The sequence below is a fragment of the Pungitius pungitius genome, chromosome 5 (genome assembly GCF_949316345.1).
Source record: "Pungitius pungitius chromosome 5, fPunPun2.1, whole genome shotgun sequence".
In the NCBI taxonomy this organism is placed as follows: Eukaryota; Metazoa; Chordata; class Actinopteri; order Perciformes; family Gasterosteidae; genus Pungitius; species Pungitius pungitius.
In genome coordinates this window covers 7,107,519-7,231,113 of record NC_084904.1, presented here as the reverse complement: position 1 = coordinate 7,231,113, position 123,595 = coordinate 7,107,519, and the positions used below count along the sequence as shown (strand labels likewise).

At 42.7% G+C, this 123,595-nt stretch overlaps 13 protein-coding genes across 22 annotated transcripts; 8 read left to right on the top strand and 5 right to left on the bottom strand.

The window, feature by feature from the left end:
• Positions 1 to 20,239: 20,239 nt before the first annotated feature.
• Positions 20,240 to 32,202, top strand: dhx37 (DEAH (Asp-Glu-Ala-His) box polypeptide 37). The gene is made up of 26 exons (XM_037483332.2): positions 20,240 to 20,557; positions 20,674 to 20,843; positions 21,516 to 21,628; positions 21,733 to 22,096; positions 22,188 to 22,336; positions 22,431 to 22,523; positions 22,643 to 22,739; positions 22,959 to 23,072; positions 23,183 to 23,399; positions 23,674 to 23,772; positions 23,858 to 23,928; positions 24,009 to 24,144; positions 24,239 to 24,315; positions 27,620 to 27,852; positions 27,943 to 28,054; positions 28,147 to 28,253; positions 28,478 to 28,666; positions 28,907 to 29,031; positions 29,315 to 29,431; positions 29,681 to 29,853; positions 29,923 to 30,037; positions 30,492 to 30,629; positions 30,711 to 30,805; positions 31,515 to 31,588; positions 31,688 to 31,785; positions 31,886 to 32,202. The coding sequence occupies exons 1-26, from the start codon at positions 20,455 to 20,457 to the stop codon at positions 31,960 to 31,962; spliced, it is 3,456 nt and encodes a 1,151-aa protein (XP_037339229.2). The 5' UTR covers positions 20,240 to 20,454; the 3' UTR covers positions 31,963 to 32,202.
• A 1,555-nt stretch (positions 32,203 to 33,757) lies between these two features.
• ufd1l (ubiquitin recognition factor in ER associated degradation 1) lies at positions 33,758 to 37,652 on the top strand. Its single transcript, XM_037483534.2, has 12 exons — positions 33,758 to 33,901; positions 34,125 to 34,257; positions 34,878 to 34,910; positions 35,006 to 35,127; positions 35,236 to 35,366; positions 35,459 to 35,531; positions 35,626 to 35,694; positions 35,792 to 35,860; positions 35,929 to 35,979; positions 36,076 to 36,164; positions 36,957 to 37,041; positions 37,140 to 37,652. Exons 1-12 carry the CDS (start codon positions 33,899 to 33,901, stop codon positions 37,212 to 37,214), a joined length of 933 nt encoding a protein of 310 aa, XP_037339431.1. The 5' UTR covers positions 33,758 to 33,898; the 3' UTR covers positions 37,215 to 37,652.
• Positions 37,653 to 39,947: 2,295 nt separating this feature from the next.
• On the top strand, positions 39,948 to 41,049 carry c5h22orf39 (chromosome 5 C22orf39 homolog). The gene is made up of 3 exons (XM_037482979.2): positions 39,948 to 40,042; positions 40,590 to 40,757; positions 40,910 to 41,049. The coding sequence occupies exons 1-3, from the start codon at positions 40,013 to 40,015 to the stop codon at positions 41,039 to 41,041; spliced, it is 330 nt and encodes a 109-aa protein (XP_037338876.1). The 5' UTR covers positions 39,948 to 40,012; the 3' UTR covers positions 41,042 to 41,049.
• On the bottom strand, positions 40,871 to 43,969 carry mrpl40 (mitochondrial ribosomal protein L40). Its single transcript, XM_037482978.2, has 5 exons — positions 43,786 to 43,969; positions 43,353 to 43,436; positions 42,668 to 42,823; positions 42,027 to 42,108; positions 40,871 to 41,914 (listed from the first exon to the last, which is right to left on the bottom strand). The coding sequence occupies exons 1-5, from the start codon at positions 43,845 to 43,847 to the stop codon at positions 41,687 to 41,689; spliced, it is 612 nt and encodes a 203-aa protein (XP_037338875.2). The 5' UTR covers positions 43,848 to 43,969; the 3' UTR covers positions 40,871 to 41,686.
• A 214-nt stretch (positions 43,970 to 44,183) lies between these two features.
• Positions 44,184 to 48,642, top strand: acaa2 (acetyl-CoA acyltransferase 2). The gene is made up of 10 exons (XM_037482977.2): positions 44,184 to 44,345; positions 45,461 to 45,627; positions 45,757 to 45,885; positions 46,080 to 46,196; positions 46,312 to 46,459; positions 46,561 to 46,736; positions 46,916 to 47,045; positions 47,174 to 47,244; positions 47,661 to 47,815; positions 48,146 to 48,642. Exons 1-10 carry the CDS (start codon positions 44,330 to 44,332, stop codon positions 48,225 to 48,227), a joined length of 1,191 nt encoding a protein of 396 aa, XP_037338874.1. The 5' UTR covers positions 44,184 to 44,329; the 3' UTR covers positions 48,228 to 48,642.
• Positions 48,643 to 50,549: 1,907 nt separating this feature from the next.
• Positions 50,550 to 52,946, top strand: rpl6 (ribosomal protein L6). The gene is made up of 6 exons (XM_037483000.2): positions 50,550 to 50,718; positions 50,795 to 50,893; positions 51,125 to 51,268; positions 52,346 to 52,394; positions 52,490 to 52,674; positions 52,765 to 52,946. The coding sequence occupies exons 1-6, from the start codon at positions 50,572 to 50,574 to the stop codon at positions 52,915 to 52,917; spliced, it is 777 nt and encodes a 258-aa protein (XP_037338897.2). The 5' UTR covers positions 50,550 to 50,571; the 3' UTR covers positions 52,918 to 52,946.
• Positions 52,947 to 53,218: 272 nt separating this feature from the next.
• dynll1 (dynein, light chain, LC8-type 1) lies at positions 53,219 to 55,194 on the bottom strand. The gene is made up of 3 exons (XM_037483001.2): positions 55,062 to 55,194; positions 54,214 to 54,352; positions 53,219 to 53,582 (listed from the first exon to the last, which is right to left on the bottom strand). Exons 2-3 carry the CDS (start codon positions 54,343 to 54,345, stop codon positions 53,445 to 53,447), a joined length of 270 nt encoding a protein of 89 aa, XP_037338898.1. The 5' UTR covers positions 54,346 to 54,352; positions 55,062 to 55,194; the 3' UTR covers positions 53,219 to 53,444.
• Positions 55,195 to 56,438: 1,244 nt separating this feature from the next.
• polb (polymerase (DNA directed), beta) lies at positions 56,439 to 61,530 on the bottom strand. The gene is made up of 14 exons (XM_037483463.2): positions 61,295 to 61,530; positions 60,949 to 61,006; positions 60,606 to 60,672; positions 59,899 to 59,973; positions 59,723 to 59,781; positions 59,212 to 59,261; positions 58,986 to 59,037; positions 58,809 to 58,863; positions 58,656 to 58,728; positions 58,498 to 58,568; positions 58,337 to 58,423; positions 57,863 to 57,930; positions 57,531 to 57,670; positions 56,439 to 57,402 (listed from the first exon to the last, which is right to left on the bottom strand). Exons 1-14 carry the CDS (start codon positions 61,353 to 61,355, stop codon positions 57,308 to 57,310), a joined length of 1,011 nt encoding a protein of 336 aa, XP_037339360.1. The 5' UTR covers positions 61,356 to 61,530; the 3' UTR covers positions 56,439 to 57,307.
• Positions 61,531 to 64,449: 2,919 nt separating this feature from the next.
• Positions 64,450 to 68,172, bottom strand: enkd1 (enkurin domain containing 1). 2 transcript variants are annotated; one of them, XM_037482413.2, is made up of 9 exons: positions 68,074 to 68,172; positions 67,093 to 67,206; positions 66,601 to 66,691; positions 66,235 to 66,459; positions 65,885 to 66,057; positions 65,655 to 65,798; positions 65,316 to 65,458; positions 65,070 to 65,206; positions 64,450 to 64,976 (listed from the first exon to the last, which is right to left on the bottom strand). In XM_037482413.2, the coding sequence occupies exons 3-9, from the start codon at positions 66,683 to 66,685 to the stop codon at positions 64,816 to 64,818; spliced, it is 1,068 nt and encodes a 355-aa protein (XP_037338310.1). In that variant the 5' UTR covers positions 66,686 to 66,691; positions 67,093 to 67,206; positions 68,074 to 68,172; the 3' UTR covers positions 64,450 to 64,815. The 2 variants fall into 2 exon arrangements, with proteins under 2 accessions (XP_037338310.1, XP_037338309.1); XM_037482412.2 differs by having other exon boundaries at positions 64,450 to 65,206.
• On the top strand, positions 67,940 to 76,798 carry vdac3 (voltage-dependent anion channel 3). 4 transcript variants are annotated; one of them, XM_037482418.2, is made up of 10 exons: positions 67,940 to 68,057; positions 72,506 to 72,622; positions 73,496 to 73,567; positions 73,748 to 73,797; positions 74,629 to 74,781; positions 74,876 to 74,928; positions 75,040 to 75,267; positions 75,352 to 75,502; positions 75,721 to 75,778; positions 75,870 to 76,798. In XM_037482418.2, the coding sequence occupies exons 2-10, from the start codon at positions 72,508 to 72,510 to the stop codon at positions 75,959 to 75,961; spliced, it is 972 nt and encodes a 323-aa protein (XP_037338315.2). In that variant the 5' UTR covers positions 67,940 to 68,057; positions 72,506 to 72,507; the 3' UTR covers positions 75,962 to 76,798. The 4 variants fall into 4 exon arrangements, with proteins under 4 accessions (XP_037338315.2, XP_037338318.1, XP_062418277.1 ...); XM_062562293.1 differs by lacking the exon at positions 67,940 to 68,057 and adding an exon at positions 72,057 to 72,152; XM_037482421.2 differs by lacking the exon at positions 72,506 to 72,622.
• A 143-nt stretch (positions 76,799 to 76,941) lies between these two features.
• Positions 76,942 to 98,601, bottom strand: ikbkb (inhibitor of nuclear factor kappa B kinase subunit beta). 2 transcript variants are annotated; one of them, XM_037482410.2, is made up of 22 exons: positions 98,500 to 98,601; positions 90,734 to 90,904; positions 89,530 to 89,624; positions 85,982 to 86,102; positions 85,172 to 85,241; positions 84,207 to 84,295; positions 82,713 to 82,802; positions 82,498 to 82,622; positions 81,888 to 81,995; positions 81,672 to 81,801; positions 81,329 to 81,523; positions 81,123 to 81,237; positions 80,543 to 80,666; positions 80,315 to 80,466; positions 80,090 to 80,151; positions 79,886 to 79,986; positions 79,736 to 79,785; positions 79,534 to 79,633; positions 79,072 to 79,219; positions 78,474 to 78,571; positions 77,800 to 77,893; positions 76,942 to 77,705 (listed from the first exon to the last, which is right to left on the bottom strand). In XM_037482410.2, exons 2-22 carry the CDS (start codon positions 90,833 to 90,835, stop codon positions 77,646 to 77,648), a joined length of 2,229 nt encoding a protein of 742 aa, XP_037338307.1. In that variant the 5' UTR covers positions 90,836 to 90,904; positions 98,500 to 98,601; the 3' UTR covers positions 76,942 to 77,645. The 2 variants fall into 2 exon arrangements, with proteins under 2 accessions (XP_037338307.1, XP_037338308.1); XM_037482411.2 differs by having other exon boundaries at positions 90,734 to 90,870; positions 98,500 to 98,594.
• A 2,857-nt stretch (positions 98,602 to 101,458) lies between these two features.
• plat (plasminogen activator, tissue) lies at positions 101,459 to 112,435 on the top strand. Of its 4 annotated transcripts, none has more exons than XM_037483517.2 (15): positions 101,459 to 101,572; positions 105,886 to 105,967; positions 106,332 to 106,374; positions 106,621 to 106,755; positions 107,435 to 107,545; positions 108,369 to 108,543; positions 109,118 to 109,209; positions 109,303 to 109,477; positions 109,584 to 109,669; positions 109,754 to 109,819; positions 109,925 to 110,129; positions 110,297 to 110,433; positions 110,686 to 110,826; positions 110,975 to 111,123; positions 111,235 to 112,435. In XM_037483517.2, the coding sequence occupies exons 2-15, from the start codon at positions 105,911 to 105,913 to the stop codon at positions 111,400 to 111,402; spliced, it is 1,740 nt and encodes a 579-aa protein (XP_037339414.2). In that variant the 5' UTR covers positions 101,459 to 101,572; positions 105,886 to 105,910; the 3' UTR covers positions 111,403 to 112,435. The 4 variants fall into 4 exon arrangements, with proteins under 4 accessions (XP_037339414.2, XP_037339411.2, XP_037339415.2 ...); XM_037483514.2 differs by having other exon boundaries at positions 106,332 to 106,455; XM_037483516.2 differs by lacking the exon at positions 101,459 to 101,572 and adding an exon at positions 104,887 to 104,981 and having other exon boundaries at positions 106,332 to 106,455.
• Positions 112,436 to 113,405: 970 nt separating this feature from the next.
• Positions 113,406 to 123,217, top strand: si:dkeyp-117b11.1 (B-cell linker protein). 2 transcript variants are annotated; one of them, XM_037483657.2, is made up of 19 exons: positions 113,406 to 113,473; positions 117,653 to 117,678; positions 117,765 to 117,799; positions 117,914 to 117,945; positions 118,090 to 118,180; positions 118,278 to 118,345; positions 118,430 to 118,481; positions 118,592 to 118,696; positions 120,673 to 120,701; positions 120,912 to 120,948; positions 121,046 to 121,124; positions 121,314 to 121,344; positions 121,441 to 121,477; positions 121,559 to 121,664; positions 121,779 to 121,816; positions 121,980 to 122,023; positions 122,099 to 122,167; positions 122,424 to 122,582; positions 122,695 to 123,217. In XM_037483657.2, the coding sequence occupies exons 1-19, from the start codon at positions 113,465 to 113,467 to the stop codon at positions 122,815 to 122,817; spliced, it is 1,170 nt and encodes a 389-aa protein (XP_037339554.2). In that variant the 5' UTR covers positions 113,406 to 113,464; the 3' UTR covers positions 122,818 to 123,217. The 2 variants fall into 2 exon arrangements, with proteins under 2 accessions (XP_037339554.2, XP_062418426.1); XM_062562442.1 differs by lacking the exon at positions 117,653 to 117,678 and having other exon boundaries at positions 113,415 to 113,473; positions 117,736 to 117,799.
• Positions 123,218 to 123,595: the final 378 nt, after the last annotated feature.

Below are 123,595 nucleotides of genomic sequence, written 5' to 3'. Positions count from 1 at the left end.
TTTAAACAAGTTTCTTGAGTGCCTCCCAATAGGGAGGGTTCCAAAATACTCACACGTTTGCGGTGACCTTTTGCACAGTGCATCTATTGCACTAGTGCCATCTGGAGCGTTTGACCCTCAGGGGGTTGGCTCCGGACCACCGTCTTGTGGAGGGGTCTGTTGGGCACCTATGGGATCTTAAATGCAATAAGGATGAATAATTTGACAATAACAGACGAATTTTGTAGCTGTACTTAACCTTCATTTTGATTCCAAAATGTATTTATTCACCCTTTGGGGTGAATAACAAGAAATTAGTAGTAGGTTTTTCTTTTGATATCCAAGAGTGTTTCCTTCACTATATTCCTAGTGTAATTTAATATTTAGCTATGGACACGTGGTCCACAGTGGCTAGAAAGGGGAGGAGTGGAGGGAGTGACCTTGCAGAACTCTTGAGATCCAGTCAGTGAAAGCACATCAGACAGGCCGATTGAAAAAACAATATTTTAAACTGTTACAGGCCATTCATCATGCAGAGGTCATCAACCATACGCACCTCACTGATCAATTCCCAATGGGAATGCGGAAACAGGTCCTTAAACTCACCTCCTTTATCAAACCATCCTCTCCTAATACATTGACTACAACCAGAGTGGATGAAGAACACCTTTAACATCCTCAAAGACCACTAATTCAGTTATTGCACACACTCTGGTGAACCTCCCACCTTTTGATGAGTGGGGCATGGAAGAAGGCATTAGTCTATGGCAAGAACCGTTATAAACGACGCTTCACTGACTCCTATTTCCACCCTTTCCCAGTGGAGGGCCCTCGTATAACATCAGTGGACACAAATTAGAAGGAGGGACGGATGGGACCCTCTGGTCCCCGTGAGAGGCCTCAGACACCCCGAGATAACAACCCCCACCCATCTCCGGGGAGCCCTGTGGCCCCCACTACCACAACCCCATAGACCACATCACGTAAATTTTATTTACTCCCTAAAATCCATAATGATCTTGGCACGTGGTCGGTCGCACATCAGATTCCGCCCGGGAGACCCATTGTCTCGGATTGTGGGAGTGAGTCATACAGAATTGCCGAGGTCATTGATTTCTATTTGAACCACCGGTCTCAAAAACATGAGTTATATTAAAGACACGTATGACTTTGTGCACCAACTCAAACAGGTTTCGGTGCCTCATGGGGGCATGCTTTTTTCCTTGGACGTGGACTCATTGTACACAAATATAGAAACCCGCTTGGGGCTAAAAGCAGTCCACGGAGTGTTCCAGCATCACCCTGACCCCGCCAGACCAGATGAGGCCCTTCTGAAACTTGGCCTGAGGAATAACCATTGAGTTCAACGACCAATTTTATCTTCAGATACACGGTACTGCGATGGGAAAGAAATTTGCCCCAGCCTACGCCAACATTTATATGGCAGACTGGGAACAAACAAACCTTTCCAAATGCACCAAACTATCCATCTTTTATGTACGCTACCTGGATGAAATTTTTTGGTATTTGGACTCAGTCCCAAGCAGAGTTAATCACCATCATTCTTCCATCCGGGTGAAACTCAATCTACAGCCTGAGAGGATAGAGTTTTTAGATACTGAAATTTTTTTAATTCCCAATCAGGGGGAACCAGAGTGTATTTTAAACCTACTGACACGCACGCACTCCTCCATAAAACCAGCTTCCACTCTCGACACACTTACTGCGGTATAGTTAAATCACAGTTGATCCGTTACCGTAGGATTTGTGCAGAGGATGTGGAAGTGGCAACGAGGACCCTCTTCTCGGCCCTTAGTCGCCGGGGCTACAGTAGCTCATTGCTCCGGGAAATTAAGACTGACATCAGGGATAACTATCATCCTGGGGTGGGATCGGAGACTGATAATCATCACCTCCCTCCGGCCCTTAACATCAGAATTAGACATAACTTCAGACAGTTACAGGACCAAGTTCCATCGCTTTCTGGCTTTAAAATCATAGCGATCAGAAGGAATAAAAACCTTCAAGATATTCTGGTGAATGCTTCTATAGGCAAATTACATAATACCAATAACAAATATTTCATATTTCATCACTATGAAATATTTTATTAATGTATATACTCACTCGATTGCCCCCATCTGGCATGTGACCAGGCCTGACTCCACCAACCTAGTATACTGTATTGAATGTAGGACCTGCAGCAGACTATATATTGGGCAAACCAAAACAGTCTGTTAGCAAGACTCAAAAAGCTACTTACCTGTACCAAAACTTCCATCTCCACGGGGCCAAGAATCTCCAAATCATGGTAGTGGAGTCGGGGTCCTGGTGGTCAGAGGATGTACAGAGAGGGACAGTGGGTCAAAAAATTACAAACAATACATCCATTTGGCCTCAAATAAAACCTGACATCCTTTGACCTACACACACTCACATTCACATCTACAATAGGTAGACGCATACAGCTCCTAAGCAATTTCCGGCTAGCAAGTCTCCATTTTGTGAACCCGTGCACCTGACTGCCACAAGCAGTCAGCCTTGTTTTCCCCTGCTTCCTCCACCGACTCAGCCAATACTATCATTTCAAAATAAAAGCTGCAATGATTATCTGTAATTTAACCATGAAGCTTAGGATAAAGCTGTTTCATTGAATACTTATTGCTCTTTCAAATAGTACTACAATATTTCTACTAATATTTCTGGTATTACTAAAATGACTTTTACTACTACTAATATTTCAACCCCCATGGAGGGAATTCTTACTGTAATGTTTGATAAAGCCCATCAGTTAATAACTTAGTTATTTTGTTTTCTTAGCTTAGAGCGACTGTGGGTGAGTGGGGAGCGCGGCTGTCCTCCAATCAGAGGGTTGGCGGTCTGATCCCAGGCTCGGCTAACCTGCATATCAATGTGTCCTCGGGCAAGACTCTTAATCACGTCTTGTTGAGGTGGTGCCCAGTGAATAATGTGGGCTTCGTTGATCACTGGAAGACGTTTTGGGGAGTGCCTGGTCTAATTAGGAGGGACGGCATCCATCCAACTTTGGATGGAGCTCAACTCATTTCTAAGAACCTGACCCAGAGTTCAGACCAGGAAGCAGAGTCGCAGTCTTACACACCTTCCGAGCAGTCACTCAGCGTAATTAACTCTATAGAAACTGTTTCGGCCCCAGAAACCGTTATTTAAGTTAAAAGGAAAATAACCGAGGAGTTATTTAATAACTTAATCAAAGTTAAATGTCATACAACAGTGCAACAAACTAGGAGAATTAATGTAGCAGGTGGCACCATGTGGTGGCGCTGTGGGGTCAAGGCGGTGCACCTATAAAAGGGGAAGTGGCACTTTGCCATGAAGTGCCAGTTTCCTGTTGGGTGGCCAGGGTATGGTTGGGCCCCCAGTAGTGGTGAGACAGCTCCATTCTCTCTTGATTTGTAAATATGTTTGTTTATTCTTTCTTATGTACGGGTGGTAGATTTTAATGGAGTTTTGCATGACAGGATCGGGAGGAGAGGCACCGATCCGGGCAAAGAGGGAATGAATGGGTGTGAGTTTGATGCAGCAGGTATGTTGGGTTTTTAATTAAATTAAAGTATGAATTAAAAGGTCATTGTTGGTAATTGTGTATCTTTGTGTTTCAGTTATTATCCCGCTACCTGCTGTCCTTTTGTTAGTTTTGTTTTTTGTTTTCAGCGGTTAGTCCGCTCCTGGTCCATTGTATTTTGTTTTCTTTGCGTGTTTTAGATGTAAGAGCGGACTAACCACTTTAAAGTTTTTGTTTGTTAGTTTGTTTGTTTTCTGATCACTTTCTCCACATTCCAAGGTACACCTCTTGCAGTGCTCCGGGCAAACCCTGACCTATAGTGTGAACTGAAGGGGGGGTGTTTGCAGTGTATGCCGTGATTTGCCGTGGTTGGCCTTATACACAGGTGTGCTGTGCCGTGCTAAGCGGGTTTGACCGCGGTGTGTTGCAGGGTAACTCGGGGCGCTCGGAGCCTGCAGTGTGTCTGTGTATGTGGGGTCGGATTAGACCTATTTGTAATAAATGTTATTAACCTATATTCGGCTTCCATTTCTTATATCTATAAGTTAACATTAAAGGGGGACTTTTGAATATTAGATCACTGTTCTAAAGCTGTTTTAGTAAATTAACTAATATCCGACAACCATGTTGATATTTTCTGTCTTACTGAAACATGGCTATCGGATGGGGAGTACTTTAGTTTAAACCAAGCAACTCCTCCAAGTCATGTTAATACTCATATCCCGAGCGGTTATGGCGTACCACTAAATCAGAAGGATCTAGGCTAACTTGGCAAGACAGCGTTAAAACATATAAGAAGGCTCTCCGTTACGCAAGAGCATCTTATTACTCATCATTAATCGAGAAAAATAAAAACAACTCCAGGTTTCTCTTCAGCACTGTAGCCAGACTGACAGTCACAGCGCTGTCGAGCCGTGTATTCCTGTGGACCTCAGTAGTAACGACTTTATGAACTTCTTCAATAATAAGATTCTGACTATCAGAGAAAATTGATGGTCTACTACCCCCAACCGGAGCCGACCTGTCCTCTGATGTAGGAACTTTGGGCCCTGATTCCTACTTGAATGGTTTCTCTTCCATCAACCTTGATCAACTGACTTCCACAATTTTGAAATCCAACTCTTCCACTTGTCTCCTGGATCCGATAATTAGCACATTCCTACTGGATATTATGAATCTGTCTTTGTTGACAGGACATGTACCACAGTCCTTCAAGGTAGCTGTAATTAAACCTCTTCTTAAGAAACCTACTCTAGCTCCAGAGGTGTTGGCTAACTACAGACCCATCTCTAATCTTCCCTTCCTCGCTAAGATCCTTGAGAAATCTGTCACGAATCAATTATGTGACTTTCTACAAAACAATGCTTTGTTCGAGAATTTCGAGTGCATCATAGCACAGAAACGGCACTGGTGAAAATTACAAATGATCTTCTACTTGCATTGGACCAAGGACTTGTCTCTTTTCTTGTATTGCTGGACCTCAGTGCTGCATTTGACACCATCGATCACCGTATCCTGCTGCAGAGACTGGAACACTTGATTGGCATCAAAGGAACTGCACTCAGCTGGTTTAAATCTTATTTATCGGATCAATCCCAGTTTGTGTTTGTGAATCATCAAGGACCACCAATGTTGGTCACGGAGTCCCACAAGGTTCTGTGCTTGGACCAATTCTATTTACCCTGTACATGCTTCCTTTGGGCGACGTCATCAGAAAACACCGCATAAACTTCCATTGTTATGCAGACGATACTCAACTGTATCTATCGATCAAGCCAGAAGACACCAACCAACTTGTTAGACTTCAGGATTGTCTTGGAGACATCAAAACTTTGACCTGCAACTTCCTGATGTTAAACTCAGAAAAAACAGAAGTTATCATGATAGGCCCAGAGCGCCTTCGAAGTCAGCTGTCATGTGATACAGTCTCTATGGATGGAATTGCTCTGCTATCCAACAGCACCGCCAGAAATCTTTGAGTTCTCTTGTCCAGGATATGTCCTTCAACTCTCATATAAAGAAGACTTCAAGGACTGCCTTTTTTCATCTACGTAATATATAAAAAATCAGGAATTTCCTGTCTCAAAGTGATGCAGAAAAACTAGTGCATGCATTTGTTACTTCTAGACTGGATTACTGTAATTCTTTATCAGGCTGCTCTTGTAAATCGCTTAAACCTCTCCAGCTGATTCAGAATGCTGCAGCCCGTGTATTAACAAGAAGTAAGAAATGGGATCATATAACTCCTGTATTAACTTCTCTGCACTGGCTTCCTGTTAAATCAAGAATAGAATTAAGGTACTTCTCCTCACCTACAAGGCACTTGCTGGTGAGGCACCGTCTTATCTTAAAGAGCTTGTTACACCGTATTGCCCTACAAGGCATCTGCGCTCCGTAGATGCTGGGCTACTTGTGGTTCCTAGAGTTTTAAAAAGTAGGATGGGGGCCAGAGCCTTCAGTTATCAAGCTCCTATTTTGTGGAAACAGCTTCCACTTTCAGTCCGGGGGGCAGACTCGGTCAGTTCATTTAAGATAAAGTTTAAAACGTTCCTCTTTGATATTGCTTATAGTTAGCCTAGACCAGCCCTTAGTTAAGCTGCTCTAGGCTTAGACTGCCGTGGGACTTCTTAGGACACACCGAGCCCCTTTCACTCTCACCTTCCACAATCATCCATGTTTTATTATTGTACATCACTAATTAAGCTTCTCTCCGGGAGTTTTTTGTTCTCTCGCCTAGCAGGACTCCGTGGATCATAGTTTCGTGCGGACCCTGGTTCTGACTCCTGGCATGGCTCTGCTGACACCTGCTGCTGCCATCATCATTACTTTAAATATGATTAATATTACTGTCATCATAAACCAACATCTTTCTGCTCTCCCTCCCCACAGAAGTGGATGGTGGTGGTCCCTGCAGTGGTCCTACCGTACACCTGTTCTGCTTCTTGCAATTACTTGTATCATATCTGTTAGAGAAATTGAATGCATTGTTGATTCTGTACACATGACGTCCATCCCGGGAGAGGGATTCCTCCTCTGACGTTCTCCCTAAGGTTTCTTCCCTTTTTTCCCCATTGAAGGGTTTTTTCATATTTTGGGGAGTTTTTCCTGTGCCGATGTGAGGGTTTCGGGACAGAGGATGTTGCATGTGTACAGACTGTAAAGCCCTCTGAGGCAAATTTGTAATTTGCGATTTTGGGCTATACAAAATAAAATGAATTGAAGTCCTGTCATTAGTGTATGAATGGGTGAGTGATGTCATGTAGTATTAAAGCGCTGTACAAGTTCATTTGAATGATGAAAAGCATTCTCTCCCAACGATTTCTTTTTATATTCTTTCAGCAATATTTAAATTAATGTCAGCGTCATGCATTCCAAGCATTTTCAGCCGTCGTCGTGGTTCAGCCTGCAGAGACACCGGCTCCCTCGCCTGCAGCCACCCCCTCGGTGCCATCTGCACCTGTCGCCGTGGAGGAACAGGAGGAGTTGCCCGGTCCTGCCTTCCTTCCCCCCCCTCCATCTTCTGTCAGTGAGATGAGGCAGTCTGTCCCCCCAGGCCCCCCCCTGAATTTTTAAAAGATATTAAAATAGTATGTTTTGTGCCGTTGCCTCAGTCCTGGAGGGCAGCTCTCACTGTGGAGCAGCAGCAGTGGATCGGTCGGGTGCTGTTTACCAAGGACAGCCTTTGGGAGGCCTCGGCTCATCAGCGAGCTCAACCTCTGGGGGTACCCCCTCAATTCCGGCCGGTCTACAACCAGCCTACTGCATCCCTCAACCCCTTCTTTGCAACCTCCTCCCAGCCTTCGTGCAGCACAAGACCATCCGGTGGGTCCTGGACATGTAAGAAGAAGGTCGGGGGGTGGTCACAGGGCATCATCAGGCAGCTCTCCCCCACCTACAGCTGCCAGTTTCCAGCTGTACTCAAGTACAAGTAAGAAGGCATGTCTTCATCATTTGTCTGTGTTGAATTTCCTGTTGGAGGTGCTGACTCAGCTCTACGCGATGTTGGTGTTCGGCAGGCTGTCTTGTGACACAAGGGTGGTGATTCAGCTGAGATCCCGCACTCTGGGCAACAGTGCCAATTAGCTGTACAACACCCTGCGGGAGTATGGAATGCCGTTTTAGTCAAAATTAAATAAATGAACAAATACACGGTAATGCATAATGACACTGCATTTCATAATAAATAAATGAATAAAAACACGGTAATGCATAATGACACTGCATTTCATAATAAATAAATGAATAAAAACACGGTAATACATAATGACACTGCATTTCATAATAAATAAATGAATAAAAACACGGTAATGCATAATGGCACCGTAATGCATAATGACACAGTATTTCATTTCACGTTCTTATATGCAAATCAGGGGGCGTGGCTATCTATCACATTCAGAACAGACGACAGAGCCGTGTGCCGTCGACACCGCTAGCGAACGCGGAAGCACCCCCCCCCCCCGATCGAATTGGGTCGCCTCTTGTCATTAAGGGGTAAAGGTGGGTCCCGAAGCCAGACAAGTTGAGAACTACTGGGCTAAGGGACGTGAGAGTGTTGACATAATGGAAGACATCGGTGGGCTCCGAGATAGCATGCTAGCATTAGCGGATCAAATCGATCAACATGGGTTATCTGCAGATACTATTTTGACACATATTGAGGGTTTTCTGGAAGTAGTAGGGCTTGCGGTTCCGACTTCGGCAGCTCTAGACAAACGGCCCACCAGTTGAGAAACACTGCCTTAGCCAGCCCTTTTTGCACACGTCTCCGTTGTCTGGTCTGAATGTGATAGATAGCCAGATTTTGCACAGACAGTCGTAAAGTAAGAAACAAAGGCTCTGAGTCAAATATGTCTCTCAGTTTATTTTCTTGCAAGGGAAGAAAGGTCACAACAGCTACGTGCTCTGCAGACTGTCATGAAACTCCTTGCCCCCTAACAGAATGAGGCAGTTCTTATACCCAAGTTCATCGGTGGCGTCAACAGAAACCGTGACCACCTTGTTGAGTCTCTACAGCCAGGATACTGGGGACATCTAATCTATGTAAGACACATCAGTTCTTTGACCATGGACTCGCCCTCCAAACACTTGAAAACAAATCTGGTTATACACATAGGACCTACTTTGTTTCGTCTCTACAGCTAGGACGCTGGGGACATTTATCAGTGTGGAACACTTCAGCTCTTATACCTTGGCCTTTCCATCTCAGCACTTGCAATTAATAAACGGGTTATACAAATGAAGCATTTAGAAGAGTTACATATATTTTTTGCCATTACACGAGCGATTCATGGCCTTGTCCTCAGCGATGGGGCAGATTTCACCGATGCCCTCTCTGCCATCCCCCATCTGGCTGCTGACAGTCTACAGCTATGACGTCCTGGCGCGGCTGGAGTACAAGGCCAGGATCACTTCCACCTTCGGGACCATCTTAAAGATGGATTCCACCAAGAAGGCGAGTGTAGTTTGTCAGTTTGCTTCCTTCCAGCTGCTTTTGTTCCTCACATTCCTGATTAACTCTTAGAATGTCTCTGCAGGCTCGGGGCCTGTCCAGGATGGCAGCCGGCTTGATGAGGCGGTACTGACTCGCCGGGGTACCTTCCCAGTATCCCCCCGGCCTATAACCAATATAACAAACAAGAAAACGATCCTGTCTAGAAATAAAATGCTGACCTACCAAACCAAAAGAGGAAAAGAATGACAAAAACCTTACCTACTTCAAAAAAAAGGAGAAAACAACCTCGATAGAGACGATATATACAATGAACAAAAAGGGTTGCCGGTTGGGAGATGAGGACGAGGACTGCACGCTGCTGCTCCTTTCCCCGCTCTCTCAACAGACACCATCTTGGCTTCTTTTATCTCCTGGTATTCCCCCACTGCAGCCAATCACGGAACGGAGACGATCTTCAACCAATCCACACATGGCTATGGCACGCCCCTATTTGCATGAGGGAAAAATAAAAACCAAGAAAGAAGCAAAAGGAAAAACGCAGGGCATGTTTGAATGGCATGAAGAAAAGTTAAAGCCCCGTTATTATTATTGGACATGGTGTGTCAAGGTTGAAATTTTTTGGGTTGAATATTGTAACCTCCATTTCTTTTTTTTTAGGTTGAATTTTTTTGCGGTGTTTTAATGTTGAAAAACATTCAGGTACATCATTTCAATGCATAAATATTCAGTGCTAGAAATTCAATCACCTTTTTATTTCAACCCCCGATGGCACAGATTTACTTCCATACTGGGGGGGGCATCAAAAAATCTGGGACGTGAAAAATCATCACAGTAGGCTACTAGTATAAATAACAAATAAAATATGTCTAAAGCATGCTAATATGCAAAAGCAATACAAAAGTAATAGGCCTAGACTGAATTAGTCGAGAAAAAGGGGAACCTCCTGTACAGCCCCTCTCCCCCCATCTCCCAGTGGTTTGTTCGATTATGCCTCAAATCTCAAATATCTTCGAAAAGGCATCAAGAGTGGGGGGCGGAAAAAAGAAGAGACAGCGGGATGATGCTCGCGCATCGCTCTCAGGTAAGACAATGTCTTCAGGGGTCCCCAAACTTTTTCTCGTGAGGACCGTTGCTAGCGGTCACCGGGCGGCCGGCTGGCCACATATACTCGCGCTCATAATGTCCGCACGGATCGCCGGTGGGCCGTATCCGGTACTCGTCCCCGGGCCGCCCGAAGTTTCTGTTGCCGTTACCGTTTTTGTTATCGTTTCTGTTACCGTTAGCAATAATACTAGCAATCATTCCTTAGGTTGCTAGCTAGCTAGCAATGGTATTTCTGATTATGCTTAAATTGGCCCTGCTATTTCTTTTAGCCATCAGAGATATAGTCAGGTAACGTTAGCCTATTGGCCTAGTTTGCTTTGCACAAGTGCACAATTATGTTCAAACAATCTCATTGTGTAGTGAAAAAGTAGCCTAGCTACAAGTGACACTTTCACAACGTAATGAAATGATGAGTGGTAAACGGCTCTTGGTAAGGTTAACTTTGGAAAAACCCTTCGACTGAACGTGATGTGATTAGGGAACGTTTAAGTGGTCTGGCTGTCATCAGCATCAATGGGGACGTGGCTCAGAAACTGTCATATGATGGATGACCTGATAACTGATTTTGCAGTTAGGAAATGTAGGCGTGTGCCTCTGTAGGGCCTTTGACAACTGATGGTAGTGAAAATGTTTGTAATATAGTTCTATCGGATAGCAGAATGGTCTCTTTTATAGAGATGGTAAAGTAAATTCTACTGTGCAGTTTGTACTTATGTATGATTATTTGCACTTATGTATATTATTTACTGAAGAAATGCACACATTATTACTTACACGGTTATATACTTGAATACTTTCTGCGTTTACAATGTTCAGTTCCAAAACAGTTTTTCGTAATTGTGGTGGTATTGGTATTTAAAATTTTATCTTTTATATAATTTATTTATGTTTAGAAGTTATTTGGGGAATAAAGAGAACCTAACTAAGACATTCTGAATGGTTGTTATTCCTGTGGTAGTGGTTGGTTGGTTGGGGGGGGCACCACCAAGCATTTGTGCTTAGGGCACCGAAATGGCTAGCGCCGGCCCTGAATAGATCCAAACAGGCAGACGTGCACAAAACCACCGCGAGTAACATAGACTATGACGCGGCAGGGGACAACAGGCACACAGGGCTTAAATACACTAGGGAGGTGCAGGTGATTGGACACAGGTGGAAACAATCAGGCAATCACAGGACAAGGCAGGAAGTGAAGCTAACCCAGGGACACAAGAGACATGAAACTACAAAATAAAACAGGAAGAAGAACCAAACCGTGACAGAACCCCCCCCCTCAAGTACCGAATTCGAGACGGTCCAAAAGGGGAGGGCAGAACCAGGGACAGATCAGAGAAGGGGGGGGGCCCGAAGATCTTGGTCCGCCCGGGGAACTCAGTCGGGTGGATCGGTGGCCGGGAAGCCCCCGTGTATCGCGGGCCTGCATCGGGCCCTCCGCGGCCGCGCTTGAAGGTCTCGGGGCGCCGACCGGAAGGATTCTGGTGGATGGGGAGTAGGTTGTTATAAGAGGCACATCTTTAGAAACTAAGATGGGCTTCTTCTACAGAAAGTCCTAGAGTACCCTCTGGTGGCCAACGTATAAAATAACATTGGTTTTAACAGACTCCCAGCCATGAATAAGGAAATGAGCCACTAGTGGCGTCCTGGTCTTTCTCCTATTGGTAATATTATATTTGTGTTGGGCCATCCGCGTGGAGATGCTGTTGCCCGTCTCACCCACATATTGATGGCCACATTGTTGGCATGTAAATCGCTGATGTTCAGCTCCCACTTGAAGTCCTGGGTGATGATGGAGCCCAGGAAATGGAAGGAGTCCACAGTGATGATGGGGGAGTCACACAAGGTGAGGGGGGAAAGTAGGGCTGCGTTCTTCCTGAAGTCCACGACAATCTCCACTGTCTTCAGTGCGTTGAGCTCCAGGTTATTCTGGCTGCACCATGTCATCAGGCGGTCAGACTCCCACCTGTAGGCGGACTCATCCCCACCAGAGATCAGTCCAATGAGGGTGGTGTCATTCGCAAATTTCAGGAGCTTGACGGACTGGTGACTGGAGGTGCAGTGGTTGGTGTACAGGGAGAAGAGCAGGGGGGAAAGAATGCAGCCTTGGGAGGAACCGGTGCTGATGGACCGAGAGGCAGAGACGCGTGCTGCTTCCTGTCAGACAGGAAGTCAGTGATCCAATTGCAGGTGGAGTCGGCTGAGAATGGCGCTGTGTTTAGGTTGCAGTATCCACTAGAGGCGTGAGTTTGAATCCCACTTCTGACATGTGGTTTCCTCGCTCAGTTACCTGTGACATGATGAAGTAGATGGAGCAATGCTTTGCATGTTAAACTGCTGCCAAAAATTGTGTAGGCTCTTCAGCTGGTTAAATATTTTTTTTATAACAGACAGATTTTAAAACAAATGATTGACTATTTTGAAATCTCTCTTTTGTTTACCATAATTTTATTTTATTTAACCAGGTAAAAGTCCCATTGAGATCGAGATCTCATTTTCCAGGGTGACCTGGTAATTATGTGTTGGAGTGAGATTTGAACAAAGCTTCCTTCTCTAAGCATATATAATCACCAGCGACCAGTATACTGCATAAGGCTGTGTTCAACCATTTCTGTGATGAAGAAAACAGATGTATTGGTGGTGTCAGGGACAAAATTGTTCTTGTCTTGTTTCTTGTTCTTTGAGTTTGTCTCCCTATGGTTGAAATGCACTAATTGTAAGTCGCTTTGGATAAAAGTGTTAGCTAAATGACATGTTATTTAACATGTAATAAAGTATAAATACAGGAATAAATAAATGTAACCGTAAATACATAAAAGTTGATAATCAAACAGGGGGGTGTTGCATGAAACCAGGATAAGGGATTAAGCTGGGATATTCAAGTTATCCTGGATGAATTTACCTCTGACTTGGTTGCACGAAAGCAAGTTGAATTAAACCAACCCAGTCAAAATGTCAGGATATCGGGCTGGTGCAGGTTGAAGGGAGGCAGGACTCAAGCGCAGGATCTTCCAAAACAAGTGCTCTTTATTCCAAACAAAAACCAAAGAACGTGCACCAACGACGAGAGACATCAAACAATGACGCGACAAGGGACAACAGGCACACAGGGCTTAAATGCACAAGGGAGGTGCAGGTGATTGGACACAGGTGGAAGCAATCAGGCAATCACAGGACAGGAAGTGAAGCTCACCCAGAGACACGAGACACAAGAAAGCTACAAAATAAGACAAGCAGACCCAAACCGTGACACAAAATGTATAATAGCCACGTTGGTCCACAAGGGAAAACATAGTATTGTCACAATTTTCACAGTTTTTTGGCCTTTTCATTTACATTGCCTTGCAACTAGGTCACGTGACTATCAAGTTTCCCTCAGCTAAAACAAGAAAATGGCAGACTGTCGGGCTATCATCTGTGAAAAACAACATTTTAAGAAAGCATCATCATTTGTATGCATTTCAATGGCATTTCTAGCGAGAATTATGCGTTATATTTTCATAATCTTCTATCAGAGAATGTAGAAGACCTTCCGTTTATTAGTTTCTACGAAGATTTTAGGACTCGATTAAAAATATTAATCTAATTAATTAGAGGCTTTGTAATTAATTAATCGAAATTAATCGCATATATTATACATACAAATATTTGACCTGAGAACAGTGAGAAGTCATTTTTTCACATGGATTTTTATTTTTGTTCAACCAATTCCAGTGTAGCAATAGCATATTTAGAAATATAGTACTTTCAGAAATTCAGGTTTTTTCAGACGTGGTCTTAGTTACCCTGGTCCTTAAACCAGTCTACTGGTGCAGTGTGGGTTGGGTGTGGGTCCTTGTACTCGGAGTCGGGCTAACGTCCACGCTAGCTGCTAATTGTTTTGCGTTGAGGTGATAATTGAGGCTCGATGCAAATTCCTTGTTGCATAGCTTGCACACAACCATGCTCTTATCGACGCTTCCATCCGTTTGTTTTTAATAATAAAATTCCCCATTCACGGGGCCAACCGACACGGTCTCGTTAGCTTCTTCGTTCATGTTCACTGTGGTTTGTTGTTGTCTGAAGTCATGAACGCTAGTTGGTGCTCCAGTATAATCGGTCCGCCGAAACTCATCCAGTGAGAAACGTTCCGCGGTGCAAAAAATAAGTGTAAAAATGCGTTAAAAATGTTTAATGTGTTATTTTTTGTGTAATTAATTCATCTTAATTCACATTGTAATTAATTAATCGTAATTAACGCGCTAAAGTCCCGGCCCTAGTTTAAATGTAACTTTAACGTATTGTCTGTAACCGCAGAGTGCAGCTTGTTTATTGTCCATCATTGTGCATTAAAACTAACTATGTTTTAATTAAAGGACACGAGGAGACCGTCATCGAGACTTTAAATCGGCAGCAGAACTTCAGCTTCAAAGAAACTCTGAAGCTCTGAATTATAATAATAATGAATAAAAAAATTCCACATATGAATTATTGTATAGTTCTCTGTAAGATCTTTGATGTGTGGTCAGCAGCTTGCTGTACGAGGACCACTACACTGATTATCAGCCTCTTGATGTTTGAGTAACAAGACAAACGGTAGGTGTGTGTGCATTCAAATATTTTAGTATAATAGTTTATTTTTTGTTACTGTATCCAACCTCCTCCTCCTAAAATGATAAAGCTAATTATTTTATGACTGATTATTTATATATATATGTATATATATATATATGGTGCTCAATATTATATATACCATTCCTAATTTTAAATGAAAATGAGACAAAAGCTTGTTAATAGTAAAATATTTAAGTCAAATACTAACTTGAAACTTGATTGTGAATGTATCCAAGCACGACCTTGCTGTCACAATAGAACTTGATCGCATCAAATTTCAGCTCCAGTTCATCTCGGAAGAGTTCGGCGACTTCCACGGCTAATACTGCGGCGCACAATTCCAACCGTGGAATGGTAGGTTCGGACTGTGGGGCCAGCTTAGTCTTTCCTAAGATGAATCCTACTTCGACTTGTCCCTCAGCTTGAATGGTCCTGAGATATGCCACCGCTCCAATGGCCTTCGTGGATGCGTCGGAAAAAACGCATAGCTCTGTGTGTACAGCATTGGGAAGTGATGTTGCTGTGTATGAACGTGGGATATACAGATTGCTTAAGTCGTGCAGTGACTCACGCCATGCTTCCCATTGCTTCAGCTTTTGTTCTGGAAGAGGAGCATCTCAGTCGCAGGCGTTGACACTGAGTTCCCTCAAGAGACCCTTGCCTTCAATAGTCACGGGTGCGACCATGCCTAAAGGATCGAACACGCTGTTCACTGTCGACAGAACTCCCCTGCGAGTGAAGGGTTTCTTGTGCTCTGAGACTGCGAAAGTAAAAGTGTCTGTCGTGGTCTCCCACAACAGTCCCAAACTGCGTTGCACTGGTGTAGCTTCACCGCTAAGGTCAAGGTCTTTCGGAACTGCTCTATCCTCTGGTGCAAAGGCCTTGAGGACGGTTTCGCTGTTTGAGGCGAACTTGTAAAGCCTCAGATTCGATTCGCTGAGAGAGGCCTGCGTTCTCCGTAGGAGGCTGATGGCTTCAGCTACCTGTTCCTTGTGAAAGCGGATCAACACCCCAATGAGGGAATTGTTGAGGTCTGGGCCTGACAGAAGAACGCCATTTAGAGATGTGCCGAAGTACTTTGCGCTGGAGTCAAACACCACGCGGATGCTTCCGGGCTTTTGTGGGTGGTAGACTCCGAAAGTGGGCAGGTACCAACACTCTTCCTTCTCCTCTAGTGGAGGAGCCACTTCAGCATGTCTGTTGTCGAATATTTTCTTCATGAACTCTAGAAACTGGTCTCTCATCACAGTCTTCTCCAGGGAGGTGAAGCGAGTGAACACCTGCTCGCGGTTGTTCGATAGACGTTGACGGGGAACTCTAAAGGGGAGAGGAGCGACCCAGTTGTTTGACGTGTCTCTATACGTTTCTTGGTCCATGATTTCCAAAAAGATGGTGTCCTCTATGGACGGGGCAGGTTTGTTGTTGGACTCAGTCTCGTTGAAGACCTTTAATCCAAGAACCTTCGACAATGCCTTGTGTGGTTTGTTCTTTTGCTCCCTGCTGTGGGACACATGTTCAGTCAGCTTCATGAAGCCTTCACATGGTCTGAGAATAGAGGGTCGGCCATTCTCCCGCACAATTGTCTTGAACGTGCTCACGGCTGGTTTGTGTGCATTCCCTAGGCACACGTCTCCTACCAGGACCCATCCCAAATCTAGTCTTTGTGCAAAGGTGGCGTTGTGAGGTCCGTTCACTTGCTGTCGGACTTTATGGACCCTCACAATGTCTCTGCCCAGCAAGATGAGGATTTCCGCCTTGGGGTCAAGTCCTGGTATGTGTGCCGCTACCCTTCGTAGGTGAGGATGGTTACGGGCTGCATCAGGCGTTGGTATTTCAGAGCGATTGATGAGTTAGTCATTACACTCGATTAGTGTTGGTAGCGGTAGGATAGTCTGTCCATCAAGCGATTCGACCTGGAAACCCTCTGCCTTTCTGCCTGACGTCTCAACCAATCCGGAACAAGTCTTCAGTGAGTAGGGGAATGATTGGCCTTTGATGTTGAAAAGCTCAAAGAAGTCTGATCGCACCAGCGAGCGGTTGCTTTGATCGTCCAAAATGACGTACGTGTTGGTTGCCTTCTCACGTTGACCATGAGGGTATATCCTTACCAGACAGATCTTCGAGCAGGATCTTCCTATTTTCTGAGGACCGCATACCTGGGTACAGTGTGAGGAGATAGCTGTGCTGTCGCCAGCATGTTCCTCTTCCTCCCCGCCATTGTCTGGTGGGGGTGTAGGCCTTCTGTAGACTTGAGGTGGTGGGCCAGGATGCATAGCAGCGTCATGTCGGTCACTGTCGCACTCCATGCACCTTACTGTTGCCTTACAGTCTCTTGCGAGATGACTGGCTGATGTGCAGCACTTGAAACAAATTCCATTCTCCTTGAGGATGCTCTTTTTTTCTTCGAGAGTCTTACCTCTAAATGCTCTGGACTTCCTTAGCGAATGTGGTTTGTTGTGAATGAGACAGTTTTTCTCTGGCCCGCCGGGCTTTCTCTCCGGTGAGATCGGAGGTGGGTTTTCACCAGAAGAGATGTCCGTCTTGTGAACGGATATCTTTCTTCCATAGTTATTTGAGACTACCTTATCTGACTTCGGTCCGTTGGTGTTGGCGCATAGAACGATGAAACTGGGGTCATTTCTCCGGCGTGCTTCATGGCAGATGAAGTCGGCAAAGTAATCAAATGGAGGAAAGTAGCCATTGTTATCTTCTTTAAACTTGGAGCCGACTGAGAGCCATTTCTCCTGTAGCCCGTGAGAGAGTTTCTCCACGATGGGACCAATGCCTCTGGCGGTATCCAGGTAAGTCAATCCTGTGAGGTAACCTTCTTCTCTGGCACCCTGGAATTCAATAAGTTAATAAGTTGTGGTTTGAGAGGCTGATGTATCATCTTGGTTTTCGCCGGTGCTGTGTTATGCTCAGATGGTCTATTATGGGTTTCAACCTCTTCTTGCCTTTCTTGTAACTGTAAGTTGCGTCCTAATGGAGGATCCCATGTGACGTAGCTCCCTTCTGACGATGCTGCCGCAGGGAATGTTGCATGGGCCGATGCATGAGTTTGTACTACGTTATGTTCGGCTTGCGCTTCGACGTATTCTTTAGTGCGTGTTACAATATCGCTTTGTAAATTTGCCAGAGGAGATATGTCGGTCTTGATTGAATCTTCTAGATCCAGTTCAGCCGCTTCCAATGCCTCCGCTTGGGCAATGGCTGCAGCTGCCTCTCTTCGAAGTTCGAGTGCGCCTAGTTCAGCTTCCAGCTTTGCTTTTCCTGATTGAAGCTCCGCTTCCTTCGCTGCCCTTTCTACCTTCAGCTGTGCTTTTTCTCAGCGAATGCTGCTCGTACCTTCGCTGCCTCTGCGTGCCCTTACTGTGGCACTCGATGCCGTTGACTGAGAGCTTTTTGATTTCCTAGTACGCACAGTCAGTCCTTTCTGCTTCCATTTTACCTCTCTGCTTGCTTATCAGAACGTTGAACTCAAGCTGGATTGCGCTTTTTTACTGTACTGTTCTCGCTGAGGTGTAGCAACTCCAACTAAACAGTGAGCTAAACTCTCTCTTATTCATGAACATGAAGACATCCTGAGTTCCTCTTATGCAGATTTATTATCTTCACATTGTGCTGAATCCATACACATGAGATGAGTGATGAGAGACGAGAGAGTGAAAAAGCGATGCTTCTGCTGGGAAGTCAACGGACATGATGTATTTTCTCTGGCGCGATGACTGTCTGAATTTCCAATGCGTTATCTAATGTGGTGAATTAGCGTAGCGTCCTACTTCCGGTTATAGCGCAGTAAACAAACGTCAAAATAAAGAGTCTGCATGAACTACTTCCTGTTTTAGCTCAGTAAACCAATGTCAAAATAAGAGTCTGCATGAACTAAAGTATGCCGAGTTAAATGCATAAAAATTCAACTTAAATGCCTAAAGGGCAAAACAGGCTTCAAAACTCATTGATAACATGTAGACAACAGTGAATTAGATGTATTTATTTAACACAACAGGGACATTACATGTTGAATAGAGATTATCGTAGTTCCTGTCTCCTTCAGCATATCCTTCTGCTCAATCCGTTTATAGAGCAGGAAGTGGAAAGCTGCTCCATCGCTTGTGGTCCAACACGGTGTCCTTCCTGTCTACAAAGGTCCAGTTGGTGAGGACAACAGGGGCAGAGACGGACAACGTGGTATCTATGAAAACAGAAGACAGAGTACAACAAGTCATTCTGACCTACAGAATCATACACTTCTATGAGTGAAAATACAATTTAATGTAATAGCAATGTAATAGCGTGTGACCTAGTGTATAAGTTAGTTACTTTGATTCTTCTAGTTAATGCTGAATTGTTGTTGTTGGAAAGAATTGTAATAATGTTTTGTCTTAGTCTCTCTGTTGTCTAAGTAATATTGACTAACGCCTCTCTCTCAGAGACACGTTGTGTTCAGCGTCTGCTGATAGTCAAGATGTTTGTGTGTCCAGATAATCTAGAGTGATCTCGTGAGCTAAATGTGTGTCTGTCAAGTTCTGTGTGTTTTTGACTGACCACAGCTCTGCCCGAACTTGAAAGCTGCTTTATCTCCGATGAACGCAAAGGACCACTCAAAACTGTTCACTTTATGATTCTTTATTGACTTAAAGATGGTTTGATTGATCAGGGATGGAACAGAATAGGTTGATAACCTTTCGAACACACAAAGCAAAAACCATGAATTAGTTACAAATAAATCTCAAAACCACTTTCTCACAGTAATAATAAATAAACGCTACTGAATCCTCAACCCAAACCAAGTCATTCAGATTAACCTGACTTCCACACAGCGCGAGGTACGGTAAAAGTGCGCCGTCTCTTCAGCGCTCTTTCCCGCCTAGACTGATGGAGAATGTCCAGAGAAGCTCCTTACATCCGGGTAATCGCTCGGTCCGCACGACAGCGCCAGAGGTGGCCAAATATATATTACATCCGTAGTGGTTTAGCACTACCGTAGAGAATGAATGGGATTTGGTTTAGGGATACGTGGCTGTGATCTAGTGCTCACTTATACAATCGTGAACGCTGCAATGGATTTGTGATGTGTTTTGTAGATTTCCATCAATATGGTTGTGAATGTGTGACGAATCAGGATACAGACGCAGACACATCTGTTGCTGTCGGGTAAATACAAACACGCACGCGTAAGGAAACCAGTAGGTGTAAAAACCAGTAGGGTTGTAACACCGGCAACGCGGACGAATATATAGCCTTTATATATATATATATATATATATCTCTGTTGGACTATTCCTACCATTTTAATGCTGTATGGCTGATAAATACAAATATTCACCACCCCGTGTTGCTTTATTTGTAAATGAGAGTGATTAAAATAATCTTCACTGTAGACTGAAAGATAAATGTTCATTATTAAGTACCTCAATAATCCCTAAGAGTTCCCTTGCATGTAACGATAACGCATGTTAGGCGGATAAAGTTTTGTATTTTAATATTTGTATTATCATCAAACAACACGAAGTTAATAACGCAAAACAGCTATACTGTGTTCGCAGCGGAACCTTTATGCTGAGATTATGTTTTAGCGGCGGACGTTTTATGCCGATGGACTGTCGTCTGTTTACACGTGCAGAGCTGGTCTGTTGCACGTGACTTTTTAAAAATTACTCATGCCATTGTCCGAGCTGTTTAAATCACTAGTTATCTTATGTTTCGTATCGTTTAACATTGCGAGTTGTCAGGTGGTGGTGTTCTATAACGTTAAATCGTCTGTATTAACATACAGTAGTTTAAAATGGGAAGACTAAGGAGGAAATATAACTGGAAGGGAAGGCAGCAAAGTGACGCCCAACAACCAGCAGAGGAAGAGAAGACAAACGTTGTTGTGGAAATTCAAGGTAAGAATTCACATGTGACATCTACGAATTTGTGATTTATTAATTCGTTTTGTTAGTTTGTTTTTATTGTCCCTAAATTGTGTTGTCCGATTGGGTTTGTAACATATGTTACACAGATGGGGCCAGGCTTAAAGGTGTAGACCTCAGCAACGCTTTGGTCCTCCCAGCCAACAAAGCTAAGAAGAAGAAGGCCTCAGTAACCCCTGTTTCCTCCAAAAAGCCCCTCACTAGAAAGAAGAAGAAAGAGCTGCAAAAGGTCCTGGAGCGCAAGGAGAAGAAGGCTCAGGTGAGACAGGCTCACCCCCTGAAAAAGGAACCTACCACTGACCACTTTTCACACTCCGCGTCACTCTTCCAACTGAGCACTATGCTGTCTAAGACCATAGAAAAGACTAAATAAAAATGTTTCCTGTTAAAACCATTTTATTCTAATAATTTCATGAGTATGAGTGTTTAATAATCCTTTAGATCGTGAAAATAATAGGGCATGTTCGCGCTAACTCTTTTGAGCGCTCTTTAGCAGATTTTTTGAGCTCTTTATAAACCCATCCTAGATGCTGACTTGCCCAAGGGAATTTTCTACAAACCACATTTTTCTTTGAGCTAATGCTTTTATCCAAAGTGACTTACAATACTTAACATTAAACTTTGGTTTCTTTTAATATGCTTCATAGCAAGTGCTGTAGTCTTTGGGTCATTGACTTTATTACAGACTGGAAAGAGATGAGGAGGAGAAAAGAGAAACTACGATAGAAAGCCTATATTTCATGTTACCTTCTGAACATGTTCATAGGATGTCCATTCCTTGTCACAAGATTGAACCAATTTCGGCCTACCCAGTTACTCAAAGTAACTCGCACTGCATACGATGATTAGGTACACTGGGGGAGAAATGTGATACATTTAGTAACTTTAGATATCACAATCCACAAACCTGTGTTTCTGCTTTCTTGTCCAGAGAGCAGACATTCTGATCAAACTAGCCGAGGTGCAGGTTTCAGAATCTGAACTGAAGATGCTGTACACCACGTCTAAACTGGGAACGGGAGATAAACTTTACCAGACCAAACAGTAAGTTCACAAATGCAACTTTTAAGCTAAGAAAATCCAAAAGGTTTTTTTTTGTTTTGTTAGAAGCTAGCAATAAGGTCATAACATTTTTGTGGTAACTTTAGGTTGCCAGATGAAGTAAACAATAGAGACTGTGGACCAAAGATCAGCAGTCTCAGTGGGGCAAACAGAAAAAGAAAATGGGAAGTAGAAGAAGAAGAGGAGGAGGAGGAGGAAGACAAAGAGGGGGAGGAAGACAAAGAGGAAGAAGAGGAGGATGAAAGCAGCAATCTTGACGAGGAGGAGCACGAAGAAGTGAACAAAACCACAGAGGGGACCACCCCTGCTCGTCAGGACGTAAAGGGAGAACAACCCGCACCGGAACAAAATACACAGATTGAAAAGACATCCGATATTGAGAATGTGGATAACAAGACGTTGCCACAGCCGACTGTCTTCATTCCTGTCGACCGATCACCAAAAATTCAGGTGTGTGAAATCATCAGGGGTGTTGGTGGTTTCTTTTTCTGTTTTCTGTTTGTCAGCGTGCTTGAATTGTGTGTTCAACCCGCTGCTGCAGGAGGCTCGTCTGAAGCTCCCAGTGCTGGCGGACGAGCAGGTCATCATGGAGGCAGTGAGAGAAAACCCCTGCATCGTAATATGTGGAGAGACGGGAAGTGGAAAGACCACTCAAGTTCCTCAGTTCCTGTATGAAGCCGGCTACGCCAGGTAGGCCGATGTTTACCTGGAATGAAAAGGCACGCACATGTGGTGTGTGATATTATGTCGTGACTGTCGTCTCCTTGCTCCTGGGTTGCTGCAGCGAAAGCGGAATAATCGGTATCACAGAGCCAAGAAGGGTGGCTGCTGTCAGCATGTCCTACAGAGTGGCCAAAGAGATGAATCTGTCCACACGGTAACAGACTCTGAATAAAACAGATTATTTCTTTATATTTGCAGGATGTAATGAAAGTTTTGATGATAACAGAAACATTTATTAAATGTAGCGTTGCCTGTTTGTGGGTCCGTGTTTAGGGTGGTGTCCTACCAGATTCGGTACGAGGGAAATGTGACCAGTGATACAAAGATCAAGTTCATGACAGATGGTGTTCTACTAAAGGAGATTCAGAAGGTATTGTAATTTATATTCATAAACATGACAGGCTTTGGCTCACTAGTGTATTGGATGCAATTTTGACAATGAAATGAGGTGCTGGAGTAACATTTAGATGCAATAAATGAATTTAATAATAATCACACATTCTGTAAGCCACAATACGGTAGTTTTTGTTTTTGTCTTCTAATTACTTAGAAGTTACTTTGTTTCATTCAGTGTCTCTTTGTCTTACAGGATTTCCTGCTCCAAAGATACAGTGTAATAATCATAGACGAGGCTCATGAAAGGAGTGTTTACACAGACATCCTCATCGGCCTGTTGTCCCGTATCGTCCCACTCAGAAACAAGGTGAGAGGCTGTTTTGTGTGTTTGCTGAGTGTTGAAAGCCTGTTCAGATGGCATACTTCACCTGACCGCATCTCATCTTCCCTTCTCTGGTTGGTCCCACCTCTCTGCAGAAAGGTGTGCCCATGAAGTTGCTGGTCATGTCTGCTACTCTTCGCGTGGAGGACTTCACGGACAACGCCAAGCTCTTCCGGACCCCGCCGCCTGTTATTAAGGTGGATGCTCGGCAGTACCCGGTCACAATTCATTTCAACAAACGCACTCCGATGGACGATTATGTCGGAGAAACTTTCCACAAAACCTGCAAGATCCACCGGATGCTGCCTCCAGGTGCAAATAAAACATATGACCGATATCTGTTTTAGTTCTAACATGACCTGAAGGATGGGCTCTTTTTTTTTAGGAAGGAAATTAGAATTTGAACATACAGCATCAATAGCTGTGTGTTTATGATATTGTGGTGGGATACCTGAAGGATTTAACGTTGTAAGATTATATTGAACAGTGTAGTTTCTAAATGTGAACTGTAAGTAAGCAGGAGGAGAGTTCAACTTCTCACTTACACACACTGTAATCACCCTAAAGCCTCATCTCTGTCCTCCAGGTGGAATCCTTGTGTTTCTGACCGGTCAGGCGGAGGTTCACAATCTGTGCAGAAAACTGAGAAATGCTTTTCCCTTAAGGAAGGGTAACATAACGACTGGTGAGTCCAACACACACCTGCTGCCCCCCTGTAAAAACTTTACATTATGTACATCTCTGAGTACATTCCATGTTTTTGTGTTTAGGAGAGAATGAGGAAGCAGAGAATCCAGAGGCAATGAGGAGGTTTAAGAAAGCCGAACGGAAGAAGGCAGTGGTAAGTCTATTTTTAGAAATATATTTCTTTTTTGTCACTCCCACTGTGCATATTTTAAGTGTGTTGTCTCTCCCTTGAAGTCTCTGCCCCAAATTGACCTGGACAACTACTCTGCCCTCCCGCTGGACGAAGGGGACGAGGACAGAGAGGCGGGGATCGGGGACGAGGATGACGATGGTTCAGACCTGGACATTGGACAAGATCCCGCCAGTGGAGGCAAGCTGCTCTAAATAAATCCTTCTTCAAATTACGCTGAACGTGTTTCAGCCGATTGCTTCTACTAATCCTGCTCTTCATTTTGTTTCTGCAGAGGAGAAGGCCGACCCATCTATTCCTCTCTACGTTCTCCCTCTTTACTCTCTATTGGCTCCAGAGCAGCAGGCCAAGGTGAGATTAAATTTGTATATTATGTTGGAGCATTGAACCAATCCATGACAAGAAGTTGTGTTTCTTTTGGGTATTGTGTCCTGGATAGAGATTAAGATTTGGACTTTCCCAGAAATGGCACTCATGGACATCCACAAAAATGTTTGTTCCAGCATTTGGGGTAGAATTAGGCAATGTCTCTACACTTCTGAACCTCCACACCTCTAGGCAGGATGGAAAAGTGTAGTCTTAAGGAACGCACAATTGCCACAAATACAAGGTTCATCTTATCTTTAAAATAAGAAATCAACATATCAACTAAATTCAACTTATCTTTGAGACACGTGTGATAAATGCTTCAGTTAGATGATGACTACCAAATTTAACCTTTTAAATTGGGATGATTCAAAATAGTTTTCTGTTATTCTAATGTTAAATTGTTTTGCACTAACCAGAGGACCTTTGGGCCAAACATTTTAAGTAAAAAGGGGCCCGTTAAATATGAACACTGTCTTGGATTAACTAATTGATGTCATTCTAGGCTAGATTTGTATTCAATGACTAAATAAAATAAAAGTTTACCAAGCAAAAGCCTGATGGTGATCATCACATTTATGTATTATCTGTATGTAAACCTGCATAAAAAACACAACCTAACAATTCATGGCGACGACCGACTGCTGAACTGGAATACTTCGTTAAATATTGATTTGTACAGCAGAACTTTATTGGAGTAAATACAAAACACGTCGTACTAAAACACACACAAATACATAGAACTATACACAATTGACCCTGTACTACTTGTTACAGCCTACTTGCGCAAAGTCTGCAACTTCTGTCAGCGCAACAGTTTTTGCAGGGCTTGCTAAAGGATTCTAATGCCGTATTATAAGGGAAGGCCTCAAGAGATGGTCCATTGATGGAGATCCTAAGGCAAGCTGCCAGGTGTTCTCCTTGAAGTTGGTTCCTAACAGTCTGTTTTCACCTGAAGATTACATTACATGTCATTTAGCTGACGCTTTTATCCAAAGCGACTTACAATAAGTGCATTTCAACCGTAGAGATACAAACTCAGAAGAACAAGTAACAAGAAAGTTTCAAAACATGTTATAGATAAGTGCCATTATAGGTACAATTTAAGTGCTATGATTTGTTAGTGTTTTAGTCAAGGTATAGTCTAAAGAGGTGTGTCCGAGTTTTTGGAGGAAGATGTAGAGGCTCTCTGCAGTCCTGATGCCATCAGAGAGCTCATTCCACCATCTGGGAGCCAGGACAGCGAAGAGTCTCGATCTCACAGAGGGCTTTTCTCTCAGAGAGGGAAGAACAAGCAGCTTGGCAGAAGCAGAACGGAGTGTGCGGGTTGGGATGTAGGGTTTCACCATGTCCTGGATGTAGACTGGACCCGATCCAATCACAGCATGGTATGTGAGAACCAATGTTTTGAAATGGATGCAGGCAGCCACTGGTAACCAGTGAAGAGAACGGAGGTGTGGTGTGGGAGAAATTCGGAAGGTTGAAGACCAGTCGAGCTACTGCAATCTGGATGAGCTGCAGTGGTCGAATGGCGGCAGCAGGGAGACCTGCCAGGAGAGAGTTACAGTAGTCAAGGAGGGAGATGACAAGAGCCTGAATCAGTACCTGCGCCGCCTTCTGACTGAGAAGGCCTCGTATTCTCCTGATGTTGTAGAGCGTGTATCTACAGGATCGTGTCGTCGCTGTGATGTTGGCAGTCAGGGAGAGTTGGGAGTCAAGTGTCACACCGAGGTTCCTGGCATTCTAAATGGGCGTTAACACGGAGTCCACTGAGACAAGTCAATCAGCTCTGCAGAGATCCGTGCCGCCACCCGAGTGTCCAAGTGAGGGAAGGAGAGAATTAGTTGGACGTCGTTGGTATAGCTGTGGTAGGAGAAACCATGCGAGCGAATGACGGAGCCGAGAGAGTTGGTGTAGATAGAGAAGAGGAGGAGACCCAGGACGGAGCCCTGAGGAACTCCAGTAGTAAGAGGACAAGGTTCCGACACAGATCCTCTCCAAGTTACCCGATAGGTGCGACCATCAAGGTAGGATGAGAGAGCGCGGAACCTGTGACACCAAGTTCCTGAAGGGAGGAGATAAGGATCTGGTGGTTTACTGTGTCAAATGCTGCAGAAAGGTCCAGAAGGATTGAGGGTGGGTTTCTTCAGGAGTGGGTTAACTCTTGCCTCCTTCAGAGAGTTGGTAAAACAGACCGATAACAGAGCATTGTTAATGAGACAGATGAGGATGGAAGGTCAGGAGCGATAGATTGTAGAATATGGAATGGGGTCGAGAGGGGAGGTGGTGGGACGGGCAGAGTGTACTAAGGTAAGAACTTTGTTAGGAGACAGGGGTATGAAAAAGGGAAGCGTGCGGGATAGAGGTGAAGTCGGTGGGAAACCGGTGGAAGAAGTGTGTTAGAGAAAGAGGAGCGTATGTCAGCTATGTTTTTGGTAAAGATGAAGCAAAATACTAATTATTATCAATACAAAATAAACCTTGGGAACATTAGGAATTTCAACGTATTGCTATTACCCTGTTCATTGTTGGCCGTTTGGAGGATAATCAGAGCAATGCTTCTTATAGTACTTACAGGGCAGGGAAAGGAAATGCAGCTGATCGACTACAGTGCATGATTTAAATAGTGGTAAAAAATATACACACATCAAACGCAATGTGTGGTGGCCGGTGTTGAATGTCTATGTGTAGGAAACACTGGGATCTCAACGCTAATTGGCTTTCGCAAGACAGCGTCGGGCAAATTTTTCACCCAAAGATGAAATATAAGTGCAAATTAAAAGTGTTTCGCAGCCCTCTAGGTGGCGCTTGCGGCCCAATCAATCAATCCAATTGGGGGCCGCGGCCCTATGGCTAAGAATCACTGATGGAGCATAGATTATACATAATTTAATATATATATAGAGCATACATTTCTTTATTTTTCAACATAGGTAACAATCCCGGGCAATGTATATATTGCATTTTTTTTAATTAAAAAAAAAATGAAATTACCAAAGAAATCCAGCTTTAACTCACTAACTGTGGATGTGTTTGGAATGGAATCTATCTTTGGTGATTAATGCGCAACAATTAACAGTTCTGAAGATAAAAAAAAAACAAGTCGTTAAATTTGGTAATCTAAATGGTTATCATTTTGAAATCAGTCTAATTCTTACAGATTTGAGGTTTAGGCAAACCTTTAGCCGTTTCCGCCATTTGTCCAACGCCCGGGGTGTCCACATGATGCACACCAAGCAATAAACCGGCCACTAGACGTCTGCAGTGAAATCTTGTGACTCGCATGCAGGTGTTCAGGCCTCCTCCACCTGGGACTCGTTTGTGTGTGGTAGCTACAAACGTAGCCGAGACCTCCCTCACCATTCCCGGCATCAAGTACGTGGTCGACTGTGGACGAGTCAAGAAGCGCTTCTACGACCGAGTGACTGGAGTGTCGTGTTTCAAGGTCACGTGGACGTCACAGGCCTCAGCCAATCAGAGGGCGGGTAGAGCAGGACGAACGGAGCCGGGACACTGCTACAGGTCAGGACTTTGACACTGTCCCCTGTTGATCACATCTTCTCTTGAGGATTTGCAAATGTTTGTCTCCATTTTTGCGTGGTGTTTCTGCAGGTTGTACTCATCTGCAGTGTTTGGAGACTTCACTTTGTTCTCAGAGGCAGAGATCACTCGCAGGCCTGTGGAGGACCTGGTTTTACAGATGAAAGACCTCAACATAGACAAGGTCGGTAGAAACTCAACGACTCAAACTCCCTAGCAGGCCGTGAAATACTGCGTCTTCTCATGAAAACGACTTTATTTCTTTGAACTGTGCAGGTGGTCAACTTTCCTTTCCCCACGTCTCCGTCTCCCGAAGCTCTCGTTGCCGCAGAGCAGTTGTTAGTCTCGTTGGGAGCTCTGAAAGAGCCCCCTCGCGCGGGAAGGTAACTGTTGATGCATTTCCCTATTTTCAACTACATTATAATTGTCTGGGTAGTGTTGTGGAATATTTTTGAGCTAACAAACCATTTATATATGTATGCCTGCGTTTTTTCAAAATGTTCACTGTGTTTTAGTTTTAATCCATTGTGGTAAGATAGATTGAGGTACTTATGATTTAGTTTCACACCCCCACAAGTGTTAAAACTGGGCGTTTTTTTCATTTCAGTGTGAAAGAGATGGAGCGAGCAAGGCTGTGCTGTCCCATCAGCCCCCTGGGCAGAGCAATGGCTTCATTCCCTGTGGCACCGCGTTATGCTAAAATGTTGGCTCTTGGTAAGCAGCAGGATTGTCTGCCTTACGTCATCGCTGTGGTAGCAGCCATGACAGTCCGAGAGATCTTCGAGGACCTGGACAGGTGAGGACACACAATTGCTCTAAAGATATCTGTCTATAGATTAACATGTTTGAGACTACCATAGAGGCTCCTTGGGTCTTGCTTTAATAGATTGAACTAAATCTGAAACATACAAATGTGAGTTTGGCTGGTTACTCAATCACACTGCATGCTTCTTATTGTTTGGACTCCTAATCAGAAATCCGCTTTATTTGCCATGTATGCACATTTGTGTTTGTTAAACGTTTTTTATGTTCTCAGACCTGCAGGTAGTGAAGATGAGAGCTCCAAGCTCACCCAGCATCGAGCTCGGCTGAACCAAGTGAGAAGGCTGTGGGCTCGGCAAGGAGCACCTCTGCTGCTGGGAGACCTCATGGTCATGCTGGGTACGCTTTCTTTTCTTCTTGGTTAGGGTGAGACTTATTAAACATTGATTTAGGAGATCTAATTCAGACCGTGTCCAGTGTGTTTGTGGATCCCCAAATATCTAGCAATCCATTTTCTTAGTTTAGTTTTCACCCCTGATTGTATGATGCAATAGCACAAAATATCTGCACTTTACACTCAAAACATTTTGGAGTGAGATTAAAACAAAATGATTGTATGAAATGTTTTATATGAAGTACATTAATGTGGTTGTACTACAGTTATGTATATATGTGACAACAGGTGCTGTTGGTGCTTGTGAATTTGCTGGTTGTACTCCCAAGTTTTGCGAAGACAACGGCCTGAGGTATAAAGCTATGGTGGAGATCAGGAGGCTGAGAGGACAACTTACCAACGCAGGTACGCAAACACACAGAAAACTGGAGTTATGGATGTATCTCCAGCTCTATGAATCCTGAGTGACCACCAGAAGCTGTGCTTAACACTGGATAGCCTCTGTCTAGCAGCCCCGCAGGTTGTCCTTTATATCAACAAATGAAGGATAAATGACGTCTGGCCCTCGGTTCTGGGGCCGAGTTTGCTGCTTTTCTTTTTTCTGTATTTGGTTTTACAAAATTAAATTAATTATTGCATTCTCTGTTATCCCAGTGAATGCAGTTTGTCCAGAGGTGGGACTATTTGTGAATCCCAAGATGGCTCCGCCGACCGAGCATCAGGTGATCTGCCTGCGGCAGATTGTGCTTGCCGGACTGGGAGACCATCTAGCAAGGCGCGTACAGACAGAAGATACACTGGACCCCAAATGGAAGAATGGATACAAGGCACGTTATAGTCGCGATTAAAGAACGGTATAGACTGATCATTGTCTGATCTTGAGCTTTTGTTCACAGACTACTCTGCTGGACGACGTGGTGTTCATTCATCCCAGCTCGGCCCTGTTCAGAACCATGCCAGAGTTCATAGTCTACCAGGAAATCATGGAGACCACCAAGATGTACATGAGAGGTAAATGAGCTTTGATCAACAGCCGGGTGTTGTCACTGGGGTGCTTGATTTGAACATTGAATTTTCTGTGAGGATCCTAACAAATGCTTTTCAGATGTGCAGTAGAAAGTTAAAGGTGAATTGAGTCACTAAGATTGGATGTCAGACTGTAAAACCCCTGTTAAACACAAAGCAAAGCAAATGTTCTCATTGCTTCACAGGACTGCGTAAAAGACAGCTTACAAGTTTTCCATAATTTCACAACTTGTAACAGACTTCCATACTGCATATTATTGATCAAGGGACAATCATTTGCAAATTTTCATGTTGTGTGTACCTTCTGAAGATTTTCTCAAAAATGCACACTTTCTGAACAGCCAAGTTTCAGGATAACAAAGTTTGTCTTATTGTATCGTCTATAGTTGCTTGCAGGTGGTTTCAGCTAGTGAAATTCCCTCCCCTCTGTGTCCATCAGGCGTGTCAGCAGTGGAAGCTGAGTGGATCCCCAAGCTCTTGCCCCAGTATTGTCATTCGGGTTCCCCTCTGGATTCGCCTTCGCCGTGGTTCTGTACATCCACCGGCACCATCAGATGTCTCCGCCCAAGCACCTTCTGTAGGTTTCTCCACAGCTGAGCAGCGTTCTGGTCTTTTGTGCGTCTCTGCTTATGCCTGTGTGATTGTGTTTCTATTGCAGTTCGTGTTGCGTGGCCGCTGCCGGCGGTGGAGATGGAATATCCAGACGACATCACCCGTTACAAACTGTTTGCAAGATTTTTGCTTGAGGGACAGGTACTGCTCCAGGTTTTATTATCTCTGTTTGGTCTTCACTAAATTTGCAGATAGGCATTAAAGATTGAACCTAAACACTGTCCAGTTCTGATCACTGCTAGAAACGTTCCTCTTAGTGAAATATTAAGGCTGTCAACATTAACACGTTAATCTACCCGATTTAATGTGGCCGAGATTAATATTTTAACGCAACTAACTGTTTTTCCGGTGTCCCGGAAGTAAACAAAGTTGACCCGGGAAATGAAACTGCCGATGGCAGCAGTTGGTTAGACCGAGCAAGACTGTAGTTGAAGATGGAGAGAGCATTTTGCATTGGAAGTAAAACAAAGCAGAGAACTGCAAAGGAATTCCTCCATGTGTCAAACCGAAGAGGGATGATTGGCAACGGAACACTTGCACTGCTAAGCTTGCTCCCAGGTTACTTACATCTATATTTCAATATATCCGATTAATCTGTTAATTTTTTTTTTATCTATGGAAAGCCCTATAAAATATACAGCGTTAAAAACAAACAAATGTTAAAAAATACTCTTTATTCCATGAAACTCTTTCAAAGGGTCTATCTTGAGTAAATGTAATACATGTATGATCTTTAGATGTATTGGATGTAATGTAATATTGTCCCTTTTCCCTCCTTGGTACAATTATATTCTGCTGTAGCTGAGCAAACCTCACAAGGACTGCAATCTTTGCTTTGTCTGGTCCTCAGGTTTGTCCCAAGCTAATGAAACACTGCAGCCATCTTCTGTCAAACCCCTCCATCATGTTGAAAACGTGGGCAAAGTAAGTCTGTTCTATCTTCCCTGAGGCGACTCTCAAACTACAAATGAACTTCTGTTAAGGATGAGCCTTTGTCTTAATGCTGCGTCTCTGCTGCTTTAGGCTGCAGCCGAGGACGGAGGCTTTGCTCGAAGTCCTGGTGTCAAAGAGGGTTGCCAGCCGAGATGCTCTCCTCTCTGTCTGGAAAACGGAAGATAAATGTGAGGATTCCATTAGATTCGTATGGCTCTCTGCTCTAATTTGACTTGCCGTCTTGACATTTTCATCTTGTTATATTGTTTTTTTTTTCTCCTCCTACAGTTCTGTTGTCTGCATACTGTCAATGGTTACCTGAAGCCTTGCATCAAGAAGTAGCCAAAAGTTGGCCCCCGATATGAAGACGCACATCTAAAAAGAAGGCACAAAATTCCATCAACAAAAATTTGTTAAAACCTTCCTGATCATCAGAGGACATCTTCAGATGTTTTAAATGTTCTCTCAATGTTGCAGCGACAATTCCACAACACTGCCTTCTCTCTGTTTTGTATTTGATACTCTGTATAATGACTTTTAGGTTGTTATCAGTGTGCTGCTGTCAGTTTAAGATTTGGTCTTTGTAAGATTCATTAAAAACTGTTATGCATTAACTAAGGATCTGGTGTGTTGTATTCATGTTGCCATGTTGGTAAACACACTGCCCTGGCCAAAAAAAGTCGCCACATGGATTTAACTAAGCAAATGGGTATTCGGAATCAGGGATCAGTATGAGCCTCCTATTGGATAATTACTGCATGGGTGATTATCTTTCAGCTAAATAAATAACTTGTTGCCAAGTTATGGCAGTTAAACAACCATGTTGAAAGACACGTCCCGTGGTTGTGGAAAAGATGTCAGGTTGGTTGAGAAGGGTCAAATCATTGGCATGCATCAAGCAGAGAAACATCTAAGGAGATGGGCCTATCAGGGTAAGAAGAGAGGCAGATGAAGTGATGCACCCATCATGCCTAGTGCCTACTTTACAAACCTGTAGTGGCAGTGCTATGATCTGGGGTTGTAGCAGTTGGTCAGGTCTAGGTTCAGCAACAGTATGTGCTCAAAGAATGAGGTCAGCTGACTACCTGAATATACTGAAAGACCAGGTTATTCTATCAATGGATTTTTTTCCTGATAGCACGGGCATATTCCAAGATGACAATGCCAGGATTCATCGGGCTCAAATTGTGAAAAATTGTTTCAGTGAGCATGAGACATCATTTTCCCACATGGATTGGCCACCACAGAGTCCAGACCTTAACCCCATTGAGAATCTTTGGGATGTGCTGGAAAAGGCTTTGCGCAGCAGTCAGACTCCACTTTCATCAATACAAGAACTTTGTGAGAAATGAATGCAACACTGGATGGAAATAACCTTCTGCAATTTCACAAGATTTATCGAAACAATGCCACAGCAAATGCGTGCTGTGATCAAAGCTAAAGGCAATCCAATGAAATAGAGTGTGACTTTTTTTTTGGCCAGGCAGTGTATAAAGGAGCAGCTCTGCACACATAAGTGACTGTTTACCAAGCACGAAAAGCATCAATTGTGCAGGGAACATATGAGAACAAACGCATTAGCGCTGATAATAGTCAGCATTTGATAATAATTATGGCAATTGGCCTGAACAATGTACAGACACTTTTGTTCACCTGGAAGCCATGTCGGATAGCAATAGTCTTCGGCCTTTTTGCTTAAAATGTATGCATGACTTTGGGAACCATCAGTTTAATAAACTCTTAACACAAGAATTTAGAATTAAGTCAAAAGAAACATCAATATTAAAATGGAACTTCTGCAATATTAATCACGTGGCACCTCAAAACTAACTCTGAAACGTTTCGGGCATCGAGCACTTCTGAGTTTAATTTCTAATCAGGTAGACGTTGTCAAACCACTTCCGAATGAACCTAAAAGTCAAGATGCCTCAGACTGCTTTGTGTATTTCAACTCTTAAATACATCTTATTTGCCTTGGATGATGTGCGGTATTTTGAGTAACCTATAACAATATAAAATAGTCATACATTTTTTATATTACGGGGGCTAAATGGACATTTCTTTAATCTCAAAATACTGAATTTTCTGTAAATTTGAAGGAATCCTTTAATTAAAAACTAGAAAGCTGTTGTTTCAGTGGGCTTCTGTGATTGGCTCAGTTCTCTCTTGTCGTCATTTCCTACTCGTACACTTCCGGAAGAAGCGGAAAACAACATTGGAGACTAACAGCTCATAGGCTAATACTTTGAAAAAGGAAGAAACCCGAAAGCCGTTTGACAACCAAAGACCAACACTGTCGACATGGTGAGTGACTCTCTCGTTTGGCTCAACGCCATTGATATATTCTATGTTATATCGAAACAAATCGTACTTGGAGCAGGTTAGCTAACGTTAGCTAGCTGACGAGCAACCAACAATAACACATCAGCAGAAAGCTGCTCTGTCACGATTGTCGGTGAATTTTTACCAACTCACGTAAAATCATCGCAAACACCTCTGTCATTTTAATAGTATCTGTTTTTTTCAGTTTTCCTTCCACGTATTCGACCACCCGATGTCTCGCGGGTTTCAGAACCGATTCTCCACTCAGTACCGCTGCTACTCCGTTTCAATGCTGGCAGGTCCCAACGACCGCTCCGACGTGGAGAAAGGAGGGAAAAGTAAGTATGATTGTCATCACTATGTGCCCCTCACACCCAATATACTTAATATACTAAATACACTTCCTGTAAACAACTTTTAATATGTAATTGTAAACGTGTGTTTTTTGTAAATATATAATGCTTTTGAGTTCTGTTTAATCTGCTATTGGTACATGACAAGAACTAACTGAATGGAAGTAATAACGATGATGTACAATTTATTTTCGACAAATGCATGAAGAAAAACAGGATTGATGTTGTAATAATTCCAAAAGAGGTAGGAATTACTAAAACACACTACAAAGAAGTTAAGTAAAACCGAGGAATGCACAATTTCTCTCCTCTCTTAAAAATACTGTTTTTGCTAGCCTGTTAGAGCCCCAAATCATAAATTTGCCTCAAAGGGCTTCTTTACACTCCGTAGACATGGGACATTCTCTATTCCAGGACCTTCTCATTGGCACAGGAATCCCTGCTTAAAATCGCTCTCTCAGGGACCATAACTCCAAAGATCCCGTCTGTTTTAGTTTTAGCTTTTTTAGTAATAAAAACTTTACTGTTTACTTTACGACTTCCAATCTGAAGCAAAGATGTTTACATGATTTGTTGTCTCATCTAATAAGTGGTTTCTTTTTTAGTAATAATGCCCCCTTCAGCCCTCGACCAGCTCAGTAAGTGCAAGTTAAATAAAACACTTTTTTATCTAAAAGGTCCTGTGTCGACCTTCTGTGGATCTTACCATTTGTGGTCCTTTTCCCTTGTTCAGGCAGACTGAACATCACCTATCCGATGCTGTTCAAGCTGACCAACAAGAACTCGGACAGAATGACACACTGTGGTGTGTTGGAGTTTGTGGCAGACGAGGGAATCTGCTACCTGCCACACTGGGTGAGGAAAAGAAACCAGTTGGACATCAGAATTGTTTTCTGGTTATTTTGAAGCCACTTTGTATCTGTCAACGCAGCAAAGACATTTGCTTTTTTGTGTTTGCTGCAGATGATGCAGAATCTCCTACTAGAGGAAGGAGGTCTGGTCCAAGTGGAGAGTGTTAACCTTATGGTGGCCACTTACTCAAAGTTCCAGCCACAGAGCCCTGACTTTCTGGACATTACAAACCCCAAAGCAGTGTAAGAAATATTAGTGAGGATCATAACATTGGCCCGTTTACACATTTCTTTTTTTTGTATATACTAAAGTGATAGTGGTCATTTTATTTCAGACTGGAGAATGCACTGAGAAACTTTGCCTGCTTGACAACTGGTGACGTCGTAGCTATCAACTACAACGAAAAGGTGAAAGAACTCATTAGAAATTGGTGTTGGACTAATAGTTAACATGTCTTTGTTTTTCTGAAAAGGACTTCTAATGTGTGTGTTATTGTTTCAGATATATGAGCTGCGAGTAATGGAGACTAAGCCAGACAAGGCCGTGTCCATCATTGAGTGTGATATGAACGTAAGATCCTCTTAAGCAGTGGTTTCCAAAGCGGGGCAGCCACATCAACAGAGATGACAGTAAATTGTTCTGATGTGTGTTCCGTTATGTTTCTCAGGTGGATTTCGATGCCCCTTTGGGTTACAAAGAGCCCGAACGACGGCCCCAGCACCAGGAAGAACCAACAGTAAGGAACAAACGCTGAAGCCTCATGTACAGTTTGTACTCCATGTTTCAAAACTCAATTCTTCACAGGAGGAAGAAGCAGATCCAACTAGTTACGCCGACATGGACCTGGGGTTCAGAGTGAGTATATGTTTCTGTGGATTGGAAACCAAAAAACTGCACTGAACGCTCTATATGTGGAGCTGATGTGACTTCTCAGCTGTCTCCTATTCTCAGGCTTTCACCGGCTCTGGCAATCGCTTGGATGGTAAACTAAAAGGCATAGAGCCCAGCCCTGCCCCTCTTGACCCAAGTGACTTTAAAAGGTGATATTCAGAACACATGATTATTGCAACATAATGATTGATTTATTCAACGTGATATCTGCAACATTGATTTTTGGGTGACATAAAACACGGCCCTGAAGATGTTCATGGCTAGTAACTTGGAGATGCTAAATTAGAAGATGGTTCTTTGGCACGTGGAGTAGAGAGGGTGTGCTGGAACCTTCAAACCATGGCTGCTCCATGTTTCATGTTGAAGTGTCCCTGAGCAAGACACCCAACCCCTAACTTCTCCCCGGGCAAAAAAATATGGGTTAAAAATGCACTGTAAGTCGCTTTGGATAAACGTGTCAGCCAAATGACATGTAATGTAAAAATTGACAGCATTAATAGTGCAACTGTTTGCCATGTAAATAGATTGTGGAGAAGTGGCCTTGTTGCAATCTGGTTATCTCTGTGCCCCACTTCACTGTACTTATACAGGCGTTAGCAGCAGAGCAGGAAATGACATCGGGCTATGAGGATGTTTGTGAAGTCCTTGACACACAGGTGGTAGCCAAACAATTTAATTCACATCCAATGGCAGGGATTAAACATAACATGTTCAGCTTGCTTTGAGCAGATGTTATTCACAGTTTGGCCATATGACAAATTGCTAAATAGGCTTGCCTCGAGTCTTTTTTTTTTATTGTTGTGTCTCGCTGTATGGGGACACCAAGTGGCACCTGTTCAATCTTTATTTTACATGACATCACTCAACTTTGGACCCTTCTAGCCGTGATTTAGTCTTGACTGCAACTTCTTAAGCCTTTTTAAAATGTTTTCTTTTTACAGAGGCATCCCCAACTACGAGTTCAAAGTTGGCAGGATCACCTTCATCAGAAACTCGAGGCCTGTGCCCAGGAAATTTGTAGATGATGTAAGAAATGTGAAAGATTTCATCACACAGTTGTACATATTCAACTAGGCTGTATTTACACTGTATTGTTTTTTTAAAATCTCTTTTAATCCGCCCAGGATGATGCCCTGAACAGATTCATCGCCTTCTCTGGAGAAGGACAATCACTACGCAAAAAGGGCAGAAAGCCATGAAGGATTTAAAGTGGAGGGGCCTGGATAATGCCCACAGACTCACCATATTAATTGTTATCTTAGACAGCCGAGTAAAAAGAAAACCCTCAGATGCACTGGAATTTTGCTTCAGTCCCTTTTTGCTGTTGACTTTGGATTTATATATCATTAAAACTTGGGACAATAATATTTTTGGCAACAAAAGCTCCCTAAAATGCAGCCTAGAGTTCGTGGAATTAAAAAAAAAAAAATCCATACTTCCCCAATAAGACAATAGCTTGTAGAGTGTACTTGTGAAATTAGAACATTTCCAAAGCCTTTCCATAATTGTTACATTTTTAAAATTTACTTTAAATATACTTCTATCCAGCGCCCTATTCTTATCAAATGGGAGCAATAATCGCTCAACATATATTCTTTTTAATTATTATAAGGAAAGCTTTTTTTTTTTTTTTTTTTTTGAAAGAATAATTTGCAATAATACTTTTTTTTTTTTTTGTTTAATTATTTATAGACAAATAAAAGACTGTTTGAAATCTGTTGTAGCATATAGTTACTTCATAATGAAACTGGCATACAACTAGAAAATGCATTTCCTGCATAAAATGCGTTGGCATGCTGAAAGAATAAAGCTGAAATGATTTTTTTTATATACAGAAAATGCTGCGGCTGAAATTAATTACAAAAAAAATGCTAAAAAGTACATACATTATACTATTAGTCATAGTGGTAGTTGTAGTAATAGCAGCATAAATACTTTTTGTTATAGTAATAAGAGTGGTATCAGTCCTGGAGGGCTGTGTCAGTCCGTCCACACACACACACACATACATATATGAAGGCTGTCTCGTCTCGTCCGTGTGGCTGGTGTTACGTGCCTACTGTTTTTTGAACCTACTGGTTTGTCTACGCATGAGTGTTTGTTTTCCCCGACAGCGGCAGATGTCGTCTGCCTAAGTCACCCGATTCGTCACACATTTGCAAACATTGTACAACGTCAGTAGCTAGGAACCCTTTTGGTTCAGGGTGAACCAAGACAACCCCCCCCCCATCGAGGACAATCACCAACTGGCTGAAGGCCTGAATGTGTTCTACTGCAGGTTTGATAAGCCCACTACCACTCTCAACATCAATCATCTACACTCTGTGCCTACTTCTCACCTCTCTCAAATGCCCCCCACCGCCACTGAGCATCTGTGAAGAGGATGTGAGTTGGCTCTTTCACAGACAAAAGACCAGGCTCCGGGTCCAGACGGTGTGTCCATCTCCTGCCTTAAGGTCTGTGTAGACGAGCTGGCACCCATCTTCACATTGATCTTCGACCGATCACTTGGGCTGTGTGAAGTCCCATCCTGCTTCAAGCGCTCCACGATCATCCCGGTTCCCAAGCAATCCTCCATCAAGGGATTAAACGACTACAGACCCGCCGCCCTGACATCTGTGGTCACGAAAGCCTTTGAGAGACTGGTGTTGATCCAGCTGAAGGACATTGCCGGCGCCCCTGCTGGACCCCCTGCAGTTTGCCTACCGTGCAAACAGGTCGGTGGACGATGCAGTCAACATGAGGCTGCACTATCTACTGCAACACCCAAAGGGTTCCGTTTGTGGACTTCAGCGCAGCATTCAACACCATCATCCCGGAGGTACTTTAACCCAAACTCTCCCAGCTCACCGTCCCAGCCTCCAGTCAGTGGATTAGAAACTTTCTGACGGACAGGACGCAGCAGGTGAGGTTGGGGAAAATCACATCTAGCACCCGGACTATCCGCACTGGCGCCCCCCAGGGATGTGTGCGCTCCCCACTGCTCTTCTCCCTCTACACCAACCACTGCACATCGGGGGACCCGTCTGTTAAACTCTGTTAAAGTTCGCAGATGGCACAACAGTCATCGGCCTCATCAGGGACGGTGACGAGTCTGCGTACAGACGGAAGGTTGGAACAGCTAGTCCTCTGGTGTGGTCAGAACAACCTGGAGCTGAACAACCTCAAAACTGTGGAGATGACAGTGAACTTTAGGAAGAGCCCCCCACCACTGTCCCCCCTCATCATAATCAACAACACTGTGTCTACTGTCAAGCAAGGTTCAGATCCACAATCTCCCAGGACCTGAAGTGGGGCTCCAACATCGACTCTTCATTCGGAAAAAGGCCCAGCAGAGGTTGTATTTCCTGCACCAGCTCAGAAAGTACCACTTGCCTCAGGAGCTGCTGATACTGTTCTACTCCGCCATCATCCAGTCTGTTCTCTATTCTTCCATCACTGTGTGGTTTGGATTGGCCACCAAACAGGACAGAGCCAGACTACAATGGATTGTCTGCAGAGAGAACTATTGGTTCCAGCCTGCCATCCATCCTGCCATCCATCCTGGACACCTCCAGAGTTAAGAATCGGGCTGGCAAGATCACTGCAGACCCTTCAGATCCTGGGCACAAGCTGTTCCAACTCCTCCCCTCTGGTAGGCGCTACAAACCCACCAGACACAGCAACAGGTTCTTTCCACAGGACATAACTCTGATGAACAATTAACCTGACACCTCCATCTTCACTACATATTTTATATTGGACCACTAGTACCTTCATATTGATATTGTAAATATCAGTAAATGTTTATGCTTAGTTTTTCTGTTCTTTAGTTTTCTGTTGTATATCTGTGAGCAATGTGTAACCGGAGACAAATTCCATGTATGTGCAAACATATAAAGCCGATTCTGATTCTGGAAATTTTCTCTTTTTAAGTATGAAGTGAGTTTTTATAGAGCTTTTATTTTGAAAATACTTACCGGAAATCGTGTCGCTGTGTTTGCTAGCGCGGATAGCAATGGACCAGGCTGCAGAAGGAGCGTGGAGGGTAATTTAACAATTTCGGTGTAGTGACCTCAATCAAGCGATTTATTTTACTTTAACTTGTTTCTGTTACTCGTGAGTATAAAGGAAACATTAAAAGTCAACGAAATAAAATAGTAAGGTTAACATTAGCTGTGGTTCCTGAACTGTCATTAGCTAGCAAAAATAAATGTGAGTTAAACGAGATTTTAATATAACAGAAACGCTATTTCGCGTGGTGGTCCATCTTTATAATTCATTGTTAAACGACACCAATAGACATACTTGTGGTATCAGCCACAGTGCAAACTCGGGTTCATAAACATTAGCGACCTTGAGCGCTGTCAGACTAATCGTTGCTTTTCTTCTCTATTTAAAGTATACCGCATAACGTTCAGTATTAACTGTTAAAGATCATTTTTAGAAAAGCCGTCCTGATTGTGGAAAATTGATCCACTATCTCCAATAAATCTGTGTCTTTCAATCGGACACAGGTTAAGCCCCCTAGACTGAAATCTAAGTTGTGAATAAGCTGTCTTGGCGGTGATTCTTGATTCTGTCTGCTTGTACAGCCGCCCCGAGACTGTGATGACTACTGGACTGAATTTAAACACTGCAAAAGCTTGATCAACTGTTTCCATCACTACTACGCCTACGGTACCTCGCCATCATGCCAGCAGTGGAAGGAGGACTACCACAGCTGCAGAGAGTGGGAGAAACACAGAGCCCCGGAATCCAAGGTACAGCGTCAGAAAGTCATAGTATTAAACTCCCTCAACTTCTGATCAAACTGATATATCAATGTTGTGTTGCATCTGAATGACCTGTGGAATACATAGCAGTGAAATACACCTTACATTTCCAATCAGTTTTATTTGTATTTCTATTGCAGAAAGCTTTGCAGACAAGTGAGCGGAACAGAGTGGCAGAGCAGAGTAACTTCACCCCTGTGTGGACACTGAGGAAAGAGCCACCCAGAGACTGGCACATGCCACTAAACCAGGACAAGCCCCAGGACTCATAAACCGTCAATGTAACCACCTGACAGAGACACTAGTCACTTATTGCTGTGTTGAACTGTGTGAGAACACTAACACATTTACTGATGAGCAAATATCCACCAGCAAATTACAAGAGGATCGCTAAACGCATTGCTGTTGCAACATGTGCCAAAAAGGTTCATTTTCCAATGCTAATGTTAAAGCTCAAACGCCAACTGGATTCAGACCTGCTGTAGATCAGTGTGAAGATTAACTGTTTTTTCCTGTGTTCTAAGTGTTAGAAAATAGGAATATTGGCTCAAATAATGCAACGGATACATTTGGATTAAATATATTTCATTAAAGTAATGAACCTGTATAAGACTGATATTTACATTCAATGCAGCACTAAATGCCACCTTTAAAGTCAACAGGAGAGTAGTCCCTAATAAGCCTGTCAACATTTCTCAAAAGCATAATTTATTTTCAGTTTCTTGCATTGTTTTATACAAAGACTAGAATGTGGAGAAAATAAACAACAATGTACAATTTCCATGAATTTGAAACAAATATGAAACCGTGACGAGGGTAGAAATCAAGTAAAGAAAAAAAACATGTCCTTCCACATGAAGGCATGTGTCTGGTAATCATGTACAAACAAGGACAATGAATACACACAGCCCTGTCTATCACTGTGTGTACACTTTAGTAATGTCATTGTATTTTCCATCAGGAGCTTCATACTTGCTCTTTGGCGGCGTGTAGACAGGACCTTTGTGAGTGAAAGGAAACATGAGGGGGTCTGGTTTCAGCGCCGCCTGGTACAGCTCCTCCGACTCTAACTTCAGCTCCTCCAGCGCCTCCCTCTGTGCTTCGAGAACGAGCTCAACAGCCCGCACTTCAGCCATGTGCTGCTCCTGCAGACGCAAAGACAGGAAGCACATCACATAGAGCCCACAAAGCGTGCGTGAGAGCAGTCGGAGGCAACCGTTTCTATAAAAGTTTAAGTGAGATGTTGTAAGTGGTGACCTGTTTGTATCGACACCACTCTTTCAGCAGCAGGGCGCGACCCTCACTGTCTTCAAATGACAGCCTTGGTTTAGAACGTTCCCTTTGAGAGAGAATAAGAAACTGATTGCACTTCAAGGTCAGTGAGCACTAAATGACAAGAAAGAACAAAAGGTACAGTAAGAGATATATTCACACAAACATTCTATATATAGTTTTATATAACAAGGCATTTTGTCCACACAACTGCCGCTCACTGGACATTCTCTTTTTTGTGGACCATCCTCTGAACCCTTGAAATGGTGGCATTCAGGGGATGTGGGACAAATAAGTTTAATTTCCGGGATGGAAAGTCAAGCAGGCGATTCACAAGTATACACGTCTACATGCATTGAGTTGCGGCCATGTAATTGGCAATTTGTGTTAACAAGCAATTGAATGGGTGTTCAGAGAAAGAGAGAGCTGAGAGTTGTGTAATTTACAACACATCTAAACCGCTGTATTTTAGAGAGCAACATGAATGAAAAGCCTTTAGCTGTTGTCAGCTTAAGTGCCCCAAATAATCTGATTTCTACACATCAAGACTCAAGAGTATTTTGAACTCTGATACCAGCTGAATCTGAGAAAACCGAGCCGTTCAGGGACAGAGAAGTTAGTGCTACCTTGTTTCATCCAAGAATTTGGCCGGAGTGATGAGGTCCTCTATGGGGATGAGCTCAGGTGCAACCTTCTCCAGCTTCCTCAGCTTTTTCCTCATCCTCTCCTTCAGCATCTGCTCCCTTCTTGGGTCCACTTTCTTCTTCTTCTTGGGCTCCGCTCTTCAATTCAAAGCACAGCTCTTGAAGATTATTAAACCACAAAATATAGTGGCAATGGTGGCACATGGAGTATAATGATGCGCTGGGATCTGCAATGTTGGCAGTTCAAATCCTGGCTGCTCCATGTATCATGTCAAAGTGTCCCTGAGCAAGACACCTAACCCCCAATTTCTCCACAGGCAAAATGTAAGCCATGGGATACAATTCAATGTAAGTCGCTTTGGATAAAAGCGTCAGCTAAATGACATGTAATGTATTTTAAAATAAATCTTAAAACGTAATATGAAGTGGGAATTCCATAGTTATTAAAAATCCAGTAAAAAAGTTTTAGGTCGTTTTAATTTGCTTAATATAGCTATTATAAGCTGTTTGGGTCAATGTGAGGTTAAGACCTCCATTTCCTGGCTTTGGTCTCAAATGTAAAGACTCGCTGAGTTAAGAGTTTCAGTTGCGCATGTTCCCGACGAATGCGCAATTTATCAAACAATTTACATGCAGACATTGTGAGACTTTATATTTCTCTTTATACCTCAACGGAGCAGATATCTTCAGTGTCCTCATTGGTGCAAACCAAAGACTCTGAACAGCACGATGACGTTCTCCCAACAGGAAGCTGCAAGACGACAAACACAGTGAAAAAATAGTGGTTCTGACTTTTTGGGACTTTTCCACTTTGAATAACGTGTTAATAATCAAATCACGAGACTCTCCTTTTGTTTTATGTTTGATATTCTCTGCGGAGTTTTCTCTGGCATGTTAGTTTGAATGTATTATGAATGTTGCTGTTACTTATAGGCAATTTGTGAAGTTGTACATGCACGAATGTGTTTGAATAAAACAAACAATAACGGTAAACGACAGCAGTGATTAGCAGTATTTCTCTACTGAATAACCTTAGCTACTTTAGCTCCAGGTTGCTAACGTATTTTACATTGTTAGCTGTTCGCACTACAAACACCCACCTTGACGGAGGGCTCTGACGAGACAGAACCCTGCCGAGACAGCGCGATAAAGCCCCAGACATGCTTCTACTTGTGCGATGTTTCACTTCATTCGCATACTCTGCGTCGAAAATGTTCAAATGTATTGGCTGCGCCTGCCCCTCAAGGATGCTGTGCGACAGACGTGGCGCGAGAAGATGACGTCATGAGGGCTGTCACACTCATCATTTCAGGGCTGCACTTTCGTGTACTCTGTTTGTGCGAACATTTGCATCAAAGGCATATATAAATATATATTACTTACTACTGTATATACAATGCTAATAGTATGATAAAAAGATCCAGGAATGATCTTTTTTAATGGTTTAAGATTATTGTATTCTTAAATTGTATTATCACATTTTTGTCGAATCTTACTCCACGAGTAGAAAGTTGTCGGTACAAGTATTTAGAGAAAAGGTCGCAGTTTTCTTTCCATGCACCACAGACTCCTTCACAGCAGTCACAGTCGTACAAGAAAATTGTAGTCGAATAGTTCGATCTTGACAGCAGCGGTTCGATCATTATGGCACTCCTCAGAGGTAAACGAACATGTTTCAGTTCAGCAGAAGGCGAAATTTTAAACTGCTAATGTTAGGGCTTAATTTTCTTCGTTTGTTTTGAAATATATAATTATCAATTACCTTAAGATAAATGATGTTCTGTCTTAAAGCTGGATTTGTATGAATATAATGAAATATGTCAGTAGATGTGTTATTTCAGTCACAGCGTCCCTACGAGTAGGTGAAAGGTGACTGATCATTAATACCGCGTCGATTGCCTGTACGAAATTATCTTTCGATAAAATCGTTTATTCTACTTACACGTGTCTGCATTTTAGTATCTTTTAAAAGTCCATTATCTTTAATATGACATTGCATTACAAATGCAATATTCAATTAGAAATATTGAGCCACTACCGTATAGGCAGCAGAGGGGCAGATGGCAGAATACTACTACGTCAGGGTAGTTCAATCTCGATCTAGTTTCAATAAACCTTAACTTAAAAAATAAAAAGCCAGATCTTAAATAAGTGTGATACAGTAAATAAAAGTACAATATAACCCTCTGACATTTACTGGTGTTAAGTAATGCAAAAGGAAAACTACTGTAAAAGTGGTACCTGTTAACTTGAAAATTGTTATTTATGCAAATACAACAACTTTCCCAACGCTAAACACACGTCTCCAACACGGCACAGCGGTTACTCTGGCATTTAGCATGTCACAAGGCAGCAGTTCCATCTCTGATTAGAAGCAAAAGGCATATCACACAGTATTTCAAGATAACCATCATAGTTTTTATACCTATGACTTATGAATTACTCAACACTGTTCCTGAGGATTTGCACATAAAACAAAGAGTTGCGGAATATTTAAAAAACTGACTTTATGGTATGTTTCTTTGTTTTTGAAAGCTTAATAAAAAAACTCTATAATCCCTGAAAACACATGCCTGTGTGTGAAGGAAATCCTTGTGGTAAAGAGATGTTGAAAAATGAAGATGTTTCATACTCCTTATCCTTCCGGTCCAATTTCATCCATTTGATGTTATTTCCCTGGTTATAATGCATCTTCATCTTCTGTATCTGAGACCCTGTTTTGACTTAGTACCCAGTGTGTGGTATTAAGTACAATTCTATTTGTTTTCTCTGCAGGTGTATTTGTTGTAGCTGCCAAGCGCACTCCGTTTGGCACCTATGGTGGCGTGCTCAGGGATCACAGTGCAACAGACTTGGCTGAGCATGCAGCCAAAGCCGCCCTCGCGGCAGGGGGCGTGGCTCCAGAACTTGTGAACAGTGTCATCGTTGGAAATGTCATGCAGGTATTCATAAATCTAACAGATCCACAGCTACAATTAACAGATCCCTTTCACAATGAACTATTGACTAGTCCCCTTGTATTTGATCCTAACTGTTTGATTTCTCTTTTTATCTATCCTGCCTAATCTCAGAGCTCAGCGGATGCGGCCTACATTGCTCGTCATGTGGGTCTGAGGTGTTGTGTTCCGATCCCAGTGCCTGCTCTCACTGTGAACAGACTGTGTGGATCTGGGTTTCAGTCCATCATCAATGGTGCTCAAGTAAGCCCTCCACCAACAACAAAAACATTTTGGCAGAAATACAAATATAGAGAAAAACCATAGTGGTAGGGACTAATGTGTAAGATACAAAGAACATGCATCAGTAGAAACACGATCTATGAAATCCACATCATGTGTCTCATCTTTTGTTTTGTTGATCCAAAATAAAAGCCTGTTCCTTTGTGTTCTTGCAGGAGATTTGCCTGAGGGAGTCTGAGGTGGTCCTGTGCGGAGGCTCAGAGAGTATGAGTCAGGCCCCATACGCTGTTCGCAACATACGATTTGGTACAAAGTTCGGAGCCGATCTCAAGGTGGGTTTCTTGTTGATCTTTCTCTACCCTGCAATCCCCAAACACACCATTTTTAAACTCCAGCAGCTTTTGTTTCAAAGATCCTTATTTTAAAGTTTGCTCATCTTCCTGACAGCTGGAGGACACCTTGTGGGCGGGCCTGACTGACCTGCACATCAAAATCCCAATGGGCATCACAGCAGAAAACCTGGCAGAGAAATACCAGATCACTAGAGAAGAAGTTGATAACTATGCATACCAGACACAGCAAAGGTGGAAGGCAGGTAAGATGGGTTTTTGATATCTTTTTGATATATTCAGTCTCCTCTCAAATGACCTTTGCATCTCATTCTTGAAAGTTCAATCATATCTTTTCTATTTACAGCTCACGAGGCTGGTTACTTCACTGCGGAAATTGCTCCCATTGACGTGAAAGCTAGGAAAGGCAAGGTGTCCATGGCCCAGGATGAACACCCTCGTCCACAGACCACTCTGGAACAGATGGCCAAAATGCCTACTGTCTTCAAGAAGGGAGGCACTGTTACCGCTGCCAATGCTTCGGTGGGTTTATGCCCTCAGTGGCACGTGTGTTACGAGCACGTGACCTCTGTGTTTCTAACTTTATTTCTTAGTTCATTTATTTAAGGCTCTCGCCTCCATTGGGCAGCAGTTAGTGCTGTTACTGCCTGCCACCATGGGCGGTATGTTACTGAACCCACCACTCTCTTCCTGATCTCCAGGGTGTGTCTGATGGTGCTGCTGCTGTGGTCATTGCAAGTGAAGATGCGCTGAGTGAACACAAGTTCACTCCTCTCGCTCGAATTGTGGCCTACCATGTTTCAGGCTGTGACCCAAGCATTATGGGAATTGGTAGGTGACACCGACGTTTTGTGAATGTTATTTAATTTTTTTTTAAATAAAAAGAATTAATGACTATAAAATTTTGTGGCATTTGGTTGTTTTAAAGTAAGAATTTCTCTATCTTTTAATCCTCTTAGGTCCCGTTCCAGCAATCACACAAGCTCTTAAAAAGGCCGGTCTGACTCTCAATGACATGGATCTTGTGGAGGTTTGTTTCCAGTCAACAATTATCTGTGTGACGTCCTCCATCAGAATGTCTTATACGTTTCACAACCAATGCCTAGACACATTTTGTGGTGGGTCTGGCTTATAACTTACAGATGTAACTACCATGCACCAGCTGCTGGGTATTTGGAATATTTTGGACTTTTTCATTGTTTTGTATTGTGTGTATGGGTAACTGCTAACATAACTAGTATGACACATATTGGTGTACTTCGCTGCAACTTAGCCAATACTATGTGGACAGCAAACTTGGTGAATGACGTTATTTGCAAAGATTGTAGTATTCATTCAGTCAAAAAATGCAACAGTGTATTTTGCAGGTAAACCTGGGTGTGATCTGCCATTTACCAAGTGCACCTTCCTAGTCGTTCCAGCACTGATATCACTCGCTTTGCACAGGTGAACGAGGCTTTCGCCCCTCAGTATCTGGCGGTTGCAAAGGCTCTTGGATTGGATCCAGCGAAAACCAATGTCAATGGTGGAGCTATTGCCATCGGACATCCTCTGGGTGCTTCTGGAGCCCGTATCACTGCCCACCTGGTTCATGAGCTTAGGTAACTTTGTGTTTTAGTGATTGCAGTAGTCGTGTTCAATCTTTCGAAATATGTGGTTATTAGTATAGTATTATCAGTAGTGTGTGTGTATATGTATGTATGTATGTATGTATGTATGTGTATATATATGTGTGTGTGTGTATGTATGTATGTGTATATATGTGTGTGTGTGTATATATATATATATATATATATATTTATATATATATAATATATATATATATATATATATATATATATATATATAATTATATATATATAAATATATATATAAAGTAGGTGATTTGTCTGCATTTTAAGTTACATTAATTATGAACTTGTTTTTGACAGGCGACGAGGAGGCAGGTACGCCGTTGGCTCTGCCTGCATCGGGGGGGGTCAGGGTATCGCCATCATCCTCGAAAAGTACTGATCCAAGAAGCTGCCGGAGTCAAAAGAATTACTGCTGAAGAATGTCACTCCACACGGTTGACTTGCTTGTTAAAAGAAGATTTATTTCAAAAAAATTTCACGTACACATGAAAGTCAAATACTTTCTCAACAGATACTTCTGGTCTGTTTCATGATTGCATAAAATGTGTAATAAATGTTTCAGTCCAGCATTGCCTTAGAAGCCCTGTGGAGATTAAGAGTGAAGAAGTACAGTTTGTGTTGTGTTATAGTAGGGTCTAAAAAGGACTCTGAACTTCTTTGCCCTTAAAAGATTCTCTATCACTCCATTAAATGCGATCCTTATTTCCATAATGATATTTTTGATGGCTCCTCCAAGAATTGTTGCACATCTGCCAGAAGGAATGTTAATAAATAACACTTTCAAAAAAGTGAAACTGTGCTTTTGAAGTTTTACTGATCAGCCCTTGACAGTAACCTATGCTATGATTGAGATTTTAAAAACAGCCACAGCTTATTGTTATTTTAGCCTTCATGACAGTTTGCATGCATCCTAATCTTTACAAAGTGCGAGTAGCATGGAGGAGGCCTTCAAAAGACGGGATGGTGTTTGGGTGGAAAGGAGAGAGGAGAGGACGAACAGAGCCGGTGGATCCGTTTTCAACTGACAATAGGTCATATATACAAACAAACACAAATACATAGCCATAGGCTGACGGGAAAAGGGAGAGAAATAAAAGGAAATATGAGCTAAAAAAAATAAATTAACTTTATTGGCTCTTTTTCGAGTGACTCAAGCAAATTCAAAAACACACACAGTGTTGAAGGAAATGAATTCTGAGTGCAAATATTCATCTGGGATATAATTAGATGATGTACTTGGGCATAAATATTGTCCATTCGGTTTGGTTCTTAATTTAGAAGAATGAGCTCATTGCTGGAATGTAAAAATTTACAACAAAATGTTTACACAAACAAGCAGATTATAGAGGACATTTTATCAACAAACAGATAAAAAACATAGATCATTGGTATTACAACCACTAAATAAAGTAAAATTCCTAAGAAATGTAAGCGGTTTTAAATACCCAGCACACAATTGGCAGTGAACGTTTCAACAAGGAACCACAAACCACCCGATCAACTTTCTTAAGGGAATATAGAACAAATACAACTGTAAGATGCGGAAGAAGGTAAAGACCTTATATAGAGATTTGGCTATCTTGAGCTGTGTGTTAAATTAGCACATGCTCAACAAGAGGGATAGAAAGGCTGTACAGCGTTTAGGTGTATACTAATAATTAATAATAAAAAAACGTTGCCTTTGCCTTCATGTTACAGAGAGAGGTTTAAGAAATGTACGACGTTTGGAAAATTGTTTGTTGCTCTTTATGTATTTTTTATTTATTTAGAAGCTCTGTGCAAGCAATAATTATTTCATTATTTGAATCAGTAGACAAAACACTATTAATAAAACAAAAAATACGATTTATTGAAAGAAATAGCATTATTGATTTTATATCAAATATACGGTAGAAATTAAGGGGAAATACATGGAGAAGGACAAGCACTTCCTCGAAACGCGACGCAATTACGTAAACGTCATCATTCTGCGTCCATATATACGTCACATCCCCGGATGTCGCTCTTTTTTTCGTGCAACGGTAAGACAACCCAGCGTTCATATTTCTGACTGAATAAAATCGGTATTCATCTGCATTAACGAATTGACCGATCGTCCTCAAACTATCATCAAACGACGTATTGTATTATGGTAATCCGCTAACCATGGTTATGGCTCGGATTTGTAGGTCGCGTTTCTGTAGTAATTCATAGTTTGCTAGTTCTGGAGTCCTAGGCCGCGGGCTAGCCTTCATGCTGTTCGCTAGCTAGCCTACTTCTAGAAACGTGTATTTTTTCGCTACGGGTGCTGTTTCGCCGTACAATTCCACTACCACATATTACAGTCTCACCTTAAAATAGACTCTTTAAATTGTAGTTTTGGGACTACGGTTGCTTTGTAAACGTGTTAAGCGACCCTTCTGAGCTATGTTGCCGTTCATGCTTGTTGTGCACAGGTGATGCCTGTGGGATTTAGCACTCAAGTCAAACGCACAATACAGAATAAGTCAGTTAATGTCAATCTTGTCAAGTTGTTTTACTCACCTTTTAGTACGTAATATCTAGGGGCACTGTTTTCTTTTAAGTACTGCGTAGACATTAGCCAGTCTGTAACGTTAACCTGATTCACAACCATGCTAGAATACAGAAACCAAACCTGGAATAATATTGGTTATTTATTGGTAAGTGAATGACTTCAAATGACATGCTTTGACAATTCTGTGAATCTTATATTTTTGTGTCAGATGGCAGAGGGAGACAAAAAAGCAGTCAAGAAGAAGCACGGGAGCCGTAACCCGGTTCTGGCCCGGGGCATCGGCCGTTACTCCCGGTCTGCCATGTACGCCCGCAGGGCAATGTACAAGCGCAAGTCCAAGATCACGGAGACCAAGGTATGGGCCGATCTGTTGGAACACACCAATTTATTAATAAAATGTTCTTTACTTCATATTATTCAATTTGTTTCAGGTGGAGAAAAAGATCAAGACAAGACCTAAGGCAACTGTTGTCAAGGTTATTGGAGGAGACAAGAATGGAGGCACCCGTGTTGTCAAACTGCGCAAGATGGTAATTTTGCAATTCTTGACTTATTAAATGTTTTTTCACCTTGTTGTAAATGTCATTATGCAGAAGTTGATTAAAACAGATTTCCGAATAGCTATATTGTGTATTGTAAGTCTACTATTGTGATTATTTTGAGCATGAATGGCCTTTGGTGATTTTATGTAAAAACCTGTCTATTGGCCGATGACTCAATGGCGTACTGGATTTAAAATTGTTACATGATATTCCCTGCAGCCTCGCTACTACCCCACAGAGGATGTTCCCCGTAAGCTCCAAAGCCACGGAAAGAAACCTTTCAGCCAGCACAAGAGGAAGCTGCGCAGCTCCATCACTCCAGGAACTGTCCTCATTCTGCTCACTGGGCGCCATCGTGGAAAGGTGACAAGATTTTCTAGCACATGTTGACAAGGGTTCTAATGGTTTGGGAGACAGGGCACAGGTTATAAAGCACACTAGTGTGGCCAGCAAACTAAAAGTGTCTCAAAGGCGCAACACAATGGTTCTAGTTCTTTGGGAATGCTTGGACAGGTGAATATTTAATGAGATTATAAACCAAATCTGGTTTCCCCCATGGTGCAAAGTAATGTTGGTGTCCATAGTTGGTTTTTAGTTTGCTTCTAGGACTCTATAATCTCCATGAGTTGGAAAGATCTTGAGGATTGATTATGACATGGGAATCTGATCCATATGGAAATCAAACCTCTCAATCAAAATGAGACTCACACTGAGCCTGCATTCATTTTTTGTATCATGGAAGATTGTTTTTCAGAAAAGGATCTTAATGTAGTATTGTTTATATCCAGTATTGCTAATGCAAGTTTCTATTGTGAAGAGTACTCAAAAGGTTCGTTTCTGAATAACGGCATACAAACTTGTCTCAAGTTATTATACCATGATGGGTGATCCTCGTCTAGGAATGCCCCAAACACATTTTTCATCAACTATCCTAATCATAAAATGCTTGGTATCACCGCATTCAAACTCTGTTCATTTTATTGTTTAACCAGCAATTGAAATCAGTATAGTTGCCCAGTGGCAAATATTAATCTTGGGCTAAATGATGGTAGTGCAGTGCAACTTTCTACAGACTCCAAAGAACACGCTGGATCTGCGGCTATTTTACTTTCCTTTATGCTTTAATGAAAATGTGTAGATTCATGCGTGAAACATCTTTAATCTCTCACCCTCGCAATCTCACAAAAAACGCTATGTGGATAAGTTATGAAGGCATGCTGCTATGCCCACACACTGAGCACTAGCTGACCTAAATGTTGAATGTGGGAATCTGACAGCCAGCGAGCGCTCTTGATGAAAAGTAGCAGTTTTTTCCTCTGTCTATACCGTTGCACCAGAGTGGTTTGTGGATAATAAACCTGGCACACATGCTGCAGTCATTATTGTGCAAAACCTGACTAGGAGAACTTGGGCCTAAAGATAACTTTTTTTGTTGTCTAGCGCGTGGTGTTCCTGAAGCAGCTCGCCAGCGGTCTTCTCCTTGTCACTGGTAAGGATGCTGTTCAACATCATGCATCCATCCGTGCAGCAAGATGATTGTTTACTGTATTCCATCTCTAATGGTTTCATCTCCTATACTTGCAGGGCCTCTTGCTTTGAACAGAGTGCCTCTGCGTAGGGCTCACCAGAAGTTTTCCATCGCTACCACCACCAAAATTGACATCTCTGGTATGAAGATCCCCAAAACTCTGAACGATGCCTACTTCAAAAAGAAGAAGCTCAGGAAACCTCGTCACCAGGAGGGAGAGATCTTTGATACAGAGAAGGAGGTGAGTTAATGTGCATATTATCTTAAATATTAATGGTAACAAGTCTTATTCATACCTGACTAACTTGTTTTGACTCCTTGCCATCTGCAGAAGTACCAGCTGACAGAGCAGAGGAAGGAGGACCAGAAGGCTGTCGATGGGCAGCTACTGCCTCTCATCAAGAAAGTACCTCAACTGAAAGGCTACCTGCACTCTTCCTTCTGCCTGTCTAATGGTGTCTATCCACACAAGCTGGTTTTCTAAATGTGTTGTAATAAAGAGTGCCAGCTATATTACTGTCTCTAGTGTGGTTTGTGACTAAAGGATTTAAATAGCTGGTATCTTGCATGGCCTTAAAATTTAATTCAGAAATCCATGAACTCACCATTCCTCAGGTATAACAGGTTCTGAGGTCTTTGTTTAGGCAGTTGAGATTAAGAAACTTGCTATCAACCCTCCAACTGACCTACCAGATGTTTTGCCCTATATTGGCCTTCCAGAAAATTGTGGGAAATTTCTCATGGTAAAAGTATCCTGAAGCAGTGCAATAAAATTACGACAAACATTACCCAGGCAGCTCAACGGCTATGTTTTAATTTAAAAAATGACATCTAATGTAACAACACAAACAAATGTTTTTAAATCTTTAACATGGCCACATTTTCATCCTCAACCGAACAAGTAGAAAGCAGCACAGAAAAAAGGCAGCGGCCCCTTGCCAAGGAATGATAAGTGCCTTTGTTGAATCAGTCAGTACTGTATGGTCAACTGGGGGCAGGAAATGCATTCCCTCAGCCGGACTTGAACAGCAGAATGGCCACCTGACCCAAGTAGAAGTAGATGAAATGCTTGGTCTCATGAGTCACGTAGCTGCCAAAGTTCCTCCCAACAATGCAGTGCCAGGTTGGATTGTATTTCTTGTCAAACTCCTGCAGGGGGAAAAAAATATATAGTTGTGTTATGCTGGGACATCTAGCATTGTAAACATCACTAGACAAACCATGTTTCCTATTTAAATGCTACATCACAACTAACTAGCAAAATTATTTCCTGCAAATATTTAATTGGTATAGCTAGGAGAACGTACCAGAATACTTTGCCTAACAAGCATGTAATACTCAAAGTTCTACTAAATATTGTTACTTTGACCAAATCCAAAATACTTTAGTCAATTTGCGATGATGTTGAGTATAAATACACATTTTCACTATGCAACCCTCATGTTACCTGGTTTATTGTGAGAAGGACTTTGGGATTGCTCTAAAATAGTGCCTTAAAAAGGCATTGATCAGGTAAATTACAATTAAGTGGAACATTTGTGGAGGTTCTTTGTGTGACTTAATTTAAATAAAACCAAGTATATAGTTTGATTTATCATTGCTGTAAAATACTGTATTAACTAATTTGTCAACATGCCTTAGATTGTTGTACCTGTCACTCCAGAAGGAACTGGAAGAGTGGAAACTCTTACGAATTGATCAATTATGCACACTGAGGCTGGTCAGTGTGTGCAGAGCAGCCTCACGCCACTGGTATCACTAGTTGAGGTGATACATTTACCTTTTTGATGTATGCAGCTATGTCTTTCTCGATGTTGTACTTCTCCAGGGCCTGCGTAGCACACTCAACGGCGTCCTGCTGCATGTCCTCCGACATGTCGGCATTTTTGATCACTGCCTTTCTCTCAGACATGGTTGCCCTGGGAAACCAAAACACAGCGGAGGATTTATGCTTCGCAGAGACGCATTGGAGTACACGCACACACACACGCACGCACGCACGCACACACACACAATAGACATCCAAAAGCCCCTGAGCATCCGAACAGTCATCGACTCACTAACGGAACCGTAGGGTTGATTGGTGACGGCGTTGTCATTAACGTTACATAATAACTAACGCATACTATTTGAACTGTCCATTTTCACAAGTGTTAACGTTACATAACAACTTCCACCAGCGACACGCTCCGTGGATGCGCGCTCTTCGTAGTTTCTATGGATACGCAACATTTGAGATCATCGTCTCAATATTACCCCAAGGGTTTCAGCAAGAACCCGATGACACATGAAAAACTGCGAAAGCAAAGCTCATTATTCAACCATCGGACGCTGGCATGCCGCGATGAAGCCAGTCTGGTTCATCACGCTGGGTGCCAAGACACCAAATCCCAGTTTCACACTGTACTAATTAAGGTTCGCCATACAACCCATTACCGCCCATCTGGATAAAGGCCACTTACGTTAGCTAACATTACATATTGGGCGGTGAGGACACGCTCGTTGGAAAGCCCGGTTATTACCGTTAAGAGCTCATTCAGCCCGTCAGGGGGAAAAAAACAGCGTCCACGGAAGACACCAGTTTAAACCCCACACACGAATTTAAACATGCTAAAATCTTGACTTTACCTTCTCCCGTTTATGGTGTTAATCTAGTTTCAAACAGACGACCGGTCCAGCTGTGACAACTCCCGCGAATTGGTTGACCAAAGTAGTGTGGGTGTGTTGGGCTGAAAGACGGCTGTCAAGACGGCTTCCAATTGGCCGGTATTATTGCACAGGGTGCTGTGATTGGCACATCCGCGTCTATCTTTCGGGTGTTTCTGCCTGCATTTTATTTTGGACCATCATGCCTTGCGATACGTTTGTTGCCCGGGAACCAATGTAAATATCTTGTGATGGGCAAGTTATGAGCAAGATTGTCCGCGCCTACTATGTTAGTTTGTTAAAAAAAGTCTGTGATTATTTAATATGCAAAAAAACCTTCCTACTATGGAATTATAAAAGTTGACTATGAGAGTCCCTTTATAAATATCAAACTAAACGCAAAAATACAGTAGTGTATGCCATGAAAAAGATAAAAGAAATAACAGTACAGCATGTCAAAAACTATAAATAACGTGCTGGGGTTGAACACATGTCTATATTGGGTTTTTATCCATGTCCTTCCACCATGTCATCAATTTATAATAAACATCAGTGTTAAATTGTAATATACTCATACCTCTATACTCTATACCTATATGCAGTCTTATGGCAACACTGGTTTCATGAGGGCGCAGTGACCTTTGACCACCAGATTCCAAAATTGATTAAATCTTGAGTCCCAGTTGACATTTGTGGCAGATAAAAAAAAACATATTGCTATGATATCTCATTCAAAAGAACGGATTGGACAAGTGGATAGAAATCCCCAAAACATGACTCCTCTACTCACAGCGGTCTCCGAAACAGATCCTCATAAATGTTAACATTCAGCATTAAAACAGGGACAGTATATATTGTACCATAAATAACTTCACAGTAGCACATGATACTTTCAAACTAAAACATATTTACTTATATTTACTTATATAAATCCAGGTTTAGCAATCCACACACTTATTTGACAACATGGTCGGCATCCATCATCCAAGCATTACAACTAAATATATTGTGACATGTAGAAAGAACGCTGTGGTGGTGTGGTTTGGCTCAATTGCAATGTATGACCTTAATTGTTTCTCTCCCTTTAAAATGAAGAGTAGTGGCGATTTGGCGTGCTGGAGAGAAGGCAGAACAGGGACTGCCGGGAGAGAGCGCAGAGCAAAGTTTGAAACCACAATAAAGGCGATTACTGCCCACCGACCAGGTGTGGATCAGCTTCCTTGTTACCCCATAGAGCCCACAAGTAACCGGGCACATTACAAATGCTTTTTTCCCAATTTCATGAGCAGGCACAATCTGTATTAACTCAATAAACCCACTTAAATTGTAGAAAACAGTGAAAATTAAAAGAAAGGAAAATTGACATTGAATTATCAATTTATTTATTTTTTCTTAAATATTTCCAGCAATATTTTCCATCCACATACTAAACTGAATCAATCTCCTAATATTCAAGTTGTGTTACAGGTTAAGCTGTATATGAGCAGTACACTGCAGCAGTACTTCAGTGACCTGGTCAACTTGTATATCGCTTTCTAAAAGTACAAAAAAATGACCTGACCTTCTAGACACACATTATCATTTCCACAAAAATACATGACATCTACCAATGTAACAGCCACATTCACATATCAAACAGTAACTGAAAAAACAAAACAATAACGTTGATGTCCCAAATTAGTTCCCATACCCACAAATACGGTTCCAATTATCGGGTTTCTTTAAATTTTAGTTTAAATTAGAAGAGAAAGAGAAAAAGAAGAGTTAAAACACACACACTTTTTTGGACTAAAGTAACAAGACAGTTGTGTTGACTCGAAGAGAAACAAGGAGCCATTAAAACAGCTCAGCTCAGCCAAAGTTAGCGGGAGCTACGCTCAAAGCAGACAGTAGGATGACAACTGCAATATAAAACAGTCCACTTTAAGACTACTCCTCTTTTGGGATTATTACCATCATTGGGATTATAGTACAACCCTTAGTGGTCAATTAAAAAATGAAATTTATCCGCAACCAAGGAGAATTGATCTCTATAGATACAGCGGTGTCTGCATTTAGGTACAAATGTCATTAAAAGGGGGGAGATTTCCACTAAATAAAAAAATACAGTACATACATTTAAATGACATTGTTGTTTTATTTTCAATAACATTGAGTTGAATAGTATACTAACGCACGCACGCTTCTGATCTCATTCGAAAGAAGATGGCAGCTTCCATGAAAAACCTTCACTGGCTGCGCTCTTTTGGCTCTCTGTATTTGTAGTTGATGTATTCAAAGATGTCCCTCTCACTAGCCACAATCAGAGGCTCCCCGGCCACACCTACAAAGGACCCACAAAGAGAAACAGCTCATATCAAGTCTTTAAAGCACAAATGACAGAAGCCAAAAGAGACCACACCCTGGAATAGAGCTGATAAAGGTAACAGGTCTTATAGGACCGGGACTCACCAGTGACCCCGAGCGGCCGTATGGTGTACTCATTGAGAGTGAAGCCCTTCTCTAGCGCATGAGTTCTCATGTTTTTATTGAAGATGTCACTTCCAGTGAAGTAGAGAACTCCACAATAGTACTGATCATTGGGGATTAACCTTGGGGACACAGAGAAAGGACAGTCAATGAGCAGGAACGGTTTGAAGAAAGAAATGAAGACACAATGTTGCATCTTGACTATTTTTGCATCATTGTGATTAACCAATTGTACATAACTGAGCCGGTTTCACATTGTACTGGGCATTAACAGTGTTTAAGATCATAGCTATGAGCAATAGAAAGTGGTGCACCTAATATCAATACGCCTGTGAAGGTATTCCTCCTCTTCTTCATCACTCCGCTGCAGCTGGCAGACTCCCTTGAAAACAAGAGCCAGCTCATAGGTCACAGTTGTACAGGTGATGGAATGGTTACTGTTACCAATCACCGCATCACACACATTAAGCTGAACGAGAACTCAAGACAGAACTTCATTCATAGCAAAGGATTTGTTTGTGCCAGGGGAAGAGTAATAAAAAAAAAACATGAACATGTATGAGCAACAATGTAATCATTCAGTGTTTAAGTAATACTGACAACTGTGCAAAATAAATTTTAAAAACAACAATAAGAATAAATACAAAAGCAGAAGAAAAACCTTTCAATTATAAGTAATAACACCACCACCAGAACTAAAATAGAAAAACTATGCCTTCCACTAGGAGTGATTATCAATGATTTGTAATGTAAATTGCAAATGTGGTATAGATAAGCACTCATCTCACCATGAACTTAGTGTCTCCTTTGGACAGGGTGTCGGTCACAAACCCAATGGACTCGAAATGCTCGACCACGGCATGGAGAAGCTTCGCCTGGAAAAGTAAAAAGAATAAGTCGTAAAAGTATATGACAAGCCGAACTGACGTATGGGAGAGCAGAGCCTTACCTGCTTCTCACTCTCTGAGGAGTAGTCCGGGTGGGTCAGCAAAATATCTATATCACCACTAGATGCTGCACCTGGAAGTGACAAATATGTGAATCAACACAACACGAGTTTCAACTATTTGCATTGACAGAACACAAACTTGAAGGGGAACGTTTTACCTCTCCTGTAGCTCCCACAGATTGTCCCAATATATTCTGTACCGACCTTCTTCAACTCTCCATGGATGAGAGTCTGAACAAAACACAATGGAAAAGAGCTCTCAACAAAAAGCCAAGAAGAAGATGAGAAAGACTGAAGGGCTTCATCTTCACCTCCATCTGTTCCATTTCAGCACGCGGAATCCTTTTCTCAAATTCCTCAAAGTACCTGAGGGCGGCAAAATAATCCTTGAAGCATGTGTCACTTAAAAGATATTCAATCAGTTTATTTAGGTCAAAATTAAGAACACATTTAAGTAAAAAATAGAGCATTAATTCAGCTGAACTTACTTGAGTCCGATCTGTTGATGATGATTCAGCTTGCTCTCAATCTTTTTCAAATCTAAAAAGTATTAAATAGCATATCTCAAATCCAATCTTACCAGAGCTATGTCTACATTGCGCACATGTATTCAACATGCACATACTCTGTGTATTATAAAATATGAAAAACCAAGGGCCAAAATTAAGAGTAAACATTCTTTTAAAACACTTCCCATAAAGAAACTTAACAAACCTTCTAATGTCTTTACTCCTTCTTCAAAAAACTTCCTGGCTGCAGCAGGGCTGAAGTCAAGAGCCAAGAGACGCAGTTTGTTACAAGAAGCACAGGCAGTGAAACTACAAACACACCTTTAACCTTTGCTGCTGAGTCTCAGGCCTTGATTCCACCAGGTTTGAGTCGACTAATTTATCCGGTATTGTGACATTGAAACAGCAAAGTTATAACGCCATCGACAAATAAGTGCAGAGTGAGGGGCGGGACTAACGTTTTCATGTTGCTGTTAAGCGTCGACACTCATTCGCCAGAACAGTAGAGCACTTGAGACCGCTATACTGACGTTGCTATCGAGACTCTATTAAAGAAGAACTCAGCCTTGGTGTCTGGGAATATTAACCTGACATAAAAAGGCCTGTTGTCTTGATATTGCCTGACATCATTGGCATGGCATCTTTAACCTGCTTTGCTCTTTAAACAACGTCCCACTGACATGTATGCGCTGGTCTCCAGTTACTCAGTGACATACCCGATTCCAGTGACTCTGGTGAGGAAATTGATAGAAGAGCTGGTGTCGTCGTTACGGATCTAGAGGAAAACATGCAAGTAGCAAATCAGTTTGTGTAATGCATTTCAATTGAGCTACTATTAAACACATAACTATAGTTTGGCATGGATCATGCATTAACACTCCCCAAAACTCACCTTTTCCAGTTTCCGAAGCGTGCCAGTTTGTAGGAACTCATCAATCTTTTCTGCTATTTTAGCTCCAACACCATCCTGTTGACATGTGGAAAAAGAAGCTGATGAACAGGGAGATCTGCTGCAGTTATGTTAGTTGTCTTGAGTGCTGCTGTTGTCAGCCAAAGGTCACAGCAGAGGCCATGCATAGCAAACTACTACAGCAACATTAGCTGGAGAGAGAAAAAGTTTTACAGGTTCCTGTAAGTCAGTCAGTGAAGCTGCTGAAACCAAATCAGCTCTCTGTATCCGCAGAGAAAAATGATTTAGAGTGTAATGTATGTAATCCAATTACATAACAACTAACTTTGTTACAGTGGGATTATCATGCGTATGTTGGGAATCAAGCATTTTGTCTTCTATAATGATAACCATGATCATTACAGTGTTTACCCATGTTATTTTATTAAACAAACTAAATAACCTTATGTTATTTATCTCATTTACACAACGGAAAATGTATTGGTGTCCGTCCGCTCTACCTCTACTCTTCTAAAAAGTCTCCTGGACTTTAATGAATTGAATGAGCATACATTAGGTATCCAAAATATGTGTATGATAATTACAGGAGATAAAGTTAAATTTGTTGTAGAGTGCATTATGACCTATTTAGGACTCAATCACAACAATGCTTTGGTCCATCAACTGAAAACATATTCTGGTGTACATACCAGTTTCTTGGCCTCTTCACCATTTTTGATTTTGTTTGGGTACTTGGAGATGGTAGATGCTGCTTTCCTGGACAGGGAATAGGCAAAAGATTCTATTTAAATTACACTTCACAAAACATGTTCCTTTATGTATTTCTTCATACGTGGCAGTGACGTAGTGCTCACATATACAATCGTAATCGCTGCAATGGATATGGAATGCATTTTCAACATTTTCAGCAATATGTTTGCAAATGTGTGACGAATCAGGTGACAGAGGCAGACAACATCTTCCACCCAGTAGGCACGTAACGTTCGTTAATACATCTGTTCTCAACAACAATGAAGAGTCTTTGGAGCTCACCTGTAAGCGTTGTACTTGTGTATCGCCCTGTTGACGTTTTTCTCATAATTGGCCAGCTCTGGAAGCAGAAGGAATATATCGCATGGCTTCATATCATACTTCACATAGGCGTTAGCACTATTGAAAGAAGCAGACAACTCAGCGGAATGCTGCAGGCATTTAAATGTCAAACTCGCAAACTTCCTAGTGGACCAAATAACATTCTCAATTGGTTTTTACACATTATGAACATTCAATGATATTAACTTGTGTAGTTATTTGAAAATGTTACTTCACAATAGAACCCGAGGGTCAGGCTAGGTGCTGCTAGCTAACGCACACTCAGTCGTCTCTCTTCTGCACTTACCGACAAGAAAGTCCGTTATTCCCTCATTTGGGGACTCCTGTGGCGCTTTCCTTTTGCTCATTGTTTCTTTCGTGAACTCTTAAATATGCTTTATAAACTTGAACGACTTAACATGCATACGTGAAAAGTGAAAACCTCTGAAATCTTGAATAACACATTAGCTAGTACAGGCTAAACAATGACCAAGAAACGTTGAAGGGGGTGGGGCGGGCGTGACGCGTCATACGTCCCCGGCGTTGTGACGTAAGATTCTTCTTCTTGTTTTATTTAATGGCAGTTGGCATCCGTTGTATTGGTGCATTACCGCCACTTTCTGCACCGGAGTGTGGATCAAACACTATAATCGCTATCTTTCTCCCAAAGTACCCCCCCCTAACAAAAATTAATCAATGAATTAAAAAAGAAGGATAAAGATAAATATATATACAGGCCCGGGGTGGAGAATCGGGAGAGTTCCCAGCATACTTTCCAACCTTGAAACCTCAGAATTCGGGAGATATTCGAAAGGACCGGTGGGTCTCGACGGGGGTGCTAGCGGTTTTCTTTGCACTTTATTATTGTTCGGTCTGAAACGGCGCGCCCAGTGACGGATGGTGTAGCAATATTGTTGTCCGGGTGAGAGAGAAAGGTCGGTCCGGGAGATTTTCGGGAGGGGCTTTGAAATTCGGGAGTCTCCCGGAAAAATCGGGAAGGTTGACATGTCTGGTTCCCAGTGGGCCATTTCACTTCTGGGCCGGTCGAGAATTTAATTTTTTGTCACGTTTTGGTCAAAAATGAACACCATACAAGGATATGGTAACGTGACCCGCAACACCTGCTGAGTAACAAAACTCAACTGTGGGTCCGTTGTACTCGCTGTATTTTGGTTCTAAATTCAACACAATGAAATGCTGGAATACTCCAAATGATTGCTTTAACTGCTCTCTGGTTTGTAGCGTTAGTTAGCGTTATCTAACGCTAGTTAACGTTAGCTAACGTTAGCTGACGTTTAATACTGCCTGCCATGTGCTCGGAAACTTCCTGTCCTCTGTTACTACTCTGTTATAAAGTCGCAGCAGCTTCATAATGGAGCATACCTGGTCTTCCCCCGGTGATGTGGGTCTTGCTCTGTTTATTGCTCTCACCATCTCTGCCAAGGTAAAAGGTTCATCCATTAAGTCACCTGTTTCCCCCTCCTTTCTAACTCATCTGGGTGCTGACTCATTATTCTTCCCGTTCTCCTCCTTTCGTCTTCTGACATATTGTCTGAACCATGAATCTTTGCAAATGTCGTGGCCATAATTTCTGCCTTCTCCCTATTGGAGACTGCTGTTTCCTCTCCTGCTGTCAACACTGGGTAACCTCATCACCTTCCGGCCCCCATCCTTTTCATCATCCCCCATAGCTCTCCCACAGGAGTAGTTCTTCCTATTTCATTACAAAATTGTGTCCAGCTATTTCTCTTTGCTTGTCATACTGTCCTTCTCACTACTGCCTTTTTTTGCCTTTTTATACTGGATTAACTGATGCATATTATGGTTTCTTTTCACCTGCCTAAATGGTTTATTCCTGTTTTTAACTGCCTTACAGCACTCTTCTGTCCACCATAGTACAAGTTTCTGTTGCATCTCATTTTTTACTCCTGGGTATAGCTCCACTTGCTGCCATAATGATTGCTGAAGTCACTTCCTTGTTTATATCCTCTATGTCTCCACAAATGTCAGTCTTCATCATGATTAGCTCACTTACCTCTTGAAATTCATCCCAGTTAGCTTTTTGGAATATCCATTTTGGAAATCCTCCTCCTGGTTCGACACACAATACTGCGACATCCGTTTCTTTAATGAAATGCTTAAATTCCTGGCCCATTGCTATTAATCTTCTAGCATTCCATTGTAAAATGATTACCATTATTAATGCGGACCAACCCATGGTGCTTCCTGGCTAGACTGATTAGTGAGGTTCTCCCTCACTTCTTCCCATGTCAGTCCTACTAACCCTAAGTGGTTCATTGCTGCTATAACAACCAGCTGTATTTGATCATTTTTGGATTTTTACTTCTGCTGTACTGTTAATAACTAAATAGTATTTATCCTTGGATATCCTTATCCATATATCCTGCTATTTGCTTAATGCCCTTCATCCCTCTTTGCTTTTTTGTATGCTGGTAGCCGTGTTCTCTACTTTTGCCTCTCTTACTGGTTCTGCATAAGTGATTCTTCTTTCCACTCTATTTTTTTGGCTTTCATTCTCCCACCTACTTACCTCACACACTCCATATGCCACATTATGAGCTCCTCCACAGTTGCAACACTTTGGCTGCTCCACATTCTCCATACTCGTGGTTGCCACCACATTTAGCACATCCCCTCTTTTCTTTGCGGTGCTTTGCTATGTGCCCAAACCTCTGGCAATTCAAGCACCTCAGTCACTTTGGCACATACACTCTCACTGGGTAACTCAGATCAGAACCCCAGGTACAGTATACCTTCTTTGGCCAATTTCTTCCTTCAAACTCAATTAGTATGGTCTCACTGTCCTTTTGTACTCCTCATCTTGTCATTTTTAGTCTTTTGAGCACAGATTTCCCTTCTTTTAAGCCCTTTTTTAACTTCCCCATACCAACATTCACTGGCACCCCTGTGATAACTCCTTTACATCCACCACCATTGTGTACTCCAAACCTCCCTGTGTTTAACACCTTGAGTTTTCTTATTTCTTTTGTACTGATTTCTTTCTGAAGTTGCTCTTCATTTGCACATCTCACCATTACATTGCCATCATTTAGGACCCTAGCAGATAACATCTTCCTTATCTTACTTGCCGGAGTTGTTGTGAGCAAAAACGGGTTGAATTTCTTCATTGCCTCCTGATCCTTTTCATTAAACCGTATTATGACAATATACGTATCAGATCTTATCCTCTGCCCTGGCTCACTTCCTTCTTTCTCACTATCTGTACTCTCATTGTCAGTTCTTGTTCGTTTGTTGCTATTCACACGTTTATCTCGAGTCTCGTTCCCCCTTCCCCTCAATTCTTCAAACTCCATGTCTACCAAACTGCCTGTGTCTGACGCATTCACGGAGCAGCTGTGCTCAACTGCCTCGAGAGAAGGCGTCACCCCCAGCACTCTGCAGCATACAAACTGAGTACATATGATGTGTACAGTGTACCGCATGCTACCTTTTAATACACACAAATTAAAAAATAATGATATACAATGACTTCACAAAAATATTTGTTATAGCCAGTTTTACACAAAAATGAAACTAAACAAAACTCCTCTAATATACTTTGATGAGATAGCAGTTATCAACAATAAACGCACAGCGCTCCATATATACATTTGTATTATTCAGTAGCATGTTTACTGTAATTGATCAGCAGTAATAATAATAATAATGTCAAATAATCATCTATTAACATGGTAAAGTGTGTCACATAATGCAACTACAAAAAATGTACATGAATAAAGCAGTATTCAGTAAAGTAAAGCAGTAAAGTATCTCCAGGGCCATCTAATGCTCCTCCCTTCTTGTGTGTTAGGAATTGTTTTTTACATAAACTTTGTCCCTGGAGAATATTTTAACAGCTTCCTCGATTTCAGAGAGTTTACAATCAAGACAAGCCCGGCGTGCTCGAAGGCTCAGATGGTTATCCCTGAGAGGGAGGGACAGCAGTTCAGCCACGAGGGTACGATGGGCTGAGAAAACATTAAGCAAACAGCAGAATGAGAGAAGCAGATATCCACAATTCATGTAGTACTCCAAAGAGGCAAAGAGACACAGAGACATACTCTCTTTGAGGGACTTAAGAGTTTCCTGTCTTTCACTCTCATGCATCAGAGTGTGACCAGCTGGGACTGCAGGATCAGGTGCATTGCTCCTCATCTCCTCCGCCTCTTTATGCCACTGCTCTTTCCTATCCTTGAGACTGAGTGTGTTTAATAATCAGGGAGAGGGAAGACAGAAATGAGCAACAGCAGTAAAGTCTACCTGTTGAAAAATGGTGTTTTGTGTGTGTAAGTCATGAGAATACTCACTACTGAGGCACCTGTCCCTTGACGGCACTGGGGACAGGCTTCTCTCTGAGGTTTATCAGGGACTGGGACCGACGCAGCACCGTTTTCCCAGCAGACCGGGCATTGTGTTTTACAAAGTCTATTGCCTGGCCTTGCACCTGTAACTGTGTTAACATACAACAATGTTTAGACGCGAAACAAAAATAAATAGATAAACAGCAAAAAGAAGAAAAAAATCCGGAAAATGAATAGTTCACTACTTGTCCACCACTACTCCAAATGAATATATTATACCTCCTGTGGTCTGACCATGTGAGCCTTTATCTACAGTATACACAAAGAATCTTTTGCAACTCTCACTTGCATGTTGCGGTCATGTATGGAGTTACAGGAGATCGAGCGCTGCAAAGCCACAGGAGAGGATTTAGAGTGCGACCTTGGTGGGGCAGTAGAGTGGGCCTTTAGGAAGTTTTGACACCGTGGCTTAGAAGATGGACTGGAAGCCTGCACCAAAAAGACTGCATAATAAGGGAGCCAGAGGAAATATTAATGACTCAAGGTATGGCATCCTTTCGGGTTTGCTTCCTTACCTGGAGCTCGACCATCACCCTGGATGGGACGTTGTGGTATTTGGAGGAGGTCCATAGGGCTTTCACTGGAACCGGACGAGAGTGTGCTCTCTCAGCCTCCTGCTCCTTGCAGCGTCTCTGGATCTCCCTGAGCCGCCGTACATTCTCTTTGCCAAAGTCGTGTACCCGCTGCTCTGAGGGTCAACAATCGCAAAAGTTGTCTCACTTTGACATTTTTGTTCAGGGTTAAAGAACGCAATCCACCTTAGACTAGTTTAAAATAATGGAGTTATTATTAAAAGATATAAATGATATGTTGCACTCACACTATCTCTCAATACAAGACAGACCTGAAGAAATGATTGCCTTACTCTGTTTGGGAACAGGGGTGATGGCGACACAGTCTAATTTGAGCAGCTCCCCCACCACCCCTCTCTGTCCACGTTGGAGGATATGAGTGGCGTTAGGGCCGATACGGGGAGGGTGCGCCGGGTTACAAGCACTGTAGCAGCCGGGGTACTTCACCGGATCCGGAGCGAGGGGCCCCGAGAGTAGGGCCAAAGCTCCGTCTTGGTTTCCCTCTAAACGGCCATGAGCTGGAGAAACGATGAAACAACCAAACCAGGTCACTAGGGTCTAAAGTTGTGACAAGGCCGACTGTATTATTTACCTTTCCTATTTCAATTCAATGAGACCCTATGTATATATATTAACGTCGGTGATCCCCGTGATCTAACCTGAAGCCGGTCGTCTGTAGTACTGAGGGAACAGAGAAGGGTCTGGGGGGATGGGCCCAGATATTGTTGAAAGTCCCTCACACATCTGAATCTGTGGAGTAGATTTTAGGAGGGAAAGAAGGTTGAAAACTTGTTTCAAGTTACAGTAGTAGCTAAGTTACAGTCAAATATACAAGCTTTACAATGATGAAGTTGATGATCAACAAGCAGACAGTGAACAACCAGTCAGCCTGCAGGTGGTGTAATGTGTGTTTTGTTGGCTCATAGGGCTGCAGAAGTGTAACTAGTTTTTTAAGTTTATGTTTTGATTGCGTTATGTGTAAAGGGAATAAATGAGTGGATATGTGACCCGATCATTCCTAATCTTTATTTGTCGTACAGCTATGATCGTGCATCATAAAGTTGTCGGACATATTCCTCCCCAGAATGAAGCGCACACCTGCGTTTATAGTAAAAATGATCTGCAAAGCGTTTTCAAATTCATGACCTTACCTTTTATATACCTGCCAGTATAGCTGTTGAATATTTCTTCACGCCGACCGATGACGCTTGGTATCAACCTTAACAACGCTTGTTTACGTATTCCTCATCATGGCAACGGGGCACCTGCGCACAGAAATAGAGCTGATAGAAGAGAGGCGCCCTGTGCCCTCAGCCCAAAACGTGCGTGACTTTTATCAACAACTCATCCAAATTTAGCCAAATAATTTAGCAGATTGTGTCACATTATTTAATTGACTAGTTGTAAAGGGAACGATAGTAATTATAATATTAATAGTGCATACAATTACTGACCATGCTTGAGCCACACTGACTAATACGTCTATTTCTATAGTAATCCTGTTGGTGTCCCCCGTGTTTGTATTCCCCCATTTTTGCCTTGCAGGTATACCAAATACGTTCAATGAAGTAAATCTAAAACACATAAATCACATCTACAGTTTTAATCTGCATTTGTCCTAACCACGATTCAAAATATAACCATTCAATTGGTTGAGCTAGCAGGGGACAAAGTCTACACTGTGCTTACTCTGACAAATAAGATCTGCCTGAAAGGCTTTCATCAGGGATTGATTTATATTTCCCTCGGGGATAATATAGCTAGAGGTCTTTGCCCCCGAGTGGTATAAGTGCCTTATTAGACCAAAATAAATGCAGCATTTCCGCAGTTGTGTTTCCAACTGTTGCAATAATGTATTATCACATATTAAATATAACATATTATTGTATGGCCGGTGTGAATGTGCATTTGTCAACATTTACAAACATCTACAAACAGTACAACTGAGTGTCCTATAAGTCTCTTTAATCAATGTCACTTGCACAACGGCCCCGCCCTCGGCCGGAGGTCTGCCTCACGCATGCGCATTGCCTGCTGTGTGAGCTGTCTCCTTCACTGCGCCCCGCTGCTCCGAACAGCCCCTCACACTTTGCACGCTGCGCCCCCCCCGACAAAGGTAAGAAAGAACTCACTTTGGCTCTTTGTTACTTTCGACAAAGGCATTGACCACGTGCACTCATCCACGTGACGGCTGTCTCCTCTGACTCTGAGAGGTGCCCCCCACAGCAGCGGGTCGGGGGGGGGACAGTTCGAGTGCAGAAAAACTGCTTTCCTGCACTCGTTCTTCTAAATGTATTTACGTCAATGTGATGCGGAGAGACGGTATGTGGGGCACCACTGTAGGTGTTAAGGTGTAATGTTTGCCTTATTGCTAGTGTTTAAATAAAGTTTTAATTGTACAAACAAATCACGCGCGCACATACCGCACTATTTAAACCAGAAGTGGACGCATCTGCTCCGTTTGAATACTCGTCCACTGTTGCATTTTATTTCACCATTTTAACCTGATAAAGAAGCACAAAGTCCACAGCTACTTAACAGGGACCCTTATCTGTTGCCCACTACGGCTATATCGATGGAAATATCAGGCATAATAAACCCCAGGGTCCGGTTATGGGAGTAAGTGGAAGAGTTTTTAAAATGCTATCATGTCATTGGTCACAGTCTATCCAGAGACGCCCAAAACAAACCGGTCATCAAGTGCCCACGCACATCAATCGGAGCGTTGCCGTGCACAGGGTGATTGAGTGGACCACGTGGAACACGTGCATCCTTACCTCATGCTCCTGGAGCTATAAATTGCCTTTGTGTAACTTGACTTCAGTCGACCTTATCTCACAGCCACATGCCTCTGGTTTAACCTTTATCTCACGGTCCAGTGTTGTGTAACTGCCTGTTTACACCATTTAACAGTTGGTTTAAGTTCAGCATGCTCGTTATCAGGGTTCGTCCCATGTTGAATCCTCGCCGTTCTTCATGTACTAAATACATGTCCAATTCATTGCTACATGTGGGACGTGAATAATCAGGTTGTTTGGAATACTACATTCAATAAAAACGTCCACCACTCAGCTTCACAAATACAACCAGTGGGTGATTCTTTAACATTTGACCCAAGCTAAAATTATGCTCACCGACCACTTTATCAGATAAACCTTGCTAGCAAAAGGTTGGACCCCCGTTTTGCCTTTAGAACGGCCTTAATTCTTCCCAAAGGTGCTCTATTGGATTGACATGCGGTGACTGTGGAGGCCATTGGAGTACAGTGAACTCTGTCTGAACAGGGTGGATTTATGTCAAACTGTGACCCAACTTTACAGCAGCTGATCTCGAGACTCTTCAGACCAGGCGTTTTTCAACGTCCTTCCTTTGTCCAATTTTGGTGAGCCTGTGCGAATAGTAGTCGTTTCTGTTCTTAGCTGTGGTCTTTGGCTGCTGTAGCCCATCTTCTTCAAGGTCCCACGTGTTGTGCGTTCAGGGATGGTGTTCTGCATTCCTTGGTTGTTGTAACGATTGCCTATTTGAGTTACTGTTTCTTCTCGAACCCTCATTCAGCTCTGATCTCTTGCATCAACAAGGTATTTTCGTTCTCGTTTCGAGCCTCAGCAAGTAGTCTTCACCATGTCTACGTGCCTAAATGTATTAAGTTGGGCCATCTGATTGGCTGATTAGCAATTTGTGTTAACAAGCATTTGAACAGGTGTGGCTAATACAGTGCAGTGAGTGTAAACCTGTACGGTTTTAATCAGTTTGCTTTTAATTTGAATGCGTTCTGATTTATTTTTATTAACATGCATCACTTGTCACTATTGCTCTCATCAGTTTGGTTTTAAACTCTACTTTTGCAGATGTTTAGATCGGTGGTCCGAAACATTTACCTCACGGACCGTTTTTATGTCAGACAATATTTCACGGACCGTAAGAAGGTCCACCGGATAATAAGCACGTCGAACTACCCGGGGTGTATTATGCGGACCGACCGCCTGGGCGGGGCGGGATTAGGGTGGGCGAAACTTCACGTGTTTCTTCCTGCACCATGATGCCCATTTCTGAAGCACGTGTTGGATGAAGAAGCGCTGATAATGAGACGGGCTGCCGTGCTGTCAAGTGTGTGTTTGGCAGTGAAGTCCTTAGCACACATCTTTAGTACCTTCATGGCCACAGAAGAATGTGTTACACCAAAGAGGATTTCCACATATGTGTATAAATGGGTGATTGGTTTAATGTGCCGTACTTTAAAATGAAGAGGACAGTTTCTGCAGGTGGATCAGTCCGTAGTTGTCCCTCCCAGGTCTTCTTTGGTTTAAAACAAGAGCAGATTCCTAAGCTGTGGTGAAGCCTACATGGTGCTGGCACCTCCCCCCCTCCAGTGCCAGACAAATTAGCCTTTTTAACTGCTAAAATCAGTTTAAATAAAATATGGGAGCAGGCATCTTGTAAGTAATATCTACACCATTTGCAAACTTTTAAGGCACTCGCCAACCATGCAAAATAATTCTATCTTGACCTGTTGCCAGGATCTTCTCCTGTCTTGTTTGTTCTGTACACATTATTTTAGAAATATATTCTAGAGATTTGTGCATATTGTAAAACATTCTTGCATTGTGAATACAGGTTTGAAATGACCGTAAATCCTCAAATAAAGACCGGGATTCAATTAGTGATCTCATCCATTGCTTCAAAGCGGGACAGCCATGCGCTGCTGGTAGGGATGCGCTGGCGCAGCGGGGGGAGGAGAACCGCACGCAAGTAGCCCAGGATGAGGAGAACGACGAGGAGGACACTGCAAATAAAGTGCTATACGCGATAAACCTAAGACTGACACACACTATGGTTTATTACTGATTCATTTCTAAATGCTTAGTCTCCAGAAAGTTGATTAGCTCTAGGTCTACCGGTTTCATTCTACCGGCAGCCTATCGGTAAATGGTTGCAGCAAGTGCTGCATGCATATGCAATGAATGATATTAGCCTACTGTAATTATGCCCATTATTTTATTTAAATAATAAAATTCTATAACAGAAGATACCGGTAAGTAAGTAATAAATAAAGGCCTGCCCCAAATACAGGCCGGTGCGCTGTCCAGCCTATGTAAATAAAAGCCCCAGCCACTATTTGAGGATTTACGGTAGTCTTTAGTGTAAGTTTCCAGAGGAACATTGATTCCCTTTGTTCCCTTTTAAGGCAAAGTATAGGCTAAATAATCATACATTTTATAGTGCTTTACATGTTGCTACTCAAAGACACTTTGCACTAAAACCAGCGCATTTAGCACATGAACACCGATACAGCAATAAAACAAAGACGTGAAACAATCATAAATGTCCGTGGACGTGCACTTATCTCAGCCATGCACACCTGGATCGACTTAGCGCCTCCTTCTCAGCGCGACTCGGCAAACGTGCAACCGATGAAGCCGTGACGAGCAGGTCACACTAAGTCAAGCGGCACTTAATCACTTAGCCTGGATTTCTTTTCTACTTTTGTGCAATACCCCCCTGGTGCAAACTAACAAGACAGTTTGAGTCCGAATCAGAGATAGCCTGATGTCAATCATCTCGTTAATTTGAGCTGGATAATGGGACATCTGATCGACTTAGTTGAACCACGTACGAGAAACAGGACCCACGACACACAGGCTTCCTGCCTAGTGCTTCCTTTGCAGCGGTAGCTCCGCCCTCATAGTCACCCCTGTGGTTCTCCAACTCATTTACCATCTTAGAATGGGGAGTTTGTCTTTTAAATAACCAGCCGTGTAAATCCGAGAGTAGATGGTGGGTCTTGTTTCCCTAATCCTATCTATATGTGTGATGACATCAAAGAGATTTTTTGGACACAAGTTATACAAAATGACTACTAGCACATACAACTATCATCACTGTGAGATTAACATGGACTAATATCACACTTCCTACTGCTCTGAAAATATTATTTGTCTCCATCTTTGTGATTGTGGCTGTCATTTTGACCTTTGAGTCAAGGCCGTTGAGATGTGTGGCAAGTGTCATACAGGATCCAATAGGTTGAACCTGGAGGTGGGCACATGCAGACACCCCCCCCAGCCCCAGTCACGTGTGTTGCAGTGTCGGGTTCACCTGGGCTAAATTTAGAGCTGCATGCTTACCAGGAGAGAAACAGGCAGACAAGGTGAGCGGGTTGCAGCGGAGACGGACAGGACCACACGACAAACACCGTGATTCACTGTCAGGGGTTTGTATGAGAGAAATAGAGATCTTTAAGGCCATAAAAAATGTTGGTCATCCAGTGTCTTCTGAGATGTAAAGTACCCGTAGGGCTGCACGATTATGGACAACATCAAATGGGACTTGTGTTGGTGGAATGGGCTGCTTCTATGAATGAGTGGTTTCTATTTATTTCACCATATCATGTTTTCTACCCTCAACCCGTCCATCCCCTGCTGGCCTGGGCACACATGCTAATTGCGGGAACATGCTAATAAGCTCAGTCAGTTCCCAGGCAAGCCCACATATTGTGCACAGCACCGGACTTCTTGCCAAAAGTTTTCCTGTTGTTCCTCCATGCGTTTCCTGTTCCCCGAGGAGACATGGCAGAGAAAGGAGCAGTGTGCGAGGTACCGCCAGGCGAGGCAGGGAAAGGCAAGCGGGTGGTGAACAAAGGCCACTGTGGGACATGTCAGCAGCGCGTTCCCAAGGGACATGGTGAGTGGCAAGGGGGGTGCAGAGAGGGACATACCATGCATCACCCGGGACCTGGATTGAGCTTTGGCCGCAGTAACAGGGATCTTGTGAGGGCCAGATTTGCATGTGCGTGTGTCAATTCCAGCGCAAGAATGCAGCGAAGGTAACTGAGGTCCCAGGGTCCCTCCTCTGCAGAAACAATGAGAAGGATTTGATTGGTGATTATTAGTGGAGGGACAAAAGCACAGAGCATTCAGAGTCACTTAAAGCAGCTTTGAGTAGTAAGAAATTCTAAATGTTCCTGCTGAGCAACCTTGTTCCAAAGGTCTTCTTCACACACACACACACACACACATACTCTGAGCCGGGGGACCCTGATGACAGTTCCAAGTCGCTGCTGCTTAGGTTAGCGCTCTTGCATTGGCATTTGGAAACAAAACACACAGTATATACAGGAATGGAGAGTTGTTCATGTTGGAAAAACAGCTGGATGGCTGTGTGATCTTTTTAAAACAATATTTGTTAATGCTTATTTGGAGTCCCTTCCTCTCAGACAATCGGGTGCATTAGTTCAGCAACATTGGCTGCTTGTTAATGGGTCGCAGCCGGGCACATCAATAGGGTCACATGGAAGAGGGCGCTGGAAATCCTCCACCCCTTTCCCCCCCACCAGATGGTGAGTGTACCCAAATGAGGCTGATGTCCTGTATAGCGAGGACTGTTCTTCCCACGAGGAGCTGCTCGTATTCCTCCATCTTCAGCCTCAGACCTGCGTCCTCCTGCTTTATGGAAGCGCGTGAAATAATTGCTGGACTATTTCTTGAAATAGTTGTGTGTTTTTTGTTGTTGTTGCGTATGCTTTTTTCATAACCTGCTTGTCTATCCCCCCCTCAGGCACAATGGCCGTTCCTCCTGCATACTCCGACTTAGGGAAGGCTGCCAAGGACATCTTCAACAAGGGCTTCGGTAACTTACCAACAATAATAATAATAATAATATGCATGACATAATGCGGTTATTTGTTTGCAACCATTTTGGACGAAGCTGTCCTAAAGCTGGACTTGTTGGTCACTTTACTCCTGCTGCAGCTGCTTAACTATGCACAACTATGATGCTTTTTGATTTGAACTTCCTGTTCTTTCCAAGGATATGGAGTTCTCAAGCTGGACATTAAGACCAAGTCCCAGAGTGGTGTTGTGAGTACTGCCGTTGTCTCTGTCAGCGCAATGTGTTTGAGTTTCAGTGACGCACCGTAATGATTGCCTTTGCAGCGCCTCAGGGCGAAGTGTGTTTGCTGCCTGATGTGAAGTCAGAGTAATCTGCACAGGCAGCACATTGGCATCATCTGCCAAAGATTATGAAACAACATGTTCGTGTCTGAAGGAATAAAGTGGAACGTTAGTTTGCTCCATGTGTTGTGTGTCTGCGTTCCTATAAATTGGTAAAACCACAGTGCACATTCACACATCCCTCTCAACTCAAAAGAACAAAAACTCAAACGTAAATGACTTCCTTTGGTGTCACGTTTGGACCTTCCATTTTCACGCATGTCGACTGTTTAATTCTCCCTAACTATCTCTTTTCTCTGATTTATTTTCCCCTGCTTCTTCTTTGGATGTTCCTGCCAGATGGTAAGAGTGCGTGCGTGTGCGTGTGTGTGTGTGTGCGCGCACACACAGGCCAGTGGTACTTTGCATTGTGAGTACGACACGCAGGCTTCCTGCCTAGTGCTTCCTTTGCAGCGGTAGCTCCGCCTGCTGCAGCCCAATCCTCCCTCATAGTCACCCCTGGGTTCTCCAACTCATTCATCCATCTTAGAATGGGGAGTTTGTCTTTTTAAATAACCAGCCGTGTAAATCCGAGAGTAGATTGTGCGTTGGAGGTGGGGCTCGTTTCCCCCACCCTCCTTATTCTTTTCTCCCTCTATTTTTCCTCCCCCGTCTTGCTTCTAGCTGCTGTAGTTGAGCTCTAATCTGTCTTTATGCGTATCTTCCCCCCCATCCCCATCCCCCTCTCCTCCCTTGCAGGAGTTTTCCACCTCTGGCTCCAACAACACCGACACGGGGAAGTCGGGAGGCCAACTGGAGACCAAGTACAAAATGAAGGCGCTTGGTCTCAACTTCAACCAGAAATGGAACACAGACAACACTCTCAGCACAGAGATCACCATGGAGGACCAGGTGCAGTCAAATGTCACCACGTGTAACGCATCAATACATACACTTTCAGATAGATCATTCATCCCCAATGGCCTCTGTGTCTTACTATCTGTAGCTGGCTTTGGGCTTGAAGCTCGGTCTGGACGCCTCCTTTGTGCCCAACACTGGGTAAGAACAGTCCTGTTCATTTTGAGGCTTTTCAACGTCTTTATTAAATTAGTCAATACATGAGGACGTCTATAATAAAACATGACTTCCTTTGTTATATTCTTTCTGTAGCAAGAAGAGTGCCAAGCTGAAGTCTGCCTACAAACAGGACTTTGTGAATGTGGGCTGTGACCTGGAGTTCGACGTGGCTGGTCCCACCGCCCACGCCGCCGCCGTGCTGGGCTACGAGGGCTGGCTGGCAGGCTACCAGTTGGCTTTTGACACGGCCAAATCCAAACTGACCCAGAACAACTTTGCCCTCGGATACAAAGCCGGTGACTTCCAGCTTCACACCAACGTGTGAGTCGTGGCGCTTGAGGTGACTCATGTGAAACCGGCAGCATGGAGAGAGGAAGTTCTGAGCGCCACCTTTTTGTGTTTCAGCAACGACGGCACCGAGTTTGCGGGCTCCGTTTACCAGAAGGTGAACAGCAACTTGGAGACAGCGGTCCACTTGGCCTGGACGGCCGGCAGCAACAACACCCGCTTTGGAATCGGAGCCAAATACCAGCTGGACAAGGACGCCTCGCTGTCTGTAAGCAGTCATCCCAAACCACCACTGCAATGCATTTCATTATTAAAATACAGCATGTCAGTCTGTGAGACTACGTAGTGCACGAGGAAAGGTCCGATGAACCGCAGAGCCGGTAGGATTCTTCCTGGCTAACATGCCACCCCCCTCCCCTCCCCCCCCCCCCCCCGATTTCCTCCCCATTGTCTCACCCGGCCGCGGGGTTTTGTTTCCCCTCACAGGCCAAAGTCAACAACGCCTGCCTCGTTGGAGTTGGCTACACACAGAACCTCAGGCCAGGTGAGTCTATTGTTTTTGTAATGACACAAAGAGCAAAAGGCGCTACCTGATACATAAATGTGACCCCCCCCCCCCCCCCCCCCCGCAACAGGAGTGAAGCTCACCCTCTCTGGTCTGCTCGATGGGAAAAACGTCAACGGCGGCGGGCACAAAGTGGGCTTGGGCTTTGAGCTGGAGGCGTAGGGAGGTCAGCCGGAGACAGTGGAGGAAACACGGGGTACCGAATGTGAACACACACACACAGCCACTCAGAGACCCCGACACACACACACTTTTGCCTTATCCCTTGAACCCAAAGCCAGTCTTCAAACCCTCCAGTGCTGTAGTTTTGAAAGAACCAAGCAATATTGTTGTGAGGGTTCATTTTAAATCTAAAGTAATCTGTTTTCTTACTGAAATAAGACGTTAAGCACCTTTTCATTTTGGGCTGTGTGGTCCGAATGTTTTCGTCCAGGTGAACTTTTTAGATTATTATAGGAAGCTGCTTTCAATTTGTTGTGGTTTTGCTGCATGCTTTCGAGGATAGAGACAGTTTTCTTTCACATGTCGCACAACAAGATGCAATAAAAGTTGGAGAAAATGAGGCAGAAAATAGATCCTTCTGGGATCTAGTGCTCTGTGATTCCACTGTTTGACCTCACTTTCAGGTCTTTTTGGCAAAAAGGTTGACAGAAATTGGAGACGGTTCCCTCTCTGTGTTGTGTAGCTTTTGGACCTTTACCACTACATTTTGCTAAATCTGTGCTGTGCTTTGTGTAAGAGAGTTAGTCAACTATTAGGCCCGCAAACTGATTTGAAATAAAGAATATTTAACGCTATGTAGTGTTTTTTTTAAAAAAATTTTTAAAGTTTACTAAAGTAAAATACTGTTCAACATATACTACTCAACATTTTTTTACACCCAAATAGACATGGAATTACAAATACTTGACGTATGTAGCACCTGTCATTACTTCATAAGATCTACATACTGTAGTCCAGTGGTGGAGTTAAACGAAACAGGTAACAGTTTTGCCACAATCCATGAAGTTGACTATTTTCTCAAATGCATACTTTTTTGCAAAACCATTATTAATCAGCATTATGGACCAAGCCAAGTGTAAGACACAATAAACCCAACCTCTCAGGATGGCTTCAACATCACAAGTATCACAACAGTTAAAATATTACAGAAATACAGGACTGCACGCTATTATCCATATGTTTAGATTTATGACTATATCCCTTATGAATATTTTAGTCATAAACATCACCCTTGTTATTCAATTATTTCTTACTAAGAACAACATCTGCAATTAAAATACAGCACCAGTGACTGCATACATATTTCCATATAGGCCCATAGTACGGTTCAAGGCACATCCTTATATTTTTGTTTTAATATTTAATATAAAATATCCACATTTTCCTGATTCAAGTTAACCACTTATGGTGAAACAAATGTAAAAAAAAAGAATGAGAGAATTAAAGTAGTTCTCCATGTCTGCCATCTGTTCTAATGAGCCTACTGGCACACTGCAGGAGTGTGGGTCGTGGCATGGGACTGGGATTCTATGAAATGTTTTATTTCATGTGATGCCAATGAAGTGGCTCCTCTGTGCAATAAGAAGGGCAACTTTACCCCCAAAACATATTTCATGCTTTGTTAAAATGTATAAGATCCGGCTTAAATAGGTCCCCCCTGATGCTATCAGTGACACAAAGCGCTCGCTTCATTTTCTGCTTCTAGTTCAGAGTCCTGAGTGGGTTTACCAACTCCTTAATCACATTAAGCAAATATATGCCAGCAGCTACAGCAGCGCCTGTAGTCTGACATCCCATCCAGACAGGGGCAGTAGAGTACCGCATGTGAGCAAAGAACCCCAACTCAGGAGAGGTCGCTGGAGAAATTCTGCCCGCCGTGCAGCCACGTCCACTCCCTCAACACCTGTGACAAAAACACAAAGCGCCGCTCTTTTAATCACTCATTCGTTGCACAGAAAACCTTTTCAAATGATCATAAACAACACAACAGCGAGTACCTCCATACTGCTCTGTGAGTCCTGGATGGTGCCGTGCAGCAGACTCTGGAGCCTGCCCTCGAAGGTCCTGCTCTCCTCCACCAGAGACTCGTCACTATGGACACACAGAGGGATTCATGCAGATTCACAAAGCAGATCCTAGCTTATCTGCGGATACACAGGAGTCGTGCCTTTTACTCCCGAAAGGATCCGGGGGTGATGAAAAGTACTGAGCAACGCTCAGGGAAGCTGAAGTAAGAAAAACGTCTACAGTTTGGATTTGAGTTGCAGGCAGATATCTGACATACACAGAGTGGTGAAAACACCCAGAGATGTGTCTCCTTTCTGTACTCCTTAGAAAAATAGAATCAAAAGATGATACACATACATACATGTGTGTGTGTATATATATATATATATATATATATTTCTCTCTATGTGTGTATGTATGTACAGTACAATTTTCATAATTTTGGCTCTGTAAACAACCACAATGGATTTGAAATGGAACAACCAAGATGTGCTTTGTGCAAACTTTCAACTTCAATTTGTGGGTATTTACATGAAAATTAAGGCAAACGGTGTAGCAATTACATGTCATTTTATACGTGATATATAACTTTTGAATGTCCAAATAAGGGACCTCACTGTGTGTCTGTGTGTCTGTGTGTGTGTGTGTGTGTGTGTGTACTCACAATTGCTGCAAGCTGTGTCTTGGGGTCAGCAGAGGCGGCACAGAAGTGGGGGTCGGTAATCCATCAGGACTCCCACTCACTGGACTGCGAACCTTACTCTGCACAAGACAAGACCAGATCATCCTTGAGGACCTCGTAGGTGAACACAAAAAGCAGCGTACGAAAATTCACTGCACTGGTACGTATCCCTCAGCCAGACGGGGTACTCGATGGCTACAAGAGATTTGAATATAATCTGTTGCATTTCATCGAACCGCTAGAAAGTGGGCGGGCTTAACATGTTGAAGATACAGACAGTGACACACACATCGTTTGCTGCTCACATTGCAGTTTGATAGATTGACGGAAATTATTTTATTATCGCTCTAAATTTGGTTGTTACTAGCTTCTGGAAGCCCATGTCCTCCTATTTTTTTACAGGAAGAAAAGCATGTTTGATATTTATATAAAAACATTCATAAATAAAAGCACACAATTTCAAAATGAAAAAAAATACATCTCAATGATACAATCATTTTTAAAATTTGTATTAATATGCAATAAAGAAATTCCTGAAGAAGCGTAACAGTTGGAGAGAATTTGTGTCAATTGTTCTCACACAGGCCACTTTGAGCAGGTTCCAAAGCTCCCTCTGTCGTTTCTCCTGCAGACTCATTAGGACCTGCTCGCTCTCAACCATGCTCTGCACCATGCCCTCCACCTTCGGCAGCAGCTCCATCACGCGCTGACGGCACACCGCCGTCTTACTGCATTACACACCCAACCCGTAAGGGTGGGGGGGGAGAAAATAAGTTTTGATCAGGAAGCGGCGATCCTGTCTATGTTGTTGTATGCTACATTCAAATCTTTACCAATACTGCCTTTAATTAAGCAAATACAGTATGTCAGCTTCCACATAAAATTGCAGAATACATTTCAAAAACACGCGTGTCCACTCGTCTCAGGATTTGGTTCCCGAACCGTTTAATTTGTTCTCCTGTTCTTTGGAAGACTGGAAAACAATCCCATCTCTATGTGATGTTGAAATAGTTATCCAAGCAATCCATTTGCAAACAAGTACCTCAGGTGTGTGTAGAAGTCTCGGAGTTTCCTCTCGTAGAACTGCACGGCCTGAAGGACCAGGCGCACCACCTCCTGACTGTCCCCTGGGAGCCTCTGGTCTGAGCAGTCAAAGGAAAAGAGCAGCCAGCTTTATTTTCTGCAGGGAAGCACCAAGGCACTGAGCATTAGGCCAGAGGGGAAGGGACGAGTGCCAGCCAAACCTCTGGGTTTCTCCCGGAGTTTGCGGAACAGCTCCATGGCTTTTCCTTCACTGAGGACCGAAAAAGGGCAAAGAAGAGAGAATGGTTCAAGATCAACAACCTGTTGCTTTTGCTTGTTTTACTTGACTGTTGAGTTTGCTACAGACTTACAGCGTGTCCAGAGCCTCTCCACTCCTCCACGGCTGCCGCTGCACATCTACTATGTCGGGCTGCAGCTGCATCATCTCCTCCTCCAGCTCGTTCACCTTGGCCTATACACCCACGGGAGGGTTTGGCCAATTCAATACTCCTTCACCTTACACACACACACACACACACACACACACACACACACACACACACACACAACTGTACCTGACCACAGCTGACAGCAGTCTGCTCCATCTCCCTCCACACGCCCATAAGTTTCTCCGATGCTAGAAAATGTAGAAAGGCTATTAATAACCGCTGTGCTAGACACTTTCCATCATATTAGGATATGAATAATTACGATTACAGGCTGGTTTCAGTGCAGCTTTTCCAGCTGAAGTGTAAACCTGCTCTGTATCTACCAGCGTGTTTTTTTTTGTGGCGCAGTACCGATCCCAGTGGCCGTCTGCTCCTGGTATTTGTCCATGTCAATGTGAAGGCTGGTGGTGAAGAAGTCCAGCTTGGCCATGAGTCGCTGGTGCATGGAAACCATCTCATTCTTCTGCTTGGACAGTGAGGAGTTGTATCTCAGGAGGCTCATGCTGAAAGACACACGTTGGGTTGAGTGAGACAGTTGAAGCAGGTTTTGTGTGGGAGTTTGGAGTGTGTTCCCCCTACATGGCAGCCTTCTGCCCCTGCTGCAGCCTCTGCCAGTCGTCCTTCAGGGAGCGGATGGTGTGCCACGCCTGGCCGCAGGTCCTCCTCAGAGGGCTGTAGGCCAGGATTGGTTTATGGCAGGTTTCTGTGACAGAGACAAATACAAATAGCATAACAAAAAATGCAAAATGTAACAGTTTGTATCTTTCTCGCTCGATTTTCAATATCGGCATGAACTAAGGTTTATGGTTTTAACATAAAAATATCCCATTCTCATCATGTAAGTGATCCTAACCCTGAATACGGAGTGTTGGGATGTTGGTTTCTCTGTGTATGCTTTCAATCTGGTCAAGGGATCGTCTTTATCTTCTTCATTTAACAATTCACCTTAAATGAAGCATACATCCCAGGGGCCACATAAGTAAATCATTGCTAGAGTACTCAGTTCACTTGAAAGGTCTTTGCAAAAGTATCCTTGATGTTTAGGCCACTGACTCAGACCCAACTGAAATCAACAAAAGAGAGAGGAAGGAGGCAGCAGAAGAGAAAATCTTTCAGGGATTTATATGAAGAATTGAATCTCCAGTTGCTGTGCACTCACGGATGAAGCGGATGTTTTCTGGGAGGGTGCGTGGAGCAAACTGCGGTTCATAGCTGCAAGAGGAACGATCAAACAGGAAGACCAGCGGAGAGTCTGTCCGTCGCCCATCAATCTCCTATTGACACAGGTTACCAAAGTAGTTTGACTCCATGATTACACTGTGCTATTGACGCTGGTGTGACAGCATTGTTGTGTTGAGACATTACCGTGTAATCAACGGCACACTGTGTGGCCAGTCCGTGAGGCTCTAGGGCTAACCCTGCCTCCAGCAGCAACTCCTGATTGCTCGCAGGGATGTTGGAGTCTTTCTCTATTCTCAGCTGTAGATCTGCCACAGTCTCTTCTTCTGATACGGAGTACGTCAAAATTTTAGCCGAGATCATGTTCAGAACATGAACCAGCTGTACAGAAACAACAAGTAAATGTGTTGTTTAAAAAGCGCAGATTCCATATATGTTGACAGTGATATTGTAGCATTATTTAATAGCAGATACCCCCATAGGGGGAAATGAGACTAGACAAAGGGCAAAAATACATTTCTCAATTAACCTTGAGTTCCAGAATGACCTCTAGCTGGGAGAAGCAGTCCGAGGGTGTGGCGGTGGGGTCTTTGCCTCTCTCCTGAGGACACCACTTTAACATCAGCTGGAGCCACCTCTCCAGCCTCTCTGATAACAAACTGTCCAACATCCTTCAACCCGTTAGACTCGGGACACAAACGTCTTGAATTGGTTTTGTCTTTAGTGTCTGTCCGATAGAAATCACCTGTTGAGGTCGTTTGGCTGAGGCAGATGTTTAGAGAAGCGGACCTCCCCCGTCAGGTCCTCATAGACCACAATATCATCCTTCTGCTTCGTCCTCAATTTGTTGTGCCTAAAAAGGATACAGATGGATTATGGGGAGAAAAGCGCATTACGGTATTTGTTTTGCATTCATAAATCCACCGGTACCCCACCCACTACATCCTCTATTCAATCACGAGCTGTGAACGTACTTGCCAGGAACTTAAAAGTAAGGGGTGGTGTTTTTTTGTTTTATGTAACCGGATTCCCCTGGAGATCCAGATATTGTATTCATAATATTAGTGAGGCACAAGGGGAATTGACGTTGGCTTAACCCACATATCCTGTGAGTCTTTGCTTTGGCAACCCCTGAATAGTATTGTGTTCACAACACAATTATGGGTTCTTTTAAACCTTCAAAAACTCATTGTTAAGCTTGTTTTACAAAAATAAAAAGGAAGACGATTAACATTTAGTTTGAGAAGAGAGAACTGTTTGACACTAGTTTTACAAAAGAGAACTATAACTTCCGTGGGATTTAAATAAATTCGCAAAAACTTTTAAAAAGAAGAATTTTCAAATAGTGGTAGTACCAAGGAATGGGTTGCCAGGTTGGTAAGAAAGGGCGAAATCCTGTAATGCACTCAAACACCAAAGTTCCGAAGCTCCAGTAGTCCACAGTGACCGTGTACTTCTCTCTCTCAATGAGCTCTGGAGCCTGGTGGACACAGGGAAAATACATTCAGCTGTTACTGTCCCAAGCAGCGTGAGAACATACTGTGTGTCCACTCGTTTTTTCATCACTTACCAAGTACTGAAGCGTTCCCACAAAGGAGGTGCAAAGGCTGCTCTGGTCCAGCTCTTTGGCATAGCCGAGATCTATGATCTTGTGGATCAACTACAATTAATATAGAGAGCAAGACAAAAAAGTAGATGTGTTAGGCTACAATTACAAATGGACACCTTAAATAGACAGATCACCCCAACCCTGCAGCGTAATGGAACTTTATGGCATACAGTATGTATGTATTTTTAGTTTTCTTCCCCCACTCTTGCAACGTCAGCAAATGTAGGTGTAGGTAAATTTGTGAGCGAATTTGTGAAGACTTCATTATCTCCTGATGTGTTGACGCTTGACAGGAAGTCCACTTCCACATTGATTACGCATTTCCGTTTTTTGTAAAAAAGGTCTATTAGCCTCACTCCTCAAAGGTCTATCAAAGAAAGAGCCCTCGTCACCACCCTTCACCTTTGACCTTCTATTCACTTGTATCATCACTATCTGTTCCAGATACAGCAACACGTGACTTGAATCTGACGAATCTGATTGGACAATGACAGATAATATGTCTAGAACACTGAACTACTTTTGCTGTGATAGAATTGGTTGAACCCCACCCCTCTTTCTCCCAGTTGGTGGGCCCCTATACACCATCCACCCCTGATTGATATACTGAATTGTTTAAATAATGTCCTTATGTGAAATTTGGAATAAATGTTTAATGGTTAATATTTAACTGCAAAGTAATAATGCGTGTTTGAAACCTTTTTTTGCATTGAATCATGGGATGTTTACTGAAACTGATTAGCTGGCCCTAAAACTCCACCAGCCACCACTGCTCATTAAGGAACATCAACATGTGCTAGCTAAATAACAGCAGTTAACGGAGGATCCATTGAGCTCCATTAGGATAGTTTCAAACTGAGTAAATATTAGTTGACCTTTTCTTGTATCTGACATATACAACAGATTTGTCATCAAACTCTCCAGCAGAATCCTGAGATCTAAAATCCATTTTTAATGCTATTCTGTCGGTTTGTGACCAATTAGTTGTAACCTTCCCACACATCCCAAAACCGATTTTGTACATTGGATTAACAGTTGTTCTGGTGTGCAAGTTTATGCAAAACTATAAACTTTGTGCAGAGGAATTCTGTTTAAGGAAATTTCTATAAACTCAGCTATGCATAAACATGAATATATAACCTCTTTAATATGTCTGGCCTCATTTATATAGCATTCTTCATTTCCCTCTGTCCTAAGCATGCTGGAGGATTTAATTAAGAAAATAGAGGGAGTCCCAGTACTGAAAGTAAGAGCGAGTCAATTCCAAACCTTAATGGTAACCGCAAGGATCGGCTAAAGGATTGTATGTACCACAATAAATATTCAGGGCAGCAGAAATGTGCCAGTAAACATGACAATGTGAAAGACGAGCCTCCCACACTTAATCACACTTAACACACAAAAAGAGGGGGTGTATTTGTCATGACAAGAAGGCTCACAGTGTATTTAACTCACTCTCTTCTCTCCGTGCTGCAGCACAATGTTTTCTGGTTTCAAATCTCTATGGATGATTCTCTTCTTATGGAGGTAGGTCAGAGCCGAGGCTGAAGGGAGGAGTAGAAGCAGGAGAAGAAAAAAGAAGAATGCCGATTTAGAGTTGTATGAGATGAAGATTATTTGATGAAGATTCCCTGTTTACTCTCCTATGAAAGAGGTTAATACTGCATGTAAACTAGAGTTCAACCGATAAATGAAATCAGCTGACATTAGTGCCATTTAGCATTGCACTCCTTTAACATGGACTCATGATGGACAGTTAAAAAACATATGATCTCTTCTCCCCAGATTCTGTTTTCTTTTCCCCTCACTCTAACGTAACTTGGGGCAATTCATTAGACCTTGTTCAGCTTTCTCTGCATCCTCTGAAACCTTCACATTACTTTTCTTGACATATACAATAGTTTGACCCAAAACAGGTAAACAGACACAAACTCAAGGTTGAAATTCTTTACCCTCGCTGGTTGAAAGTTTCATGGTGGGAAACAGGAAAAGGAGTTTCTCTGTGTGCATGTGTGTGTGTGTCTGCTCTCAACTGCAGCTACATGTGATCCATACCATACGATTCCTCTCTCAACCTTATTTATACTATCAGTAACATACAATGTCTTGTTGATGGAAGCATTTGTACATTGCGTCAGCAGTCAGAGCGTGAATGCATCCAATTGTTGACGTAAACCTCCCCCTTTGAGTGAGCACTGTCACCATGGTGACTAAGAGTTTGGTGGGTCATCAGTGACATCACAATACCGGCCGCCGTGACTATTTCCTCACCAATACGGACACTAATCACACTTTCAGCACACTCACTCACACAATCTATCACTCACGCACACGCACACACACACACACACACACACACACACGCGCGCGAAAGTGGGATAACGACCATAGTGGAGACAGGAATTGAGCATGATACTCACAAATGTCCCGTAATAGGATCAAAACAGAGCCCTCTCTCATTCCACAGCAGTTTTCCAAGAGGTTCAGATGCTGCAGGGAAAATAAATAGCATCAATCCGTCTTCTTTATTCATGTTTTACAACTTTATGCTCCTCAAAAAAAGAAAAAAGTCCATTGTGTTTCGAAGAAATCACACACAGGAAGTGCTGAACAGGGACCCGATTTGAGTGTCAACATTCCCTAACACATGAATAGATGTGAATAGAGGCATTTTTGCATTTTTGTTAAGATTTCTAAGAGCATCCATGGTAGCAATTTTAAACTCAAGAAGTCTTGCAAATTGGCCCATCAGTACTTTTGTTGTTGCTCCCTGTGGGAGGCGTGACAGAAGGCAGCTGCTTGTTTTGGGCCATCCGTGAGGCCTAATTTGTGTGAGGCCTAGTTGGCATTTTCCTACTCTGCTACGACTGCCTGTTGTCAACATAGTTTGCTGCCTTGAGGCTACACACTCAAGTCGGTCTCGGGTTTTTGAAAAAGCTCCAGATTGTCCCCCCAGAAGACATGCAAGCAATCGCCGGGTTGATGATCCAAACACATTCACACAGCTACATTCAATAGAAAATAGGGATAAATAAGCATTGTGGTTTTACTTATGACCGGCCTGTATCCTTTCTCTCACATGAACTGTCTGATTTTCTGTTTACGAAGGACTTCATGATTCCTGCGCCTGGAGGATTTATTATGATCCAGAGCTGTAACTTTAATACTTTTAATGCAGTGTCCTAAATTACATTACAATTACACTCCCACCAACATAATGGAACTTTGACCTTTCTCAGATCTCCTCCCTGACAGTACTCCATCGCCAGCAGCGGCAGGTCATTGGTGGTTATCATTTCCTGCATTCCCTCAGGAACCTCTCTGGCTGCGACGACGTTAATGTGATCCAACCTGTGTGGGACCAGAATGAGGCAAACTCAGTTAGTACTAACATATCCATCCTATCATATTTGTTCCAGTGATGGCAAAAATGAATAATAAATAAACAAAGTAGAAATCTAAATCTAGACCAGTGGTCGTCAGAGTTTTTGAGATTACTTAATTACAATGACGTGATACATACTTGTCACCCTGGCTGCATGCAACTGTCAATAGGTTGTACAAAGGTCACAATTATTTGAGTAGATTTCAGGGGCCAAAAAACATGAAATTATCCAGTAATTGACAAGAAAACTAAAACGACTACCACAACATAATAAGTATCCTTATTCAAGTGGGCATATGTGAACAAGAATTTAAGTGCAACACCATGTAACTTGTTGGAATGCATTGATGCTTGAATACTCGTTCAAAAAGTACTACAACCACTACTAATATTGTTAGTACTTCTAGTATTTCAACTGGTATTAGTACTAAAATGAATTTTACTACTACTACTAATATTACTAGTACTTCTACTAGTACTACTAGTATTTCAACCTCCCATGGAGGAAATTCTTACTGTAATGTTTGATGAGGCTTATCAATTAATAACTTCTTAGTTTGAGTAAAAATCATTCAAATTCATAGAAGCTTCTCCCATTTCTGTTTTTTTTAGCAATTCTTTCAAGTTAATTTCAACTTTTCTCATTTCTGTATTTTCTGCAATTATTTCAATTCTTTCAACAATTTTTAGAATTAATTTCAGCTTATTATTATTTCATTTCTGTATTTTAAGCAACTGTCTGAAATTAATTTCAGCTTTCAGCATGTCACACATGACAGTTATTTTCAATAGGAGCTGCTCTCATGTGATTGGTTAAAAATGAGGGCGACAGATAGGCCCATGATAGGCCCAAAAAACGCATTTGTGGATCTGCGACGTGACGAGTCTCAAAAAACCCACACACAAATGTGAAGCCATCTGCAAATAAATGCAGCGCAACAAATACATCTACAAATATAAATCATGTAATTTCATCATGTGTGCATTGAAATATATTTGTGAGTCGTTCTATGTGCATTTGCAACTACCGAGACTGATCTGACCCCATATTTGTGAGACAATGGTATTTGTAAGTCAAATAGATTTTTGAGTCTTTCTGTGTCCATTTGGAATTATTAAGACTGATCTGACCCCGTAGACCTGTTGTTGTGTGACGTTTTACAGTTTCATTCAGCCACTCATGACACGTAACAGCTTCAAAACCCTCAGAAAATACGTATTACTAATACGTATTTAATACTGACGTATTATTTCGCAGAACTAAGTGTTACAAATGATTTAGCTTGCATGACCACAAATTTTATTTCAAGCATCCAACTAAAATATGTTTTAAAACCATTGAATTAGGGTTGAGTGATCCTAACAGCTATAAAAATGCTAATTTATTTCTGGGTTTTAGCAATCATGTCTGCAGCACTCTATGAAAAGTAAAGAATTTTGTGCAGCTAAAACCAATTTTACTATTCTTCCTTAATCTGTTGATCAACTTCTTACATTTATTGTGCAGCCCACAACCTGAGTTGGGCCCAACTTTTGCTGCTCACTCTTCCATGGCTTATAACTTTGATTGAAACCATGTATTTCAGGTTGAGCCCTCTTTGAGAAAACAAATGAGAAGTATAATAGACGAAAAACTGGTTCCAGATGTTCCAGGAAAATGACTGTAAATGCAAAATTGGACAACATGCAACAATGTGTCTGAATGGCTACAATAGCAAGAGATGTATGATAGTGATCACTAGTATAATGAGCTGTGTTAGTTAAGTTATTATGACCCATTAACGTCTTATTTTCTGACGCAAACCAAACCTGACCGTATTTTCGCAACTATAAGGCACACTTAAAATCCTTTTTTTTCTCAAAAAACGTGCAGTGATCCATTGGAGGGAAAGTCTGGTGCCAGCAGCCGCGGAAATTCCAGCTCCAACAGCGTATATTAAAGCTGCTGTAGTTAAAAAGCTCGTAGTTGGATCTCGGGATCGAGCTGACGGTCCGCCGCGAGGCGCCACCATCTATTCCGTCCTGTTCATTAATCAAGACCGAAAGTTGGAGGTTCAGAGATATTGTTAATATCCACATTAACGTTTGAACAACGTTACCATGGGAGTGAACGCTTAATAACGTTTGATTTAGCACAGCCCGATCTAGTGGATGCATAATGCAACCCTAGTTAAACGTTTTACTGCAGTATCTTCTATTCTATGCGCCTTATAATCCGGTGCGCCCTATATAGGAAAATAGTTCTAAAAGAGGCGATTCATTGAAGGTGCGCCTTATAGTCGCAAAAACACGGTAATTGAAATATTTCTCTCATCTTTGTTTTGCTTCTTTTCAGCTTAAATAACAAGTGTTCGTTAAATAGGGCGGAAAAGAAAAACTGTTGTATGTTATTTTTGATTTACTAAATCATTCAGCAAATGAAAGTTATGGAATATGACTTTGATTAACACATCATAAGAGACAAAAAGCTTGCATAAGATCGCAAATGATTTGTGTTAGTTGTAACTGTAATAATATAATAGTAGTTGCCATGTATGTGTCCCCTGCCCTGTGGTTATGCACCCCCGAGTTGAGCGTGGGTGCCCTGGAGGTCTGTGGTTGTGACCATGTCTGTCTGAAAACAACACTTGTTAAACTGAGACTTGGAAAGAAATAGTTTTATACCCATGTTTGCACCAAAGAATTACAAAACACACACACACATATCTCACAAAAAACTCCACATGAGCCACCGAACAACACTGCTAAAAAAGAACACAGAGTGGAAATGAAATATTCACTCCCTGGCAAAGCAGAATGAGGAGGCGTTCAAAATAAGCAACAACAGATCAAAATAGCCAGAAACCTCAATGCTGTCCAAATTATTCAGTGTTGTCTGATTTGACTATTTTGGGATGCAAATTAAGTTTTACAACTTTGAAAGAATTCAACAAACATAATGGTTGTATTATGTATTGAAGTCAAATTTCTACCTGGAATGTACCACAGTGAGTCACTAAACGTCTGCCGTGCCCCAAACAAAATCACTCCAAAAGATCTTTGCTGATTGATTTTAAAGACAGAACATTAAAATAAACGTGATTTTACTTATCTTAATCTCAGAGCACGTCATACTTTTGAGCGGTGTCAAAAATGTACTTTATGGCTTTATTATTGTAGTTAATGACGCACTTATTTGGTACACTGTCCCACATAAATTTTTATTTATAGCACAGGAATACTGGTTGGAAAGTGTCTCTGTGTCTTACTGGGGAGGACACAAACATAGTTACATAGAGTCATCTCCGTCTCTCCCCCGTGTTTCCATAAATGAATTTGGGTTGGCATGTGGGAAGCTGCTATGGGCCTGCTAAGGCTCTTTAATAGGCTGATGTATGTGAACGTAAAACTGACCTTTTCATGATCTGGATCTCCAGGACCCATCTCTCTTTGTTTCTCTCACTCAGCTCCTGACGGCACTGCTTTATGGAGATCTGTTCCTCTGTGTCCTAGAATCACACACACACACACACACATATGTTGTTTGAGATATTACCTACAGGCATTATGTACAAAAGGGAAATTAATGTTGGGATTCAGTTACCCACAATATTCAGACAATATTCATAATGTGAACTCAGTGTAAGTAACATTTAGCTGTGTATGAGTCTTAATTGAATATTTGCATTTATATCACCCAGATAAGTAAACTAGACTATCAGACAGATATTGCTTTATATTCTCAAAGCTCGGATTTTGTGCAAAATTTTGCTGTTTTAAATCCAGCCCAGATACCCCGCTGCTGGAGTTTTCCTTCATGCTCCGTTCATCACCCAGGACCACCAGGACCCCACCCTGCTTCCCATAACTTGATCCAATAATAATCTAATAATAGCCCCCAGCATTGTCCTTCATACAGGAAGATGGGACATTTCCCAAAAGGAAGTTCAGTCATCAAGAGTCAGAAATGGTTACTATTTTTTAAGACAATACCAACTTACTCTCTAGACATCATTTTGAAGAGAATACATTTAACACACAGGTGTGATTCATGATGAATACCACAGGTATTATCAATAACAACAAACTACAATGTGTCTGACAGTCAACGATTGGGAACGCGGCCACCAAACGGTCAACAGGCTTTGATAAAAAAGTATCACATTTGAAACCGCAAGATCAATTGTTTCTGAAGTTATCAAATTCATGAATACAAGTCATTTGTATTATCCACACTCCTGTGATGCTGCAGGTCGGCTCACAGTCAGCTGTGAGTTTGCCTTGAAAGTGAGTAATAGAAATAAAGAACAAGGTCTAGAGAGGAAAAGGAAGGTCCACTAAGCAGGCGTGTTCCTATTCCCAAAGTGTTCTGATGCATCTCTGGGGTGCTCTCATCCTGTGACTAGGACGGCAGGATACAGGACTCTGCTGGGAAGTTTTAGCAGCACAACTTTAGTTATCTTCCATCTTTCCACTTGTACTACTCATACTAATGATTTTTTTGTTATAATCTGTTACTTAAACATTCTACTTTTTCCCCCTTTCAGTCTACCATCATGCGTTATCACATCCACAAACATCCTTCTACAGATGGTAACAGTAGTAGTGGACCATCTACCTTGTTTTGCCATCGTGTGACATTCCCAAAGCCTCCCGTTCCCAGCCGCTCCTTCAGCTCCCAGGACCCACAACTCTGCTGTTGCAGAGTGACTCGATTCATGGCCTCCTCTGCTGGTCCTGCACCACGACCAATAACTAGAAGAAAGGGAAGTCCTCAGACACAGAGGCACTGTAAGACAAAAACATTGGAGGGGTAATTAATGGAGAGACACCTTTCAAAGTCTTAGTTCTTCATTAAGGTTGGCCCCATTATAGAGAAATGGCTTGAAAAAGGGTCAATGTTCTCCACAGGGGATCTTTGAGGTCTCAGCTCTACAATCCTTTCATCTGCTGATCTTTGAGCAAACCAACTCCGCTACCATGCTAACAACATCATTGGAAAATGGTCTAACAACGTACTACTGTGAAAGTTCAGAACGTATTTAACTCATTTTAATTTCAGCATGTGAGCAGTGATCTAAGCACAGCTGTCTTCCTTCTGGGAATCAACACTGGAGTTGACGTAATAATTCACGTTAGAGTTATAACTCACGTTATATCTCACGTTATAACTCACGTTATATCTGACCTTATATCTCACGTTCTATGTGACGTTATACCTCACGTTAGTTAACGTTAAGTTGTATAGCGGAGGACAAGCAGCTGTCACTCAGGATGTTACAAAGTTGAGCTCAGAAACAGAGAGAAAACACATCTCTTCTGTCTGAGTATAGCGGCTTTTACACAACAAACAATATCCGAAAAGCCGCAGCAGGCTAAGACATGAGGGGATCATACTAATGACGCGTCGCCCTCCAACGTGAACATTTCACCAACAGTAAGGCACAGTGACTAAAGAACAAGAATTTTATTTGACAGTCGATAGTAACATTTCTGGTGACGATTACAATGACAATGACGCTGACGCTGACGCTGACGGTCAAAAGAAAGTTTTTTCCCCCATGCTCACCCTGCAGCCGTGCTCCAAACAACCACCCCCCACAGGTGAACAGACACACACTAATATACACCCGCCCACACACACCACACCCCGCTTACGGTGTCGTGGGTACGAATGACGTCACACCACACACACAAACAACGTAGAAAGAAAGAATAATACAAAGGAATAATCAAAACGATGTATGGCTCCTACATTCCGGCCCCAAATTATTTCATAGTAATAATTGACCAGCCAATTCACCTAGTGGGAGACAGACATCAATCAAAATACAAAGTGAAAATTCAGTCCTCTTAAAGTCCCTTGATGTCGATGTTCATGTACGAGGTATCCAAAGATCTTCACTGCCCCTCTGCTTCCTCTTGATCACAGATCTTCCACGCTTAACTTCAAATGGTCCAAAACAGTCCAACCCAACACGACTGAAAGGAGGCTCATCAGGAGTAATTCGGTTGTGAGGAAGATCAGCCATTTTCTGATGTCCAGGAGAAGCAGACAGTTTACGGCAGGTAACACATTTACTCAGAACCCTTCTGATGGCAACGCAGGCACCAGGAATCCAATACTTCTGTCGCAAATGAGAAAGCATATGATTTCGTCCACCATGGCCTGTTTCTTGATGTACATGAGCAAGGATGAGATTAGAAACGTGTTGATCTTTAGCCAGTATAACTGGATGTTTCGCTTCAAGTGGCATTGCTGCTCTACTGAGCCGTCCCCCAACCCTGATGAGATCACCATCCAGGATCGGGTTTAGCTTGTAAAGATGACTTGTCCTTCTTACACACTCTCCTTTCTTCAAATGGGACAGTTCCTCCGAAAACTTCACCCCTTGACAGAAACGGACAATATTTAACTCTGCCATGACCATGTCCTCCACGGATAAACCCTCCTTTGGTATTTGAGACTTAATACCTTCCATCTGAACCTGTAGTTCTTTCTCCCGCTGCTCAATACTTAGATCTGTCCTAGAAATGTTTTCTCTCGCCAGCTTTCGATGTTGCACCAAGGATAGGAGCAAGTTCTTAAACCTAAGAAGCCAACCAACAGCCCTTTTAAGACGGAACCAGGAGGAAAAGTAACAAATGAGCTTCTCCACAGGACTAACCTGCTCAACTTGAGCAGCGCTCACCACCACAGCCCTGACCTCTGGGTCTTCAGAGAGAGAGCTTTCCAGGGTCTCAGGATTTTTGGGCCACATGCACTCAGGCTCACAAAGAAAGTCAGGACCACAGAGCCATGCATCAGTCTTTAAAAACGACTGAACACTAATACCTCTGGAAGCTAGATCCGCAGGGTTGCTTGCTGTATTCACGTACCTCCACTGTGATACGTTAGACGTTTTCAATATTTCAGACACTCTGTTTGCTATGAAGATCTTAAACCTAGATGTCTCATTGGCTATGTATTTCAACACAGAAGTGCTGTCCGTCCAAAAGACCGACTTTTCAAGGTCCATATGCAGCTCTTTCCTCCACAAGTTGTCCATCCTGCTAGCCACCACCGCGGCAGTCAGCTCCATACGGGGAATGGTGACAATTTTTAAAGGAGCTACTCGTGCCTTTCCCATTACAAACGCACGGTGAGTCTGCCCGCTATCGTTATGGAGTAACAGGTAAGTCACAGTCCCAAACCCTTCCTCACTTGCGTCTGCAAAGTGGTGTAGTTGAGCAGAGGCAAGACGACCACAGTCCACTGGTTTTAAACACCTACTGACCTCCCAATTTTCAAGATCATGAAGGTCTTCCAGCCAGGCCGTCCATTCTCCTGCAACAGAAGAGGGCAAAGGATCATCCCATCCCAGACGTCTCCTACAAAGGTCTTGGAGTATTTTCTTGGCAGACAAAACAACAGGTGCCAAGAAACCAAGAGGGTCGTAAATTGAACTAGTCACGGACAAGATTCCTCTTCTTGTGAGTGGGTGGGGCTTAAGTGTAATTTTAAACTTGAATGAGTCAGATTGGACGCACCACTGAACACCCAAGGCACGTTCTACAGGCAAAGCATCACTGTCCAAATCCAGATCTTTTACCTCTTTGGCCCGCTCCTCCTGAGGAATAGCGGCGAGGACGATGCGTTGGTTACTAATCCACTTTGTGAGCTTAAAACCCCCTTTAGCACACAAGGCACAGAGCTCTTGACATAAAGATACTGCTTCCTCTTCAGAGCCAACAGACACCAAACAATCGTCGACGTAGAAATTGTGCAGTACAGTGTTAACTGCCACAGGACTGAAGCACTTTTGATTGTCTTCAGCACACTTCCTCAGGGCGAGACAGGCACAGCTAGGGGAGGAAGTAGCACCGAATAGATGCACCCTCATTCTGTACTCCACTAGCTCCTGAGTACAATCTCCATCTGGCCACCACAAGAATCTCAACAAGTCAGAGTCTTCAACTGGCACCCTGACCTGATGAAACATGGCTTCAATATCAGCCATGAGCACGACAGGTTCTTTGCGGAATCTTGTGAGGACTCCCACTAACGAATTTGTGAGATCTGGTCCCTGAAGAAGCTGAGAATTCAAAGACATCCCCCGAAACGTGACCCCACAATCAAAAACTACTCGCAGCTTTTTCTTCTTGGAATGATACACCCCATGATGGGGTACATACCACACCCTTCCATCACAACGGGCCAGCTGCTCAGTAGGAACTCTCTCTGCGTAGCCATTAGTCAGCATGCCAGACATGAATGTAATGTAGTCGGAGCGAAAAGATAGATCTTTGTTCATACGCCTTTTTAGACTCAATGTACGCTGCTCTACGATTGTCTTATTGTTTGGCATTTTGAGGGATCTTTGTCTTACCGGCAAACCGATATTATAATGACCATCAATGAGCTTAGCAGATTCAGAAACTGACTCAATGAAGCGCTTATCCTCTCTCGACAGACCAGGTTGGTCATCATGCAGATTTTCGGGAAAATCCACCTTCAGTTGTTTTTCCCAAAGCTCATCAAGTCTCGCCACGGAGATGCGATTAACTGAGATGTCGGGCTGTGAACACTGATCACGGATCTGATTATCTCCTCGCAGCGGACCATTGACGGTCCAACCCAGAATGGTTTTAATTGCATAAGGGCCGCCGTTCACGGCTCGAACTACCTCCCACGGCTCCAGAGCTTGAGGGACGTTAGTGCCGATCAAAAGGTCCACATCAGCGTCAATCTCTGGTATTTGTATGTGTCTCAGGTGCGGCCATCTTTGGAGGTCTTTTGAGCGTGGAATGTTACCTCTATGAACAGGCATGCTTCTTTGAGTAAAAATCTCAGGCAGGTCACAAAAGCTGTCAGAATCCAACTTGGAGACTTCCAAGTCTGACAACCTGTAACTTTCCACCACCTTCTCCTGCCCCATAGTTCTAAGGAGTATTCCGAGCTTCTTCCCTGTAAGATTGAGCCGATTCATGAGTCGCTCTGTACAAAACGAGGCAGTACTCCCCGGATCCAGAAACGCATACGTGACCACGGTCTCTTGCCCACTTTTGGATTTCACCTGAACAGGCAAGATAGAAAGTGTACAGTCCTGCTTACCGGCCCCAGTTAAGCCACTGGACTGAACAGACACCACAGCGCCTTCTCTGACTGGTTCAAAGCCACCATTGGCCTGAGTCAAACTCTTTTGTTTTGCTTTGGGGTGGAAATGCAACAACGTGGGGTGTCTATAATTGCATACTCTACATATTAAACGTTTTCTGCAATCTTTACTCATGTGCCCAACGCACAGACATCCAAAGCACATACGGTTCTCCTTCAAAAAAGACAATTTCTCATCTTGTGTCCTTTTACCTAAAGAAAGACAAACATCCAACGAATGTCCAGCTCCACAGAACAAACAAACTTTCACAAGAGAGTTCTTCTCTATTTTGTTTCCAGACTCCACTTTCTTCTCAGCAGGTGTCACGGTAGTGGCAAAACTACTGCCTCTAGCCTTTGAACCAGTTTGAGAGTGCAACTTGACTATTTTTAATTCCTTTCTTCCTGTCACATGTGTATCTTGTATATTTCCAAAAAGAGGGTCACTTGCTATCTTGACTTGCCTCTCAACAAACTCCACAATGTCTGAAAATGTAGCTCTACGGCGAAACTTCTCCTGAATATCACCAGCCACACTTCTCCAATGATCCCGCAACTTATTAGGCAGCTTTTTCACAATGCTTTGCATATTCGTAGGTACATCCAGATCTTTTGCGGCAGTCCCCATGGAATTGCAACATTCCTGTAACATTAGACTATACGCCTGCAAAGCGTCGATATCTTCAGCTTTAACCATAGGCCATGAAAGCACCTTATCCATATAAGCGGAGGCTACTTTGAATGGATCGCCAAAATGTTCTTGAAGTAGTGACCTTGCCTTAGTGTATCCACGAGACAGAGGCAGATGTTGACAGCTACGGACCAAATCCCTGGGCTGCCCTCTCGTATACTGCTCGAGGTAATACAAACAATCCTTTTGGCTTTGTGTTCTAGCTTCAATGTTGTGTTCAAATCCTCTTATGAAGGTTTGATACTCCAGAGGATCTCCATCAAAAACCTGTAGGTCTCGCTTAGGTAAGAGAAAAAGTGACTGTTGTTCAACCAATAAAGATGTAATTTGATTTTGTCTTTCCAAAACTGTGAGAAAGCGCTGATCAGAATTATTCGCTGTCACAGATGTATCTCCAGATTGAATGTGAGTAACTGGTGGATAAGAAGAACCTTCTGGAAGAGTGGACATACCAACCCCAGTCGCAGCAGCGGGCAGAGAAGGCAAAGCAGACGGACCGGGCCAGGTCACAGCAGCAGGCGGCTCCCTTCTGTTGTGTGTCTTAGGCCTTACAGCAGAATAACCTGAAAGCAAAGCTTCACCTCCAGCCTCTGCATCCCATGGTTGGGTGTTGAACTCAGGCACGAATTTGACAGCATCAGGTCTTAACTGTGTTCCTTTTCCTCTTTCCAAATAAGAGTTCATCCCATCTGATTTTACGGAAACATTAGACACACAGGATCCTTCTGAAGCCTTGAACACACTCACTTTAGCCATAGATGCCGCCAGCTCCGTGTCCAGGTCCAGCTCCTCCTTTCTCTTCCTCAATACTTCCTGCTGTTCTTCCAGGGCATGTTTCTGACTCAGCATTCTTTGACGAGCCATTAGAGCAGCTGTCTCAGCTTCAGCCCTTAATCTAGCTGATGAAGTAGTGGACATAGATTTACTTACTACTGAACTGTGCCTCTTTGACTTCACTGATACATTAGAAACACTATCAATCGGTCTAATGTCATCCACTACATTTTCCAAAATACCTGCCTCATTGTTGGGAACAGATCCTAAACATGGTGCGACAACACACTCTTCTGCCGTGTCTGGCACCTCAAGCAGCCATTTATTGGTCTCCTCCACAAAAGCAATTGTATGTTCTTCAATACTGACAAACCAAGAATTTTGTTTTTCTTGTTCTTCAGGTGGGAGCATAGAAGCCACAACACCATGAAGATGACTTGCTACTTTAAACAAGCTCGATACCTTATCAAGGCATGACCGTATTTTTTCAGCATTATCCGCCCTTTGCATTAGGCTTTTAATTTCTCTTATTGCACCTTTAATCTTCCTTATTTTTACTTGACGTTCTTCTTGGAGCTTTTCCAATTTGTGCTCAAAGGCTTTGGGTGTAAGTGTTATTTGTCTTTTCTCAACTTGGCTGGTGTCGTTCAACTCCATTTTCCATTTACAAAAAATCCAATAAATCACAAAAAATATCTGCTAATGACGTTAAGACATAGCGCTCTTTTATAATTTGTATTTCCACCTGAAAATAGTACAGCTACAGTGCATCGTTTTGATTCCCCCTAACTTCCACCGAGGCTAAACTAGACTTACCCTAGTCTTCTGTGCGTACTAGCGGTGGGTATTTATGTACCTAAATACCGATAGCCTCAAACCAGACTAACCGTCTTAGAACGAGAACTACGGCGGCACTCCCAAGCGCAATGCTTCACCCGCTTGACGCACGAACAAAAACCCTACAAAAGGTCCCAAAACAAACAAACCAGTACAATCACCTTATGCGAAAGTACTACTAAGCCTAGCGGGGAATACAAACAATGCACAATATTTATAGACGTGTACCTTTCAAAATAGAAGCGCTGTGATCACAAAAGGCATAGTAACAGCAAATTTGTGAATCAATGCGCTTTACGCGAGTCTAATGAGCGTTCACGTCTATCGTTTACAACTTTGAAAGCGATCTCCGACATCCAGCGTTATCACGACAATACATTTCCGCGCTTCAACAAACTTTCTTTTGACAAAATTATAGCGGCTTTTACACAACAAACAATATCCGAAAAGCCGCAGCAGGCTAAGACATGAGGGGATCATACTAATGACGCGTCGCCCTCCAACGTGAACATTTCACCAACAGTAAGGCACAGTGACTAAAGAACAAGAATTTTATTTGACAGTCGATAGTAACATTTCTGGTGACGATTACAATGACAATGACGCTGACGCTGACGCTGACGGTCAAAAGAAAGTTTTTTCCCCCATGCTCACCCTGCAGCCGTGCTCCAAACAACCACCCCCCACAGGTGAACAGACACACACTAATATACACCCGCCCACACACACCACACCCCGCTTACGGTGTCGTGGGTACGAATGACGTCACACCACACACACAAACAACGTAGAAAGAAAGAATAATACAAAGGAATAATCAAAACGATGTATGGCTCCTACACTGAGTTTCCTGAAGTTATGATAATGCACACTAAGCGACGGGCAGGTTTTCGACTTTGAATTTTCATACAGAAAAACTTTAAGTATTATTTCAACTTAAACCTACCTTAAACTTGTAGTTGGTCTCTAATCGACTTAAACTTAGACCGTTTCGTGTTTTTTTGGCAACACAACAAATCTCGACAGCTTTGTACTTCCTGGTTCTATAACTTCCTGTAAGGAGGGCGCGCCCCCGCCCACGAGGACGCGCTGCTGCTTCATGTCTGCATTTCTTAGTCGCCTTCTTCGTTTCTGCCACATACGGATGATGAAGCTGTTTCTGGACGCCTTTGAGTGGAACCCAGCACATGTAAAATATATTTTATGCTTTTAAAGGCAAATGTATTTAACTGCTAGTCGGCACTTCAATTCGCACAACTCACTTAAGGTGTCCCACATGAAACAGTTGTAAGTTTAAGAAACACTGCTAGAGATGTATGTATTTACAGTTGCATGAGAGGAAAATATCATGCCATAAAGTTGTAGATTAGGATTGGTTTGAAGGTGTCTATTATTACTCACTACAGTAACACACATGGATAGAACATTTTTTCTCAGTAGTTCAAAATGTCTCTCTCTTGTTTTGTTTTGTCCTCGTGCCAATTATTATAATTATCAATTATATATTACTCACAAGGTCCAAATACTGTATCTCAAATGATTTGGTAACACCATTTTGTAAAACAAATCTTATTACTTTCTTTACCAGATCAAATCACTTACAAATCTATACAGATTGAGATTTCCAGATGTCTCAATAGGTCAAGATATTAAAACCAAGCGGTTGGTCTAAATTAAAAAAAAAAGATACCTTTAGTGCTGTTTCAAATGTCAAATATTAATTTCAGTAACATTCTTAATTCTTTCATTCCACAGTGTCATCATCCAACAGATGTTGTAGCTCAAGAGCGTGCACTTCCGACTTTCCGGAGTCCGGCAGTGATGTTTCTTTATTTTGTAAGCTGTTATTCTTGGATACATGCGTGAAAACCAATAGTTCACAACTGACTCAAACTCAACGTTTCATCTGTATGTATCTACGTGAGTGCCTCTGACGTTAGCTGTGGGTGGTTAAAACACACTTTATCAGATTGCAAATGTTTGTTAGAAAACAAACATGATGCTGCTTCCTGCTCTTTTCACAGTGAGGACAGTGGTGCACAACAGAGAATTCAAGAGAACCTTATAACGAAACACCTTGGTTTTTTTATTTAGCTTCTTTTAGTTATGTAAACATAGCCTGTGGAAAAGGTCCAAATGTTGTCCTCAATCATTTTCACAAGTGTTTATTTTCCATGAAATTCATGTTTTGATTTCGGCTAAACATTCTGCTGGTAGCAGCAACCATTCCTTGCACAACTCCTCCAACAGATAAGTAGTCCCATTGCCCAAATTCCTAATGTATACATACCAGTTTGTGGCTGTTGATTTGTGCAAACCATGAAACAAAGCTAGCTATTGTGCTAATGCATTAGCTAATACAACATTTAATGTGCTCTAGTTAGACATTTTGGCCAAAAATGATTGCTTGCCTTCCTGCTTAAGGCTCCAGTTTTACGAGAAAATCAATAACACTGCCATGTTTGTTTGCTAAAGCCAGCAGCTCGAGACCTTAGCTTAGCATTGAGCATACTAGGATATCACCGTGTGTACAGGAATATGTGCAAGTCATTTGTTAATTTTTACTTTTTTTAAAGTAAGCGACCAATACCTGACAAACTGAAGCAGGACAGACTGCATACTTTCATTATACTGTATGTTTGTGGTTATAGAGTGTCTCAAACTGAGGAATTGTTAAACCATTCCCCCGCACAATCAGACAACAAACAAAAGTGTTTAAAACAGCGGTTTGTTACGTGTTTGAAAAGCCTTAAACTACCAAGCATTGCATAAGTAGTGGGCAGTAGAAAAAGGGATAATTGAAGTAGTTTTAAAATTATGCAACACCAGAGAGGAGGCTTGCAGCACATGGTTGTTTGTGTTTAAATGCATTCAATAGAGAAAAAAGAGATAATAATGGTGCTGAAGGAACACAATCCAATGCAAAGTGTTGGGCCATCTATAATACATTTTTTTTATGTATTTCTGTGTATGTGTGAGGGATTTTCTTCATTAAAATGTGGGAGTATGCTTTAATCTGACACAGATGGAAACAAAGAGGAGAGGCGCCAAACCAACAACCTCCGCCCATCAAATCCTCAAGTATGTCCTCAGCTATTTAATACAGTGTTAACAGACAGTTTTGAGCGGGAATTATCCAATACGAAAAAAAATCCCTGTGGGTACTAAGAAAGGATGGCGATATTCTTAGAAGGCTAATTGTGACTTATTTCCTGAGGAAGGGGATGGGTTGGATGACAAGGTTTGTGGTTGGAACAAATGGCCCCTGGTGCCAGGGGGTTAACCTGCACAGATACAGTGTCCCCCCACACCCCACCACAGACTGCAGATCAGTATATATCAGATTCACTTCAAAGCTTGGGTCGAAATAGGCTGGATAATAGAAGCTATTCTGGTTCTATGAGTTTTTATCCCTTATCAACAATAATATGTTGATATTTGATTGTCCTAGCTTTTTGCTTGGGTACAAATCTTTACCTGTGTGGGATCAATGACATTTATCCTACCTATTTATCCTATATCATAACAATATCAACAAAGGCTTCTCATAAATGTTCCATAAAATAAACATAAAGAAAAACCTTCCCCTGATACCAAATGGACTAGATTGTTTTAATCAAACTCAGTTAATGTACGTACAGTATTTTTCACAGGTATTGATTGATTGGTAGTTCGTCCGTTTGTGGATTATTATAAATAATACAAAATAAACGATACAAATACTGTCCTTCTTTACACAATTTGGAATTCTTGCCCTTTTAAAGACTTCCTGATAAAATTCCAGAGAAGATCCTGTCCTGTGATTCCCACCGCTGTGCACCTCTTGAGAGGAGTGTTGGGACGGTCCGCCCAGCACTCTGCGCTGACGTCACCCGGACGGCCCTCCCCCTCCACGGCCGACTCGACCGGGCCGCTGCGATAAATACTGGCAGGAGAGGGGTCCATGAGCTCAGTACCAGCGACGAGTCCCGCTACGGAGGCACCGAGGACAAGTCAGCGGTCCGCGAGACTTCCAACTGGTGAGAGTTGTTCTAAATCTATTTAAATCGTTTTTCTTTGTGGCTCGTGCATTGGGCTGTTTTTCATCTGAGGTTTCTTATGTGTTTCATCCTGAATCTCGCAGCTTTATTGTTATGTGAGATTGTGGAGTTCATGGGATAGATTGAGATGATGTTATCTCACCGAGCTTGGATGCACTTTATTTGATAAGAGATGAAATTAGATTGAAGCCAATTAGGATATTACGACTAGTACTAATTATTATATCACTATTAAACAATAATCATAGCTGGAAACTATTGTATAATGCTGGATAATATTACATCATTATAGAATCGAATCCAGCTATAATTATTGTATATATATAAATATATTATTTCCCACATTTTTCCCACCTTACCAAATGTTAAATCGTGGAAATCAGATAATATGTCCTTTCACACTGTAACCTACCCATAATAATCAATTGAATTCTTATGACACACATGCTGTGATTATTGTAACATTCTCTGGGTCCTCAGCCTGTGTGGAGATGAAACTGTGACTTTAGATAATGTTTGCTCGCTCGCGTGGCAACGCTTTCCTCACTCTCCATCAGCATTTTTTTACCTCTCACTCTGCCTCCATCTGCATCCACCTGTTGCACCGTGGGAATATTCCCTCACCTACGTCACACAATCGCTCTTTGCTTCTCGGAAATGAAAAAACACAACATGTTACAAATGTTACAGGAACACAGAGATTTTGTACCTCGCTGCTGGACTCAGTGTGGGTGTGTGTGTATGTTTGTGTGTTATCGAGGAACATGCTGCGATACTGGAGTGTGTATCATTGCACAGGATCACTGACATGCAGCATTTCATCAGGTTAATGAGTAGGATCCCCCCCCCCTCAGCACTGATACGCTCCGTCGCATCACTATCTAGCTGGTAATTTCGTTGAGAGAAAGAGGAGTTTGTGTATCCATTATCTGCCTTTCCCCGCTGTATGCTTGGCTGTGTTTGAGCGCCGCGCTGATGTGACTCACAGGATCAGACGCTGTAACATTAAGCGCGGGTCAGAGGGAGTATAATACCAGGCTGTGAGAAGAGTCGGTCCAACACAGAGCTGCAAATAACCAAGTTTCTCTCAATCAAAAAAAGAAACGTCTCTATTATTCCTTCTGAACTTCATCTTTCACCCAATGGCCTCGATACCATTTCAAGATCCCATCAATGCCTCAGCTGTGCCTCTTCCGCCATGTGGCCCCGTGTAGTCCAGGAAGCTGGGATGACTCAAGAACTGTCTGTAGTCTTTCTTCTGCCCCTTTTGATTTCATCTCCCTGTCTCTCCCTTTTGTTGTGTCATTCCCTTTTTCCTCTCTCTTAATTAGTTTCATATCCTCCCTGTAAGGAGGTTTTCATACAGCTGCCACATACCGAATTGTGACGTCAACATCTGCTCTGCCTCCCTGCCTCTTTTTGGCTTTGTGAGAGGTTCTCTCTTCGATAAGGAGTTCAAGGCTCCGCGTTGTTGCACAGAGCGATGCTGTGCAGCGCAACAATGTGGCCCTTTGTTCGTGGGACCTTTTTTTTTCAGTCAACTCCCAGAGTAAAGAATGTATAATTCCTACTAAGCAGCTTACGGACAAGACATCGCATGTCACAATGCATCATTAACAAACCCGCAAACCTCTTAAATGAAGGCGCAATACCGACGTCGATCTTAGTGTGTTCGTTTGAATAAAAGTTTGGGGATCCCAACATTACATCACATGTCATTTAGCTGACGCTTTCATCCAAAGCGACTTACATTGCATTTACACCCATGCGTTCAATTTTAGCCTGGGGAGCAATTAGGGGTTGGGTGTCTTGCTCAGTCCCAGTGCACCACACTACTCCATGCGCCACCATCGGCAACAGGTCGAGTTCTTGGACCCTCGAGTTTTGAGGCGTGCTGTGAGGACAGATTTGCAGCCGCTGCCAACTTTCTTTTTGATTTTCACAATCCAAGCCCACGACTGTGGAGCTCTCAGGGAAGTATTGTGAGAAAACTCACTTTGGTGGCACAGGAAATAAGACGGCAAAGGAGCTATAACAGTCCCTGTGAAGGTTTTTCCTCCACCAGTCAGTCCCACCAGGTTCCTGGCGTGGCACTTTTTCATTTGCATTGAATTGAGTCAGGAAAAGAAAAACCTCGTAGATGCTTACAAACCATAACTCGAAATTCAGAGGCAGATGGAAACTATGTATGCCAGAGCACCTCCGACCTTCACGGCCTCAGGGCACCGTTGTCGCTACGCATCCTCGCTAAGATCAGTGCTTGAGACGCATAAGGTGCTTAAGAGTGTCTTTGACTTTGCTAATAAGAAATGGATTGACATTGACGTGGCACATTCAGTGTTTTGGACATAAAAACCGGGTAAGCGTGCATGTGTGTGTCTTTCTTATCGTCTGCTGCACGCGTTTGCCCTGTCCACGTGGTGCGTCTAACAAGCTGCTGGCGTGAAGCTGCTGCTGACTCACTGTCTGCTGCTGCTTACTCGAAACAGGTTTTCATTTCAGTTTACCACCAGGATAGACTCTCCTCGTGCTGCATACATGTCTCAACTATTACTGACAAATGTTTTAACACAGCTTTGACTCGAGTAAAACCTGCGTTAAAGCATTTGTGGTTAAAGAGCTGTTGCTGCACTTGTAGAACTGTTGGCCTATTTATCTACTGGTTGTTCCCGAGCCCTTAGTAGGAAATATGACACCCACAGATCAACACTGTAGTCATATTTGACGCCTGGTAAACTTCGATCCACATTATTTATTTTCCTAATTTCAAAAAGCTCCACTTTCTTTAAAAAGATTACGTGCAGTACATCAAATGGTGAAGCTCACATACCACAGTAAGTCAAAACTAACACACATTGAAAATGCGTTTTGGCCACCGATTTCAAAAGCTGATCACCTCTAGTTCTGCTAGTTCTGCTTTATTTAATTAGACGTTGTCATGTTTTTTGAGTTGTCATGCCTTTATTCATGCATTAAACGTTGTAGGTTTGGCACGTTTTTTTTAAAAGTTGTGTGGTTGTAGCAGAGTAACGTCGATGGCGCCCAAACAGGGCCTCTGCTCTTAAGATAAAAATGGTACATCTCCATATCTCCATGGTGTGTTCGTGTGTGTTTTTTGTGTGTGCATGTGTTGATGTGTTTGCACGTCTCTGACTACCCGGGGCCCCAAGCACACAGGGTTTCAGCAGGAAACATGTGTTTTCAGCTGACAGGCTGGGAGGGGGGGGGGGGGGGGGGGGTGAACAGAGCTTAGCCCCTGCACAAAGGAAACAAAATGCTGGTGTTGTCACACTGCCAGTGAGGCTCGCTTTGGGGAGGAGGGGAGGTTTAAAAGCGTTTTTATTTGAGTGAGGCAAGTTCTGCTTTCAAGGGACCCGTCCTCTTAATGGTGAGTGTGCGAACGTATGTGTGTGTTTTTGTGTGTGCGTGTGTTTTAAGTCAAATCCTGAGAGGGACCTTTTTGGTGCTTGAACAATGAGAAGTAAATCTTTGCGTGGATGAGGTTGTAAAGATTAGCTCCATGTGCTGAACACTTGGGATGTGGATGTGTGTTTTTATATTGATGACATCTGCTTTTCAGCCCCTATTGTGTGCAACTATATTTTTTCTTCACTGTCCCATTTCCCTCTTTACTTCCTGCCCCGCCCTCACATCTCCTTTGGTGACTCACGTTTACTCACACTTGACTTTGGGAGTGATGTCACTTGTTTTACAAACCTCTAAAAACAAAGAAGAGGAACAGCTTTGTTATCAGACTGCCCTATCCAGGTGTTGAGCTTTCTTACTTCTGAAGTCCTGAGTCACTTCTGCAGTCCCGAAGCTGCTGCTCTGCACTGTTGGAGAAGGAATGTGGTCACTAGGCTGCAGAAACTCTCTGGTGTGTTTCAAGTCTCCCTTCCAGCGTAAAGTGAAGACAACCTGCTTTCTGGGACGTTATTGATTAATTAATTAATTAATATTGTTGAACTATTCGACTGGACAGGTTGTTAGAACTTGCTGCCTTGTTCAAAAAGTTAACACAACTTCAAGAACCCACTTTTCCCATCCTTCACTCTCCAGTGGTCTCCTCAGGCACGAGGGAGGATGGGAGGGGGTTGGGGTGGGGGGTAAGATTGTCCTGTGATTGTTGGCTCAGCATTTAAACAAAGAACAAATGCATATATACAATAAAATGTAGAGCCACACAGTCTTGGTATCAGTGCTTACATATCGGCCACCTTAACTTGCATTAGCTTGTCAAATTGTCTTTACTCCTCTCTAATATGTGCTTATTACTCATATTCTGCCTCCAGCTAATTGAAGACCACCCGAGAAGCCATGAACAGAACACTGATATTGCTCCTGTCTGCTCTTTGCTGCTGCCTAGCGGACAATGTAAGTTCTACCTCTTTGACCATTCACTACGAAGCCTTCACACTGGACAAGGCTTTGTCTTCATACATTTCAATGTGTGTGGTCTGTCTTGATTTAAAGATGCACAGTTGGACAGCATTTTAAATGCAACAAGTTACTACTACTAAGAAATATTCAACCAAGTATATGTATGTAGTACATATATGTATAGGGCTCTCAATTTAGAATATGATGAAACAGTACAGCTCATAAACTCTCAGTTCTTTTGTTTGGAAAAAGAGTTAAAAGCAGTTGGGGACCAATTAGCTGCGTGGGTTGGAAACCATGGCCATGCAACCGCTTCCCATTTCCCCGCTGCTCCTACAGAAACTCTTCTCCGTTGCAGGTGGAGCTGCTCCGCTCTAAGAGAGGCACTCGTTTCTACAGAGGTGAGCCCGACAGGCGGCCAGCCAGACGGACGCTTTTCATTATTCATGTCCAGAAGTCTTCACCCTCCTTTGAAAACTCCTGTGAGCCCCATTACATTTCTGTTTGTCTTTTCCATTAACACCACCACCATTATCCTCAGATTCATTAACTCGTTTACATGTTTGTGCGCCTCACAGTTATTGCACACAATTTGTGTTTGTAACCTTTTTGCGTCAGCTGTGTACTCACTGTTTGTGTCTTCTCAGTACATTGTGTGGATGCTGAGACCTCAGCAGTCCATAGTTTTGGGGACACTTGGCTGCGATGGAGGGGACAGCGCGTGGAGTATTGCCGTTGTGCGTTAAAAGGACGAGAGCGTTGTCATGTTGTGCCCGTCATCAGTGAGTCTGAAATGTCTCCCTCTGATCCAACCTGTTTTTTGTGAGCGATGTAATCTCCTGTTTGTTCATTTGTCCCTCAGTCTGCTTGCCCCCGGCCTCACTGACCTCTCTGGGTGTTTCATTGTAACGTCACGTTACCTCTAATTGGCTGTTATGACCTCAGATGATTATTTTTTTTCTGTACACATCCTGGCCTGGTGTGTCACAAGTCCTGAGTTTTTCCAGTGCCTCCAAATGGAGAGCCATTGGGTTTCCTGTGTTTCCAGTGGGTCTAGTTTAGTCTGACATTGTTTGAAGTACTCTTGCCAGGCGAGCCGTGGTGCGCACCGTCCCCCCCATTGACGAATTCTGTGAAGCTAGATCGCCCCACCTTCAGACAAATTAAGCCGGCCAAGCTGCACCGCCTGTGAGCTCATATTCTGAACACCAGACTTTAGGAAATGTTAAAATAACCACTCCAGAAAGAAACTCGTTGGTGTGACAGAGTGTTTTTAAAAGCAAAGCATTGGAGAGTGTTCAAAGTCTGGATGAGCCACTCGCACAAACCTTTTTGAATAAATGTGAGACCCAAGGCCGAACCCACAAATCGAAACCTCTCTAAAGATCATATCTGTGATTATAGAATTAGTTTTGAACTGGATGACGTGTGCCTGACTGACCCTCTATCTGCCCCTCCCAGACTGCTACGTGTCTCAGTGCTACAACGGAGGAACGTGTAAGGAGGCCGTGTACACGTCGGACTACATTTGCCAGTGTCCCCCAGGCTACAGTGGGACTCAGTGTGAGATCAGTGAGTGCTCAACCAACTCCCTGATCTACGCCACAGTTAACCTGCCAAATCATCAAACACGTCTTGTTTAATGTCAGAGGTTGTGTCCAATGTGTCATCTTATTTTGTCCAGTCTAAATCCCCAAATATTTCAATTTTCACATTTCTGTTTGGGGTTTGAAATGTACACCCAATCAATCAATCAATTACCTCGAAGCCCCTGTACCCAGTCATGTCCGTGACCAGCAGGCTGGTGTACACACTGATCAACACGTTCTACATGCTGGTCAGTGACTGTAGATAAAGTCAGAGTCGGACCGGATGACTCACACAGTAGGTGTCATGGACCTGTGGTTTGGAGCAAAGTATCCAAAGCCATGGAAAGACTTTCTGGGATATGAATGTTTTTGTTTCTGTGGGTGACTGTTTGAGGCTTCGGGGCCGCCCCAAAACTTCCAATGGTCACAGCCAAGTGACTTCAGCCAAAAAGTAATAAGTTATGATTGGTCAGACTCAATAACTTTGACGGCATTTACAGTCATTGTTTCAAACCTGCTCTAATTGGGACGGAATTACAATTGTCATTAGGACAAAAATTGAGTTTAATGTCCTATATAACAATGTTATTAGTCAATATTTTTCCAAATCCAATAAACATGTTTTATTGCAACTGGTGGTCGGAAAATTTGGGTCGCGGCTTCTCATTAAGTTGTAATGGTGGATATCGCAGCCAGACCAGTTGAGAACCATTGCTTTATTGGGTCAGAATTAATTCATTATTCTTAGCCTCATGTATAAATAAGGGATATTATATCCAGTTTAGCTCTGTCCCTTTCCCCAACAGACTCCAATGAGAAATGCATTGTGGGGCCGGGTGAAGGGTACCGCGGCACATGGAGCATCAGCCATTCGGGAGCGGAGTGCATTAACTGGAACGCCACGTCTCTGAGGGGAAGGAGGTTCACCGCTAGGAAAGTCGATGCCAGCGGTCTTGGACTGGGCAATCACAACTTCTGCAGGTACGTTGTGACCTCATGAGCGCCGGAGTAAACTGCAAGGATTTAATGGTGACCATGTGATTAAATCAACACACTGGTCTAATTTCATTTTCACCCTGAAAGAATGATGCGTTTTCCAATGTCAGCCATTCAGTTAAAGTGATGCATTGATCAGGGTGTCCTCAAAATGGCACAGACTAATTACATTACATGTCATTTAGCTGACGCTTTTATCCAAAGCCACTTACATTGCATGTTAAACCTGTTTTTTACATGTTTAACCCTAACCCACACAGTGGGAGTAGTGTGCAGCCGTAAGGGCGGGGGAGCAGGTAGGGGTTAGGTGTCTCGCTCAGGTCCACTTCCCGGCGCACCCTCTCTACTCCAGGCGCCACCGTCGCCCTAATATACGATACTTGTCATTTATAACGTAATCAGTTACTAAAAGCACAACTCACATAGGAGGTAGATTTCACTGGGCCAAAGAAGCGGAGGACGGGCCCTCTGGTTTAGGAAAAGCTGTTTCACTTCATTTCATTGAGGGGAACTATGTGCTTCTCATTGACCATGTCTTTCTTCCTCGTCTTCCTTCCAGGAACCCTGACCACGACAGCACTCCTTGGTGTTATATCTATAAAGGCACTCAGATTGCTTGGGAGTTCTGTTCCATGTCCAAATGTCCAGAAGGTACATCTTAACTGAAAAGCTGGGATAAAATCGAACTAACGAAAGAACTGAATTGTTTAAAAACCTGGTCTCTGTGCATGTTTTGCGGGGTAGATGACCACACAGAATGTGTACGGGGCTCAGGTCGGTCATACCGAGGCACGGCATCCGTCGCGAAGAGCGGCTCCCGCTGCCTCCCCTGGGACTCGCCAGCTGTCAAGCACAAGCTGAATAACGCGTGGAGGTCCGACGCATTGGATCAGGGACTGGGCAGCCACAGCTTCTGCAGGTAAACCCGCCAGCCCCATTCTTCATCGGCATATGTTCCCCTAACAGAAGGAGGGATCCGGAGTAACTCAGGTTTCCGATGGTGTTCTTCTTCCACTATGGGATAGGAATCCAGACGGAGATGCAGGTCCGTGGTGTCACACATACAAGAGCATGCAGCTGACCTGGGAGCTGTGTAACATTCCGAAATGCGGTGAGTTCTTTTTTTTCACATCGCAGCATGTAAAAACGTGAGGTTATCAAGACTGACGCGGAACGTTGATTTGTATTGTTTTAGCGAGACGTCCATTGGTCAGCAGCACTCTGGGCCCACGCGCCCCCACCACCAACAACAATAATGGAGGTAAGAAATGTTCGCATCCAAGGAAAACCCTTCCCTTTGGATGTGTTGGGTGTGCGGAAGTGTAACCTCTCTGGCCATTGTGCTGCAAACATTCCCGGTCCGTAGCAACATGCGGGCAGCGCTTGGACAACACGCTGAATCGCCCGTCGTTTCGCATGTTCGGGGGGAGAGAGAGCGACATCACGGAGCAGCCATGGCAGGCGGCCATCAACGTTTACCAGGCCCGTCACAGAAAGCACTTTCACCGCTGTGGAGGGGTCCTCATTGACTCCTGCTGGGTCCTGTCTGCTGCACACTGCTTCGAGGACAAGTAAGAATAACGCGCACAAACACACAAATATACACGATTGAAAATGTTTGCCATGGAATCAGAATGTTGGACACACTTTCTCATTGAATTGAATAAGAAAATGTGTCGAGACCTTTAACTGGTACTGAAAAAAAACAAACATAGTCATTGTCTTTTTATCTTTTCAGCGTCAAAGCAGAAAAATTGGAAGTGATTTTAGGAAGAACATTTCGGGAGCAGAATTCCAGCAGCGAGCAGATTTTCAAGGTGGAGAAGTACTGGAATCACGAGGAATTCCACAACTTAACATTTGACAACGACATCAGTGAGTAAACATTTCAACAGGCATAACTTCAGTTTGTTTTTTTGCATTTTATTATCACCGTTGATACTGAAAGCAGCTTTTTGTCACGCTATGATGATGATTGACAGAGATTTGTTCATCACCATGTCCTCCCCCAGCAGTGATGATATGGAACCTTTAGTAGGCTGCAAATGCTTGTTAAAACACTAAAATCCTCCCTTAGTTTCCCAATACATTACCCTGACTTCTCCTCTGGTCACGTTCCACTTGCAGCCCTTTTGAAGCTGAAGACGGAAATTGGCATCTGTGCTGTAAACTCTCCAGAGGTTCTTCCGGCGTGTCTGCCTGACCGTGGGCTGGTGCTGCCCGACTGGACCGAGTGTGAGATTTCAGGCTACGGAAAAGACTCTGAATGTAGGCAAACATTTCTGCTGGAGTACTATTGTTGCACACGCATTGCCCTCTGGACTGACCAGCGGAGGGCGGTGTGAGCATTTGCACCAAACCAAAGGTGAAGTATTTAAGGGGATAGGATACGCTAATTCTAGAACTCTCTCCACAGTTGCTGCAGAGTACTCTGAGCGAGTTAAGAGGGGTTTTGTCCGCTTGTGGCCCAAAGAGCGCTGCGTCCCAGACGTGCTGTCCCAACGCCCCATCACATCCAACATGCTGTGTGCGGGGGACACCCGAGGCCTGGACGACGCCTGCAAGGTGAGGACGACTCGCCTTTCTCCACCTCCTCATTAAATCAACGCTGATTAAAAAAAAAAAAATCCTTTTTCTCTCTCTCGCTTCATTTTGCACCTTGCCGTGGACCCGCAGGGAGACTCTGGAGGCCCGCTGGTCTGTCGGAACAACGACAAGATGACTCTCATGGGTGTGATCAGCTGGGGCGACGGCTGCGGGCAGAAGGACAAGCCTGGGGTCTACACCCGCGTCACCCATTACATCAACTGGATCAAGAGCAAAATCAAGGCAAACCCCGTCTAAAGGAAGAGAGACTGCAAAGACGACGTGGATGGACGAGCGTACCCATGAAACGCTTGGACGGCTCACCAGAGAGAACGACCGGAGAGGGCAGCAGGACTCTTGGTTCTGAAGTTCATCTGTTCATCTGAATCCAAACTGGTGGAGCGTTTTAACCAGGATCTCGTGTTCTGGTTCTGACCGTGTTCAGTGTGACAGCAGCAAGTGGGAGAGAACAGAGGACAGACTCTTAATGACGCTAACATACATATTTTTCTCTTCATTCAAGCAAGCTACTCTTGCGTTTCATGAATACTTTGTCCAACAAAACTTGAGGTTCAGGAAAATTAGTGGATATCTGGCTATTCCTTTGCTCATTTGGGCCGGCTTTGTGCTCGTTTATACAAATAAGTCTCAATTGGTGCACTTTTAGTCCAAAAGCACACTCTACTCCACACTGCACAGGATTTTGTTTTTACACATTGCAGTAAATCACATTTTTTGTTAAGGTTTCGTGCAAAGATTGTGTCGTCCAGATGTCAGGTTAGGTTGCCTCAATTACAGATGTTACACATCAGCTCTTTACAAGTTCCAGACCAAAACAAAACAGATCTGCTGGCTCAGATTGAACTTCTTTTTTTTTTGCTGCCTTGTAGATTTGGACAGGTGGAAGTTACGAAACACTGACTCAATTCAAGAAATTGTTCTTTTTCTTATGATTTGGTTTTAAATGAGATTTCCAAAACACTCCTTGCCAGACACATGGGTTGATCCCAGCATGTATATAACAGGTATATTGTCTGAGTATTACTTTTTATATTGAAAAAGACTCGGGTCCGTTCTTTTCGGTTCTACATTAAAATTGCTTGTGGCTCCATAAACACCCTAATTTTGTTCTGTGACTAGATTTAGTTCTTTTTTTTTTACTAAGTTAATATTTATGTGTATTTTATTTTATATTGGATAAACTACTTTGTAGTGTGTAGTTTGATAATGTATTGTCTCTGTTATTATAATCACATGTGGCAACATACACCTTTGTCAATAAATAATATTTGGAATAAATATTCTTTTGCTCCTTTTATCATCTTTGATAGATTATTGACAAGTTAGTCACATCACGACAGCTGAATAAAATACATTCATGATCATTCCTGGATCATGACTGCAACATGTACAAGATGAAATTATACTATAAGCCTTATGCTAATATTTTATCTTGTAAGGTGTACATTGTGTCATTGTCATTATTAATCTCACATTGCAGCATCCATAAATCAAAGATTGCACAGACGAAGCATGGATCCAGCTAGGTTTCAGCTAGCTCTCCTTTCATCCCATGATCAGCCAAGGACCTGTGTGTCTGAGGTCTGTTTACTTTGTAAACTGTGCCTGTACCCTTTACTCTTACAGAAAATGTTATCTTTTCTTACTTATTTAACTAGAACAATGTTCAAGGTTAAAGGTCAAGACTAGGTGTATTCATCCATAAAATACGGACGTACCACATGAATACAACAACGTAGTAAATAAATTAGTTAAAATAAAACATAGATAGAACTAACAGAAAATTACATTCCATAAAACAAAAGCACAACTCGCAAATAAAATGACACTTTATGGCCTCAAATCTTTCTGGTTCTTCACACTTCACACAAAAATGCTTCTTTAAAGCTGATCCTAATAAGGTTACATTCTAAATGCACTTGTTTGTTGTTCATAAAAATAAGATATGATATTCATTTAGGACGACTCAGCTCACTTACCTTCATTGATAGCATGTGGGTACAAGTGTATATTCCCTTTGGGAACAACATCTACAATGACATGTTGCTTATCCAGCGGTTATTTGGCCATGACCAGTGATCGCTAGGAGAACCTGGAGCCATGTTGGAGCTGTGCAGGGCCGGTAGCTCATTTAGAGGCCGTCCACCATCTGTCTGATACAGGTAGGAAATGCAAATGAGGACAGCTCTCCACTTTCCATCCCCTCCCTATCGCTCACTCTCATTTTTCCACCAACTGTCTCCAGCTGAAGCAAAGACACGTCCCTTCTGGCTTGAGCGGAGTGACTGCACCCCAAATCATGGCAAAGGTAAAGTACTGTTACATCTTTGTGACAATATGTTCTGAAAACTTGGTTGGTTGGGTGAAAAGGAAGTGAACAGGTGAGTTTTAGTGTAAAAACGTCCCCGGTGACACAGGCTTTTGACTTCTGTGATGTTGCTTCTGCACCCTCGGATTTGAACTATACTCATGTTGGAAATGTATGTACTTTGGATACAAAGAAAATGTATCTGATTTCATTTGTTTATTTCAACTTTTATTGTTGGTGGTGATCTTGTTTTAAAAGCTGGTATCCTTGGGTCTTTTGCAAATGTTCACACATTTCCCAATAGGTCTTGGAAGAGATTTTAGTGAGGCACAGAAACATTTTGGGTTGGGCAAAATATATAATATAACTATATGTTGACATGAGGCAGAACATGTTGGATTTTGTATATCTTAATATTACATAAGGGTAGAACTTTTGACTGTTGCAGCTTTTCTATTATTTGCCTTTGCCCATTTCTTTGTGAGAACACCCGGTGTTAACTCCTCTTGTAATGTCAACAATGAATGCAGCTAAAATGTTTTGTGTTTGGAGGAGTACCCTATATGTTCCGATCAAATAGAACAACACCACAGATACAATGCTTACTGAATAGTGATACATTGCGGTCGGGTGCGTCCTTCATCAGACCAGAGCATTACTTTTCCCTTTGTTCTCCAGCCGGGCCTCGGGCGACACCGATATGTCTCGTGACTTCTTCACACCACAGATATTCCAGAGATAAGCTGCGGCAGTCTGACACGGGGCAGAATATTCGTCGCTGTCTCTGGCTTTAAAATGCACCTATTTTGGGGACTCCTGTCTGTGAGACAAAAGGTTGTAAATATCAGAACAGCAGGAAATGTCTCTTCGGACCGTTTTACCACCTGCTCCTCGTTTTTCAGTCCAGCAACTGTGACCCATGGCCTGTGTCACATAAACTGTGCAGTCGCTCTGCCCCTCTCTGTGCACCTGTAATAATTTGCCTTACATCAACACTTCCTCTACGTCTGCCTGGCACTCAAACAGAGATACTGCATCTGCACTTCCTGATTTTGTTAAACATGCTTGTTTATCTGCACCACCTCTGGCCAACTGCAACCACTCCCCTGCAGGTAAACTTTCCTATTACCGATAGTGATCTCGATCTTTTCTTAAAGCAAAGCTGATTGCCAGGTAACGGTAGCGGCAACCGGAAGTTGCTGAAACTCAATCGAATAGAACATTTGCAAGAAGTGTATAAATAAGCAGCTTTAGCCTGGAATAATGGCATCCTTGACTGTTGAAATAAAACAGAAACACAAATCAGACAAAATTACTCTTTTAAAATAAATAACAAATATTAGCCTTTAAAATCTGGTGTTACAGTTAGCAAAATCAATTCATTGCAGGAAAACTGAAATGCTAAATGAATTGGCTTTTACAAAAATGTAACCACAAACAATGTACCACTTTAAAATCAAGTCACCTAAAAAAAAGCTCATCAATGAAATAATACATTTATATCTGTTTCAGTTTTGGCTATTGTTAGATCATTTGCCCGCTCTACTTGCTTATTTCTGATAGGAAAGCAGACAAACTTGTATTATTCCTTTAAAGCTAGTGGGCTTTATAATCAAAAACATCATATCTCATTTTAACTTTCAGTTCACTTCCGAATCAGCACATATATAAAATATAATGTTGACTTAAACCTAGACTGACTTTTTTCTTTGAGGTGGCCAAAAATACCTTTTGCTGCTGCACCTGTCCACAGCCGTAGGATTACGTCCTCTTGGATTGGAGGTGTGTCATCGCCTTTCCAGCGTCTCTGAATAAACTGTCCCGGGGAGGCTGAAGATTGGGATACCTAAATAATTGGAGCGAACTGGGAAACTTCCAATCCGGATTGCCCTTTCTCAGGCCCGACCTCGACTTCCAAGCCATACTTAGCGTGTCAGTCAAGGCAGCCCACTACGCTCCAGAGCTTTCAGGATCTCAGGGCTGATGTCATGTACCCCTGGCGCCTTGCCGCCAAGGAACATTTTGACTTGGTTCTTGGGGAACTAAGACTTTAAACTCTGCCTCCTAAACACTGGTGTTGATCAGGAGTTCAGTGCTTTTTCCACTGCTTGATAGTAGAGCCTAGTTTGTGCTTCTGCGTTTTCAGAGAAAGAGCCCCTTGCGTACTTTTTCACCCCATCTTGCGTACTAATGTTTGTTATCCAATTTTTCTAGACTAGCCTCAAAAGTTACGCAAACCTCACGCAGTCCGCAAGGTTTTGCTAACTACACACTTTCCGGTTTCATAGCATAATACCGCCATTATTAAAACGAAGAAAATGAATGAGATTCAAGAGCTTTTGTCAGAAGTAATCCGTAAATATGGCCACTTATACAACTCGCCATTGGCGGGGGGGTAAGGACGCGCAGGTGGCCGAGGGGTGAACAAAGTTGTGGAGGAAAATAAGTGACAAATATGTCCGCGAAAAAGGCGATGAAAAACAGCAGTGGGGATGCACGGGGTAAAAAAGTCTCTGATACATACAGCAGGTGAAATAAATATTGAACACGTCACCATTTCTCTCAGTAAATATATTTCCAAAGGAGCTATTGACATTGACATTGTAATACATACAAAGAAACAAAAAATGACTTACGCACCTCCCTTTCTTCGTGTGTTTTTTCCCTGTGTGATTTCACATTATTACACATAACTTTATTTCTGAAGTTCTTTCTTTTGGTTTCTTATGTATGTATGTATGTATTACTTGGGTTGTTACTAACATCTGGTGAAAATTTCATGTCAATAGCTCCTTGGGAAATATATTTTCTGAGAAAAATGGTGACATGTTCAATACTTATTTCACTTTCTGTATATAAACAAACCAACAACTTCCACACAGACGTCATTTTCCAGGTCGTCTTCGACAAAGATCGTTACTCCACCTAAACTTTGGTTTCTGGTCTTTCCATAAATCTTCTGGACTGTCCTTTCCTCGGACATGGGGTTGGTATGGCCAGTCCAACAACAAATCCTCACTTGATTTCAGATTAGGTAGGTAATTCCCCCCCAATCAGCCCCACTCCATTATTGATAACTGCCAAGCCATCAGTAGGCACCCTTTCCGGGACACCAAACCGAAAAAGGCCTAGCCTCTTTACAGGAGTGTGGAATGTTGATTTCCTCTGACATTTGGTTGATAAATGTCCTATTTGCCAGCTGACATGAACCCGATGATTGAAGCCAGGCTCTCTTGGTTTCTCAAAGATTGAGCTGCGCTCAAACTACTCGTTGCGTGACCTACTTCAAAAGTGGGAAGCGTCGATCACGGAAACCAGACATTTTCTAACAGTGCAGTGGTAGGTAACCTGAAAGCCTCTTTGTTCTCCGCTGACGGGCAGGAGATGATCGCGTGTGAGCATTTCAAGACCATAATCAAAAATAATAATCTAACACTGTCACCGCTGCGAGGGCTAGACAACAACCATGGCCAAATCAGCAAGTCAAATGAGTACGTGTTGGGAAATGTGTATGATAATGTTAAGCACCTCATTCCCTCAATTAATCACATTATAGGTCTTTAAATGTGTCAGCTGGCAGGAGGTTTAATGGGATGTTCAATGAGATCTTGCTAGCAAAAATAATGATCTCAACTCTTGTATCTAATTGATACAAATTAATACAAATGAAGTAGGCTATAACAACAATTCCAAAAGTGTTTTGCTCATCCACCCTTGAATTATAAGCACACTTATATCCAACCAACAGAAACATTTCAGACCTGAATATGTTACCTAGTAGGTGTTTTCACCTGCCGCACAAAATAAAGAGTCTGTTGTCCATCCCCAAAAAGCAGACAGTCACTGATTGATGGCCGAAGATGAAGCCGATAGATGAGCAACGTAAATGATTAGCAGCCTGGAATTCAGGTATTTTTGTTTTAAACCCTTAGGCCCTTAGAGTGTGAGAATATGTGAGGGCTTGAAATTGGAACAGCACTTTGCTGCTACATGTCACCTCACCATGACAACGTCACAAAATATGATTTACAAATGAGGGTATTAATTTTATAAATTTCAACTCCCAGGCTTTTCTCTCATAAGCTTGAATGAAAAAAATAAATATTGGGGAGTTTGGGTTCGGGCATGTCTGTGGTAAATCTCTGCCTATACTTACCTTTCTGTTAATTAATTTCTCAGAGCTTCTTCGGAAAACGTAAAAACCTGTGAGTATTAAAGTCAATAAGCAAAACTGTTACTGTTATCATCTCTCTGCATGAAAGAAGCGTCTCACAGCTCCCCTTTCTGTTAGTCACAGTGGACCTACAGCTCCACCCAGGAGGACAGGTGAGATTTAACCTCAACTACAAATGAAGGGTCCACTTATCTATTTCCCTAGTCTCTGTTTGCTTTCTGAGTTCTATTCATCATTATCTATTATTGCTGTATTCTTTGCCCCAGATGACGAGTTCGAGTGGCAACAAGAAGAGTTTGTAAGTTCTTGAATTAATAAAAGGTGCTAACTGAAAGATTTTTAAAATGTCTTTATTTTCCTTTTATGCCATCGTTATTGCTTGTTGATGTTTGTCTTTTATGGGGGCGGGGGTAAATTCCCAATACTATTTTTTAAATGGTAGGATGATGACGATGGTGACATGTATGAGGTGCCTCCCTGTGAGCGCCAAACAGTGAAAGTGCCACAGAGAGAGGAAGAGGATGTCTATCTGGGTAAGAGACCCGCACTGAGTCGTTCTGCTGATGAAATGTTGACAGTTCCTGTTCACCATGGACAACTTTTCTCGCCTCCATCCTGCTTTATTTGCAGAGAGGCCGCCTGATATCTCGCCTCCTCAGAGGCGGGCAGCTCTCCCACCCAGACCAGCCAAACCCTCAGTAAGAACAGCTCAGTGCCTCGTCTGTTTGTCTTTGTTCATGACCATTGAAATGTTTTTGAAGACAATGCATTTGATTACACAGAAACCTCAACAACATGCAGCAGATTTCATCTCAGGTCCCCAAGCCAATAAAGGTGTGTAATCTTACTCATTTGCAGCCGAACAAACTGAGCATTCTGCTTTTTTTGTTGGTTAATTTGCTGTAGAACCCGTCGGTACACCTTCTCTACCCTTTTCTTCTCAGCACCTGTGATAGACAGAACTGAGAAACCTGGGAGAAAGAAGATGATGCCTCCCCCCCCAGTCCGCTCCACTCCTGTTCAAAACCCCGCGTCTAACACTGAGGAAGGTGCAGCAACATCTCTACCACACACAAATAGTCCTTTGCAGTGTTGTGCCTGAACGCGTTCATTGAACGATCGTTCAATGGAGGCGACAGCTGCGTGTAACAAAGAGGCGGCGTATAATAATTTAAATGAGTTTTATGAAGTTACTGACAAGGTTGGTGAGGATGGGAGGAATCTGACCTTTCTTTGCAAACATTTGCACCTTAATGATAACTGTCGTGTTTTTATTCCTTATTTAAAAAAGACCATTCAAGCAGCATGTGTTTGAGGATGTACTGTAGGGGTGAACGCTGCAGCTGCTGCTAGTGTGGAGTGAATGGACAGCAACATTAAAGCAACAATCCCCTTAATGCTAATGTAAACCCTGGTTGGATAAGGATTCAAAATTGAATATGAAGATGAAATCTGATGCATAGCTTCAGTGTTAAAACTGATAAAATAATTGCTGTCTGTGGTTGTATATGGGCTGTGGCAATAATTTAGAAAAATAATAGCTTGCAGCAACATATGGAAAAAAAGATCTGAACTAGTTGAAACTGTGAACTTAGTTAAAATCTTTAAGTTTGAACTATGAACTGAACTAGTTCATTTTAAAATTTGTGAACTGAACTTTGAACTAGTTCATGTAGAAAGTGAACATTCCCAACACTGGTCCTTTGATACCGTAGGAGTACTTGATTGTGAATGATGATTGTGTACTGAGAGGAATGTGAACGCATTAATGACATGGAATAGCAACCACATATTTGTTTTAATTTGCCAAATGCTATTTGCAGAATTACACTGGTTCCACAATTTTTTTTGCATTTCCTGTTACTGCACACATGCAGGAAGAACAAACAAAATAATGTGTTGAATGTTTTGGGTAGCGTTAGCTGGTGTGGAATGAATGGAATTAAACCAAGATTGAAGCAGTGACTGGGACCAAGAAGCGAGTGCCCCCTGCCGTTAGGTTGTAGTCTACTGAGCCAATCAGTCGGTAGAATCAGCGACCCCTAGGGGAGAGCAGCATGGCCTGGTTGTGAGCTGGAGAAGAGAAGAGAGAGTGAGGCAGCCTCCACAGGCTCCTCATTAACTAAGAGCCCCGTTCCTTTTTTTCTCCCCATTGAAGCGTCTTTCATTTTGTGCAGGGTTTTTCCTGTGTTGATGTGAGCGTTTCGCGACAGAGGATGCCACATGTGTACTGTAACGCCCTCTCAGGCAAATTTGCGATTTCAGGGTAGAGAAAATAAAATCAATTGAATTGAAAAATCATGGCCAATCTGACACTGCTCCCACTGCAAGGGCTACAAGCCCGACAAAGTATCGCAGACAAGTTAAATGTGTAAGTGTTGAGAAAACGCATAGGCTCATTTTAAGTGCCTAAGTAAAATATATATTTTTAAATGTGCTTGCTGGCAGTAGGCTTCATGATCACCCAATGAGATCTTGCTGGCGAAAATAATGATCTCAACTCTTACAGAATAAGTGAGCTTTCCAGATGTTCTCTGCATCAAGACTGTACAAACAGTATCACACAGCAAAATCCTTACAGTTCATTTTCTGGTGTTGGGCAAAAGTGTTGAAATGCAGAGTTAAAATCACACTGCAAAAAGTTGATTCAACTCTTACAGAGTCAAATGTACGAAAGAGCTGGAGTCATTATCCAGTGTCAAGATCAGATTCATTTGCAACACTTAGTAACACTTAACTAAATCTTTGATAGGATTGAAATGTAACTGTATACCAGTGTCACACTTCTTGTGTTGGGTTTAACTATACGTACAGTGTATTTAACCCCGAGCGGATTTATTTTTGACACTTAAATTGTGTTGACATGTTGAGTGTTGATTTAACACTGACAAGATTGGGACAATATAAACACCAGCTTAGAGTTGAAATTGAATCTCACAGAGTGAATTTAACTCTGTGAAATTAGCTGTGTACAATACCACAACAACACCAATCACTGCCAGTCTGTTTTCTTTCTCCATTTCAGATGTGTATCTGGATCCAAATGAAGAACAGGTGAAAAAACGAGACACCAGCGATACCAAAAGCTTAACACACGTGGGAGAAGCCAGCATTGTGTCTCGGTGTGATGGTGTAATGGAGCACACTGGCTTGTAATGGCCATTCACACTTGAATATGATTGGATAGTTTACCACCTGCAGCTGTGAACCATCCCATCGTTATGGAGCATGAATGAAAACTAATGCGTTCCTTCCTCGTTTTAGGAAGATACCGATGACGTGTATGTGGAACCTACAGCTGGTATGTTGACATCTCACATCACAGGAAGTAGTTCTGTGCTGTCAGTTTGCACAGATTGGAAAGTGAGTTTTAAGTAGCCCTTCTTCCTGCTCCCCAGCTTGCCCTCCCCCCTCCCGTTCGCTGATGAGGATGCATCCGTCTCCCATCACGGGGCTCGTACCTTGTCCCACAACCATGTGAGTGTATGTCTCAACCTGGGTCCAAACCAGCAGGCAAACCATAGCTGCACTAATCACTGATTTCATCTAGTCTGCTAAGTATGCTCCATGACACATCAGCCAAAAAGCAAATGTGGAAGAGTTATAAATGGTACTGCAATTAACTCCTGGCATTAAACATGTGATGAACATGAACACTCTCTGCAGGATGAAGCCTCCGGTTCCCAGAGCTCAGTCTGTGAGTGTGTTTATACATTTCAGTGGGACTATGTTAAGGTCTGAATGAGAAATGTAAGGTTTGGTTCTACGTAGGATTGTGTTTCCTCCATTTCAGAATTCCCCCTTGTCTTCGTTGAATGAGTTAAAAACAGGTAAAGACAGGTCAAATATCAGTACACACACACAGTAGTAAAAAATGATTTGGCGCATGACGGTGCTCATCTCATCTGTAGCTTCTTCAGTTGAAGTGAGACGCGCTACGTTTCCCTCCAAACCCCCCCCACCGACCCCCAGTGTTAAGCCCCCTCTCCCAGTCAAACTGAAGGAAGCAAAACACAGGTTTGTTCAGCGGATGAAATGTTACACATATGTTTTTTTGTGATGATCCATAGTAATTACATTTATTACATAACACAGAGAGTAACATTAGCTTTTTTTTGGTCTTCATGTCAGCCTTCCCAGTCCTCCTGTGACGAAAGCTAAGACAGCTGGTAAGCTCAGATTTTTCATATTGTGAGGGACAACTGTGCAAATTTGGTCTCTGCTCAAATTCTTCACCTGAAGTCATTCAAAACATTGCACGGTTGATATTATTGAAAAAATCTGGCTGTTGCCAACATTTCCCCAAAGAACTCTGAGCTTTCTTTTTCAAAGCTTCCTCTGGTGGAATGAAGGCGACCAAACAATGGGTGAACGAGGTATGGTATCAATCTGCACAAAATGAAAACTAGTTCGAGAGGGCTGTTTGTTGATGTATTTGTTTCACATTCCAGGACAAAGAGTGGTTTGCTGGGACTTCCAACAGGAAGACCGCCGAGGATCTTTTACTGAGGGTCAACAAGGTGAGCCACTCAACAGTTCTATATCTCATTTCAAGTTATTATTGCAATCTGCTCATCGGGTACATTTTTATTTTTTTTATTTAACCAAGCAACAGAAAAAGAGGACATTTGCTGAGTTTTCATGTGAATTTTGTTAGCTGGCCCTCGGGGTCATCCCCCGATGGAGACACTTTGTATTCTTTGGTTTTACTTTCCTCTAACTTCATAATCCATCGCGCATGTTCCAATAACTTACTGTTTTTTCCCTCCTTCGCAGGACGGCGCATTTCTGATACGACATAGCTCAGCTCAGGGCAGTCGCCAGCCATACACCCTCGCTGTGCTCTACCAGCACAAGGTGTACAACATTCCCATCCGCTTCCTCGGGGAGACGCGAGGTTTCGCCCTCGGAAAAGAGGGCAAGAAGAACGAAGAGGTGGGATGGGGCCGGGGGTGCAAAAGAATGAGACAGGAAGAGAGCGAGATTCTACGACTGTTTCCGTCTTTTTATTTGACTACTTCACTCCATCTTTTGTTCTGTCTTGCAGATTTTTGGCACCCTCGACGAGATGATTTGTCACCACAAAGATAACCAGCTGCTTCTGATAGACAGCAAGAGCCAGGCCAAGCACACAACGTATTTAACGTACCCTGCACGCCCTTCCTTCTAAGATGTTTTTAAATGAGAATAAGGTCAAAAGCATAGTTTAAAAATGTTCTGCAGGTCTACTAATGTGTCACAAAACTGTAAATACAACTAACTGTTTTAATATCATCTAAAGACTTTCTTTATCATCTTTATAAAGTAAAATAGCTAATCCAAACTTCTAATGCACCTAGAACAGAGACTCTATGTTACAAACTCCAGCTGCCACATGATGTGACATCACCTTAAGGTTAAAGCTCAGAGATATTCCTGTTTTCTTATCAATTCATAGCAATGACTACAAAAGGAAAAAGGAAAACGTGTATATGTGTTGCTGTGAGATCAACAAAATCTAACTTTGATTAAATGTTCCCCCGTCCCTTGGTTCCTCCTGTTCCTTTCCATTTGGTAATAAATGTATGAAGCGCTAAAATAAATGTTTCCATCATTTCGATTTTTGTTATGAGTACAGATGTGTTGAGGTTTGCACAGGATCAGCTTGGATTCATCAGGCTTTTTTTGGGGTGTGTGTTCGATGAAGTGCTTTTTAAAACTCTGACCTTCTACTTGGGATGAAGCTGCGCCAATGAGGTTTAGCATGGAGAGTACACGATTTGTGGGTTCTTCTGAGACACCATGAGCTGTGTGTGTGGTTCTAGTAACACCTGCTTCCTGTCAGGGTTAAACCACCTGCTCTGTGACTGAAACCATAAAACCTTTCAAAGCATACAACATAGAAGACATATGTGAATAATTCTTACACCAAAGGTGTAAAAAAAAGAAGACGCATCTCCCATTACTGT

What these genes read in the sequence shown, in the direction of transcription:
- enkd1 (XM_037482412.2), bottom strand. Translation starts at nt 66,685, where the DNA reads ATGTGTGAGGGACTTTCAACAATATCTGGGCCCATCCCCCCAGACCCT. An exon ending in CTACAGACGACCGGCTTCAG is followed by an intron (nt 66,460 to 66,600) that starts GTTAGATCACGG and finishes TCGTTTCTCCAG; the next exon opens with CTCATGGCCGTTTAGAGGGA. An exon ending in GGGTGATGGTCGAGCTCCAG is followed by an intron (nt 65,799 to 65,884) that starts GTAAGGAAGCAA and finishes TTTTTGGTGCAG; the next exon opens with GCTTCCAGTCCATCTTCTAA.
- rpl6 (XM_037483000.2), top strand. Translation starts at nt 50,572, where the DNA reads ATGGCAGAGGGAGACAAAAAAGCAGTCAAGAAGAAGCACGGGAGCCGT. An exon ending in TTGTCAAACTGCGCAAGATG is followed by an intron (nt 50,894 to 51,124) that starts GTAATTTTGCAA and finishes TATTCCCTGCAG; the next exon opens with CCTCGCTACTACCCCACAGA. An exon ending in CGGTCTTCTCCTTGTCACTG is followed by an intron (nt 52,395 to 52,489) that starts GTAAGGATGCTG and finishes CTATACTTGCAG; the next exon opens with GGCCTCTTGCTTTGAACAGA.
- si:dkeyp-117b11.1 (XM_062562442.1), top strand. An exon ending in CCAGACCAGCCAAACCCTCA is followed by an intron (nt 118,346 to 118,429) that starts GTAAGAACAGCT and finishes TTGATTACACAG; the next exon opens with AAACCTCAACAACATGCAGC. An exon ending in AGGGCAAGAAGAACGAAGAG is followed by an intron (nt 122,583 to 122,694) that starts GTGGGATGGGGC and finishes TCTGTCTTGCAG; the next exon opens with ATTTTTGGCACCCTCGACGA.
- plat (XM_037483514.2), top strand. Translation starts at nt 105,911, where the DNA reads ATGAACAGAACACTGATATTGCTCCTGTCTGCTCTTTGCTGCTGCCTA. An exon ending in ACCCTCCTTTGAAAACTCCT is followed by an intron (nt 106,456 to 106,620) that starts GTGAGCCCCATT and finishes GTGTCTTCTCAG; the next exon opens with TACATTGTGTGGATGCTGAG. An exon ending in GCACACTGCTTCGAGGACAA is followed by an intron (nt 110,130 to 110,296) that starts GTAAGAATAACG and finishes TTATCTTTTCAG; the next exon opens with CGTCAAAGCAGAAAAATTGG.
- vdac3 (XM_037482418.2), top strand. Translation starts at nt 72,508, where the DNA reads ATGGCAGAGAAAGGAGCAGTGTGCGAGGTACCGCCAGGCGAGGCAGGG. An exon ending in CCAAGTCCCAGAGTGGTGTT is followed by an intron (nt 73,798 to 74,628) that starts GTGAGTACTGCC and finishes CCTCCCTTGCAG; the next exon opens with GAGTTTTCCACCTCTGGCTC. An exon ending in CACACAGAACCTCAGGCCAG is followed by an intron (nt 75,779 to 75,869) that starts GTGAGTCTATTG and finishes CCCCCGCAACAG; the next exon opens with GAGTGAAGCTCACCCTCTCT.
- dhx37 (XM_037483332.2), top strand. Translation starts at nt 20,455, where the DNA reads ATGGGAAGACTAAGGAGGAAATATAACTGGAAGGGAAGGCAGCAAAGT. An exon ending in GAAGGGTAACATAACGACTG is followed by an intron (nt 23,773 to 23,857) that starts GTGAGTCCAACA and finishes TTTTGTGTTTAG; the next exon opens with GAGAGAATGAGGAAGCAGAG. An exon ending in CTCCAGAGCAGCAGGCCAAG is followed by an intron (nt 24,316 to 27,619) that starts GTGAGATTAAAT and finishes ACTCGCATGCAG; the next exon opens with GTGTTCAGGCCTCCTCCACC.
- mrpl40 (XM_037482978.2), bottom strand. Translation starts at nt 43,847, where the DNA reads ATGTCTGGGGCTTTATCGCGCTGTCTCGGCAGGGTTCTGTCTCGTCAG. An exon ending in CGTCAGAGCCCTCCGTCAAG is followed by an intron (nt 43,437 to 43,785) that starts GTGGGTGTTTGT and finishes GTCGTCTTGCAG; the next exon opens with CTTCCTGTTGGGAGAACGTC. An exon ending in AAGATATCTGCTCCGTTGAG is followed by an intron (nt 42,824 to 43,352) that starts GTATAAAGAGAA and finishes TTTGAATTGAAG; the next exon opens with AGCGGAGCCCAAGAAGAAGA.
- acaa2 (XM_037482977.2), top strand. An exon ending in AGTTCGGAGCCGATCTCAAG is followed by an intron (nt 46,197 to 46,311) that starts GTGGGTTTCTTG and finishes TCTTCCTGACAG; the next exon opens with CTGGAGGACACCTTGTGGGC. An exon ending in CCCAAGCATTATGGGAATTG is followed by an intron (nt 47,046 to 47,173) that starts GTAGGTGACACC and finishes TAATCCTCTTAG; the next exon opens with GTCCCGTTCCAGCAATCACA.
- c5h22orf39 (XM_037482979.2), top strand. Translation starts at nt 40,013, where the DNA reads ATGGACCAGGCTGCAGAAGGAGCGTGGAGG. An exon ending in CTGCAGAAGGAGCGTGGAGG is followed by an intron (nt 40,043 to 40,589) that starts GTAATTTAACAA and finishes CTGCTTGTACAG; the next exon opens with CCGCCCCGAGACTGTGATGA. An exon ending in ACAGAGCCCCGGAATCCAAG is followed by an intron (nt 40,758 to 40,909) that starts GTACAGCGTCAG and finishes TTTCTATTGCAG; the next exon opens with AAAGCTTTGCAGACAAGTGA.
- ikbkb (XM_037482410.2), bottom strand. Translation starts at nt 90,835, where the DNA reads ATGAATCGAGTCACTCTGCAACAGCAGAGTTGTGGGTCCTGGGAGCTG. An exon ending in TGCAGCACGGAGAGAAGAGA is followed by an intron (nt 82,803 to 84,206) that starts GTGAGTTAAATA and finishes TATTAATTGTAG; the next exon opens with TTGATCCACAAGATCATAGA. An exon ending in GACTTCTACACACACCTGAG is followed by an intron (nt 79,220 to 79,533) that starts GTACTTGTTTGC and finishes TGTGTAATGCAG; the next exon opens with TAAGACGGCGGTGTGCCGTC.
- polb (XM_037483463.2), bottom strand. Translation starts at nt 61,355, where the DNA reads ATGAGCAAAAGGAAAGCGCCACAGGAGTCCCCAAATGAGGGAATAACG. An exon ending in CGCTTCGGAAACTGGAAAAG is followed by an intron (nt 59,782 to 59,898) that starts GTGAGTTTTGGG and finishes GTTTTCCTCTAG; the next exon opens with ATCCGTAACGACGACACCAG. An exon ending in CATCAACAGATCGGACTCAA is followed by an intron (nt 58,864 to 58,985) that starts GTAAGTTCAGCT and finishes TGCCGCCCTCAG; the next exon opens with GTACTTTGAGGAATTTGAGA.
- dynll1 (XM_037483001.2), bottom strand. Translation starts at nt 54,345, where the DNA reads ATGTCTGAGAGAAAGGCAGTGATCAAAAATGCCGACATGTCGGAGGAC. An exon ending in TAGCTGCATACATCAAAAAG is followed by an intron (nt 53,583 to 54,213) that starts GTAAATGTATCA and finishes TTCCCCCTGCAG; the next exon opens with GAGTTTGACAAGAAATACAA.
- ufd1l (XM_037483534.2), top strand. An exon ending in TTCAGCCCTCGACCAGCTCA is followed by an intron (nt 34,911 to 35,005) that starts GTAAGTGCAAGT and finishes TCCCTTGTTCAG; the next exon opens with GCAGACTGAACATCACCTAT. An exon ending in AGCACCAGGAAGAACCAACA is followed by an intron (nt 35,861 to 35,928) that starts GTAAGGAACAAA and finishes AATTCTTCACAG; the next exon opens with GAGGAAGAAGCAGATCCAAC.